Source organism: Brachyhypopomus gauderio, unplaced genomic scaffold (assembly GCF_052324685.1).
Source record: "Brachyhypopomus gauderio isolate BG-103 unplaced genomic scaffold, BGAUD_0.2 sc103, whole genome shotgun sequence".
Taxonomy (NCBI): Eukaryota; Metazoa; Chordata; class Actinopteri; order Gymnotiformes; family Hypopomidae; genus Brachyhypopomus; species Brachyhypopomus gauderio.
In genome coordinates this window covers 229382-360000 of record NW_027506924.1, presented here as the reverse complement: position 1 = coordinate 360000, position 130619 = coordinate 229382, and the positions used below count along the sequence as shown (strand labels likewise).

The 130619-nt window shown below is 45.3% G+C and overlaps 1 protein-coding gene, 3 long non-coding RNA genes and 1 pseudogene across 31 annotated transcripts in view; 4 read left to right on the top strand and 1 right to left on the bottom strand.

Moving 5' to 3' along the window:
- Nucleotides 1–30439: 30439 nt before the first annotated feature.
- Nucleotides 30440–34818, top strand: LOC143497206 (uncharacterized; annotated as a pseudogene).
- Nucleotides 34819–51046: 16228 nt separating this feature from the next.
- LOC143497205 (uncharacterized) lies at nt 51047–52299 on the top strand. Its single transcript, XR_013125741.1, has 3 exons — nt 51047–51193; nt 51586–51643; nt 51939–52299. It is a non-coding gene; the product is annotated as an uncharacterized LOC143497205 (long non-coding RNA).
- A 657-nt stretch (nt 52300–52956) lies between these two features.
- LOC143497226 (uncharacterized) lies at nt 52957–99432 on the top strand. 2 transcript variants are annotated; one of them, XR_013125749.1, is made up of 3 exons: nt 52957–53218; nt 53602–53673; nt 99331–99432. It is a non-coding gene; the product is annotated as an uncharacterized LOC143497226 (long non-coding RNA). The 2 variants fall into 2 exon arrangements; XR_013125750.1 differs by lacking the exon at nt 99331–99432 and adding an exon at nt 78241–80531.
- LOC143497211 (uncharacterized) lies at nt 90573–91783 on the top strand. The gene is made up of 2 exons (XR_013125745.1): nt 90573–91205; nt 91505–91783. It is a non-coding gene; the product is annotated as an uncharacterized LOC143497211 (long non-coding RNA).
- Nucleotides 99433–101385: 1953 nt separating the features above from the next.
- ptprda (protein tyrosine phosphatase receptor type Da) overlaps nt 101386–130619 on the bottom strand; it is a 256218-nt gene continuing 226984 nt past the window's right edge. For 16 of the 27 annotated variants that reach the window (XM_076993052.1, XM_076993051.1, XM_076993057.1 and 13 more), the window contains 13 exons: nt 129316–129357; nt 128606–128703; nt 125503–125626; nt 121922–122097; nt 119796–119915; nt 118817–118971; nt 110900–111185; nt 108371–108549; nt 107753–107879; nt 106864–106989; nt 105669–105823; nt 105350–105485; nt 101386–104569 (listed from right to left, as the gene is read on the bottom strand). In XM_076993052.1, coding sequence (XP_076849167.1) covers nt 104501–104569; nt 105350–105485; nt 105669–105823; nt 106864–106989; nt 107753–107879; nt 108371–108549; nt 110900–111185; nt 118817–118971; nt 119796–119915; nt 121922–122097; nt 125503–125626; nt 128606–128703; nt 129316–129357 — 1793 coding nt within the window. In that variant the 3' untranslated portion in view covers nt 101386–104500. The remainder of the gene's footprint in view (nt 104570–105349; nt 105486–105668; nt 105824–106863; nt 106990–107752; nt 107880–108370; nt 108550–110899; nt 111186–118816; nt 118972–119795; nt 119916–121921; nt 122098–125502; nt 125627–128605; nt 128704–129315; nt 129358–130619) is intronic. The other 11 variants (XM_076993062.1, XM_076993063.1, XM_076993070.1 and 8 more) reach the window with 1 other exon arrangement.

Sequence of the window (130619 nt, the reverse complement as noted above, 5' to 3'; positions counted from 1 at the left end):
CCCTCTATGTTCTCATCCATCCCACGGAGCAAATGAATTTCAGAATTGTGCAGTTTTATTATTGTGTTTTGTCCTCTTGTAATGTGTGTAAATGCCCCAGGCTCTTCACTGGACAGCGATTTGTGCTTGATACCCAAAGCAAAGAAACGTGGATCACGTGTGTGTGAAGGGGGACTTACAATGGGCAACAGAAAGAAGATTATACCTGAAAGAAAGTGTCAACGATGTAGGCAATATGGAAGAGAGAGAGAGAGAGAGAGAGAGAGAGAGAGAGAGAGAGAGAGAGAGAGAGAGAGAGAGAGAGAGAGAGATGGGAATTATGATTTAACATGACATTTCAGATTTCAACATTCAGTGTATTGAGCAGATCTACAATTAACCCCCTCCACCATCCCTGTAATCTCATTTATTATAAGACAGAAATTCCAGACGTCGCCTTCTCCATCGCTCTCAAAGAGATTCGACGCAAACGATCCCATCACTGCTTTCAGCCTTTTTTATGGCACATTTCCCCACGCGAAGACACCCGGAAAACAGCTCTCTCGCCCTCTCAGGAGCAGTAACGGGGTCGAAGCCGTCATCTGCTCACCAAGTTGCTTTTCTCCCGCAGCCAAACGAGACTCGTATTCGGCACCAGACGGATTAACCATGTGTTGGATGCGAGAGGCAGGCGTGCTAAAAAGGCAGGTTTTATTAGTTCACCGAATTATCACCTCCTAGCCAGAATAAACAAGACGACGTGCGGTATGTAGGCAGGCCCGCCTTTACTGCAGCCGTGTCTGTCGGTAGGAGGCGTGAAGAACGCAGATGTTTCCCTCTGGCGCCAGCAGCGCTCGCTGTAAACAACCATCATAAAAATAATCCTACATTTCTCCGGAACGTGGGATTATTAATTTATCGTATTTTCCGATCTCCGTGATTGAAACGCTCAGCAGCAAGCTCAGGTAAACCTTTATGAGCAGCACTTGTAATTTATTTCGAGGCGCAGAAACATAAATCTGATGTATAAATAAATTGTGGCGAGAGCTAGACGATTAGAGTCGTTAGTCCTCCGCTGCCCGAAGATACAGACATTCATTTCACATTTCACAGAGCATCGACGGATCTGAGGGCATTTAATCCAGAGACATTTTCACCGCCACCCCACGCCCACACACACACACACACACACACACACACACACACACACACGGAAGGTACACAGCATATTTTATAAAACACTCAAGAAAATGGCCTCCAGTCAACAGTTTGTCTCTTGTATCAGCTGAAATATTATGAAGTGTTTTCATTGTCTGGTGGGCATGACATTGAGAACCTCTGTAATTCATCTCTGGGCTGGTCAGAACACAAGATGCCCTCAGTGCTCACGTCTCTGTTCACTTTAATGAAGGAAACTCTAGATGTACAAATGGCTTTCTTGTTTCAACTCTCCTAAAGGCATTACAAATACCCTACAGCTAATGAACAATTATAAAACAATTGTCATTAGGAATGTAATTTATTGTAAATAAATTAGTTATGAATTAATACAGCAAAACATTTCAAATTACGGAGGCTAAGGTTCAGCTCTGTTAAACTGTTGGCACAGGATGAACATTCAAAATAAGATAAAAATAAATATAAATAAATAAATAAAGAAAAAAAATATTCATCTCTGTAAGATAACACGTCTCTCCTTGACACCAGCGTAGTCCTCTCGTCACTGGAGCTCTTCGATTCCCCTTCATGCTAACAACTCCTCACACCCGAGTTAATCAACGAGGTATTAGCTCACGTGTAGTTGTGCATTCACACGCGCGTGAGACTTAACCACGTGAATACAGGCCGAGCTCACCTAGTTGAGCCTGCCCAGTGCCTTTGAGGGAGGTGGGACCACAGACATGCCGAAGTCACGGCCCCTACAGAAACCCTGGTGTTCCTGAGCCCACCGTGCTATATTTGTGGAGGTAATCTGTAACAGATCATGTGTCGAACATAGGATGCTTCTGGCTACTGACCTCATAAGACCCAGAAACAGCATGAACATTTCAACCAGCCCATAGCTATTACTTGAACATTAGTCACTAACCACGAGCTGAATAAAGATTCAGCCAGTCAATGCTAAAGACAATAAAAAGTAGATTAACAAATGCTCTCTGTCCCGTGGTGTTTACAAGGCCCCAATACTGTAACCACAGGTGTTCACCGGTTGCTACAGATGCTACGGGTGCCAGAGCCTTGTAACAAGAACACACCTTCTATTGGACCTTTTTTGCTTTCGTTATTGCTCGATTGATCATGCAGCCTGGCTTGCCGTCCTTCGCCTGGTGTTTGCCCTCATTTACGAAGGCAACCCAAGAAATCAATCGGAAGAACAAACGGCATGTGGGAAAAACTGCAGATTCACACTTCCTCACCGTAGCCGGGACAACGGCCATTACATTCATTCTAAGAACATCCAACATTATTAAGTGATGTGAATATCAATAGAGTTATTATCAGCTGAGAACCAGGACGTCCCTTAAGGCAAGGCTAATGTGTGTGAATTCATCTCATCTCCGTGTGCAGCCGTCCAGGAGCACGTCCTCGCCGGGGTGTCCCCTTCAGCCGGACCGCTGGGACGCCCACAGCTCACGTCCTCATAAAAATGATGATCGACATCGTGGTCGCCGTTTGTGAGATTAACGACGTCATTTCTCACGCGACGTCGACACGCTCGGACTAAACGGCCGTCGATCGTCATTTGTATTCATGCGTTTGGGAATGAAAGCAGCAGACTTAGTCGAGCTTGTGGGGGCAGGATTGTGGGGGGGGCAGGATTGCTCGTGTGACAGCCCTGTAGTTGTTTTTTTGCAGTGTTTTGGGGAAGGGTCAAATTATGGGTCAAATGAAGGGTCAGGGGTCGCAGGGCTACTAGCTGCTGGTGCTGTCTACACTAATGGCATGTTGTGTTTCTTGCCTCTGACAGTTGGGGGTGCTGGACTGCTACAACTGGGACTCTCATAGCAAAATGAAGGCTCTCTGATTTCCATTCATTCTCCTTCTCATTCACATGCAAAGACAAAAAAAACATGCACACTCATATATATATATATATATATATATATATATATATATATATATATATATATATATATATATATATATATATATATATATATTCATTTTTGGTTCCTGTCTGTTTCTCTCTCTCTCTCTCGGTTTATTTCTCCCACTCTCTCTGTCCCACACTTTCTATCTCTTTTTCTCTCTCTCTCTCATGTTCTGTGTCACGTCATCTCTGGCCCCAAATCCACATAAACCCCACCCCCATGTGTACCCAGAGCCCAAAGACACAGGATGATTGGCCACAACTGGCAGCCATGCAGGGATGGGAGATCATCGCCATGGTATCGCCATGGCAGCATCACCTGCATCAGTTGCCAGGGAGGATGACAGACATTACTGGACACCAAGTACCAGCTGCCTTTCCACCCAGTCATGTGTAGCCATGCTCATTTATCAACATAGGATAGGGGAGGACGTGTGTGTGTGTGTGTGTGTGTGTTTGTGTGTGTGTGTGTGTGTGTGTGTGTGTGTGTGTGTGTGTGTGTGTGTGTGTGTGCGCGCGCGAGCGCGCACCCAGGCATGGTTTTGTGGTCCTACTCTCTTCCAGTCTTTTCTGTCAGACTGGGAGGAGATGTTCCTGGTATGTGAAGGTCTTTCATAACTGCAAATGCCACTATACAACCTTACAAAGTATTTATATATAGCCTTGTTTTTATATGTCAGTCACGTTCACTAACTAGTCAATGTTCATAACCTGCTTAAGGTTCACATACACCCAGAGATGCACGTGCTTGCACACATGCCCACACACACAAACACACACACACACACACACACACAGGTACCGTGTCTTGTCAGAAACGTCAGAAATGTGATGTGTAAAAATGGCCCTGTCTGTCTGTCTATGGCACGTCTGTGTTTCACTCCCTGTTCCTCTCCTCCTCTATACGACGTCTCTCCCCCATATTACTGCACGCCGAGGATTCTACCATCGCCAGAGACCGACATCTACACGCCGCATTCTCAGCAGACCAGGGATAATGTAAATGGATGGAGTGCACTTACTCTCCCCCTCTCTCTGCCTCTCTCCCGCTCTCTCCCTCATGCTCTCTCTACCTCTCTCTCTCTCTCTCTGTCTCTATTTTATGTGTCATTTCACCACATCGTTCAGCATGGTTCTTCTCATTTTCGCTCAGTGTTCTAGATGCTCCAATAGGCCCTAAAATACATCAATAAAGGAATCAGGAAGAGCAGCTGGATTGCTACGGAGCTTTACGGTCCTCCACCCTCTCCATCCTTCTCTCCATCTTTCTCTCCGTTTCTCTCTCGTCTTCTTCTCAGTTACTGTCGTTCCATTGCACAGAACTTCAGCGCAGGCACCAGATTCCACCTTTGAGGTCATTGTCCTGTATAGCTCACACACACTGGTATGAGATGTAATTTCCTCTGGTCCATACTGCACAGCAACACAGTGGAGATCAATTGTCAACCCTACTGCGCCATACCCTGTCCTAGAACCAGCTCCAGAGTCCAGATTTTTAAAAATAGGCACCAGATACAATAAATACATTAAAACCACTCTACAACCTCTTTCATGCATCTGACCACAGTTAACCCAGGTGAAGTAAACAGTCCAGCAAAGACTGATTGGTTAACATCACTGGCCCTGATTGGTAACATCACTGGCCCTGATTGGTTAACATCACTGGCCCTGATTGGCTAACATCACTGGTCCTGATTGGTTAACATCACTGGCCCTGATTGGCTAACATCACTGGCCCTGATTGGTTAACATCACTGGCCCTGATTGGCTAACATCACTGGCCCTGATTGGTTAGTGTGAGTCTGAGCACCAGGGGAAGGGTGGGATGGATGCTCTCTGGCTGTGCTCCTACATCGATGTTCTCCTGGACGTCCAGTCTTAAACTACCCTGACCCTAACCCTAGATCCATCGTGGCAACTTCCCAGCAAGCTCAGGACCTGAAGCAGAAACGTTGTTCAGATCAAACGAAGCAAAGAATACGTTCTGAACGCAACGCAACGCGACCACAGACGTGAAGTCGTTTGTGGGATAATTATTAAAGTACTCTCCTGTTGCCAGGAGACCATCCCATAATCCTCATGGTTGCAACCAAGCAAAAGAGAGAGAGAGAGAGAGAGAAAGACCACCGGCTGAAGTAAAGACAGATGGGAGGTCCAGATTGCTAACATTAGCCTGTTCTTGCCCTAGATCATGAGTCTTCATTAGGCTAATCGGGATGCGGACGGTGCAGACTGCCCACTCTGACAAGCTCTGCGTCATCCTTTCGTTCCTCTCCTGGGTTCCACACCTGGGGGTCACAAGCTGGGAGCCCTGCAATCTCAGCCTTTCGCTGCAGAGTTCGTGCACGTGTAGATGTTCGTGCACGTGCCGATGTCTGTGCACGTGCCGATGTCTGTGCACGTGGAGATGTCCGTGCACTCCCGTAAAACTAGAAAGCAACTGGGTGCTGCCTTTGAAACGCTTTTGAATTTTATGTTGGCTGTTCGTTTAAGAACACTGAGCATCTTGATTTTATAGCTTTTGTTCGCAGTGAGAGAGACACACAGAAGGGGAAGACACAGGGGAGTGGGGGGGGGGGGGGGCATGGTGAAGAGGCAGATACACTCAACAGAACCCTGCCAGATGGGACAGTTGCCTGAGCAGGCATGCAGACATGTTCGTAAACACACACACACACACACACACAAGCAACTTTGGCAGTAGTATGGACATCCTAAATTTACACGGATGCAAAAACAGAAATCACGCTGGTCTCAAAGTAGAGCAATGTACTGACATCTCACCTCAGCCAGACATGCTGGAACATGCTTCAGAAAGAAGTAAAGATAAAGACGCCTTTGAACAGCAGGTGTGTTTGTGTGTGTGTGTGTGTGTGTGTGTGTTCCCTCAAATGTGCATCAGACCGTGGGAAAGGCCAGAGTTGTCATGGAACGCCACGGCAGGTTCTCGAGGTTGATAAGCTGTTGAAGCTGAAGACCTGCTGAAGGTGCCCAGGCCACAAGCTCTCCTGTAGCTCTCCTGGACCACACGTTCCTTCTTCTGCTGAGACTTTCATTCTGGGAATTTATGAAGATTTAATGTGGCAATAAGTCCGCGGCAGCCGAACATTAACTATATCTGTTCAGGCTTCCATAGCTATTCTAGATGTGGTCTAGAACGGCCAATTTCCTGAAAATAGGTCACTGCATTTGAGGTCCCCAAAACCCCATCTGCTTCTTCAGAACTGGGTTTGAACATCACACTGCAGAACCTTCAGACCAGGACTTATACCAGACGGCCACAACCAGGTCTCTCTCTAGACATATTCCAAACTTGTTCTAGATCTCAGAACAAATATTTGTGCACTACACAGTGGAACTTGCTTTAGATACCTCCAAACCAGTGCTGTCTCTTAAAGTGAAAGAGACAGAAAAATGCACTACAGGCGTGTCTGGATCTGATGGTGGGAAACCTGCGGAGGCACCCAAGGAACCAGGTCGTTGCTTTTATATGTTTAATCTGGAATGGGACTCATGGGTTTTGGAGTTTAAGATGAACTTGGCCTGAGAAGTAGACTGGGCAGAGGACCATGAGACCATGAGAAACCTCTAGAATGGAAATCTCATGCTCACCTGCCCAATCTCTGGAAATAATTACTGTCATGAGAGTCTGCTGTTACACACACACACACACACACACACACACACACACACACACACACACACACACACGCACCACATATCAGATTTATGACTTAATTTTCTTTAGCCCTCGGTGAATTCTGACACACATACCACACACACACACACACACACACACACACACACAGGAACACAGGACACCAAAAATCAAAAAATGTGTTTGTGTGTAGTGTAGAACAGGTGAGAGATGTGGTTGTAGTGAAGATAAAAGAACACATTCTTCACTTTCCTCAGCAAAGGGCCAATACCGCCGCAGGAAAGACTGAGCCGAACACACGCTGGAATACTGAATCACGTTCAGAACGAAGAGTCCCGCCTTCTGTACAGCCTTCATAGAGTTGAGTTGGACCCTAAATTTAACACACTTGATCTAGCAAATCGGCCCTGAAGCACTTCAGCACCACCCGATTAGAGTTTACAGTGAACCCAGTGGCTCTCCAGTTAAGTGATGCCTACAGACTGCGGCCTGTCTCTCCTCTGGGATAGACAGTAGGATCTACTGGATCCTACCTCCTGTCTTCCGTGTCCTCCCCAGGGTCCTGTACTTCAGATCTGTGGGGGTAGTTTTGAGCATCCAGCTGTCAGACGCATTCATGCAAAAGACAGAACGAATGAAGGAGGAAAAAATGAAGTTCTCTGAAGGTTAAGCCGGATTATGTCGTCATAGTTACACTAGAACATCACGTTAGACTACAAGACCAGACAGAGAGACATCACACTGCAGGAGTGTGTACATCACACGGTAGAGGTGTATGACTGCAGGAGTGTATATGTGACACTGCAGGAGTGTGTTACATCACATTGTAGATGTGTATGACTGCAGGAGTGTGTACATCACACTGCAGGAGTGTGTACATCACACTGTAGATGTGTATGACTGTAGAGGTGTGTACATCACATCTTAGGAGTGTGTACATCACACTGTAGAGGTGTATGACTGCAGGAGTGTGTACGTCACACCTTAGGAGTGTAGGACACATCACAGGAGTGTATCCATAACACTGCAGAAAGAAAAACATGAATGGAATGAGATTAGGTGAGTTTACAAATGAACCATGAAGGGATGAAGGGAAGCTGTGAGGGATCTATAAACCTCAGATCACCGCTGTTAGTGATCAGCTGTGAGGGATCTATAAACCTCAGATCACCGCTGTTAGTGATCAGCTGTGAGGGATCTATAAACCTCAGATCACCGCTGTTAGTGATCAGCTGTGAGGGATCTATAAACCTCAGAGGGATCTATAAACCCCAGATCACCGCTGTTAGTGATCAGCTGTGAGGGATCTATAAACCTCAGATCACCGCTGTTAGTGATCAGCTGTGAGGGATCTATAAACCTCAGATCACCGCTGTTAGTGATCAGCTGTGAGGGATCTATAAACCTCAGATCACCGCTGTTAGTGATCAGCTGTGAGGGATCTATAAACCTCAGATCACAGCTGTTAGTGATCAGCTGTGAGGGATCTATAAACCTCAGATCACAGCTGTTAGTGATCAGCTGTGAGGGATCTATAAACCTCAGATCACAGCTGTTAGTGATCAGCTGTGAGGGATCTATAAACCTCAGATCACAGCTGTTAGTGATCAGCTGTGAGGGATCTATAAACCTCAGATCACAGCTGTTAGTGATCAGCTGTGAGGGATCTATAAACCTCAGATCACAGCTGTTAGTGATCAGCTGTGAGGGATCTATAAACCTCAGATCACAGCTGTTAGTGATCAGCTGTGAGGGATCTATAAACCTCAGATCACCGCTGTTAGTGATCAGCTGTGAGGGAACCTATAAACCTCAGATCACAGCTGTTAGTGATCAGCTGTGAGGGAACCTATAAACCTCAGATCACAGCTGTTAGTGATCAGCTGTGAGGGATCTATAAACCTCAGATGACCGCTGTTAGTGATCAGCTGTGAGGGATCTATAAACCTCAGATCACTGCTGTTAGTGATCAGCTGTGAGGGATCTATAAACCTCAGATCACAGCTGTTAGTGATCAGCTGTGAGGGAACCTATAAACCTCAGATCACAGCTGTTAGTGATCAGCTGTGAGGGATCTATAAACCTCAGATCACCGCTGTTAGTGATCAGCTGTGAGGGATCTATAAACCTCAGATCACAGCTGTTAGTGATCAGCTGTGAGGGAACCTATAAACCTCAGATCACAGCTGTTAGTGATTAGCTGTGAGGGATCTATAAACCTCAGATGACCGCTGTTAGTGATCAGCTGTGAGGGATCTATGAACCTCAGATCACCGCTGTTAGTGATCAGCTGTGAGGGATCTATAAACCTCAGATCACCGCTGTTAGTGATCAGCTGTGAGGGATCTATAAACCTCAGATCACAGCTGTGAGGGATCAATAAACCTCAGATCACAGCTGTTAGTGATCAGCTGTGAGGGATCTATAAACCTCAGACCACAGCTGTGAGTGATCAGCTGTGAGGGATCAATAAACCTCAGATCACCGCTGTTAGTGATCAGTTGTGAGGGATCTATAAACCTCAGATCACAGCTGTTAGTGATCAGCTGTGAGGGATCTATAAACCTCAGATCACCGCTGTTAGTGATCAGTTGTGAGGGATCTATAAACCTCAGATCACAGCTGTTAGTGATCAGCTGTGAGGGATCTATAAACCTCAGATCACCGCTGTTAGTGATCAGCTGTGAGGGATCTATAAACCTCAGATCACAGCTGTGAGGGATCAATAAACCTCAGATCACAGCTGTTAGTGATCAGCTGTGAGGGATCTATAAACCTCAGACCACAGCTGTTAGTGATCAGCTGTGAGGGATCAATAAACCTCAGATCACCGCTGTTAGTGATCAGTTGTGAGGGATCTATAAACCTCAGATCACAGCTGTTAGTGATCAGCTGTGAGGGATCTATAAACCTCAGATCACCGCTGTTAGTGATCAGTTGTGAGGGATCTATAAACCTCAGATCACAGCTGTTAGTGATCAGCTGTGAGGGATCTATAAACCTCAGATCACAGCTGTTAGTGATCAGCTGTGATAAAGAGGTCAAAGGAGTAAATCATTGTAACTACTACTGAGTAGAAATGGATGGAAAGTGATTTCTTTTGCTGGTGTGGTAACACTGTCTGAAACAGCATGTAATTATGAGCATGTGATTATTGGATTATTCCATCTCCACCATTATTCCAAGCACCATCACCTCCATCTCTCCTGCCTCCATCCCTCCTGCCTTCATCTCTCCTGCCTCCATCTCTACTGCCCTCTCCTCTCGTCATCCTCCATCCTACTCAATCAAGAGTCCTCTATTAACCAACCAGGTCGTCCTAATTGTGGATGACCTGCAGCTGTGTCCAATTACAGCAGGTTACTGAGGGGAGGCCCCTCCCCTCTCCTTGATCTGTGGGAAAGAACGAGGGAACGTCAAAGCCCCTCCGAGCCTCGCTCAGCGAAGCTCTTGGCCAGAGAGGAAGACGAGGAGTGGGTTTGAAGCAGGAGCCATTCTCATGCAGGAGATGGAAAATGGGCACCTCTTCAGATCATATCAGGCAGCAGGTTATTAAATACAGACACCCGCTCCCCGTCTCTGTCTACCTCTCTCTCTTTCTGTCTCCCTCTCTCTCTTTTCTCTCTTTCTCTCCTTCCTTCCATCCCTTCCATCCCTCTCCTCTCCATCCCTCCCCCTTCTTCCTCTTTTGAGGCAGGTGAGGATGTAATGAGATCTGATTTCAAAGCTGCACTCTTTCCTCTGTCATTTCTCTCTCTCTCTCTCTCTCTCTATCTCTCTCTCTCACTTCCCCTGTACCTTGCATCTCTCTTTCCCCCTTGACCCATCACCCCCCCCCCCCTTTTTTTGGGGGGGGGGGGGGGGGGTCGAATGCAGGGTACAGATGCATCACCAGCACAGTTACATACACGTGCCCACACACATCAACAAGCATCACTTCCTCGGTTGTCGCATTTCATAACAATTAAATCATTTCATTAAAATTCCACCTCCAGATCTACAGCGCGCAACATTTAATCTGCTAATAGACACTGGTGCAAAAGAACCCCTGCGTTTAGCTGGGTGGTCTGTAGTGGCTAAGCAGAGGGATTAGCCTCCGGCTAGCTGCTCTCCAAAGCATGGTGAATTGGCAGCAGTCAGTCTGCAGAGATCAGAACCGCCCTCGGAGAGGCAGTCTGGGTGTTCTGCTCATCTGCTGTCTTCCCGTGCTCTTCATCCACCTGCTCCTGACCACAACATCAAGGTTCGATTTCACGCTCCTCTTACCGGTGCTTGCGGAGAGGCCCTTTATTAAATAACCATTTATGCCGTAACCGGACATTATCTGGGTGTCTCCGTTCGTCACTACATCAACATGCACTACGTCAGCATGTCTACGTCAGCATGTCTACGTCAGGGCCCACTCGATTTGACTGGTTTCTGATCCGTGCGATAAAGTGAACGTGGCAGTGGCGGTCCCGTCGGACTCGTCGACAGCAGGCAACAGGGTTGTCCGGCAGTAGAGGCATCAGGTGCTCGGCTTGCTAGAGCTGGGAATACATCTGTACTGACAGGCACTATTGCTGCAGAACGTTGATTAGCCATTATCATGTTTCAGTACAACACGTGAAGGAAAGAAACTTCCTCCTGCCCAGTCGTTCTCTTCATTCCTCTATCTCCTTCTCCGTCTGTTTCTCTCTCTTTCTACTGCACATCCATCTTTTCCTCTTTCTCCATGGACCGGTTTTTTGCTTTTGTCCCCCCCTCTCCCTCTCTCTCTCCCTCCCTCCCTCTCTCCTTCTCGCCCTCACTCCCTCCCTCCCTCCTTCTCTCTTTCTCTTTCTTCTCTTTTCTCTTTGCTCAAGGCTCTTCAATAAGGTTTTATTGGCATGATTGTATGTGGCACAAATTTCCCAAAGCACGGAAATTGGCAAAAATAATTATTAGTGTTTAATCATTATTTAGCACTAATAATTTTCAATTTATTGGATATTTTTCAAGGGCGTATTAATAGCTGTAATAAAAGTAAAGGAAAAAGTCCTACAATAATAATTCAAATTAGAATGTAACATCTGTAAAAATATTAACGGTAGATAATGGACCTTTAACAAGATAATATGTAAATATAGTTTTCAAAGGTGGTGTGGAGGGGCATGGTGTCTCTACAGGGGTAATCAGGGTAGGAATGGGGAACACCACAGACAGAAAAGGTGTAAAGGTCATGAAAAAGTAATGAAAAGGGCAGAAACAGAAGGACCTGCCCACGGGGAAAAAACGAAGGGGTCACAGATCAAGGTAAAAACGCAGGATCTTTTCATAAATGATACAAAATGAAATCTCACATTTTACATGATTCAACATCCAAAAAAAAAACCTCAGTCTTGTTGCACACATTAACCCTTGCTGCATAATATGTCAATCTGGCTGTCAGACGCTCCCGCCTCTATCTGTCTGTTCTCAGCTGCAAGGACCCATTTATTCAGTTTGGAGCCGCCCCAGACCACCCTCTCTCATGATGGAAGGATATCATGAGTTTGCTTGTACCATTCACGATCAGCAGAAGTATCAGGAGAATGGCCCCCACCCGCATCTGGTCATGTGACCCGTACCTGACCCCAAAACAATCCCTGGGCGTGATGACAAGCATCATTCAGTTACACCCAGTGTTTATGAATCATATGTGCAATTGGACTACAGATGCCCACAGCAATTCCCTTGTTACCCAGGATATGAAACCGGCATGCTATTGGACAAGATGCCAAGAGTGGTTAAATAACAGCAAAATAGATGCAGTTATCTATTCTAAATATAATAATGAATAACAAATTGCAGTAATCTTGTATAATTCATTTTGCTAGGCAGGGGGGGGGGGGGGGGGGGGGGGGTTGTAGTCCCTCTGTGACTACAATCCCTCTTCGATTTGTGTACTTGTGACATTTCTGAAGCAGCTGGCTCTTCTGGTGCAAGAGAAGAGCTTTTCTGTTTGATGATTTTCTGGCTTAAATCCCAACAAATCACATATAGGGATCCGTCTGCTCCGTCTGCCCTGATCCGTCTGCTCTGTCTGCCCTGATCCGTCTGCCCTGATCCGTCTGCTCCGTCTGCCCTGATCCGTCTGCTCCGTCTGCCCCGTGTGCACTAGCAGACGTAAATCTCCCAGGACCAAAGCACCTCTGACTCCATAAAGCCAAACCTGCTGTCCTCAAACACCCTGGTGCTGAAAAAGATGTTACTGCTGGTGTTGGTGTAGAGGCTGATGTCTTATAAGTGTGCGGGTGCACACACATGTGACAGGAGGGATGGAACACTGCTGTGACAGGACACAGTAGTGACAAAACATCAGCGACAGGACACGGCAGTGACGGGACACGGCAGTGACAGGACATAGCAGACATGGTAATGATGTGGTCAGAAAAAACAGGTAACATAGCCCTGCCTGGCTTTGTAGGCACATTGTCTGTGTAAATATAAACTTACAAATGAATGAAGAGAGGGAGGAGAGAGAGAGAGAGAGAGAGAGAGAGGGAGAGGGGGAGAGAGAGACAGAGACAGAGGGAGAGGGGGAGAGAGAGAGAGAGAGAGGGAGAGACAGAGGAGAGGGAGAGGGAGAGAGAGACTTGTCATTAGCTGGTGAGTGATGTACAGTTAGATGATGGGGTCGACAGAGGAGGATATCAGGGCTGATGGATGTGTGTGTACCTGACAGAGTCCTTACATTCGTCCACTGTTCACTCTCTCTGATTGGACTATGGTGTTTGGTGAGTGGCAGCAGGGTCAAATGCCGCTGCATGTGATTGGCCTTCAGAGTCATTCCCCCACCCCCCACCCAATCACGAATGCCCCAGACAGAGCGACCCCAGCTACATCAGTCCCATGGCAGGCGCTGCGTCGCCTGGCAGCTCACACTGGTCTGTGCTGGACTCCACGTGGGCTTCTGTTCATTTACATTTGTTCCCTAAGCTCTTCAAATTAAAAGTCCAAACTCTTGCTGCGTGATTTGCCTGTCAAATAGAATCATATTCTGTGGCAGGGTTAGGCAGTGTGTGTACGTGTGTGTGTGTGTGTGTGTGTGTGTACATGTGTGTGTGTGTGTGCGTGTGTGTGTGTGTGTGTGTGTGTGTGTGTGTGCAGGTATGCATGCAAGGGCAGATGTGTAGCAGTCTCCAGCTCATGCTCAAGCATGAAAGTCTCACATGGTCTCCCATACTCTCATCACACTCTCCAATTGTTTCCCATTGTCTCCCATACTCTCATCACACTCTCCAATTGTTTCCCATTGTCTCCCATACTCTCGTCACACTCTCCCATGGTTTCCCATAGTCTCCCATACTCTCGACACACTCTCCCATGGTCTCCCATAGTCTCCCATACTCTCGTCACACTCTCCCATGGTCTCCCATAGTCTCCCATACTCTCGTCACACTCTCCCATGGTCTCATCACACTCTCCCATGGTCTCCTATAGTCTCCCATACTCTCGTCACACTCTCCCATGGTCTCCTATAGTCTCCCATACTCTCGTCACACTCTCCCATGGTCTCCCATAGTCTCCCATACTCTCGTCACACTCTCCCATGGTCTCATCACACTCTCCCATGGTCTCCTATAGTCTCCCATACTCTCGTCACACTCTCCCATGGTCCCCTACATTCTCATCACACCCTCCCACCCTTCAGGTAAATCTGGGGGTTGCAATCTAGTCCTGAAAGATTGTGTGAAAAGACTCCAATTTAGATTCAATTCCTTGTCAAGAACTTTTTCTCCCCTTGACTGAATGGTTTAAAGCAGGGTTACATGGATTTGCTTAGATGATAATCTTGCATTGTGAATATAAAACTGATTCAAAACCCAAAGGCTTAGAAAAGCCATATTACAGAAAATAGGCACGGAGATGAAAGTGACACTTCCTGTTTGAGAACTCCCAAACCAGGTTACCTTCTGGCCTAACTTCAGGAGTCATGTCTAAGAAAACATCCTGAAACAGCTCATGCTGTATATCAAATCACTACTTTGTTGTCATAAATTCTGGTGTAGGACTCTGGTGATGTCATGTCGACCTGAAGCCAGTAAATGTGCTGTAAAGATGGACTAGGTTTAATCTCCTGTTATTTGACTGGCTATGTGAAAATCAAACACAAAATGCCAGGTCCCTCTCCTCTCTCCCTCCCTCTCTCTCCCCCCCCTCTTATTCTCTCTCTCTCTCTCTCTCTCTCTCTCTCTCTCTCTCTCCCCTTCTCTGTCCCCCTCTTTCTTCTCTCTCTCCCTCTATCTCTCCCCCTCCTCTCTCCCTCTCACTCTCATTCTCTCTCTCTCTCCCCTCCTTTCTCCCTCTCTCTCCCCCTCCTATCGCAGTCTCTCTCTCCCCCTCCTATCGTAGTCTCTCTCTCCCTCTCTCTCTCTGAATAGAACAGTTAGTAGTAACATTACTTTACTGAGAAAAGACCAACTCTTTTCAATAACGTCTTTCTCTTAACTGTTAGCAACCATCAGCAACACACAGGTCCACACACACTAAGAATGCCCAGCATGCAAAATAAATCAAATTTAAATACCAATGGCAAATTCCTCCTATTGTACATACTTATGCTTACTTATACAGCTATACTTACCATAAAATACATATCACAAAATTCAATCAGTAGTTGACACTAAATATTGTATTGAACTCAATATTCTCATTGAGACCAGCTTGAAAATTGCTTTTGATATCAATGTATATTAATGCGAGTCATTCAGATAATGGATCCACCCACAGCCCTGTTTCAATGCTGCATTTAATGCTGCATATATATATATATATATATATATATATATATATATATATATATATATATATATATATATATATAGAGAGAGAGAGAGAGAGAGAGAGAGAGAGAGAGAGAGAGAGAGAGAGAGAGAGAGAGTGACATGCTCGTCGGAAGACGTGCTTCATGTGTGTTTATTAACACAGCCACTACAATAACTGGCACAAAAGGATCAGTTGTCATCACCCATTCATCCTCATGCATTACTGTCTACTGTACTGCCTGCAAGAGACAGAATCTGATTTACATTACAGAAACCCAGCTAGGAAACTCAGAAGCTAAAGAACTGTACTACTTACACACACCATGGAATGAATGTTAGAACTGAAACATTGACTTTTTCTAAACATTGACTTTCTATAAACTGGTTCCTTTTCTTAGAATTGCTGAAGCACTTTGCTTGCACAGCTGATGAAGGACCTCTGTCTGTTCTCCGCAAAACTGGTGCCTTTCCTTGTGTTTATATGTAACGTTCTACTGCCATCCATATAAAGTTCACTCCATTTATATACATAATAAACTTCTATTGTGCAACATGGAAATATATAGAAACGTTGGAGCAAAGACATGGTCACTTCATTTCTCATATGGGCCTTGACATTTGCACCTATAAAACACCCATTTCTCACACACCATGACTATAACCTGCAAAGTTTGTGTGCGAGATAAATGTACTAGCACTCCTCCGTGCCTCTCCAGTGAAATGTGTATCCAACAAAACAAAAACATAAATAAATAAACAAAAGAAGAACTGAAAAAGTGAATTTTCTTCAACTTTAGCAAACAGTCAGAAAAGGGGATTTCGATCTGTTTTGAGCTCATGGCCGTAGCTCAGAAGCTGACAGGCTGTGACAGTCTAAGCAGCTCCAGGAGAAACCAGGGCCTCCCAGGTTTTACACGGCTAACGCTGGTGTTTGGCCAGGGCGTTTGTTTACAAGAGCCGCCCCGCCACAAGTTCACTCTCTATTTGGCCTATGACGGAAGGATCAGTCCGTGCGAAATGGCAGCGGGGGGACGTCGGCCATCACGGCTCTCAAAATACAAAGTAGCACTAAACCTCGCAGACAGTTCGTCCATATCTGAGCTGCGAAAGCCGAGCAGATCGAGACACGGCTTTCTCCAGTACATCCCAGCATTCTAACATCGACAGTCGGCTTCTGAATGTTCCCAAGAAAGCACGGACAAGCCCCGTGAATCAGGGTGAGGACACTGTAGGATTATAGAGAATTCCACACCACAAATAGCCGCGTCACAAACAGCCATATAAACACTTGCACCGTGTGCTAGTGTGTGGCTGTTTGTGGGAGACTCTTTGTTGAGCGAGTCTGTGTAGTCAGGGGCACGTATACTGCTTCTGGAAAACAGCCATCATGTTGTGGATTGTGATTTAGACTTCATCTCCGAGTATAAAATAGCTATTTCTGTTATTCAACCACAACTTCAGAAATGTTGGGGCAGTAGGTACATCTCAAAAAATAAACGAAAAGTGACTTGTACATTTTTTTTGACCTGTATTTAAATGAAAACAGTACAAAATATATATTTGCAAAATATATCCTCATTCTGCAATTGATCCCGACAATGCATTACATGAGACACAAGGTCATTTAAGCCAGTTTCAGACTAAACTGTGAAGCATCACCATGTAGTCAGACTGACACACACACACAGCTTCCCCGTCACCACACTTACCAGGAAATGGCAGTAGTTTAAAAACAATGTTCTTGAATGAGTGAGCATTCAGACAACAAAACACACAAGACAAGAGCGGGACAACAAACACGCAACCGAATGTCTCTTGATCCCCGAGATGGTGGTGCATCAGACACTGGTGTCTGTGATGAACAGCACAACATGCGCTCAGGAATACTCCGTTGCCAATACCCCCCCCCCCCCCCCCCCCCCCCAGCAGTAGAAGCCATCCGTCAACAAGTCCAAAACATCAGCTGCCTTCTCTGGCCTTGAGGTCTTTGGATATGGCCGGCTGCTCAGGGGGAATGTGTGTGTTCTCCGATGGCTCCATCCTTCAGATTGTTTATGGATATAGTGGACATGGTGTTCTCCAGCCTAAAGGAGGAAAAGTTCAAAATCACCACCTGGAAGTGTATCGGAGAATGTGGCACGGTTAAAACGCACATCTGTGAACGTAGCGGTGATGCTGACAGACCTGAATACTTGGCGTGATCTTGGAGCGATGGCATTCAGAAACACCCACGTTTATCCCAGCTCAGCACCGCCAAATCTCCCTCCGCACGTGTTCGAGCAGCTCGGCTGCGCTTTTGAGCGCGCCGGCGTCTGAATGGACTGTCTGCCACCAAGGGACGTGTACCATTCAGAACGCACGGCCATTATGAAGCATGGCTCCACGCGGCTGCCCCGCTGAAGACTTGTATAACAAAATCTTCATGTCACTTGGTGTGTTCAGTTCCCAAACGACCATTCAGGGCTTTGAAAAGGACAGGTGATGTAACATGGTAGCAAACATTCTCCGTCCAAGGTTTTTCGGAATGTGTAGCAGACATGAAATTTTGAATGAGAGTGTATTAACAAAAACAATTAAACATGTAAGATAAATTGTCAAATATGTTTTTGAATATTTTCAGCTGCTCAAATAGAATTTCTCTTTACACTTTTTTTAAATATTTACCAAATTGATGTTATCTTTTTTTTGTATCAAAATTCAAACTGAAGTTTCCTTTCTTACTAAACTGCAATAAAGAATAAAGAAAAACAGACGACAGTACAGCTTTAAAAACGCTATAAACAATAATATCTGTACTAGATAACGTCTTAAGCAAAATAAGTTTCCAAACAAAAAAAGGTTCACAGATCCGTGGTTCTCGGAAGCGGAATATGTAAACAGCGCGCACGAGGACGTCAAAGGGATGAATCGAAACTAGCTAGCGGTGGTGCTAACGACAGCTAGCGTCGCCACAGCGGGCGGAAATTATCATACAGTTAAGCCCGCCCACTAAGAGAGAAGATATGATTGGTCAATTTTGCTGTCATTTGAAACTGGTATTGCGCTGAATTATAACTGCCAGGCCCTCTGTAAACGAACAGCGGGCGTCCTGATAGGGGGAGACACAGGCTCACAGGCTTCCACTTAACCCCTCACCTTCCAACACAGATTGAATAGACACGATTGAATAATTTATTTGCTTATATTCTTGTAATTGTTTAGATGTCGATTGTCAAACTGTAAGTAGATAAAATAAAATTGGATAATTATTTAAGAATATTTTAGGCCCTCTGAGAGGGCGTAGAGGGCCCTGACGGTTCCCCACTGGTTTGTTTCCCACAGCATCCAAACTACAACACCAGTACAAACTGAAGCCCAACTGCATTTATATAACCAACTCACATCTTCTCCCACCTCGTCTCACTCCACACCACTCTCTCACTCCCCCCACCCCGTCTCACTCCACACCACACTCTCACTCCCCCCACCCCATCTCATTCCACACCACTCTCACCCCCACCCCGTCTCACTCCACACCACACTCTCACTCCCCCCACCCCATCTCACTCCACACCACTCTCACCCCCACCTCATCTCACTCCACACCACACTCTCACTCCCCCACCCATCTCACTCCACACCACTCTCTCACTCCCCCACTCTTCTCTCACTCCACACCACTCTCTCACTCCCCCCACCCCATCTCACTCCACATCACTCTCTCACTTCCTGCCCCACTCCTCTCTCTCTCACTCAGTTCAGTTCAACAGTGCTATATTGGCATGAATATAATAAGACACTGGTGCCAAAGCAGTTAACGAGAAACACATAAATAGTTTCTCAGCGTTGCTGCCGAGCTGAAACTCGGGGGAGATGCTGATCACTTCTTTACAGAATGCATTTCTAATGGAATCACATTTACAGCATTCACTCACTTTCAAAACTCCTCTCTCTCTTTCCCTCCCTCCCTCCCTCCCTCCCATCTCTCCCTTCCCTTCTATCTAACTCTCTCTCTCTCTCTCTCTCCCTCTGTTTGTCCTTCACCCATGGCTGGTCAAAGGCACCATCACTCAATCGGGCAGCTCCCTCTAACATAGTCACTCTCCTCATCTGGCCATACATCTCCCCCTCTCTCTGATTTATCGTCCGCTGCTCGCTGGTGACGGACAGATCTGATCTGGCACCTTAATTAGCTCGCCACCCCGTGTGGTGCAGTAATTCAGCTGGCCTGTGCCAGCCGGGCAGATGACCCTGGGCAGACGACCCAGGGCAGACGACCCTGGGCAGACGACCCTGGGCAGACGACCCTAGGGCAGCAGCACCTGTCTGCAGCGTCTGCAAGACTCTCCACGCAGGCATTCATGCCTTTTACTGTACTGTACTGTGTCCCTTATCAGATTACTGTGTCATTACTCTTCTTGATTTCATTTCTCTAGCTTCCCAGTGTCCAACAAAGGCCAGAGGTCAAAGGTCACCTGTTGATCAGGGCCCATGTCTGATGATCACGAACACAAGCATGACACACTAGGAGGCTACACACGTGTCCTGGACGTTTGCTCTGGGGGTCAGAGTGCAGGTTTCTCCCGCGGTCAGTCGAGGGTTCAAAGCAGCTTGTGGTCCTGCTCACCCTCTCTTCTACGCAGGAGGTCATGACAGCCATGTTACCATTCTTCATAAAATATCTCCTGAGTGCACAGGGTCTGTAAGCAGCATGCACACAACCAGCTCTGAACAGCCCGGTGTGGGCGGGGCTCTGAGCAGACGGAATGGGTGGGGCTCTGAACAGCCTGTTGGGGAGGGGCGGGGCTCTGAACAGCCACTGAAGAGTTAATGGACGCGGAGCCCTGCCGGGCGGCTTTTCTCTGACGGCTTCACGGCGGATCAAACGGCCGCTATCTGCGCCTGCTCCCCGGCTCTGCGCGGGGGCACTGGGAATTAAACTGGGAATTGAGGGAATACCGGCACAGGGAAGGTGCAGCTGCTGATAAGGTGCTGTGATGTAGTCTGCAGGTAATCCATTCTGCTCCTTTTAAAGAAGGCCTACTGAAGGCTAGAAGCTGATCGTTTTTTTTATTCTCACTCTCTTTCTCTTGCCCTAAACTTGTCTCTCTCCATCTGTCTCTCTCTCTCTCTCTCTCTATCTATCTCCGTCTCCCTCTCTCTGTGCTGTCTGTCTCTCGGTCTTTTGTAAGCATGCCAGGAGCTGGCACAGAGGAGCTAAATAAGGCAGATTTTTGTTTAGACCCATTTTTGGCCCTGCTGGATGAGCACAGACAGACCGGACACACAGCGAGACTCAAAACGCCCCCCCCCACCCCCCTGAACACTCCCTCCCACCCCCCTACTCACTCTCTTACCCCCACCCTCCTGAACACTCCCTCCCACCCCCCTACTCACTCTCTTACCCCCACCCCCTGAACACTCCCTCCCACCCCCCTACTCACTCTCTTACCCCCACCCCCCTGAACACTCCCTCCCACCCCCCTACTCACTCTCTTACCCCCACCCTCCTGAACACTCCCCCAACCCTCCTACTCACTCTCTTACCCCCACCCTCCTGAACACTCCCTCCCACCCCCCTACTCACTCTCTTACCCCCACCCTCCTGAACACTCCCCCAACCCTCCTACTCACTCTCTTACCCCCACCCTCCTGAACACTCCCCCAACCCTCCTACTCACTCTCTTACCCCCACCCTCCTGAACACTCCCCCAACCCTCCTACTCACTCTCTTACCCCCACCCTCCTGAACACTCCCCCAACCCCCCTACTCACTCTCTTACCCCCACCCTCCTGAACACTCCCTCCCACCCCCTACTCACTCTCTTACCCCCACCCTCCTGAACACTCCCCCAACCCTCCTACTCACTCTCTTACCCCCACCCTCCTGCTCACTCCCCCCACCCTCCTGCTCACTCTCCCACACTCCTGCTTACACTCCCCCCACCCTCCTGCTCACTCTCTCTCCCCCACACTCCTGCTCACTCCCCCCACCCTCCTGCTCACTCTCCCACACTCCTGCTTACACTCCCCCCACCCTCCTGCTCACTCTCTCTCCCCCACACTCCTGCTCACTCCCCCCACCCTCCTGCTCACTCCCCCCACACTCCTGCTCACTCCCCCCACACTCCTGCTCACTCCCCCACACTCCTGCTCACTGTCTCCCCCACACATTACTCTACCCAACCAACTAGGACATGAGACACTTCCTCAGAGACAGGAAGTGCAGAGTCATGCTGTATTCTTCTACAGTTTGCACTCACCAGCACACAAAATGGCAAACGTGCCACTGGGACAACGCTGCAAAGCTTCAACACGTCTATCATATTTCCAGATCAAATATTCTGACCTGCAAACAGTACCAGTCTGAGTCTGAACCTGACACCGGCCTCCGCTTTGAATCTGGTGGCAAAACCAAGACAAAAGTACGGCTAATGTACAGCTGCTCAAGAATGAATGGATTACTGTCAGGAAAAGGTTACACACACACACACACACACACACACACACACACACACACACACACACACACACACACACACACACACACACACACACACACACCTGTGGACTCTCAAGGAAGTCCGAGCATAAATTTTCTATCTTCGGGTTCCAAGCCAAAAACTAGTTATTTTCAAAATTCTCAACTATTTTTGCAGCAGATGTAAAGAAATACAAATGTAAGTTGCAGATTATTATGGTATAATGAAATTCAAATTGCTTGGCTTTTTTGTTAATGTAATGAGGCTCCGTATCACAGTGCAGTGCTATAACAACATGGAAGAAAGAGGAGAAAGGTTATGTTTCACGCTACAAGCAATAATTTATTGACATGAATGTCAAGACACCATTTTAAATGGCAACTGGTACTAACCCTCTGAATTACATTAGAGAGAGAGAGAGAGAGAGAGAGAGAGAGAGAGAGAGAGAAGGTGCACGAGAGGCAGGGAGAGCCTATGTGCATGATAGCAAGACTGAAAGGGAGGCAAAGAGGAGAGAGTGAGAGGAGGAGAGAGAGAGGAGAGAGAGGAGGAGAGAGAGAGAGGGGGAGAGAGTGAGAGGAGGAGAAGAGGAGAGAGTGAGTGAGAGGGGGAGAGAGACTAAAGTACTTATGAAGTTCATCTTTGAATCATTAAGACATATGTATTTGTATGTACAAACATCTAGATTATGCATGTACCATTTATGAATAGTCTAATAAACATATATACATATACTTTCATACATATAATACAACGGAGGGAGAGAGAGACTGGGGGGAGGGGGGATGCACATGCACAAGAGAGAATGAAGGAGTTTTCAACCAAGGGAGTGAGAAAGTCATAGAGACAGAGTGACTTGACTGAGAGAGGCAAAAAGAGTGAACGTGCAGAAGATAGAGAGAGAGAGAGAGAGAATATTAGAAGCTTTCTGCCTCCTTCTGTCTGCATGAATTTCTATTGAAAGGCAAGAGTAGTCAGGATTCATTATGTCCTGTGCTTATCTCAAAGACTGTGTCTGCACACACACACACACACACACACACACACACACACACACACACACACAAATACACAGTATTTGGCTAAAATGTAAAAATAATTTTGGCGGTAGACATTGTAGGAGCTTATCCTATCCCTTCTGCCCAAACACACACACACAAAAACACACACACACACAGAAATGATAATTCAGCCCTTCTCCAAGCTGAATGTTAACTAATTATTTTTTGTTATCTTCCACTATGGCTTCAGGCTCTATCAGACTAGTGCACATGCCACACAGATAAGAGAGAGAGAGAGAGAGAGAGACAGACAGACAGAAGAGAGAGGAATGAGAAGAGAGAGACTAGTATGAAAGAGCAGAGAGACAGAAGTGAAAGACAGGAAAGAGAGATGAGAGAGATTTATGAAAGAGGAGTGAGACACAGGGGAGAGGACAGAGAGACACACACAGGAAGAGGAGAGACACGGGAGAGGAAGACAGAGCGGAGACAGACACAAGGGGAGGGAACAATGTTTATCATAGTGCTGTGCCTTCGTCTCATCAAAGTAACACCGGTGACGGCTTCTTTAACCTTTTCCTATTCTCCACCAGCTCGCCGTCTTCTAAACATGGGAATCAGCGTTTTTATGAAACCTTTCGAGACAAGTGGAGTACATATTCCTGCACATTTAAGATCCACCACCTGCTTTTCACTGTGAGAAATGACTCGTCTCACATGGAGGGCTTGCTGAACTCTTTCTTCTACTTACCATATAAGATGGAGTCAAATCCACTGCCATTTTAGATCCATCACAGTAAGATAGCAGAGACAGAGAGAGACGGCGAGAGAGGGGGAGAGAAATGACTCCTATCTCATGGAGACATGCTGTCCTTTCATTGTGAGACGTGCTAAGAAATCTCAGGGAGATTTTAGTCAGTCGGCTTTAATCGACACATGTAAAGACAAACCAGATTGATGTCGCACCCAGGAGACACTCTCACTCTGACTAGCAGCATTTTAGATACGTCGGTAGGGTCTGAGATATCTACCCATATCTACAGACACACCTGGATGTTGATACTCACAGTACACACAGATGTGTGTGTGTGTGTGTGTGTGTGTGTGTGTGTGTGTGTGTGTGTGTGTGTGTGTGTGTGTTTGTGTATGTGTGTGTGAAACCCATATATTCCACACACTTTCCATGCTGGTGCGAAAGGTCAGCTGTGTCCCAGAGTGAGTGGTGGTCTTTAAAGGTTAACTCAGGGTCTCTGGATCGTGGGATTATTATGGCAGAGGTATGGTCATTTTCTGAGGCAAGTGAGCACTTTTACCTATCTACCATTACCCAGTGGCCTCGTTCCAAATTGCCCACCTGCAGCCTTGCAGCCTCAAGTGCACCAGACAGCCAGGGAGCTTGGCAATAACAAAGCAGTGCAGTCAGGCAGGACCCGTCCCGGTTCCCCTCCTTTAATCAGCTGCTCTCGGCCCCTTCAGCAGATGCTCAGGTGGCTCTTCTTCTTCTTCTTCTTCTTCTAAAAGCCTAAAGTCACATCAGCCCTTCGCGGAACATGAGCGCACATCTCTAAAAGACTCCAAATCGGTCTGCTGCCACCATCTCCCAATGATCTTCTAGTGCCCTAGCAAGATGTTCACTAGCTAGGGTACTACACAGCAGAATACAGCAGCACTTCTGCACTTCCCATGTAGTCCTGTCTTCCTATGTAGCCTAATAATCATGTAATGTATATCCCGACACATCCTGCTCTTTAAGACTAACCTGCACCCCCCCTCTCCCTTTTCTCACATGCAGCCTCCTTCCAATACACTTTTCAAACATCGACTATTACGCCTGATTAAGTTACACAACATTATTTATGGAATTTGTTATTAGCAGACAACACTGATAATCTGCACTTCATCTGAGATTAAGCTCACATTTCAGTTTTGAGTGTCTTGTGTGTGTGTGTGAATTATTACTACCGTGATAAATTATTGATGGAATGTGTTCTTCCTATGCGTGTGCACATGTGTGTAGATTTAATGTAAATGTCAATATAGATTTTCTGCTGAAAAAAAGGGAATTCTTTATAGTTCTTTATATTTTGTACATATTCAAGTGGATGTAGTGTTTGTACATTCTTTGAAGTGGTGTAATATATTCAAGTGGATATAGTATTTGTACATTCACTACATTAGAATGTAAAATGCATATAAACAGATCAAAACAACTTCACTTATATAGACTGTAAGAAAATATCTATCCTATGTGCAGTTTATCCATGCCGTTGTGCACGGCGGTAGATAAATGAGCAATGCTGTCACACACTGCTATCACACACACATTCACACAAACACTTTAAAATTCACCTGCATCAAATCATTTGTCTTTGCTTGCATTCAGAAATGTTCACCAACACAGACTCCAGTCACTGCTCACCAACACATCTCTGTGTGGTCTGGTTTAAAGAGCATCTAGAATTTTCTAAACATCCGTGAGCTCCTGCAGCTCCTTGTATCCATATTCCAGTTCACCTGAGTTCGTTTGTGCAGTCCAACTACAGCGTACAGCAAGCCAGATGTAAAGTTGAATGCATAAGTTCATGTTAAAAAGAAACCATTTAAAGCCATTAGCATATCATCACCACACTGATGGGTTGACGGAGATGATAAGACCTTTTTTCCTCATTGACCTAACAAGCATGATTTAGCATCAGGATTAAAACGTCCTACCACAAGAACTCTAATTGCACCAAGTCTGTGGTGCCTAATTGAGCTTGAATTGGCTTGATTGCTTACCACACTTTTATGCTAACTTAGCTCATCTACAGAAAACCTCAACCCCTCACCCCCCCTTAATTGAGGCTTGAAACTTCAAATCCACCATGAAAATTCTTTAACTATTTTAACTGGGTTCTGGAAGTGCTTATTACACTTAAATCAGAATTAAAATAATGATTCCTATGAACTCCCCTGAGTGCAAAAGTATGTTATCATCATGCTCTGTTATGAAAGGATTCTCCCATAGGAAGCCAGTTCGGTTTAGAATGCCACCGCTGTCAAAAAGGTAACAAAACATGCACTCACTGGTCGTTTCAAGCGGAACACCTGGACACCTATTCATGCAATTAGGCAATTAGCCAATCATGTGAAAGCAGCACAGCGAACAGACAGTCTCCGGTCAAGAGCTTCTATTAATGTTCACGTCAACCATCAGAACGCAGAACAAATCTGAGTGACGTTGACTACGGCACGAGTGTTGGTGCCAGATGGGACGGTTTGAGTGTTTCGGAAACTGCTGATCTCCTGGGATATTTTCACATACACCAGTCTGTAGAGTTTACACAGAGTAATGTAAATGAAATGAACAGCACTTCTGCTTGTGAAAATGCGTCTGTGATGAGAGGTCAGGGAAGAACAGCTGGACTGGTCTGAGCTGACAGGAAGGCCACAGTCAGCCTCTACAACCATTGTGAGCTGGAAAATACGGAACAGTGTAAAACATGACACTGTGGTGGATACGCTACAACAGCAGAAGACCACGTCAGGTTCCACTCCTCTCAGCCAAGACCAGGAATCAGAAGGTACCAGAAGCTCTCGCTCATGGTACTTGAACAGTGACTGGAACTACCTTACCTGGTGTTATGGATTTCAGTCTGCAATCACCTGCAGATTATGGGATCAGAGTTTGGCATAAACAACACAAATCCATGCATGTAACCTTATGTCAGCAGCTCAGTCTGTGGCTGGTGGTGTAAAGGTGTGATGGAATGTTTCCTTGGCACATACCGGGCACCTTAACACTAATTAGACATAATGTGAATGCCACAGCCTGTGTGAGTATTGTTACTGACCATGTGGATCCCGTCATGGACAGTTTACCATTTTAAAACGGGTACTACCAGCACAAAAAGCACCATGTTACGAATGACAATCATATCAAACTGGGGCCATGACCCTGACAAGTCATATAAAACTGGTGCCATGACCCTGACGAGTCATATCAAACTGGTGCCATGACCCTGACGAGTTCAGTGCACTTCAGTGGCCTCCAAAGTCTTCAGATCTGAATCCAATGCAACACCTTTGGCGTATGGTGTAACAGGAGGTTCACAGCATGAACATGCTGTTGACAAATCTGCACAAATTATGTGATGTAGACATGGACAGAAACCTCAAATGTTTAACACCTTAGGGAACCCAAGTCATGAAGAATGCTTTGGCTTGCACACACATACACACACAAATATATATATAAGAAACACTGGGACCTCCAGCTGGAAGCCAGTTCATTGGCATCTGAAATTGGGCAGACAGGCAGATATAAAATGCTGAAGAAAAAGCAACAGACACTCCTTCAGTCAGACATGCAACACAGTTTGAAATATTTAAGACCCCCTTTCAATTATTCATGCAGGCTCCACTCTGGGTGTGTTACAGTAATCCATCCCTACAACAGAAGCCCTCTACGCCTCTACAAATGCCTTGTTGTTTTAATGTAATTTGCCCTGGGAGGATTGTGGGTGGCTGAATGTAATATTTGGCACGAATCAAGAGCCAAGAAGTGATGTAGTATTTAAATAAAGCAGATAAACACACACCAAGACCTGTTTTTTTTTTCTTGTTCTCCTCCTCCGCGGCATTTAAAGTCCCGGTAAAGCGTCAGGAGTTCAGGAACGTGTGGCAGGAACACCTCCTTATGAGAGAGCTAATCTCAATTAATCTCACACTGAGGCACAGATGTGGGATTATACACATCACGCGTCATCTTTTGATGTTGATGGTAACTTGGCGCACTTGTGGATACAGTAACCTGTTCACCGCTCACGCGCTCCCGTTAATCGCCTCTGATGCCAAGACTGGAGGGAGTCGCCAAGGATCAAATAAAGAGGATCGTGAAGCGATACTTGTGCCCATGTACATAAAAACGCAAAATCCCCGTCAACCTGCTTCCTCTGTGCCATGTTCTCAGATGCTCGTCAAGAAGGCCCGTAGGCCTAACTAAGGAAGAACATATGACAGTGAGTGATGGGAATACAGCTCAAACAGCACCAGACACATTTGTATTCATTACTTCCCTGACACATCATCTCTCGCAGTCCTGCTTCCTGTTGTGCTTCAGTACACTTCCTTTAAAACAGGCTCCCGGGTTGCATGGTTACGTTCCGCGCGGGTGTATTATCATCTAAGGGCTGCTGGCGTCCCGACGGCTTTAGCCCTAAAGTCACAGACCCTCGCTCAACCCCCTCGATTCCAGCGTCACATGACCCTGGCCCCGCCATTGCTGCTTTCTGTTACTGTTCTGGTCGTACAAAGCAGACAGTAGACAGAGAGAGAGAGAGAGAGAAGAAAAGAGTAATGGAGAACGCTCCACAGGCAGTGGATGAAGTTTAATCAGTGGTTTTGAAGAGGGGGCCACACAAACAAACCTCCTGCTGCTGCTGTGTCCAGAGAAACTGGTCCAGAGAAGAAGTGTGGTCCAGAGAACGTTCATGAATGTGAGGGAGGAACCCTACGGCAGGGACTCTGCCTTTATTCATGATTCATCCTCCCTGGGTGGACATGAACATAAAAAAACTTGTTTTTTTTATCATAACGGATTGTTCATTTACAGTATGAAACCAAAAGAAAAGATCAAGTAACTCACACCAGGCATCAACTAGCTGATCTGAATGACGAGATCACAGTATGCAGAGATCACACGGTCTGTCTCTGTGTTCACACTAGCTTTCACAAGGGCCTGGGATCAGTAGGAGAGCATCACCGCTCTTTAATATAACACTCCTCCGTCTAGCGGAATACGGCTCCACAGAGGAACAGTAAATGCAGCCTCGTTCACTAGTTATTAGTTGTAAATCTCCAGTGGAATGTTGAATGACAACTAGGAGAATTTAAGAAAGCCCACATGTGTAAATTCTCAGATGAGATTTTACAGAACCTGTGACCATTTCCTGATGCGGTGGCAGTCTTTTCAAGATTCCGAAAGTCAGTTATCCAATAACAACTTACTTGACATTATTACATTTTGCTCACGGCTGACTGGCTACTTTTAGTAAGGCTGAAGTCATGTCTGGCGCACTCATTGTGGGTGTAGGAGTGCTCAGATGTGTTCCTGTGGGGGATGCAGGATCTGGTGTTCTTCCATAAAACCATGGGGGGCAACAAATGGTGGTTTACCTCAAGAGGTTCCCAGAGCAATGGGATAAAACTGACCATTTGTATTTTAGTTATGTCAGTATGTTTGTGTGGCATGTTTAGTCTTATTTTGCAGCTTGTTGTGTACTGGGTAAAGGTTATGCTAACAGGATAAGAGTTCCATCACTCCCTGATAAGGTTTGTAGACTTCACCCCAAAGGGGACAGTCCTGTATGGAATGCACACTGTATGCAAATGTACTCTGATGTCTTTACCAGCAACCTGATTCCCATTGGTTAACCTGGTTTTTGTGACTGCTGTCCCTTTGAGATGCTGGGGGGATATAAAAAGAGAAGTTTGTGGGTGCAGGGCTTCTTTCTATCATCTGGGCTCTTCTTTCATCTGGGCTCTTCTTTCATCTGGGCTCTTCTCTTCTCTTCTCTTCTCTGCTCTTCTCTGCTCTTCTCTTCTCTGCTCTTCTCTTCTCTTCGCTTCTCTTCTTCTCTCTGGGCTTTAGCTTCTTCTTCTCTCTTGGCTTCCTTTGGGGTCCTTCTCCGTGAGGCAGCCTGCACCGGTTGGTATCTCTGTTTCCATTAGGTATTATTGTTACTTTAGTCTAGTATGGTTGTTATTGTTTTATATTTTGTTGGTTATTGAATAAATCTGGTTAATTGTGTAGCCACGGTCTTCCTTGATTATAGCTATACTGGGCCAGATGAGCTCATTATTAGTATCAGTTAAAAGGTAAATCAATGCTAATGCCAATTCCCTCTAAAGTATCCCATCTGCTACGCATGTTTATGATAAACCTCTGACAAAGCAGGCTATTGTTTATAGCAAGGTACTTTATAAAGTTGGTTAGGTATATTCTATAACCTGTACTGATCTATTTGAGAAGTGAGTTCTTTTAGATTCTTACCAACTATAATTTGGAGTCAGATATTTAAGTTTTATGCACGTCAATCCTTCTTCTGCACCTATTTCCGTCCTTGGTTGTAGGCAAGCAGGTAGGTTAGTTATATCTCATAACTATAACCCCTACAGAATTTGGTGACCCCGACGTGATATGGTACTAGTACAGAAATTTGTGTACTAGTGTGATCCAGTACTAGTACAAAGTAACCAGTTTACAGTTTTGCAAGCAGATAACGACCGTCCGCCCGGATTGCTGTCTGTGATTCACACCTATGTTGCTGCATCTTTGGGTTTGGTCTCTTCTGAGGTAAGACAAATATACCCTTCTTTTTAGCAGCAGGGAAAACATAGGTGCACCATACAGACACATTTGTAGAACGGGTCGGATTACCCACCGAGTAGCAGGCGTGCCGACACGTGCAAAAAGACAAGGATTTTAGCTTGTATACACAATGGCTCAGGGATATGCTAGTGTAGAAGAGCAGGCCTTCATGGAGGATTGGGCTTTGGAGGTAAAAGAAACTCTGGTTAGCATGCGCATCAAAGGATTGTCGCTAAATGCTAGCAATGAGTTCATTTTAAATTGGCTCTCATCTGAGGGTTGTAAGCTTAGCACTAGGAGTAAACTCCAACATATTTTACTGAAAAAGCCTAAGCAACACAAACTATTAGCCGCCACAGGCTATTTAGTCCTCCGCAACAGCCTAAACTCTTTAGAGCAACACAAGAAAGCACTGGACAGTATGCGCAACTTGGAAAGCCTCCGATCTGAGGAGATCAGGAGAATGCGTTTACAAATAGACAGCTTTGCGTATGATAAGCTAACTTGGGCACGCCAGAGTGAGGCATTCACTAGGCAAATAGCTAGTCTCCAAAGTAAGTTGAGAGCAGGTACGAACTATGCCTCAACTTTGGAGAAATGCTGTGATAATGCTGGAATTCCTGTGGCTGCTGTGCGACAGATCTTTAACCCTCAATCTCAAATCATGCCTTTGTTGGATGATACTGAGGGTGATGAAGATGTTATGTTAATGGCCTTTGCTAACAGTAGGTTAGACCAGGCCCGCCAGCAGGGGGTTGTGTTACCACCCCCACCAGCACCAGTCCTTGCACCTGGGTTAGTGCCACGGCCTCATACAGATAGTGTTTATCAGCAGTCTCCAGCTGAGATACCACAGCTAGCTGAAGCAGCTGGGTTTGGCCAGGCTGTGGGGTCAAAGCCCACACTCCCACTTGCAGATTTGGTTAAGGAAGACCATGTGGCTGGAAGCCCAAGAAGATGGAGACAAGACAAAAGCAGTCAGGTGCTCGCAGCAGCAATTCCAGGGTTACCTGAGCACAGGGAGCGTAGTCCTATTTGCACCAGGTCTAAAACTGCTAGTGCATCTAAAGTAGCCGTCATTAAAACAATGACAGATCCCAACGGTGAACGCTTTAATGTTAGCCGACAGCTAACTTTTCATGAATGTGCAGCACATTCCAGCGTTGTTGGGATGCTTCCCTGTAAAGGTCCATTTGAGCCATACTGGAGTGCGCTAATGCATCAAGCTAGCGCTTTTAGCTTAGAACCAAAGGACATTTGGCAAATAGCTCTCACAACTATCCCTCCAGAGCTAATATCTAAAGCTCCAGAACAACTTCTGGATGGGAGAATCATGACTCCCTTACTGGGAGAAACACACACGGATGTGTTAGCCAGACTGAAAGATACCCTTCTAGATATTAGGGGCACAGTTCCGGCAGCTTGGGATAAGATCATTGATGCAAAACAAGGGAAAGAACCATTTGAACAGTTTGCAGAGCGCCTTTGGGTAGTTTTTAGAGAGTATTCAGGAATTGAAGAGCCAACTAAGGATAATGAAATCCTGCTACAACTCCTTAAAAATAATGCAGGTCCACATGTGCAGCAGGCACTAAGTCATGGAGCAAATCCTCCAGATAACACATTTGACTCCATAGTCAGGTGGGTTATGGGGATGGAGGGTCACTTGAAAACAAACAAGGGACCTTTTGCAACAGTTAAGTGGTTAGCTGAGGGTGAAGTCCCCAGCAAACCAAGTACGCCTACTTTTGAGAAACGTTGCAAATTTTGTAACAAGGTAGGACATGTAATTGAGGACTGTTTCAAGCTAAACAAACAGAAGTTTAAAAGGGCACATAAGCCAAAGGAACGACAGGAGGCTAGACCTACTGGTGAATATCAGACGTTAAGAGAGCAGCTTGCACTGATCAGTCAGCAGTTAGATGCTGTACAAGCGAAGTTCATAACATCTGACCTCAAAAACCTGTCAGATAGAAACAGTGGTCCTCAATAAGGGTGCGTGGCCTCCATTCCTGTCGGCAGTAATATCCATCATGGTAATCGTATCAAAAATTAGAGCTAACCTTGGAGGCCGGTTATGATTTTTCGCTTGTTGATACGGGAGCTGCCTCTTCATGTACAGATCCTACACTTTCACTGACTGATGAGCCCACAGTGTTAATTGTCTTATGAGCCATTCCTTTAAGGGCCACAGGTATCAGCCCTTATGAGCTTATGACAGGAAGAGTCATGAAGCTTCCCATTGATCCAGAGGAACATAGTGAGTAGATGTAGAGCATGTTGTTCTGTTTTCATTCTCACATTCACAGACGCACTACTGCAGTTCCATGGATCCCTGATGCTAGGACGGTGACCAAAGACACCTGCATTGAGCTAGGACAGCGAGTCAAATTGAGCCACATGCTCGGATGTGGGAGATGGGTATGGAAGTATTTCAAGGGGCCATTCACACCAAATTCACTGACAATTTTACCTAAGCAAATAGTTACATGGCCTCCTGGTGTAGCACCAGAACCAAATTGTATAACTCAAATTTGCTGTAATTTAGGTTCCACCCATCCTCCTACAATTAGTTTTTCTATTCCTATTATCCATGTTCCAAGCCAAGCCAATTCTACAACATGGATAAAACTAAAATCAATTGAGGGTCAAGAAGCAGGTGTTTTAAGCACATTATACAAGCGAGGAAATAATGGAGTAGATCCTCGGAAATGCTATAACACAAAATAACTTGAACCTGCCATGTACGAGTGCACACATATAGAACCACTCAATTCTACACACAACACATATATATCCCATCTTTTTAATCTCTCTTCTCCATAGGATTATTCTATTACGCCCAAACCTTTTGTTTGGACAAAACCTCGGGAAGGCATGTATTGTGTTGGTAGGTGTGAAGCTGACCTAAATTTGTGGACAGGTGCAGAAAATTGCACATGGACACGTAAATATTGTTTCAATTTAACGACATGCGGCTACCACAAACCAACACAGTGTCCAAATACATACCCTGTCCCTCTAGCTGGTCTTATTAGAGGAAACATTAATAAGACCCTATTGCATGATGTAAACCTTGTTATGGTTCATGTTAGTTACAATATTTCAAATATCCTCTCAGCTTATCTGACACATTGTAAAGCCTACACTAAAACATACACATGGCTCAAAACTCAAATTGAAGATTTAGTGTATGACTACAAAAGCAGATTAGCAGTCCAAATTCCATACTCACAGTCACGCATGAAGCGAGATCTATTCTCGGACATCACTGGATTATTTGGTAGTAGTAATTCACTAATAAACACATACCAAATTTCCAAACAATCACAGTATACATCTTGGCTTACCAATCAGTTTGCAACTGGTTTTCAACATCTGACTAATGGTGAAGATAACATTATTAAAGCAGTAAAGTCAGAAGTTCAAGCTTTGTTACACCTTAGTCATATGATTTTTAACCAAACACACACCTTAGAGCTTGATTTTGCATGCAGAGCTTATGCTCAAGATCTGTTTACAGCAGCAAGGCAGGAGGTATTGGATCTCCGATTCCAGAAATCACCACGTCATGCCTTAGCTGATTTGATTGAAATGCTTGATCTTGATCGTTGGTTTAAATCAATTTCTATGAAAACCATTTATTATGCTGAACTTCTTACAACTATTATGATGTACAATGGAAACGAGTGCCCCGGTTGTATTGGTTTTTTTGCAACTTATCCTTTTATTCACCCTGAGCAAATTTTTCCAGATTCCACCACTATACGTTCATTGGGTACGGTTATCAGGGATCAGGTTGTCAAATGGGATCAGGTGACTGGTTATTTGACTGTAAAGGGTTCTGAAATGTTGCTTACTACACGTTCTTGCTGCCATGAAACAGCCAGTTATGTAATCTGTACATGCAATACATTACAACCTGTCTCTTCAAATGATACTAAGTTGATAAATGTTCATTCGTTGCATGGATACTCTGATGCAGTCCAAGTGTCACACACCCAGTGGTGTGTGATTAGTGAAATGACATCTTTCAGTTATGGGGGTCTTCTGTGCCCTGCCAATCACTCGTTCTGTCTAGAGGTGAGAGATGACTTCACAATGGGACCTTTAAGCATTCTGGGTAGGATACCAATGGACACTGATGTTTCTCCATGGTGGGAAGACACTTTCTATGAGGAAAGCACAAAACCTCTCACAGACACTGTACAGCTGGTTCAGCGCCTGATTCAGACAACCAGCTATCATCTTCGTCAAGCACAAGTGGAAGTGCATCTCGCCAGTGAGACGGTGAGAATCCTGACCAGTGCTTCAACCCTTTCAGCGGAGTACATGTATACCTGGTGGGACTGGGTTTTCCGGGGATGCGTCCTGGCCAGTTCTTTAATACTCGCCATCACCCTGATCCAGTTCTGCTATTTCAGGAAGCACATCACTGCCCTTCGCTCCACTATGACAGAGACACTCACTCTCGGGTCGTTGAATGTTTCTGCATTTTGGCGTCCCTGAGGGGGGATTTGTAGGAGTGCTCAGATGTGTTCCTGTGGGGGATGCAGGATCTGGTGTTCTTCCATAAAACCATGGGGGGCAACAAATGGTGGTTTACCTCAAGAGGTTCCCAGAGCAATGGGATAAAACTGACCATTTGTATTTTAGTTATGTCAGTATGTTTGTGTGGCATGTTTAGTCTTATTTTGCAGCTTGTTGTGTACTGGGTAAAGGTTATGCTAACAGGATAAGAGTTCCATCACTCCCTGATAAGGTTTGTAGACTTCACCCCAAAGGGGACAGTCCTGTATGGAATGCACACTGTATGCAAATGTACTCTGATGTCTTTACCAGCAACCTGATTCCCATTGGTTAACCTGGTTTTTGTGACTGCTGTCCCTTTGCGATGCTGGGGGGATATAAAAAGAGAAGTTTGTGGGTGCAGGGCTTCTTTCTATCATCTGGGCTTCTTTCTTTCATCTGGGCTCTTCTTTCATCTGGGCTCTTCTCTTCTCTTCTCTGCTCTTCTCTGCTCTTCTCTTCTCTGCTCTTCTCTTCTCTTCGCTTCTCTTCTTCTCTCTGGGCTTTGGCTTCTTCTTCTCTCTTGGCTTCCTTTGGGGTCCTTCTCCGTGAGGCAGCCTGCACCGGTTGGTATCTCTGTTTCCATTAGGTATTATTGTTACTTTAGTCTAGTATGGTTGTTATTGTTTTATATTTTGTTGGTTATTGAATAAATCTGGTTAATTGTGTAGCCACGGTCTTCCTTGATTATAGCTATACTGGGCCAGATGAGCTCATTATTAGTATCAGTTAAAAGGTAAATCAATGCTAATGCCAATTCCCTCTAAAGTATCCCATCTGCTACGCATGTTTATGATAAACCTCTGACAAAGCAGGCTATTGTTTATAGCAAGGTACTTTATAAAGTTGGTTAGGTATATTCTATAACCTGTACTGATCTATTTGAGAAGTGAGTTCTTTTAGATTCTTACCAACTATAATTTGGAGTCAGATATTTAAGTTTTATGCACGTCAATCCTTCTTCTGCACCTATTTCCGTCCTTGGTTGTAGGCAAGCAGGTAGGTTAGTTATATCTCATAACTATAACCCCTACATGGGTCCAAGCATATGTCAGGGCTCTCAAGTCTCACACATTTGACCGTCTTCAAACACTCACACGCCACACTTCCGATTTCACACGGCGAGAAAAAAAAATCTAGTTTATTTACCTCCGATCCATATCTATGTCGCCCTCCGATCGCGATATACAAACCCCCACCCCGCTCAACAACTTACGTTCACCACACCCCCCCCGCGCGCAACAATTAACATTCGCCACCCCCCGTCAACAACTCTCACACTCTGACATGAATCCAAAACTTGAGAGCCCTGCATATGTTCTAGTATGTACACTCACCGGCCACTTTATTAGATATACCTTGCTAGGGGTGTAACATTGTGACTTTGAACAATGAGTAGTCCATCTCAACACATGTGTCAAAACTGACCAGATCCTGCAGATTTCTCCTCTGCAACATACGGAGAATACGACCCTTCCTTTCACAGGAAGCTACTCAAGTGTTTGTGCAGTCTCTAGTAATCTCTAAGCTGGACTACTGCAATTCCCTACTTGCAGGTCTTCCTCTACGGGTCATCAGACCTCTACAACTAATTCAGAATGCTGCAGCACGACTGGTCTTCAATCTCCCAAAGTTCTCACATGTGACTCCTCTGCTACGCTCTCTTCACTGGCTTCCAATAGTGGCACCCATCAGATATAAAACCTTGATGCTTGCTTACAAAGCCAAAAATGCACTAGCCCCTTCCTACATGATGTCCATGGTAAAAAGTCGATCCGTACAGCGAAAACTCAGAACCTCAAGCTTGGCTTGACTTGAAACTCCATGTTTAAAGTCTCATGGAAGACAAAGCTCCAGACTATTCTCCATCCTGGCTCCAAGATGGTGGAACGATCTTCCATTAGCTGCTAGGACTGCAGAGTCTATTGCTATCTTCAAGCGTAGACTGAAGACCCACCTGTTTGTTGAGTTCTTACCAGAGCACTAACTCAGCTGATACCACTTGCCGTTGTTCTTAAATTGTATGTCTGTCTATGGTTATTTGCGCTTCTTGGCAAACGTCTAACTTGCAAAACACTAGGCAATGACATTGATTCCTGTAGTTTAGTAGTAGTCTGACTCAATGGTATCTTGAATTGTGGCCTATCCATACTATTCCCTTAGCAAAAATAAGTTTATTCAAGTGTACTATGTGTATACTTTTTTTTTGTTACTAGAAATGTTCCAATTTAGTCCGAAAAAGTATTAAAATGGTATACTTTCTAGTCCACTTAAAGTATATATATAAAGTATATAAATATATTTGCTATACTTATACTAAAGTATACTTAATAAAATGAACTTTAAGTATACTATTTTTTGCTAAGGGTTACCTAAGATGAATTCTGTGATCAGATGCTAAGCACTTTGTAAGTCGCTCTGGATAAGAGCGTCTGCTAAATGCAGTAAATGTAAATGTAAATGTAGGGGGTTGGACCCCCTTTTGCCTTCAGAGCTGCCTTAATCCTTCATGGCATAGATTCAACAAGGTACTGGAAACATTCCTCAGAGAGTCTGGTCCATATTGACATGATAGCATCACGCAGTTGCTGCAGATTTGTCGGCTGCACATCCATGATGCAAATGTCCTGTTCCACCACATCCCAAAGGTGCTCTATTGGACTGAGATCTGGTGACTGTGGAGGCCATTCGAGTACAGTGTCGTGTTCACGCTTGATGATTCACGCTTTATGGCATGGCGGGTTATCCTGCTGGAAGTAGCCATCAGAAGATGGGTACACTATGGGTACCCTAGCAACAATACTCAGGTAGGCTGTGGCATTGACACAATGCTCAATTGGTACTAATGGGCCCAAAGTGTGCCAGGAAAATATCCCACACACCATTGCATCACCACCACCAGCCTGAACCGTTGATACAAGGCAGGATCCATGCTTTCATGTTGTTGATGTTGTTGACGCCAAATTCTGACCATACCATCCAAATGTCGAGATTCATCAGACCAGGCAACATTTTTCCAGTTTTCTATTGTGCAATTTTGGTGAGCTTGGGTGAATTGTAGCCTCAGTTTCCTGTTCTTAGCTGACAGGAGTGGCACCCGGTGTGGTCTTCTGCTGCTGTAGCCCATCCGCCTCAAGGTTCAACGTGTTGTGCATTCAGAGATGCATGTCTCGGTTGTAACGACTTATGTCGTAACTGCTTATTTGAGTTACTGTTGCCGTTCTATCAGCTCGAACCAGTCTGGCCATTCTTCTCTGACCTCTGGCATCAATAAGGCATTTGCACCCACAGAACTGCAGCTATCTGGATATTTTCTGGATAGTTTTTGGACTGTGCTCTGTAAACCCTAGAGATGGTTGTGCATGAAATTCCCAGTAGATCAGCAGTTTCTGAAATGCTCAGACCAGCCCGTCTGGCACCAACAACCATGCCACGTTCAAAGTCACTTAAATCACCTTTTCACCCCATTCTGATGCTCTGCTTGAACTGCAGAAGATCGTCTTGGCCATGTCTACATGCCTAAATGAGTTGCTGCCATGTGATTGGCTGATTCGACATTTGCGTTAATGAGCAGTTGGACAGGTGTACCTAATAAAGTGGCCGGTGAGTGTATATTACATCTGTTATTATTCCTGTTACAAGTACACTGTGGCTTTATTCCTGACTGCAGCATACGTAATTAGTAGTGATTTAAGCATTCAGCACACCACACCATCGTTAGATTTCGATATACTGCTGTGACCTATTAAAACCATCAATGGGCATCTTTGTTTGTAGATCGATCAGGCACTGTCGCAGGCTCCATGCTGCAGCTATAATTCCTCGTTTGTTTGGCCGGAGCGGTTATCGAGTCATAAAGACAGGTGCTGGCATGCCTTCTTATTCATAACCTCAGAAACCAAACAATCTAACAGCAAGCACCTCTCACCCATCGTCTTCTCTCCCCTTTGAGTCTTTGTCTGTCTCTCTCTCTCCTGCTGCCCCCCCTCCCCCGGTCTCTGCATCTCTCTCTCTGACCTCTCTGTATTCACTCTCTGTTTGAGCTAAATTTCCCACCCAGACCATAATTCCCCTTAACCTCACTGAGCAGAGGTTCAGGAAGAGGACTATGAGGAGCGGTGTAGGGGAACTGTGTGTAACCCCCAGATGAATAGCTCAGCCCCCTGCCAAAGTCACATATCAGGCTGAGAGGCGACGCAGCCTGCCAAAAACCAGTGCCTTCTGAATGAAAACATCTTCACTCCGTACCCCGAGGTCACCCAGGAGACAAGCACCCACGGACCTCACAGTGATCAGCAGAATCCAGAGGAGAAATTCCAGCCATGTGTGCATGTCTGCTGCCATGTGAAGAACCATATGAGATTCAAGGCGTCTGGAGCTAAATGTTTAAGCAAATATAGCGTACACTTAATGCTTTATTAAAATCATGTCCCTAAAACCTACAATTCCTGCTCTCCTTGATGGATGCCACTGTAGGAGCTTACAATCTAAAACAGAAACCATGAGCCAACAGCGGTCATGTAGTCAATAAAAATGACCATTGCTGTAGGACACCTAGCCAAACTTCACCCAGCAACAGATGAGTTATAGACTCCAGCAGTGCACCCACAAAGTGTTTCTAATTAATAGATGTTTCAACTAACAAGTGGGATCTGAGCATATTTATTACACCTAACGGCAGAGTTAAACTTATAGCCCTTATGAGATTTGACAGCGAACCAGTAAAAGAGGTAGATTCTCACCCAGCCCAGCCAAAGGGAACAGGGGGAGAACTGTGCTGTTGGCAGGACAGAGCGCCCCCTGGGGTTCTGGCACTTTATGTCAGAGGCAATCACATCTCCTCGCCATTATCTAGGTACAAATTTGCCGGAGGGGGATGGCAGCAGGGTTCTGGGCGGGTTGGGCTCACTGGTCAGTACTGCGTCCAAATGTGCCACGCACCGTGACCAGAACCGCAGCCCCAGGGCCCTGCCCTGACAATGTTTGGACAAGTGATTTATGACTGCGTAGCATGCAAGGTGTGTTTCTGTGCGTATTAATTGGATGCCAAAAGTCAGAGAAAACGGTAACTGTGATCCAGCCCTTCGAGCGATTATGTGTTTCATGACACAAGAAGGTTACTGTTTAAAAGCTACATGTGCAAGTGTTATTGGTCCGGTAGAAATCAAATTTAAACGTAAAGCGGAAATGTACTAAGTGATCTGCTGTCACACTGAATCAGATCATTTCTGGGAATGATTTGTTCAGAGAACATATCTTAGGGTTTTGGGGAGTGAAATGTGCATGTGAATTACTGTTGGACTAAAACTGAAAATGGAAACTCAATAAAACTTTAGCTTGGCTGAAGAACTCGTATATTTGACAAAGCCTCGCCACAACTATTTGATGTTTCATTGCGAGATGAAAATTAGCACAAACAGAAGATGTTATTCTGTGTGTGTGCGTGTGTGTGTGTGTGTGTGTGTGTGTGTGTGTGTGTGTGTGTGTGTGTGTGTGTGTGTGTGTGTGTGTGTGACTTCTCTTCCGCCCATTATCTGGTCTTTGTTATCTGCCTTTTCTAGGATTTCTACAGTAACCATTGACAGAAAAAAAACAGGAAATCTGTCCAGCTATACAAGTTAATAATATACAGTCATGTCAAAGCTAAAATATCAGTCAGCACAGAAAAAAGTGCCTCATTCTACCAAACGTCTTGTGAATGAAAGAGGACTTCAGCATCAGTATTATTATAATGCAGGATTTATGTTCATAATTCTACAAGCTATTAGTTTTATGTAATAATAATAATAATAATAATAATAATAATAATAATAAAATCCTTCTATAAAACAATCCAGGCATTACCAAATCAAATGCCCCTCACACCGACATGCCGAGGAACAGAATCCAGGACGTCGGACACATTCACCGGGAAATGCAATCAACGTTGTCAGTTAAATAAATAAATAAATAAATAAACAAAAACCGGTCTCGCGTCATTTACCAATTAATTTCTGGAGGGCAAGGCAACGAGTGCGACAGGAGCTCTGCTGTGACCTGAAGGCTGTTGGGTAGCCGTGTTCAAATAGGCTTACCCAATGAGCCCACACTAACCTCAAGCGAAAGTCATTTACTTCCACCATTACTCCCCCATCTTATTTATTTGGAACGAAGCTTCCATTTCCTCGCTTTGCATTCCTTCTCCAGGGCGGCCGCGTGAGGGAATTGTCGAGGCAATCGGTTCCCCCCCCAACCGCTGGGCCCCCATATTGTTAGAAATTACACTTTCAATTTGCCGCGGTGCCTCCGCGCAGTAGGCGCCTCCTCGATCTTCTGTTTTATGGCCGGCGGACGAGACAATTGAAAACACAATGGATTTTGAAGGATACCGGGGAAAATGGCGCTGGAGAAGAGATTGGTGTCATCACTTCTGACGCGCGGATAGCTGACGGTTTATTTCTTCGATACGACCTCGATATGGAGTGGGAAGAGGCGTGAGCCGAGAGCGAGTCTGAACATAATTGCGCAGCAAAACCAACTACGGATTCACTTAGACGACCGGTGTGAACCGGACGCAGTTTGATCATATCTGCCTCACGAGCTACAAAAAAATATATATTTCTCTTAAAATATATTAAAACCAGTAAGTCTGAGCAAGAAACTTATGCTATAAGGCTGTCACTCTCATTACACTCCGAGATGAGTCATCTGCACAGTCATGATTGTACTGCTGGATATAACCTGACTATAATGCTATGATTACAGGGGTATGGTGGCTATACCTCACGAACAGCTTAGTTGCCTCAGCCCTCATTCAGTCCTTTAAAGGTGTGATTTGGTTCATGATGAAACACGTTGCTTCCAATCACATATCCTCAGTGGGACAGTTTAGACAAGGAGACGACTACTGCCTGTTAAGTCCCTCTCAGGACAAAACAAAACAAAACACAAAACCCCCCAGATAATATCAGAAACAGGTAGCACACCACCATTAGAGCACACCAACACTCGAGCACACCTATACCAGGGCACACCGATACCAGGGCACACCGATACCAGAGCACCCCGATACCAGAGCACCCCGACACCAGAGCACCCCGATACCAGAGCACCCCGATACCAGAGCACCTTCCATACTGTGGAAATGGCAGTATACCGCATACATGACAATACAATCCATGAATAACAGGACCACCAAATGCCCCCTGAACATCCATGCTGGCGGTCCATGTGACATGTGCTCTCCTGTGGTAGCAGCAACTCACTGCTTATGTATGACTATACATCTGACTTGCTTCACCGTTTTCTGTCATCACCCTGCTACCATCTTTCGCTGCCTCCTCACACACACACACACACACACACACACACACACACACACACACACACACACACACACACACACACACACACACACACACACACACACCATCAACATCCACCCTAATTCACCCTGTTTGCTGGCTTATAAAATTAAACTGTAAGCTTCTCTGCGTTCCACAACAGGTGTTTTGTTTTTGTTTTTCCCTCCCTCTCCTTGTTCACTCTCTCCATCTTCCTCCTCCTTTCCTTTGAAGCACCACGTTGGTGGTGGAGAGCAGGTTTGGGTTCCCTCCGACACTCTTCTGTCTGAGAGGCGCCCGCAAAATGCTTAGACAGAACCAAACTGGGCTCACCTGACACCCTGCTGCGGATGCTATGGATGGCGCAGGGATGGGCAGAGGGGTGGTGCAGAACTCCGGGGCGCTAGTGGGTGGAGCTCAGCTTGAGTGTGAGGAGCCCCAGTGACCCTCCAGCCTGTGACAACTCAGTCTCGGTCTCACGCTAACCTCACCCTTTTCGAATCTCTGCTCCTTATTTAGATATTAATCTTCAGGCTTATTATTCAGTAGCTGCTGTGCACCACACTGTGGGTGATATGGAAAGTATGTCGTTACAGGAGTGAGTGATGTGAGCCTGGACTCAGCGGTGGGCCCTTGGAGTGGAAGGGGTTAATTAACCCTTTACGCACCACTGGTCATGCCTAAAAGGATCGTCATCATCGTAATTGACTATTTTCACGAGACGGCGTTGATCCGAGCGCGTGCTTGTGCCTCACATCGATCCTGTCCCCTCAAAACTGCCAGCGTGCGGAGGACACAGTTTCACAGCAGTCGCTCTTAATAACGACCTGTCTGGGTACTGACCTGTGAAGCGTCTCTCCCCGAAAGGTGACCAGGCATCACCATCTACAAACTCATGTCAGAATTCAAAATTCATGGAACCAGTGTCAGCTTTGAAAAACTGGCTTTGTGCATTTTGCAAAAGAAAATTATTTTTCCGCCATACTAAGGTCTCTCTCTCTCCCTCCCTCTGTGTCACCCTCTCCCTCACTCACATTCTCTGCGTTTCCCTCTCTGAGCCCCTCTTCTTTATCACATCCTCCCTCTCTCTCTGAACCCAGTGTCCTCTCACACTCCCCTGTCTCACTTTTCCTGTCTCTCTCTCGCTCTCTGAACCTCCTCTCCTGTCTCTGCCCATTATGTCAAAGCTTCTGATTGCTGCTCCTGTACAAAGCTCTCCATCCTCCTGCAGAGAAAACGCTAACTGTGATTCCTCCTCTTTGACCCAGAGGGCATGCTGACCAGGCCCATTATCAGGGCAAGGAAAGGTTGGGCAAACACACACCCACACCCACACCCACACACATACGCACACACACACCCTTCAAGACTTCAGAGAGAAGCAGAGAAAGATGAGAGCGCAACAGAGAGAGAGAGAAAGAGAAAGAGAGACAGAAAGAGGCAGAAGGAGAGAGCACAGCTCTCAGTTGGGAGTTTTTGTGGTTGGTCTATGTTGGAGAGAGCTGAAAAGCGAAGGGGTTGTTTGTCTTTTCCTTGTTGTGAAAGGGAAAGTGCAGGAGCCCAGACGACCAAACACACGGGGCGCGGGCGGGAAGACGGAGACCTGACTCCTCCCTCCCCGAGAGTTCTCATCGGGAGACATTCTTTCATCTGCCCCTCAAACGCTTTTCCAGGGGAAGACCGACGACGTGAGTCGTAGACGTGCGTCAGAGCTGGGCTGTGTGTGCCGCCTGCTCAGACGTGCGGGGGTGTGGGAAGCTGCTTTTGCTGCGGCCCAGTTCGTGTTGGGGTGGCTGGGCTGAGCTTGGCGTCCCCGCTGCTGAACTTGATCCGACCTTCACGGCTGCGATGGAGACCTTCGTGAACCCACTGGACTCTCAGACACGCCACACAGTTGTTATGGATGATCCAGTGGCGATTTATCTACTTAACATGGAGCCCGACATGCCCGGTTATCCGGTATTCCATCACACAACAGATCCATTCATTTGGATCAATAATTTCTACCCCCTTCTTTGCCTGTGACATATCATAACCTCCTTTCTATTCCCCCTACAGAAACAGTAATAACTGCAGAGATAAGTCACAAACACCACACTTGATTCTCCCTGGCACGCTGTTCATATCCGGCTCTGCTACACATCAACACATCAGCATCTTTCAGTAACTCTTGCCTTCGCTCAAAGTTGCCATATCTGTCCATCTATGTTGCCCCCCCCCCCACACACACACACACACACACAAATAGAGAAGCTTTTACAATGCACCAGTCACATTTAGTGGGCTTTGTGTTACCTGCAATGTGTTCCTAACATCGGTCTCCCTCTTCCCCGGGCTATCTCGTCTGGCATTTATTATGATAATAGCGATTATAAGAAATTATGCGAGTGTTGCATGAAAGTCTGTAAACAAGAGTGTTTACAGACATTCAGTGGAAAGATCTGGATTTGATTCTGTGGAGAGACAAAGCTTTTTTAATAGCCTTGCCTTTTGTTAATGATATGCCGGTGTGCCTTCAACACACCATTGCACAGATATTGAAACCATTCGTTTCGGAGATAGCGCACAGGCCTGGAGATCATTTTATCCAAACAGCGTCTTCGCCTGACGCATCTTTTTCTCTTCTAAAGCGCTTTGCTTTTGGCAGCCACCGTAAATTCAACCCGCAACACTGCTCAGTGTCCCAACAATCCTATTCGACGTTGTTTTTGATGATGTTTATTTATTAAAAAAACATATTTAGTTTAGTGGGCTTTCATTAAACGGTCAGGGGTTTATCTTCCCATCATCCAACAGCTACAATGGATCTTGGGTGTTGTGACAATGCATTGCACATAATTACTTTAAAATATATATTATAGGCTTTTTCAATCTCTGACAGATCTGACACAGTCTATTGTGGAGATATGCGTAGCAGGTAAAGGAGGGGGCTTTAATAAAGCTGACCTGAGAGCTGTATTCCAGGTTCTTAAACAGTGGTTAATATATTAGTGTTGATATATTAATGTTGAAATTTGTGGTTGATAGTGTTTTGGCAAAAGCCCGGGTCTTGCGATGAAATCATAGGAAATCCCAGCTGTCTGTGCAAATGTCCAGACCACAGACCACAGTAGACAACAAAGGCACTGAGGATCTTAACACTAGTACTCTTAACCCTGAGTGAGTGTTGGTCAACTGAAGGCTTGAAGATCCCGATTCAAAAATGTCCCTTCCCTCCCTTTGTCTCTGGTGGTCTACACTCAAATATGTCCTTTCCTTCCTTGTCTCTCTGGTGGTCTTCATCTCTCCCATACCCTCTCCCATATGGCCTCCTCTTCCTCTCTATGTGACGATCGATCTGCTTGTGCAAGACGAGTAAAGGATAATGTTGCGCATATTGATTTAAATAAAGACTTTTACTTAAGACCACTCTCGCCTCAGGCAATCTGTCTCTCTCTCTCTCTCTCTCTCTCTCTCTCTCTCTCTCTCTCACACACACACACACACACACACACACACACACACACACTTCATATTATCGCCTTTATAGAAACCAGGTGATCAAATCACTCTGTGGTAATTGATAAACGTTGTCAGTGCTTGTGGGACTTGAATCCCAAAAGCTGCACGTCCCTTCAGGTCTCCAGGGCGACGGGCCACGTGTTCTTGCCTTCGGGTCGGGCTACACCTTAAGCCTTTTCATTAACATCTGTAGCCAGCACAGTGGATCCAGCTGGACAAGGAAGCAAGACGCTGGAGGTGTTTCTGGAGAACCGCTCAGCCGTCCGGGGTGCTGTAACTTTAATGAATTGCTCTGGCATCTAAATTTCAATTAATGGAAATGTTTGGCAAAAATATGTAATGAATTAGGCTGCTGTATGCTTTTTACCTGCAGAGATGGACCCTGGATGTGTGTGTGTGTGTGTGTGTGTGTGTGTGTGTGTGTGTGTGTGTGTGTGTGTGTGTGTGTGTGTGTGTTTGTACATGCAAGTACGCACGAGAAGGATGGGAGGATGGGAGGGGAGAGAGGAATGAAATGGATGAGCAGCTACTTGGCAGTATGGCACCCTGCTGTTTGCCAAAAATGTGTGTGTGTGTGTGTGTGTGTGTGTGTGTGTGTGTGTGTGTGTGTGTGTGTGTGTGTGTGTGTGTGTGTGTGTGTGTGTGTGCGTGTGTGTGCGTGCCATCGCCTGCAACAGAAGGGAGATCATTTTCCCCTGCTGCCTCTTTCACCAGTGCTGCCAACGGCAACCAGGAGAAAGAGCAGCGAGAGATAATTACTCTGCCCTCTGGCAAAGTGAGGGGGCGATGGACCAGCAGCGAGAGCAGAGACGCTGGCATTTGCCTCTGATGCATTTGTAGCTAAATCCCAGCAATGCCGCCGAGTTCTTAAAAGGCCAAGTGTTTGTTGCCGTTGACAACAGTCGTTGTTAAATATCATGTTTGCATCCATCTCTCAACACTTCCAGCCAAGTCACTGGGGGAGATTTTGTTTACTTCACATGCTCAGAGCCCTTATGCCACTGAGGATTTCCTGACCAATGCCCAGTGCATCATGGGAAATGTAGTCTGGATAAAAAAATAAAAAAAACCTAGTTTGCCTGCGATATGTGGCTAATATAGGAACACAAACAAGAGAAGAAAACAGGCATGCAGTCGGTATGCATGTGCTATTACGTGTATACATCCACAGCAACAAACAAACAAACCTCACGCATGTTGATTAAAGACCACCAGGCACAAGCGATCCAGGACACACAAGCCTAAGTTAGTCTACCATGCAGGGGTTATTTACCATGCTAACAGCTAGCACACATGGACCACTGCTGTGGCTTGGGTTCTGTGATTTCCATGGGTTTTTGTGTTACACTGTTAATAGAGTGATATAGTGAGTCTAGTCTGTTCTGAACAGCCAGTGTGAACACAGTCAGTCCAGCTAACCGATCTGTTTTTAACAGAATGTTTCACAGATCTTCTCCCACGACCCAGTTGTGTTTGTTTCTCTCCCGTTCCTTAATTCCTCTTCCCTCTGAGCAGCTGTCTCTTTAAGGTATGAAAACTGCCTCTACTTTCCTTCTTTCCTAACGTAAGGCACAGTGATGAATGCGCGTGTGTGTGTTCGATTCCCCACACACTTCACTTTTCACGGCTGTTTGCTCTGCACACGCTACAGACCACACAGCAATCTTCCCGCCATTTCTGATGTGTTTGGAACAATCCGGAACTTCCTTTGCCTCAGCTGTTTTCATATCTCACCACACTCACTGCACACGTGTTTGTGTGTGTGTGTGTGTGTGTGTGTGTGTGTGTGTGCGCGTGTGTGTGTGAGTGAATACAACTTTCCCATACCGAACCTCACTTACCATTGCACCGTTGTCATGGCGATGTATCAAAGGATGATATGAATGTGATGTGTATTGATGCGTCTTCTCACAGTCAGAATCGACTGGTTAATACAAGTTTGCTACTCTTCTTTGCTCCATCTTTCTCTCTCTTTTTCTATCTACCAACCCAAATCAGGGTATCTGTCTACTAAATTTAAATCTAAATATTTCAGATCTTTGTTGGATCAGTGTGTATGAACACTGGACATATTACATGTGTATGTGGTGTGTTTCTGGTCGTGCTAGACAGCTTCCAACAGAAAGAGTAAAGGGGTCTTTTTCTGGCCCAGACTGGGTCACTGGTGTGAGAACAATTAGTTTGATATCTTCTTCTCCACAGAGGTCTCGGAGAGCTTTGTAACCACCGTCATTATTTCAGGCACTGCGGGTCAGAAGCCTCAGATGGATGCACACAATACGACGCGCCATTATCAGAGAAATGTGTGTTGGCCTGTGCGCTGTGACCGGCTGCTTCGGGATGGATGAACAAACACAGACGGGCTGGGGGGGGGGGGGGGGGGGGGGGGCACACACTCTGACAGACTGGCACATTACTGCTTACCACAGCCCTTAAAGACAGGGGGTGGAGGGCAGGGATCGGTGGCATTATGAGCCACAGATTTGAAAGGAGGGGTCACCATATTGAGCTGTGTTGTAGTGCGTGACCTTTGAGTGAACATTTGTGTCACGCAGGTTGTTTGAATGAAGATCAGCGCAGGGGCAAACCGAGCATCAGCTCATTCTACACAACACTTCAGATTTTCTTCTCTAAAACCAACGTTTGCCACGTTGGGCTGATGTCATAACTGATGTCAGAACAGCACAAGCTACGGATGCACAACCTGCTTCACTGTTGCATAACACCCAACCACTACAACATGGAGTGACAACTTTATAACTCGGCTGATGTTTTCAAATATTAACACATCGCATATCTGAACATTTCTGAACATTTCAATTGCTTTTTTTGAGCCTTCAAACACCACAACACAGATTTTCCTAGCCCGTCACCTCTGTGTTTAAAATTCATGGACTTTGTGTGTATGTGTGTGTGTGTGTGTGTGTGTGTGTGTGTGTGTGTGTGTGTGTGTGTGTGTGTGTGTGTGTGTGTGTGTGTGTGTGTGTGTGCGTGCGTCTGTCTGTCTGTCTGTCTGCTAGCCCTGCCTGTGTTACTGCTGTGAAGAGCATTTGTTGTGTAGCACACTTTGAACTGGTCCCTCAGGGCAAAGCAAACTGCTGATTCGTGAATTTATGTGCCGCTGTTGAGATAGGCTGACATTTCAAACCAGCCAACTTCAAAAGCCACTCTGACTTGCTAGGATTCAAAATTTAAGAGGTGCTAACCCATCTGTAGATGGCATTGTTTGCTGCCTCTTTCAATGGCCCCTCTCCATGTGAGGCTGACGCGCTGTGTGTGTGTCTCTTTACACACATGCATATGTACACTCTCATCTCTCTTCACTACTGCTGCACTGTGATATAAAATAAAAGTGCTTGTACAAATGCATCTGAAGCTTGTTGATAAAGCCGTCATTACAAAAAAAAAGCTTCATGCAACGCTTTAAGCTAAAAAATGCTTTATGTAAAGTTTCAAAGTAAACAAGACAAGGAATTACAACACACAACAAAAAATAAACAATAACATCACAAAGGCAATTAAGCATCTAAATAGCCCATCACATCTTGGCCTGTTGGAGTATGGACTAAAACCTTTCAGTGAGCGCTAGTCATTGACTCTGGTTGGCATGAGACAATGACCATTAGATGACCATTAGGAGAAGGAGCCGGTGATCAATATGAGTGGAAAGATTCAATTCAGTTCTTACCTCATTTCCTTCGGCACCCGCGAGACAGAGAAAGGGAGATGGATTACATCATTACTGAGAGAGAGACAGAGAGAGACAGACAGATAAAGAGAAAGACAGAGAGAGAGAGACATACAGAGAGAGGGAGGTGGTGACATGCACACAACACACCCCCCCCCCCCCAAATGCACGCAACAACCCCCCTCCCCCACCCATCCAAATGCATACAAAAGCCAAAATTTCACCTTTAGGCTATAAACCTAATGAAGCATCCCATGCAAAAATTAATCACACTCTCTGTCTGGGCAGAACACACTCTCAAACTCCTTTCTGAGTCAAATCCTATTCTGTCACCAACTTGTGCATTTGGTATAGACCCTCACCCTAAACCCTAATGTGATTACCAAATTAACCTGATTGGTGTCAGGATCAGGATGGTCCAACCTGGGTCGTGTAGGGGCATTCATGCTGTCTACCTTGTGTTCATTCAACTCAGTTTAAAGTGAAAAAACTGTAGACAGAAGAGCAGCCAGTCGACTGCAGTGCTTAGACGGTCTATCTGAAGTATACAAATCTCGCTTAGAAACCTGGGTGTTACTTCCAACAGAGACCTTAACTTTGACAACCATGTAAGTAATGTTGGCAAAAAACACATTCTATCACTTCAAAGTCACATCCAAGGTCTGTGGTATTCACTCAGCTGCCGAACGAAGAACCTTCGCGGGCTCTTCTGCTATCTAACTACTGCAAAGTTCTTCTTTCTGGACATCAAAGGACTCCATCTTAGGGTTGCTGAGAGGGTAAAATGGTGCGGTGACAATTTAGACACTTAAAAGAATGAGGAAGTATTTATCCTATTCCTGACAGCTGCACTGGCTACTTGAGTGTTTCCTCTGTGGATAATTTTGCACCCACTACATCATTAAAGAGGAGAATCAACAGTTTTAGCCAATACTAAGATGTGGGATTCCTTGCACAGCTGTTTGAGGACTCACATGTTTAGTCTACTCACACATTTAAGAGAAGGGTTAAACCTATTTGTTTAGACTATGCTTTATTGCACTTTATTTCCTTTATTACCCTTTAAAAAGTTCTGTTGTTCTTTGCTTTACATTTTATTTTTTGATGTATCTAAATGCATTTGATTTAATTTTACTGCTAAGGCATCCTTTTGAAAAGCACTTTGTAAAATTGTTTAAAACATGCTATAAAGAAGCTGTTATTACGATCATCATTATTATTAACAACAACAAGGGAGCACACTAGATTGCAGTACACTGTATAATTACAAAACTTTAAACTGTAATGTCTCACTACTTTGTCAGAGGGAAAAGTAATTAGGTTACACTAACACACACACACACACACACACACACACACACACACACACACACACACGTATGTGTGTGTGTGTGTGTGTAAGAGAGAAAGAGAGAGAGAGAGAGAGGAGAGAGAGAGAGAGATAATTTTGACTCGTCATTTACACCTAATTCTAATTAATAGTACAGTGAAAACCTGAAGCTGCATGAAAAAAAAATCTACTCCACCATCATAGCCTACGTTGTAAATATATGTTTAAACATGTTACGTAATAGATTTTTAATTTCATGTAATCTTTATGGTCGCATCTTGACGTCAGAGGGTTACTAATATTTGAGAATTACTTCCTGTACGAGGCGGAAGCAGGAAATAAGGCAAAATGGCGAACGGGGAGGAAAAGGGAGTCGCGTCCTTACCAAAACATTCCTATTGGTTCGACTTCTGGGTTTTTGTATTGTTTGACATCACATTTTTCCTCTTCATGTATTTTATTGCGCCATAACTGGTAAATCAGAAAGTGTGTTGATACATGTAATCAAATGTTATCAGGGTTCAAGATATTGGCTATCTAGCTAACCTAGCACTGTTATCGGTTATAGTCTACCTAGTTCACTAACTGGCTCTCCTGTACGTGCAAGCATCGACATGTTGGCTATTAAAACAACAAATACAGCTTTTAAAACTATTGAGTTATCGTTTTAGGTTCAACCTAACTAAGTTAGCTAGCAAGTAAACGTATCCTAACCGAGCAAACTTTGGAGTTGGCTAGTTGGTTAACGTTATGTGAAGGATGTCACGTCCTCACTTCAGGAAATAACCGTGTCATGTCCTGATTACCATCTTACTGCTAACATCTCGGCCTGTCCATCAATCCTCCGCTTGTTATTTCTTTTACAGTGTTTAATGGTAGCTACATAACGACTAAGACCTGTTACCGACCTACTACAGAGGACTGGTTAGTGGTTTTATATACATGTTTTCCAGAAAGTGTAATGGCTTTTAAGAAGCGAGTTTGCCTGTTCAGACATCGTAAAAATGAGCACTATAATTTCTGTCTGGCGTCTTTCATCGAACACATGAAAACTTTAATGGGGTGGAAGGCTCAGTGAGTGAAATTTAATCGAAACAGCCATTGCGTTCATATAGACTGTGTGTGTGTGGGTGTCCTTCGGGAATCGTTGATTGGACTTTAACATCTGTTAACATTTAGTAAAACTGTAGATCTTAATGGGCCGCCTTCTTGTTGGTAGGTTCATGATGGCCGTTAACCCCAGACCTGTGTCCATGGCTTTGGCTGCTCATGTTCTGCTATACGTCCCCTGCGACTGATTGTGGGTGCGGTCCTGTCTCCAAAGGCCCCGTCACAACCCTGGCTATGCTCATCCCAAGCATCACACACCTATTACGTCTGATTCCTCTTTGGGAATGCTGATTGACTTTTGTAAAACTAAATTATTGTTTTTTTTTTTTTTTTACATTTCCATTTCTCTGACCAATGTGTTGAAATGTATGCTGCTCAGTTTATGATGATCCAGACAAGTGTTTGGAAAATGAATGAATGAGCTTTTTGTAAATCCCCCAATAGACAATTAAATCATATTTAATAACTTACATTTGTGATGTAAAGTATTTTCTTTAATTTCCAGTTTTATGTGCTAGCTAACTTTACCTACATTATGTATAGATAGCCATTACAAAACGCTGAAATTTGATTTATTATATGCGATTATATATATTATATGCACAAGAGTTGTCAGAAAAATGCAAGAATAAAGTAGTAATGCAGCAATAGGTAGTCTACCTCGTATAAACAACTCGTATTTGCTAAAACTCCTGACAGTAGTAGGCTACACAGTCACGCTCTCCTGGGTCCCTCTAGGTCTGATGTATGACGTTATTTTACTGCAAGTGGAGAGCACGTGTTTGAATGCGAGAGCGCTATTCACGTTGTATGCAAAATATACACGCGTTCATTCATTTACCTTTTTTGGCCTCTGCTCAGATTCACTTTACTCTGCTACAACACTGCGCGCGCCTTTAGATATATAACCTGTTCTTGCAATATCCTGCTTTCTTTTTGTGGAGCGAGTATTTGCCAGCAAGCAAAAAAAAACCTCGCTCTTGTGAATCTCACTCGCGCATTTATAAAACGAGCTCTTGACTATTGGCAGTAAAACTATACGGATGTCATGATGCACGGCGCCCAAATCAAACCCAAATCAGATGCAGCAGCGTGACTGAGTGACGATCACCGCACGCGCACCTGCACGCGCATTATTCGGGCAAAAGGCGAGCGGCCTCATGAACTTTACGACTTAAATGTTGGATAAACAGCCGCAGTTCGCGTTACCAACGGCAGCTTACACCACAACGACACATACAAATATGTTGACAAATGAAAAAGGAAGCTTCAAAAACAGACCGAGATAAAAACGAGGATAAATATCGCTGTGGCTCCTCAGAGGTGGACTGAGCCAATTATGAGGATTCAAAATGGACGCCAATTTACCACCAAGTGTCCGCTTGACAGGTAGTTAAACGTACGTTTGTTTTTGTATTTCCTTTTCGAAAGACAAAAACCTTAAGATAGTAATGCTGCTATACTTTAGGAACACTAGCTCATTCCTAGTTTTACTGTGATGATGTGGTTGGTCTAAAATTGTTTTATTTGGGTGTTTGTGAAAATGTTTTTGTGTTGCCTGGTGTTTGTGCAAATATTTGTGTGTAGCTGTGCTCTCTCAGCTAGCTCATTGTTGTTGTAAGTGATTTACCACTATTCACAACAGTTTGTGTTATAACAAACATCTGCGCATTGGCATAAATGTGCAGTAGTTCTTTTATCTTTCATGTCTACAATGTATTTCTACTTGTTGGCTAGCAATATTGTTATTTCACAACGTACACTTCTTCCAGCCCTGCGGATAGGTGTTTGGAGGCAGGACTTACTGACCGCAGATTTAACAGTCCCAACTGCACGATGTAACGGTAAGTTTAAGTGTTAAATTTAAACAATCACAAATAGACCAACTAGTGCTGATGTTTTTCCTGTAGCGCTAAGCTTTAACACCACTGCTACAAACCCAACAACTCACAAACCACAATCAGAAGTACCCTCAGAAACCTTTTCTCTTATGGCCACAAAACCTCCTCTACAAAGAGATATACGGCCTCAAATTATACCCCCCCACCTCAGATAGCCAGAAAAGGAGAAGTGTGGTAGCAGTACTGATCTCAAGTGCCCATTGTTGTGACCTATCGTCTTGTCTGGAGTCTCGGGGGAAACGATTAGTCTTTCTGCCCCCACTTCTGCCACCCCTAAAGACCTGGGACCGAAATGACTGCCAGAGACAAAGGAGCAGACAAATGGGTCAGGACAACGAGAAAACACACACACAAAAACACCACAGAGCAGGCTGCCCCTTCCTCAAGCCAAACATGCTGTTCTGTGCCTGAACAAAGCAAACCCTTGTTTTTATTTATTTATTTATTTGCTTATTTGATTTTTTTTTTTCCCTCTGCAAGAACCTGTGCTTAGTGGTTCAGAGAGTCCGTCTAATAAATAATCAATGTGCTTCCTTTCCGGCTGCCTCCTGGCAGTCTGGAGCCCCGCTGGGAAGAAGAGAAACACTTCATGTTTGCTCATATGAAGTGCACACTGATCTTATCCCCAGAGGACACACTGGAGGCGCCTATTGGTTCCTCCTTTGCCAAGTTCCTGTCGTATTCTGGTGCAACCTGGGTTTTCGCTGGCTGTCAGTGAAATGTTAAACAAAGGTGATATAAAGTACATGGGTGCAGGAGACCAGAGATCACCTGCAGAGGTTTCTTTCTTTCTTTTTTTTTAACAGCTTTACCTTTGGTATCAGTCTTCTTTAATTTCTTTGAATCCCTGCCAAACAATTTTCTCTCTTTTTAGATCACGAACGTGTTTTATAGCCCCACCTTTTTATGTTTTTGCTGTTACGTAGGCCTAAATCTTTTTGAATTACTACTGTGTAGGAAATATGCGATACAAATTCTAATAACTTACCTTGTCTTTAAAAGAAAAACACACACCAGTGATGTTCAGTACAGACCTTGAAGCCCTGCTTTATAAGCACCTGACGTAGATATTCACCTAATCATCTTGGCACTCATGAGCATCTTGGACCATGAATTGCAGTGTCCTGTTAGTTCAGGACACTGACCAGAAATCAGGACAGTCTGGCGATAATCTCCAGTTCAGACTGATTAAACTGATCAGTTTGTTACTTGGGTTTAGCTGGTGTGATCCTACAGGACACACATGCACACTCTTGCCCTCACCAGAGTTTATAAAATAAATATCACACACACCCATGTACATTTCATGATTCAAACCATAACTGTCCAACGCGTTTCTCAGCAGACCGTTGCCTTCGAGGAACAACGTGACTCGTGTTACAGCGAGGTGAAACGCCAGGCAGATATTGTCAGTTTCCCACAGGTTGCAATAAAAGCAACCAAAAGTCATGACCTTGTTTTAAAGTGCTGGCCAGCCGCGAGGGATCGGAGATTAAAGGACTGCAGAAGGAGAGCATGTTTTTGTATTGACTCCTGCCATGAGAAACGGTCATTATAAAGAACTCTCGCAGGCAATGAGCTGAACACTGCAGTCTTTTTTTGCCCATTGTGCGTGAGGTCTTCCAAAGCACATTTGGTTTTGGCCTGAGAATTCATGCGAAGGGCAAATGAAGATGAATCTTTGTTCTGTTCGTTGCTCGGGAAAATCTTTTCTTTTCTCCACATTTCTCCCCGTCGTAACGGAATGTTCAACCCAGCTATGACCTCTGTCTGTAAAACTACTCTCCGTGCACTCAGTCCCATGCAAACACACATGCACGCAGGCACCACCACAATATATTTTACTTACGTAGGCTGTTATACAAGTGTTACAATTTAGCAAACACTTTAATGTCATTCATTTGACTATTACTTGTACAAGCCTGTATGCAGTCCAAGTTATGCATAGTCGTTCAGTGGAATTAATTAAACATCACCATAAGGGTACATTATGATCTTCACACTTTCATCTGTCTGTTCTTTTGTACTACGTAGACTCAGAGCTGGTTCCTCACAGATGCCTATGCAACCATGTAACCTACATGATCCAGCGCTTGTAACTCCACATATGCCTCCAGTAGTAATTGCTCCAGAGGGCGGCGTGGTGAGGGCAGTTACGGAGCGGATAAATCTCCATCCCCAAATCCACCACCACCCTGGTGGCCTCCAGCCGTTGTTTTACTTCGCATCGTCTCTCGCGCTCTGCCGCTGAAAGCTCGCCGCAGGACAGCATTAGCACAGAACACGTCAATATCACATTTACTCCAGACAGTAATTAAGAAGGATCGTGACCGAGAGGAAAATGAACGTCCATGGTTGCCGAAATTCCATGTGGCATAAGATTGAAGACATTGTATAAAGAAAACCTTCAAATATATAGCTATTTGACGCTATTATTGTGGATAAAATGTAAAATATCGTACAGTGGTAAGATATGCCTACGAAAGCAGTGCAGAAACCTGGTGGAACTTTTAGCTTACTAGCACAAAAAAGCGGTTAAGACCCACAGATTAATTTTTTCTTTAGGTTTTGCCCAAGTATGTAAAAGCACAAGTTCAGTGAATGGTACTGGAACAAGATATTTAACATGCAGGCGCATGTTCCCTTGAATCACTTTGCATGCGGCTCTGTTTAAATGGCTTCCTTTTAGTGGTTTCCTCTCTCTCTCTCGTCTTGAAGTTGAGCTGCATTTTGACTGCACTGTTCACACCAGGTGGAGTCATTCAGTCGCGCGGCGCTAGTCTGCTTTCGTTTCCGTTCCGCTCGTCTCGTAAGTTCACCGAAAGTGTCTCCGTCTGGGGGGGAGAAAACGCTCCCTCGCCTCTCCCTCTTCAGCTTGCTAATGAACACTTAAGATGTTCAGAGATCGGTGCGTCATGTCCTGTTCTTCTGTTTGATATCTGCGTGAAAAGGCTGAGCGTATAAGGAAAAGAGCACTGCTTCCACATATAATTTAATCTCACTGGAAGCCGAAGTTGCAGAAGTCTATTCAGCGTTATCTCATCCAGCTTGACATTTTCAACAGCTCTACCTTTAGTCATTACAGCTGTGTAAACAGATGCAAAACTTTATCATACAAGATTGAAGTAAAAAAAAAAAAAGCAAATATTAAACCCATCACACATGCCATCAGTCAAGCCATTGGTCAAGGAGCTGTGCTTTTGTCATGGACTGTGTGTATATACAAATACATCAACTCGGAATACAATTGAGTATAGATTTTCACACAGAACATAGTTCTCAGAACACAATACATTTCAAAGAGGAGACTGAATTCAATTAGAATATCAGTAAGATCGCGACATAAAGAAAACGACCATTATCACAAGATAGGTTTGTGTGTAGGGTCAACACAGTCCTAATTGACCTGAAAAAGCATATAATGGTTAGGGTGCAATTTTCCTGGCCTGATACAATGACCATTAATTCACTTATAAAAGACATACTCATGTGACCAGACTACTGACCAGATCTTCAGAGAACACTTACAGAATAACCTTACTTGGTTGTAGTAACACACTTCAGAGTGCTTCTCCAACCTGTGCAGATAGTCTGAAATGTGCTAACGTTACCATGTAATGTCTTGTGGATAATAGAACAAAAATATTCTCTCAGACGTGATAAAACCCCCAGCACGAGAAGCTTAGAGATTTCAGGGAAACATTACCAATGAGTGAAACATGATGTCACTAGTTAGTTTGACATTCATATGCTTTCTCTGGGTGTTAAATTTCAAAAGTATGCTTAAAATATTCTGGACATGTAAACTTCATTTAGGAGGTGCCTGCATTGTGCATGGGCCTATAGGCTGCTCTCAAACAGTTACATGGGCCTATAGGCTGCTCTCAAACAGTTTCATTTTCAGGCAGAATCTCTCATATCTTTTCAGCACTGTTCTACATGACCATTTCCATTTGTGTAAACTGTTGCATGGACCATAAACAAATGAGCTCAAAACGCAAGGAGTGTCACGGAAACTTCTCGATGAGGTCATTCCACCTTGACGTGCCAACAAATAGCTTTGGTGTGTGTTGAAGTCTTCAGTAGACCTGGTTCCGCTACCAACCTTATAGCGGGCCTGCTCAGAAATCTTATACGTCTAACAAGTTCGACAGAAATAGAAAACTGGGACACGTGCATTTAAAAAAATGTTTTAGACGACGAAACATGGCGGCTGGAATGAATATATATTTGAATTTTGTTAATTAGCGATTGCTCTTCCTCTCTTGCTCGCAGTCACTCTGCGAGAGAGATGCGATCTTGCATGTTGACAGTCTGAAGCTTCTATCTCTTTTTTTTTTTTTGTAAGAACTTCATTTCATTTTGTGGTTGAGATAAGACGTTTAATTTCAAAAGATTACTTTTATGATCGAGAGAGAGAGAGAGAGAGAGAGAGAGAGAGAGAGAGAGAGAGAGAGAGAGAGAGAGATGGAGGGAGGGAGGGACAGAGACAAATAGAGAGAGTGAGAGAGAGAAGTGAAACCTTGATCATTTTCTTTGGTTCTTTGTTCTCTATGCGTTTCTCATCAGCATCCCCCCCCCCAGTTGCACTCAGATTTTAAATGCAAGATACTGAAAAGGGCTGGTTTGTTTCTGCGTATGATCATAATGGTCTCAGCTGGTCTTATACCTCCTGCGTAGAGAGACCTCTTAGAGAAACCACTTATATGATCTTATATAAAAAAGCTATTTGTTCTCTTTTATGAATTTGAAGTATAATTGTTACAATTTTGTTTACATTTCACTTTGCCAATATCTGGAACTTGTTTACTTCAGACACAAAGACGACTGTCGACTATTCAACCAGAGTAATTTTCCTCAAACATTTCAGGTTAACCATTTCAGAACTAATGGAAAAATCCCTCCGTGTATGCCACTTTAACATATATGCTGATGATCATTGCTTTCCAACTGTAGACAGATCTGAGAATTTTAGATTACCTCAAAAAAAAAGTTGGAGCTTGTAAATATTTTTGCCTCATACACAAATCACAGCCCACAAGCATGTATGGTAAACTTGACAGATCAAATGCCCTACTTGCCACTTGACAAGTTACCATGGAAACTAAACAGTTTTCTTCACTGGCTCTGTATCGGCCAATGAGTCATATTTAACCATAATTGCAGTTTGTGGTAAAGTGTCATTCAGCGGACGATGTGCGTGCGTGATTGAGCATTTCCATTCAAACTTCAGCCATGCTGGATATGTCGTCGTGGGAAGGATAGCGTTGGGGTCACGCGGATCCCGCCGAATGAGGAGTAGGAACGGAAGGTGGTGTAAGAACAGGATGGTGTCTATGTTTTGTTTTATAATGTAGTTGGATAAGGTTGGATTTGGTGATTTCTTGTGGTTTGCATAGACTGGAGAAGAATGGTAGTTCTAAGAAGTGTAGTCTTTATTACACATTGTGCAAGATTAAGGCGTGAAGTACTATGATCCCTGGAGTAAAATCTCTAGGGGCTAAAGATACAGTCTGGATTTGAGATTTGATGTGCCATTAAATTAATGCATATCTGCATAGTCCTACCCAAGATATTAGCCGTGCATCACACCCGTTCAGAAGTAGGGCCTTAAAATGTTTAGATTATTAATAATGTGCTGCTGGGGCATGTTCTCATGGGGCCCAAACTCCCTGACAGTGCCCCTCCTGCAGACACCCAGAATATCTGCTCGTAAAGCCACGAACACCTACAGAACGCCTGCCCATGATGGAGAGAATTTAGGCTGAATATTTCTCTCAGGGTACCATAACTGAAGCTCATCCTGCCAATTATTAATACTGCAGAGGATAATCTCGCTCTTTCTGTCTTAGGTAGAGTTGAATGGTAAAAGATGTTAGACTGCGGTATACCAGTCTTTTTTAGTAGCAATGACTGATGGCGTATAAAGAAACATGAGTCAAGTTAGCATTAAGCTAAGCTAGTATTAAGCATTAAACATAATTGATTAATTTAGCATTAAGCTACATTAAGCTAGCATTAAGCATAAAACAATTAATTAACTTAGCATAACGCTATGTAAAGCTAGCATTAAGCATTTATTAAACAATTAATTAATAATTAACTTGGCATTAAGCCAAGTTAGCCAGTACTTTAAGTGATTATCCGAGTTGCGGACAGACATTCATAACTGATTAAGCATTTCCTGTGCCTCCATTTTGTAGGTAATATAGCATATTAGGTATAGGTACATTATAAAGCTTAATTGCTATAGTTCACCTGCCATTATATTCCCTACTCTGGGAGACATTTATCAAGATTTGTTCAGAAACGATCATCCATTTATGATCTTTAAACGAACACCTTCTTTCACAGACTGCATTTTAAAAGTAATTTTCAAGTAGCTCTGCTCCGTTTCTTCTCTTAAGCAAGCAAACAACTTTGGAAGCAGCCCGAGCTCTCACTCAGCCATTTTATCCTCTCTGTCCTGAAGATCTAACAAGCAAAAAACTCCCAGGCGGGAAAAATGGGAGCGAAGAGAGAAAAGCATCAGAGAAAGAGAAATAAGGGCACAACATCTGCTGTGAAAGGATGCTAATTGCAGATTGGAGTGAAGTAGCGGCGACGCTATCTGCAGCACGGAGCTCTTTCCCCATGCTGCCGTTCCCTGCCTCTGATTACGTATTGTCGTTTATTTAGCTAAACTGCGGGGTAATTTTCAGGTTAAGGGAGGATGGTGGCAGGCTGTAGAGGGAAGGGTCGCTCTCGTACCGCGATCCGGGCGTGAAGAGGAGCCACAAGACATCGGCAGTTGCAGACAGATGTTCTGATCTGTGCTGTAAGCTTGTGAAGAGATGGAGTGCTTCAGTCCCTGTGCTCTGGTGCACCTTTGTGACGTTACAATCTGGTGAAATTGTGTGTATTCTTACATTGTATAGTGCCGGTGGTGGACAGGATAAATCTCACTGCAGTGTGTGTAGATGAACTACTGAATATAATGCGAACTCTTTGAGTGTCTTTACACTAGGCAGGCTACCGCACAAGTGCCCTGTACAGTGGCAGCAGTGCACTAGAACGAGGTAGAACTTGTGTAGGGTTATACTACATCGGATCAGTGCGAGACACCACAGGGCATTTTAAATACAAACGGAGAAAAAGAGAAGGCACTCCACGGGGAATAACCAGCTCTCCTGATGACTTTTTCAGTGAGGGAGGGAAAGAGGGAGGGAGAGGGAGAGGGAGAATCTCGTCTGGGCCAGAAATAAGCTGCCATTTTCATACAGCGTGTCTCGTCACGCTTGGCTGCATGGCTTTTGAAGTCCGCAGCCGCTCCACCGATGGTTCAGGCCCGGTCTGCACAGCCAGGCACAAAACTGGTGGAGACCGCAGAGGTCATAATCCACGGCGCTGAACATGGCAGCGACCGAGACGAGCATCTCGCTCCTGCTTCATTCTGCTCCCTCCCTCTCTCCCTCTCTCTCTCTCTCTCTCTCTCTCTCTCTCTCTCTCCTCTTACACTCTTCCTTTGTTCTGTATGCGTTAATGCAGTGTGGCATTTGTCACGAGCAACCCGTAATGTGTTCTGCGTTGATGGGTATTACCAGTGATGGTGCAGAAGGAACCAGGGTAGTGACGATGGAAAGCCTAAAGCAGCCATGCCATGTGGTAGCACAAATATCATTTAATGCATTAACCCTTCGTTTTCCATGTTAAATTTACAGTGTTTTGCATTTTAAAAATGGAGCTGAGATTGTTTTTATTATGAGATTATGTTCTCATTGTGGCTTAGGTTTTCTGAAACAGGATACCGAGTCAGAGAACCAGAATCTCATCATCTCTTCATTCATGTAGGCGTCAAGACGTCGAGAGTGTGATGATCGTTAGATTACTCTGATGGCCACTGGGCACATTTAGCTCCATGTTCAAACTGGAAGTGCTCAAACACATCAACGCGGTAATAGATAACTCGTGTTTTAACAGATGATTACGCTCCACAATGTGGAACTTTGTTGTCATAAAGCGAGTTTTATTAAAGAAAGCTTCATTCACTGTCATTATGTGCTATCGTGAGCACCGTATGGGCAAGCGATGAGAAGATTGTCTTTTCTCAGCAGGAAGTCGCATTTCTCAGTAAAGGCCGGAAATTGAAACCATTACCCCATCCATTTTGTTATTCGTGTTTGTTAATGGGACAAACCAAATCCATTTCAGTCAGTCTGGAGTCACAGTCTCTGCCTTTCTGCCTCACTTCTCTCTCTCTCTCTCTCTCTCTCTCTCTCTCTCTCTCTCTCTCTCTCCCCCTATCCCCCCATTCCACCCCTCCTGCTTTGATCCCCTTCCTCGCTCCCTGGTGTCATTTATAGTATATGTCAGTTTTAGATTACTTTAACATCCTGGATGTAATGGAATAGATTTTAAAAGTCTACGGTCTCTGAATAAAGCCAGGATGCCTATGACATGCTACTGAATAAAGGAATCCTTCAACACCAGAAACTTCCTCACTTTTGCCAAGTCTAAAATCACTCCCAGCCCCAAAATGCTTTTTGTACTCCTGCAATTATATGCACCAACTTCATCAGTTCTCAAAGCCTTGTTGATTCCAAATGACTTTTGTTCCCATATAAAACACTGTATCTTCAGTCTGCATTTTGCAGTGCGTGAATGCCCATTAAGGCAATGTTTATAAATGATATGCTGTCCTTGGCAATGCAAAAACACCTTTTTAAAAGCTTTGATGAAGACGGTAAAACTATTTTAAAGTAGGAGGATGACAATCCTCGCAGTGTTTGCAGGAGATGCTAATGCTGTTACACAATTATTCGCTAAATTGACCTGGCCTCTCTGCTCATTGCTACAGTTCGCAAGGCTGCTCTCGGAGCTGGATGAAAAGCTTGGTAAAAGCATGTGGGTGCTCAACAAAGAGAGAGAAAGAAGGAAAACAGCTCAATAACTTGGCGCTCCAAGGGGAGAAAAATGTAGGCATATCTAAATGACCACAGCCTAGTGTCTGTTCCCCCTTTACCTTTTTAAACCACCTATGTTAATTTGCCAAGGCCAAGCATTTGTTCGTATGTGCTGTTAAAGTGTGTCTGGAAGAATGAGCAAAATGTCGCATGGACTGTATAAAAGTTTGCGTGCTTTCCTTCTGATCCCAAGCATGGACACGTTCTCAGGTGTTGGCAAAAGTGCATCATGTCTTGCATCCCTGGAGCGAACAGACAGAGAGGAAGCTCGTTTTGCTTCAGTGGCGAGTGAGGTCTCCCTTGTTGTGTTCCATTAGACGGAGCTTCATAACCCCTGTCCTGCTTCTGGCATGTCCCTGTACCCCACCGTTCAGCGTTTCCCTTGCTATAGCAGATGTTTCAGCCCGCAAACACCAATCAGGGGAAAAACCTTTCGATGTGCAGGGCAAAGCTATTTCAGGTCCAGGAGAAGGAAACAGAAGACCGCATGCTCGGCAACTTTCCTAATTTTATTAAATGATGGCGTCATGCTTCAGATCCCTTGTATCTAATCCGTAAATTGTATTATTGTAAGGCTCATTACTGCCAGTGCAGGCCAGCAGTCTGTGTGTCCATGCACGAGCCCTAGGTATAGCAGACCAGACAGCTAGTGGCCAGCTTCCGTCTCCAAGATACATACTCAGTGTTCCAGAACCCTGCATCGATGATGTGGTAACCTAACAACTTTTTAATTTAAGTAGTTTGCAATTTTCTGAACACACAGAATGTGATTTTTTTTTAATCCACTAAGTTTAAATGACACGCTGTGCTAATTGGCTGCTAAGAAGAGTAAATTGTTCACAAAAAAACATTGTTTTTTCTTATGATTATTCTATGTGATTAATAAAAGATAATGAGTCATGGTGTTTGGTAGCTAAGCTAATTTAACATGTAGCTTGCAGTTAAGTAACGTTTAAGCAAAATGTCTGAATTACTAGCGTAATATATAGCATAATGCATTTGTGTTTTCCACTCCGTAACAAATTGTCCAAGATTTTAAAAAGCATGATAAGTTCATTATTATTATGTACCAAAATAGTTTCAAATTTCAAGTTTGGTTTTCACTGACTGCATGTTAACCGAGTGGCTTTCTGACTGCTAACACATGTCAACAAACAGATATGAGCTGAAAGCCAGTAGTGCGGTTGAATTTGAGTTATTTGCACATGTTACGCTCGTGGGATTGATCAATGTCGGAGCGTTCTTGGAACGGGAGAGAACATCGTCCCGCCCACTTCCCAGGAGTAGCTCAATACTCCGGGCCAAGGAACGCTCTCACGGTACCACTCTTGTACTCGGACACGTCATTGGTTGTGATCGTGCTGGACTTCCTTTCCACTGTTTTTTTTTTTTATTTTATTTTTTGCCAGTCCATCAGATATTTAATATAACCACAATCACAGTCCTACAGTTTGAAACGCTGTGGGCAGGAAGCCTACACCCACAGGAAAAATAATACAATTCATACCACCCGGCCACACAATTATACATAATTATTACCATGGTGACACAATCGTTGTGAACGATGCATGGGGCCCAGGCCTAAACCTGCCATGTTTCAGAGGAAAGTCCACACTTTTACTGTTACTGGGAAAATCCTTTAGTGCCTATTGTGGTTAATTAGCTTGTGTGTTTTTTAGTAGAATGTAATATGATCTCTGTCTTCTTCTCTCATTCATACTGATGGTGGCAAGACCATCATCCTCCTCTCCTCCTCCTCATATTGTCACCTTGTGCGAGTGTGACGCCCTGAATGCATGGTCATATTTATGTATTCGGCTCCATGTTAAAGATGTTAACACCATGTGTGGTAGTTAATGTATTAAAGGTGCTGGTTGTGACCTGGAGGAGGGAGAAGTGTTAGAGGTGAGCCCCGCTCCGGCTTTGGGTGGGCCAAGTGGGGAAAACCCTCGAAGCAGTTTCAGGAGTTTGAGTGAAGCCTCACACAGCCTCATCATTTCATCCTGCCAATACAGCTGGGTAAAATGATAACATGTTCTGAGTGGGGGAGATAATCAAATAAATAGATGGGGAGTGAGAGATGGGGACTGCGTCCAAAAGTAAGCCCTAAATCAGGGGTGCTCATTACGTCGATCGCGAAGGAAGTGTCGGTCGATCGCGAAGGAATGTGCGTAGATCGCGTGACATTAAAAAGTAGTAGATGAATCGCCCATCTGCACTGACGGTTGTATTTTGATTGACATTCATGCTAGCCAATCTGCATTCCGCTCAACAAATTTCGTTCGCCACCTCACAACCCCCAAATCCCCGGTAGATCTTTCTGACTTGGTCATCTTATAAGTAGCTCGCAAGCTGAAAACTTGTGGGCACCCCTGCCCTAAATGGATGCTTTTGCAGGTTTATCCGACAAACAAGTGTGGTGTAATGGTGGACGCTCGACTAAGATCTGTTAGCCCAAGACCATGTTAATGCCACGCATGAACCCTATGACCCAGTAGTTTCAGTCCTTTAGCTGGTAAGGGCCTAGGTGGGAAGACTAGAATGTGTCGATCCTCAATAATGAGAACATTAGTCCGAGTATTGGCATCGCTGTGCAGTAGCATGAATGCTAGCTTCGCGAGCATAGGGATTAGCTTTCATTAGCATGAATACTAGTTTCGGTAGCATAGCGATTAGCTTAGCTAAAGTCAATACCAGCATCATTAGCACTAACATTAGCCACTCGTATTGGTTGTACTGCAAAGGTGTATATGTAATAGTCATGTGTCATGATGCCCCGGGGCCATAAGGAGACATAGCAGATACTAAAGATTCTAGTAGAAATTTGTTCAATAAAAGGGATCCTGAATAACAAAAAAAAAGCAGTTTGAGCAAAGCCATTGTTTCACTGCTTCATCTTTTCATCCTGCCAATACAGGAACAGAAACTCTGGGGCGTGTAACACAAGCATTGTAAACATCAGTCACATCACTAACCCTCATTAGTCACTCAACAATAATTCCTTCCTGTGTTTTTTTGGTCATCATTTGTCCAACGCCCGAGTCAGAAGTCACTATTACAGGCAGGCTCGTTTTCAGTCCAGCAATGGCAGAGGCTTTATAGCATTGATGATGCAGAAACCCAACCCAGTCCTCAAGGTCCACCAGATGGTCCACTTTTTGGCATTGTACCAAATCCCAACACACCTGAACAAAGCCATTAAGTGCACTGAATTGCTTGGAACTGGGTTAGAGGGGGGGTAAAAGCCAACGTGGACTCCCTGATGGGCCCTGAGAATGGAGAAATTGTGAATCGTTGGTGTAATGGGCATGTTTACCACACTTTATTAGAAAACCACATCCCAGTCCTGGGAGGGCTGAGGCGCTGTTTCTGAGATTTCTGATCAGGGTCGATCAGACCAGTGGGAGGTCTACAAATGCACAACCAGCACAAGTCACTTCCAGACCTGCTGCTAGCAAATAATGCCTCAGTCTAAATGAACGTCCTGTACCATCTGGGCCAGACTGCCATCAAACCTCTCAACACCGCACCAACAAGCCTGTCGGCGATTTAGGCCGAACGCTGTTCCGCTGTGGCAGGCATTTGAGGTTTGGGCTCACCCTTGAGCCGCACGTGGGTTTGCTTAGCAACCCAAGTTGCCGGTGCTGGTTTGGAATGTCATATGTTCCCCTCAGTAGGAACATGCTGGGAAGAATGACAGTTTTGGGCTGGGAGTGGGCGGGGCTGAAGAGAGGCGGGGCTGGTAGGGAATCATATGTTTAAAGGCCACTGCCCAACTATACAAGTCCAGTTTGGTCTCTAAATATAAATCCAGCTTATCGTCAGCACAAAGAAGTGACCAGGCTATTCTGTCCCATATGGATAGAAAAGTTCACAACAAAAGTAGGAACAAAATAAGAAAGTGTGGTCCTAATTAAATGAGTATTTAATAGACTTCACTGTCTACAGGTGCTTGAACTGTTGTACTTCAGTCAGTCTGTGCATGCATCAGTCCATCTATCCCTCTATATGCATTTGGGCCTAAAAGGACAGAACCATGTGGGAAAATCAGAATGATTTGATCATTTTCACAGTGTGATATCTGTATAGAATGGACTTAAACATTTATTTTTTATTTGTGGTGTTAGTCAACCATGACATGGCAAGACCATCACTGTTGGGTTGTTTGAGTGACTTTAACCATACTGAACATGTTCATGATGCAGAGGATATGTGTAGCAGAAAGGTGTTGGTGGTGCGTCACATCACTGAGAGAAACTGTTCACATTACGGCCTTTTCATTAATGTGGTTTATCACTCTGGGAGACTGTACAATTCGACATGGTCGCCGATGCCACAATTCATTGTCACACCCCTCACCCACACACACCATTAAAAATGTATGAGGGGAAACAGGAGTGCTTTAGAGACTCTGGAGAGGGCCAGCATTGTTGAACATCTGTTCCGACTGCTACAGAGAATATTTAAGAATACCTGCCGTGTGGCTTTTCTGAGAGAGAGAGGAGACATTGTGAGTGATCTAGAGAGCATGCGGTTATTGTGCCTCTTGTCTCCTTGGTGGTAACCACGGGAGAGGGTGACTGACCTGTAAAAGCCATTGGGCACGCAACACAGTGAAGCCTGCATTTACCAGCACCTTACCAGCAAACTCAGGGATGCCCGAGTCCTTCATACAGGGGGATATGACCCAAAACCTCATCAGAGAAGAGGCATTTCAGCCAGTCCAAACTGAACCTTATTTAAGGGTTGGGCAATCGTTTTAATGATGAGTGAAATACGTTTCCAATCATGCAAGATATGTTGATAATAGTCCCATCTTGAAGTATACTACATTACTTCTAGCTAAAGCAGTTGAAGGAAGGAATTAAAGCTGAGTTTGTGGGCTACTTCAGAGAATTGCATTAAAAGCATTGCTATAACTTCAAAAACATACGTTTTAAGGAATCAACTAGCAGAAAACGTCCCTTGAACTTTATATTCAAATGTAGTTAGTTACAGGAATAATATAATGTGTTGACAGTTAGAAGCGGAAAGTCCAGAGTTCATTCAAAGCTGAAACAGCAGGAGTAAACAGGATTTCAATGAATAGCATACAAATGCCACAGATAACATCAACCTCTCCATGGTCCTCCAGCATGATCCCACAGAGGTCATTATCTCCAGACCATTTTGTCCACTTCACCTGGCAGATGTCTCTAGATCTACCTGATATTTAACTTTCCTATTGGCTTTTTCGCTACAATTTTCACACCACAGGTGTACATGGTTTTCTGTCAACTAACAACTGTTGCAACCCAGGGACGGGTTTCTACAACACATGTAGGCGTCCTGATTATTTATGTACATACACTTACGTTTACGGCATTTAGCAGACCCTTTTTTCCAAACCAACGCTTGACCGAATATGTTCGGAGCAGCTGAGAGTTACGGATCTTGCTCAGAGCTCCCAGCAGTGTCTGAACTGCTGATCTACCTCTGCATGAAGAATGACCCTATGAGGGGAGGTTGCTGTAGTCTACTACTCAGTGCCTGAATCATAACACAGTGGTCATTACTGTAGTACAGTAACAATCCTTTGAACATGCATCTGAGGACATGTTGGGCAAGAATGAAATAAAACACAACGTAGGTGTAGTATAACTAAGTAGGCTACGCAGTAAGATATTGCTTTTGGATTGTATTCAGATGTTTTTTTAAGAGCAAAAACATTTTTAAATATTTTTCACTATTAAACAATGTCATCAGATATATGTTGGTAAAGGAAAGAGGGTGTTTAAGCTAAGACTCATTTTTCTGATCCTCCTAAATGATTTGCGATTTGGCCCACCACCCTCAACCCCACCTGGGGTATGTTTTTGCTACATCCATGTAGCTATCGTGTTCTGCTGCGGTCAAAGGATACTCGACACGCTGCTGACATCAAGTTTTACGTTGATCACAGCACATCGTGTATGCTGCAAAATCTGATTTTCTGAAACGTGATGCCGAGTTTAAGGTCACGTGACCATCAGTCTTGCAAAACTGCTTCCTTGAGCCTGATCATGTGGAGAAGTCTCCACTGACACATATGGTTCAAGTCCCATTTGTGCACTGCTCTAACCACCCACAAGACTTGGGGATTGTCTGGTGGAAAAATCCAGCTGTAAAGTGATCCAATGTTTGAGGTTACCATCATCAAGGTTATTATTATTAGGTTAATATGTTTTATATGTGTTTTGTGCCCTGTCAAACACATTACAATAAATATACTAATATTAATATTTGAATGTATTTTTTAGATGTCACTCAGTATGAGACAGTGTCCAGACATTCATTCCAATTTCTAGTCCTGGATTTTTTTAAATTTTTTATAAGTGGTAGCTAATTAAACTGTTTAATGTAATTGATCAAATTGTCATCACACCTGACAGGTAGGTAGAGCAAGGGTGGAGAACTTGTAATAAGCCAACATTGAAATGTCCAGATTCTGAATTGGAGGGTTCAAGGCATTTAGCATGATCCAATGGACCTCATGTAGCATTTCTTGGACACTGGAAGAGTTGTAGTGTTGATGGCTGTTGGTGGACCCTGTTGAAATGAGTGCCACAGTAAACAGGCTTTCCAGTTTTACAGTGAGAAATTTGATCTGTTCCTAATAAAGTGTCCAGTTCCTGTTCTTTAGGCCTGCTACAGGAAAATGGATGCAGTGCAAACAGTGAGAAATAAGCACGTTCTTCACTGGTCATCATCTTGCTACCCAAGCTTACTGTCTAAAAAATGAGCTTGCCGGCGGGGTAAACACTCTGTGTCAAATAAATTTGAAAAACTGGAAGCAATTACGGTTTACTATACCATAATTCATTTGACACCGTTGCATATTTTCTCTGTGCTGAAAGGCTGCTGAACAGAGGAGTTCCTCCAAGCTGAGATATACACACACACACACACACACACACACACACACACACACACACACACACACACACACACACACACACAGATCCTATGTGTTGGACTTTATTCTTGAGAAGCAGAGAGATCTTAATTTAACAACTTTTACTCTCTGGCCAATATTCCATAGAAAAATTCCACCTTTTCTTTCACTTTTATTTTAATGTATTTTTACTTTTTAGTGCAGGATTTCTGTTTTTAAGTATTTTTTTCCCCCACATTGAGGTTTTCATCTTGATGTAGCGTAGTCTATTTGTTTTAAGAGTTGTAACTTTTTCCCATGTGTTTTTGTGTTTTGCAAAAAAAATTTAACCAGCCAGCACCAGTAGCCACAACAGTTGCTCCGTCATCACTTCCATACGCTTGATCTGTAATTTTCATTTATCGTGTGGAGATCATTCTGTTCTTTTATTTTTTATTTTTTCTTTTCCGTATGAACCTCGAGCCCCTGCCAGTCATCATGGCAGACTGACGTTGGCGAAAGTGTATAGATATTGTTAGGAGTTTCCAAGAGCGACGCGACTGTGGTTGTCTCTCGATTCCTGCAGGCTGTGACGCTCGGCAAAAAGCACCAAAAACGTGTTTTGGGGGGGAAAGAAAAAAAATGGATGGAAAACGAAACAGGAATAGCACACGTGAAAATTGTCTGTGACTCAAACTCGTCGTTAACGGGCAAAAACAGCTGTGTTGTTGCGCCCCGTTGTCCTACCCACCTGCACACGTCACCCCCTCCCGTTTCCCTCCTTCTCCCACACATGAATCAAATCCTCCAGTAATTAGAAAGCTTCTCATTAACGGAGCCAGGTATGTTGGAGCAAGGACAACAGAATTTGCAATGTGAGGAGTCCCTTGGGTCTATTGTGGAGAATCACTGATCTGATTAGGCTTGGTACTGCCGGAGATTCCACCATTACATAGCATTAGAGACCTCACAGAATTGCCACTTAAGCTAATCAGTTTCTTTTAGGAATTGTATAATGAGCAATGGACGGAGGGGAGCTCGTGCTATACAATAAGTTCTGTGCATCATAATTTCCCCATATAAGGCCAATGATTGAAACTGTTTGTTGAAAATCGTTTGTTGAATAGCACCTTGGAAAATGAAACGATCCGAGTCTTTGGGTGCATAGGAAATTTCAGAACCTTAAGTCAGGAAAAAAAAACCCCTCTGCCATCTCTTGCCGACAACCGCAAGACATCGGAGTCTGTGGTCTGATTGGCCTAGCAGAGAACTGCACCATTGTCGAAATTACGTAAAACCTACTTTGGCCATATTCTGAAACAACAAATGTATGTGCACTGAATGTGAAACCCATGTATGTTCCACACTCCTGACCACATCCTCTCCCATGTACAGTAGCAGTTAAACACATTCAGGTCTATGGGAAGGTTTCTTGCGGATTCTGCATTTTCCTCGACTTTTCCCCCGTATGCCACCATTTTAAAATGGCCACACAGATCTGCCACTGCCTGAGCCCCATTTTGCTTTGACGGCCCTCCACTACGTCTCAGATGTCCCGCCCCCTCCATTCTGCAAGCCACAGAAACGCCACAATTACCATGTTAATTTTGGAACGCACACAAAGGGATGTTCTCACCAATCTATCAAACTATCAATCTACCTATCAGCTCGGGCCTCTCGTTATTAGACGAGAAGCATAATTGAGTGTAATTAAAAGCCGCTCTAAGTGCTGTAATTAATGTCAGTTGTCGAGTGCTAAAAGGGGCCTCGGGAAGACTAATGGCTCCCTGCCGTTTGAAGATGAAGACCTAGGAAAACTCTGAGATGTTCATGAGCAATTACTGGACCCACTGCACAAACAACGCTGGTGGACAGAGAGAGCGAAAGAGCAAGAGAGAGCAAGAGAGGGATCCAGAGTGTGAGAGCACAGGGTGCATGAATAATTACTCTAGAATAAAATCTTCAAGAGCAAAAGGACAGTAAGGGCATTAAATCAACTTCAGCAAGAGCGGAAAAAAATGTTTTCAAAAATTGCCCTTCAGATCATTATGCTCAAGTATGTACGTGTCATTGCCTGAAGGCCTGACCCAAACAGTTTGTAAATACATGAACAAGTAGAAGTCAAACATCATCAAAACAACAGTGGTACACTCCCAAGAGTGCAGCTCTTCCCACATTTCACACTTGGGCGTGGAGCAGTGCTGATCTGAAGTCGCTGGGTTACAGACATTTCACAGATGCCGGCTGTCATTTGGCCGTATTTAACCTCGGTTTTTGTATGGCCGGGAGTGCTGGACCCCCCCCCCCCCCCCCCACACACACACACACACACACACACACACAAGCTGCTTCCTCCACAAAGCACGACTGCGGCTTTCTATCCTTTTTCAGTCCTACATCCCAGTCACCTGCACGGCTGCTCTGAGATACCACAGGGTGTGTGAGCGTTTGCTTGCACCAACTTCAGAGACTGTTTACGTTGAGAGAGTGTAACTTTGTCAGGAAAGGATGGACAGAATGGAAGGACGATGAGTCCTGTTGACTCCAGAAACAGAGCGGCAAATCCAAACTCCTAATAACAGCCTTATAAAAACCAATGGAAGGTTCTGTGTTGGAGACCTACTGGGTTCAAAGGACCATCTAACCTTCATCTTTAATTATTTCCCAAATGCTCCCAACACGGCGGTGTGTACAACAGAGAGACTGGAAGAAAAGTTCTTGCATGCCAAGGCAAGCCTGGTTAAAAGGAGGCGCTTATCTCGTACGGCCAGGCCCGGTCAGCGGCTGGTGCAGCAGGCGTGCCTATGGAGCCCACCATGACCCTGGCATGTTTCTCTATACTCAGCATTACAGCACAGCGCCATCTGTCTGATCACCGTCGGCGTGTCCAGGACTCGGGCCCCTTAACGTCTTGATGGCAGACGTTCAGAGAGAGCAGAAATCCGAGATGCATTGGTTCCATGACCAGACAACCATGAGGAAAACATAAAATCGAAGAAATTGGTGTATATGACTAATTCCTGACTAGGTCCTGATCTAATTAGTCTTATTACGGTGGCCGCATTTGCTCAGCAGTAATCACCAATGCACTCGATTGCCTTTATTTCTTCGAAAAATCCTGATTCATCCACGTTGCTCACCCCGTTTGCTCCACCCGCTGTTCGAGTGTTGCTACCCGGGCCGCCAGCCCCCACCGGTCCACCCCATTTCGTCTGCCTTGCATTCACATATTGAACAGCTCCAGAATAAACAAGCAACGCAGAAAGCTTCCAGCAGCCATATTCTTCTCCTGGTTTGTCTTGCTGCTGTGCGGTTCACTGTGCTGTTGACGGATGGGTGCTGGTTAACTTAACTCGGCTTTTCTGACGCACAGGAAAACAAAAATTAATCCTTGTGGGATATTTACCATATACCATCTCAAGAAATACTGAATTCTCTCTCTCCATGAATAAATCAAATGTATGTTCAATAGTCAAAGTTTGTGGTGTTTGCTTTTGCAAATGGGCACAATCATTTGTCTAATGTTGCTTTTGGTCTAATAGTAATTATTTAATGGTGCCGATCTTTGCAAAGTTTTATGAAATGTATTTGTTCCCATGGCAGGATGGCTCTTTAACTGACATTTTGGTTGGTTCCTGTAATATAAATAGGTTTTATGTGAAATCCAAATATATCAATATTACACAGAGGAATATTGTGTGTCGGTAGAATAAAAATGTGCATCAGAAATTGGCAAACTCTAAAACTGCCATAACTACAGCATTCCAAGAAAAGCTTATTTTGGACTGTGGGTCTATTTGGTGGTCAGGCCATTTTGCATTTATGAAGACTAAGTCAGTAAATCATTTTCAGAAAAGAAAAACATTTCTGTCCACCATGTCAAACCACTGAACCAATTTACCTGCCTGACTCTGACACGGAGGCTTGCGGCCATTTGCATGCATAAATATCAGTGGTCCTGATGTGGGGGAGTTTCATCAGTCATTCATAAGCACAGATGGTGAGGGTCATTAGAAAAACACGGAAGCTTTTAGCTCGTACTAGCCGCTTCCATAAAACCTGCCTTTTTACACGCTGACTGGGGGGCCTGGACTTGTGCATGAATGGACTTGGGTTGTGTCAAACCTGTGCTTGCAGGTGCAGTACCGCAAATCAATCATAGGTTGAGGTAACACTGAATAAAATGGAAAGGAATACAAACCTCCCTCTCCCTCCCTCTCTCTCTCTCTCTCTCTCTCTCTCTCTCTCTCTCTCTCTCTCTCTCACATGCGCACACACACACACACAGATTTTGTTTTACCACATGGTCTCACTTCCTCCATATCCCCCCCAATACGCCACTGTGATCATTCCTTCCAGATGCTGTCGTCTCCCTCTGCTAACATTTTGCCCTCATTGGATATAGTCTCCATACGGCTGCACAATGGCACAGTGGGACTTTATGGTGGGACCTTAAATGGGCAAAAATAATACCCACAAGTCATTGCTTTTAGGCCACGCTAACACACCAAAAATGCTGTAATTGGCTCAGTCATGCTAGGCATAGTGCTTTGTGCTGATTTTGGATTAGCTCCTACACAGTTTGGCTGAATGAAATTCAAATGTAGGAGCAGGCCAGTAAAAACTGCAGTGGCCTCCGCTCTGACCAGGTGATTCTATTGTGTACAGTGGGGTTGTCTACTCCAGCCATATAGAACTAAAGTACTGCAGAGTTTCAGTGACGCATGATTTACCCTAAGAGCTGATCACAAGGTCTTTCATGAGCTAAGGTGCATAAGTGCAGGCAAACCTCTAACGGCTACAGTGCCATGATTCTCCAGGCCTCTGGATTTACAATCCTGCCATAAAAGAACAATGTTTACACCCCCTCCCTCCCTCCCCCACCCGCATTTCTGAAGTGGTCAGGTTCACTGGCCACATCCTGGTCTCAGTTCAGTAGTAGGGAAAGAAATCAAGAGTACAGAACCAGTTTGAGCCTCGTCGTCACCTCATACATCAGAAACACTGCCACCCACTACGCCCATGCAGCAGCCAAATTCCCATTCTACCCTTGGAGGTCCGTTGTGCCACACAGTTAAATTCCAGTTCAGCGTTGTTGCACCTGGATATTCCATCCAGAACCCAATTTGGAGAATAGCTGAAAAGGGAAGGTTCATTTTCTTTTGACACATCGATTATAGATCTTACTTTCGTAGTATCATTCTGATCTAACCTGGCAGTTGGCTCGGAATACGATTTGTTGCAGTGCGAACGCTAATATCGGTTCTGTTCCCTCTGAAGCATCTGGTGAGCTTCAGTTCCTTCTGATTGTCCCCGCAGGGATAGGAATGTCAGTTGGAGCCAAACAGATTAAGAAACCCCCGTAGACACTCAAACTGCTAAAGGAAACATGGAGTTGTAATCCCACCAGTTCATTGATCGGGGAGAATCCCCGGGCGTTAACTACTAATCAACCAAAGGGGCTTGTCTCTCACCACAGATACTCTGAGAGATGCTTCCTCTCGCCAAAGACCGTCTCTTTGTGAAGACTTTAGCTCAACATGTTCTCTAATTTTGATTTCAGTATCCATGTGGTCTTTGGTCATTGAGCCTGTTGAATCAGACTCGCCCATACACTGCTGGGAAGGGTAAGCAGCTGCTGGCTGACTGGTGGGCCAGACCAGACCCTTCAGCCTGGTGTAATGTTCCACAACCGTACAGTCACGAAAGCGCGTGTCTTGGCCCACCGAGACATGGCAGATGTTCCGTGACCTTCCAGAACCCTTCTAAACCCTTCTGGAACCCCCTGTGCATTCCACCAGCAGTCAGTGAAAACATGACCTCACATGGCCTCCTGTCCGGTTTCTCACATTTTCACAAAACACGTTTTCTCAGCAGCCGTCCCTGCTTAAGTTGCCAAAAACCCTGCACTCCTCGTGGCTGGCTCTTACCTTTCTCAACGAACCACCACCAGAGGGGCCAGATGTTTGGCATCAGGGACGGAGCAGAGGTCCATGGGTTGTATATTATTTTGTCAATGGCTCATAAGTCAAAAGCTAATAGGCAGGTGTGCAGGTGTGGGTTGAGCTTTGCTGCAAAAATGTGTGAAGCATTTTATAATGGAGGCTCATCATTAACTGAACCATGAAGTCTCAGACCCACATGCATCAAACATGACTGAAGGTAGGGGGAGTCGTTGAGAAGGAAGTCAGAAAAAAGAATAGTTAATGATTCAATCGCTAGATTAGAGAGGTTCTTTATTTACATTACAACGACTACCTTGTAATTTTGTGCGGGGGTGAGGGGAGTGGTTGTGTCGGCCATTTAGGAAGATGATGGCACAGGTGTGTGTGACAGCCAAGCAGTGCAACTACAACAGTGCCTTTCCTGTTTTTCCAATTATTTCCAATTATCTGCACTATATAATTTTAAAATAATGCTTGATTTGGATTTTAATGTTCATTCTGCAAACAGTCTCTAATCCCAGTAGAAGGTGAGACCTGACCCGGCATGGGGGGGTGGTTGTGTCATTTATGTAAATCTAAGCTATTTTGTACCTGAAGCCCAAGACAAGAAACATAAAAGCAGTCATATCCCGACTACCTTTGAAGACGTCTGTAATTACTGTGAAACTGCACCACTAAAAGACGTACAAAATGTCAAACATTTATGATTCAGAAATTCTGCATATAATCACAGAATACAGAATATAACTGCATTTTAATTACCAAATATGACGGATCTGAGGAACAGAAATTCTGTGATTTAAAGAATGCTGTTATTTCACTTGGAACAACCTAGTCTTCCCGTATCTATTTAATGTGCCCAAGCATAGAGATATGCTATATCCCCCCCCCCCTCTCTCTCTCCCACCCTCTCCCTCTTTCTCTCACACACATTCCCAAAGTTATTACATGACCTATGCCACTGAATGTTCTATGAATGTTTTAATGGAATCCATGCATCATTAAAGATAATAACAGTCTATTCGTCAGGGGGCCAAAGGAATCCAGTTCACTGAGGAGCCATATGAGACTCCGGACCACAGAGTTACTGATGTGCACATCCTGGCCCTCACACATGAGGTGGGGGTTGGGTGTAGAAATGGAGCAAAAGACGAAAAAGAGGAGTATAAATGAAGAGGGAAGGAAATGGAACAAGGAGGGATAGAGACAGAGAGAGAGAGAGAGAGAGACAGAGAGACATAAACATTGGCTGATAGAGACCACGCAAGAGAGAGTGGTAGCTTTAGCCATTAGACCTGTATGGAAGACACAGTGGGTAGTAACCATCTCTGCATCGATCTGTTGAGTCATTCAATCTCACTCTCCCACACCTCTCCAGAGAAGACATTTAGCACTTCTTCACAAATGCCTTTAATTTTGCACAGTTTTGACGTGAAATCAATTCGATGTTTTGCAACACATGCAAAGCACAGGTGACGGTTAACATTTCCCATGCACCAATGGATTACGGAGAAGGTAATAGTCACTTCCAAAGGCCCTTGACTAGACAAGGACACTCAATTTAGCTATTCATTACTGTCATAGACTATTGTGTGAGTTCTACTGGAGGAACCAAGGAATATACCTCATTGAATAATGATTATAATGAAGAGTAAACAATAATAAAGTAAAGATTACCTTGCTTTTCATTCTACTCTACTGGTTATGCTGCACTTACATGTTCAGCGTAATGGGCTGTATCACTCAGACTTACTGGTAGGGTGACTATATATCATTATTATATATACACATTAGTATATATGTAGGTTTGCAATGCAGTTTGACAGCCCTTTAACCAAATCTACGCAATTATCCGAGTCATCTTGTTAACTCCATAATATAATGGTGCCTCCACAGACAGAATAAGGACAGATGACTCATGGTTTCTATACAGGGGAAAAAAACATTTTGTGTGTTGCTGTTCAGCATTGTGTGTTCCTGCGGAGAAAAAACAGAGAGTGTGTTTAGAATAGACATCTAGTAGTTGTACTGTAGTCCAGAAGGTCAGGTGAACACACCTGATTCATCCTCCTCGTGTACTGCTGTGTGTCAATGTCAAAGCTCTAAACATTCAGCTTATTTGACACGTGTTTCGCCAGCTATCCAGTCTTACGAACCCACGTAGACATGTACAGATAAATGAGATCAGGCATTCACAAAAGCAGGGTTGTGAATGTCTGGTGAGGTTTTACTATTCTAACAGATTTTGGTGAGGTAGGTAGGACTTCCTTGTGACTGTGGACTGAGCCTTTCATTAGACCAAAGCGCTTTTCTTCGTGGTGGTCTTGCCCTCTTCTATGGTTAAAAACGTCCAAACACCATGTGATCCTGATGATGTAAAGTCATTGGACAGTTTTGAAGCTTGAGGTAATACAGGACCATTTGCATCCTGAATGCCTGGTCCTGTATGTACGCTTTGGAAGACTATGGTGGGGCATTTTTATCATGACTTATTTTAGGAGCATGTATCTCTCTCTGTCCCTCACAGCTACGTTTGTTCACTGAAGAACACACACTGTCTGCATAATTACTTTGCCTACAGTTTTTTTAATTAAAGGCACATTCTAGAACATTTTCTACACAATGCACACATTATGATTATTATTCATGTATTTATTCTTCTCATTATCAGTAATTGTGATCAGTGTCTGTTCTCCCTCTTTCCTACACCCCCCCCACCCCCACCCCCCAGTCCTCTTGTGAGTGCTGCAGGAGCCCTGTGTGCAGTAATGGACAGACAGACAGTTTAATGAAAGTCAGAAAGTCTGACACCAAAGCTTATCACCTCAAAGACCACAGACAGACGAGAGAGAGAGAGAGAGAGAGAGAGAGAGAGACAGACACACATCCTTCTCAAACTGCCTCATCTGGACCAGAAGACATTGTAGTCAATGAAGTGAAAAAGGCCAATTCATTCCCCTCTCTCCCTCCCTCTCTACCTCCCTTCCTCATCTTCCCATTCTCACACTTTCACTCCAATTCCTTGTCCGCTTCCTCTCCCTCTCTCCTTCTCCCTCCCTCATCACCTCTCATTTTGTCTCTTGCTCTTTTCACTCTTCATCCCACACTCCCTTTTTCACACCCTCATCACCTCATTCCATCCCTCCCTCTTTCACTCACTCGTCACCTCTGCTGGGATTACGCAGGCTGAAGTGCCTCCTTCTCCAGTTCTCCACCTTTCTCATTTCTGTCTCTTTACATCTTCCCTGGAAGATAGACGACACAAGCAAATCCGGCCAATAGGCAGAGTGGTGAGCGGGAGAGGAAGGGTGGCTGTTATCAGACTATCAGACTGGGGTGTCACAGGGTCTAAAACAGTTTGAGAGAGAACAAAAAGGGGGCGGTCTTCCCTTTCTCTCTCTCTCTCTGTCTCTCTCTCTCTCTCTGTCTCTCTCTCTCTCTGTCTCTCTCTCTCTTTGGCTATTAAGTATTTCCGGAAGCCGTGACAACAGGCACTCAACCACTGTGAATTTATCTGTGGGCTGTCAGAGGAATTAGCAGCGATAAGGCAGAAAAAAAAGTGACAAAAGTTTGAAAGTCTGAAGTCCGAGAGAGAGTGAGAGAGAGGGTGAGAGAGAAAGAGAGAGGGTGAGAGAGAGAAAGAGAGAGGGTGAGAGGAAGTGGGGGTGTATATGTTTGAAGTGGTTTGAATTCAACGTCTCCCATTTTGAATTTGATGCCCAAGGCGGACTGTATCTTTGCTCTGCTCCAAATTAATCTCTGCCATTGGCTCTTTTGAATTTCCCATTTAAGAAAGAGAGAGAGAGAGTGAAAGAGTGAGTGTAGAGAGTGTGTGTGTGTGTGTGTGTGTGTGTGTGTGTGTGTGTGTGTGAGAGAGAGAGAGAGAGAGAGAGAGAGAGGAGCAGAGGTCTATCTCCACACGCACAGACGAAGGGACTGAAACCCTATTCAGCCCTGTCAGTCACTGCCCTGGCCATGTTAACAGCCTTCCACATTTCAGCACGTAACGTCAGCTATAAAAACACTTGATGTGAAAGTACTGGAAGGCCCGACATTTTAGGGTTAGAGTGACACACTGGTAACAACGACAGACCAGCAGCAGAGGCATTAAGAGTATAACCTTCACCACACCCTTTACCTCCACCCCTTAAACCTCCTCCCTTCACCACACCCTTTACCTCCACCCCTCCAACCTCCTCCCTTCACCACACCCTTTACCTCCACCCCTTAAACCTCCTCCCTTCACCACTCCCTTTACCTCCACCCCTTAAACCTCCTCCCTTCACCACACCCTTTACCTCCACCCCTTAAACCTCCTCCCTTCACCACACCCTTTACCTCCACCCCTTAAACCTCCTCCCTTCACCACACCCTTTACCTCCACCCCTTAAACCTCCTCCCTTCACCACACCCTTTACCTCCACCCCTTAAACCTCCTCCCTTCACCACACCCTTTACCTCCACCCCTTAAACCTCCACCCTTCACCACACCCTTTACCTCCACCCCTCCAACCTCCACCTCTTCAACCTCCACCCCTTCAACCTCCACCTATTCAACTCTGCCCTTTCAACCTCCACCCTCCAACCTCCTCCCTTCACTGCACCCTTTACCTCCACCTCTTCAACCTCCACCCTTCAACCTTCACCTCTTCAACTCTGCTCTTCAACCTCCACCCTTCAACCTTCACCTCTTCAACCTTCACCTCTTCAACCTCCACCCTTCAACCTCCTCCCTTCAACCTTCACCTCTTCAACTCGGCTCTTCAACCTCCACCCTTCAATCTCCACCTCTTCAACCTCCACCCTTCAATTTTAAATGTTTTGTTTCCTTTCAACAAGTGCAATAATACAACTGAACATGTTTATATCGGTACTGAACTGGGCCATCTGACCGAACCTCTGCTAGCTTCTGAACACCATGATGTCAGAACTAGGATGATGGCACACGTCATCGAAGTACACCTTAACATCATGCTGTGAGATCTCATCAAAACTACTTCTGAGATTAAATTAAATTCAGGCATGCACACAAGGGAGTTATTTAAAGATCTGTTGTTTTTCCAGACTGTACAGGGGATAAACATGAAAAGCTATATCCATGTAGGCTTTAGGTTATGAGTAACAAGCTAAGACCACCTGATAGCATGTAGTGTTTGTCTTGTAGTGTGCTCAGAACTGTTAAGTGCTTGACAGTGTTCAGTAGAAACAGGTCAGTGTTTTCAATCAGCAGGTTCTAACCCCTTTGATACTTTCTCTAGAACACAGTTTATCTATAAAAATGACAAATGACCTACCGCTTGATCATATCAAAACGCCGCACTCAAGAGTGTAAATAAATTTTTTTAAAAAGGGAATAAATCTTGCTCAGGACGATGAAGAGGAATGACAGGTTTTAGGGGCATGTGTCGAGTAATATAGACCTAGATATGTACCACGCATATTCCAGACTCTTAAAAAAAAATGCATATGTAAAATGTAATACATGTTCTTGTACATGAAAGACACCCCTTCACTCATTTGAATGAATGTGAATGCTTATGGTTTATGAATGCTGTGCTGGGTTAATGTGGAGAGATCAAAGCCATCAAACAAAAATGCAAAAGCAAGTACATGAATATTCATACATTCATTTTGGGAGTACAGGCGAGCGGATCCAAGAACCCCAGGTTTCACGGGCCATGGTGCCAACAGGGAGATGAAGCCAGCTCACCTGTCTCTCTCCACTGTAAGGGTGCACTCTGTTCCCGCGCCCACAGGCTTTACTCCATGTGGTCCTTTGGTCTTACATGCTGGAAGTGTAGCAAGGTGTTGCTGGAGTTAAAAAAAAAAACAAAAAGACCTCCTTTCATGATGTGGCATCACTGTACATTCATATATGTACTTGTAGTTTTCTGTGTGTTCCATGTGCTACATGTAGTTTCTTTTTGTAGGTACCGTAGTGTGAGTATGAGTTCATGAGGGTGGTTCTGCCTGACCTCTTCAAGCAAGCACCAGGTCACTGCTAGCACCCTCTTTGGTGCCAACTTGAATTTCAGAAAAAGGGATTGTGACCCATAACAGTGTTTTTCAGTTCTGCTCCTGGGAGCTTACAGCACTTTGAGCACTGGGCTATCACGCCAATATATTGGAAAGGGAATTGTGGGAAAGTGCACTCAGGAACAAGTCTGTGTTTCAAGGAACAAGTAATTTACATTGTAGATGTATTTCCTATCTTCAACATAGTTATTTTAATCAGTTGGTTCTATAATTGACACTAAGTGTACCTTGGCTTCTTAAAGGGCTAGATATGTAGTCCAAACATTCTGGATAACATTAATAACACTTAGATGCTAAATATTGAACTTGCATTTGCACACTGAGAAAAGAAAAATAAACAGACTACATACAGCATCAGTGTTGGCTTGGTTACTGTAATCACAATATAAAATACCCAGTAGTACACAATCAACAGTCATCAGTTATGAGTATGCCAAGATGATGATTTACATAAATCTCAGTGCTAATCAGTGTTAACATCGTCATGCACTGAACATGGTATCAAACTTCATGTTTCCCATAGCAGGACGTCTTTCAGAAGAAGACGGAGCAGTAACTGTTGTTTAATTTCTGATTAGTGCATTAAGCCATTATCACATCAACACGTGTTGATAATTGGTGGAACAATTCTGATAGGACGTTTATCTAGATCTGACAATGGCCTTATATATTTCACAATTAAAGCATTTATCCAGACCTCCTAATTTATCACCCCAACCGGCACTTTAACACACTCCGGTTATATCCTCATTCAGACTGCGCAAGAAACGGGCTTTACCTTTTCACGACCACTTGGGGAGTGGGGAGTATCTTTATTCCACATAATTTATCTAGCTGTTCTCAGATGAGGAATTTCAGAGAAGGGGATTGCCAAAACAAATCTATAAAATCAAATCCTATTAAAGCAAATAAACAGAGACAGCAATCCATCCTACACGTTCTGTTGGCAGGCGATAAACGTCTTCTCCTTTCAGCATCTCCCTCTCTGTTGCTTCTTGCCATCGCTTCTCTTTCATTCTTATTCCTGCTTGGCTGCACCTTCCCCCTCCGCCCCAGCTCATCAGTGCAAATGAGGGTTAATTTGGGTATTTACCACTGTCGGCTAGAAGAATTTTGTGTGTGTGTGTGTGTGTGTGTGTGGAGGAACATGGAATTTTACATAGGCCAGGTTTTACCCATCTCTGCAGCACTCCTGCTGTTTGGGCTTTGTGTTTTCAGGACTAAACAGCTTTTGTGACTCATTATCACCCACAAGCCAAAAGGTACCCGGTTCCTCCGGCAGGCTCCACTCGCGCCAGGGTACTTTGAAATGCCACGTTGCTCTCTGCACCTGTTGCAGGGATAGATGCAAGCCATTGTCTGCAAGGACAGGCTTACGGGTTTCTGCACTTCTGGAAAAGGCACCGCAGGATCCTCAGTCTGTCTGAGCTTTTGTCTGTCTGACTTACTAATTCTCTTGCAAAGAATTCTTTCCTTTTCTATCTTTCTGTACTTTGTCTCTTTCTCTCTCTCCTACGTTCTCCTCCTGCTCTTTCCTTCCCTTTTTTACCTTTTCCCATTCCTTTCTTTATTGTCTCCAGCTCTGTCTGTCCCAGTTTTATATTTCTTCCCCTACTGTTTCTTCCCCACCTTTGCTTGGCTTTGGTCTGCCATCCATCTGTCTCCAAAGACAGACACACTTGCCTGTGTAAGTGTGCCATGTTGCACACCATGCCAAAAGAACAGTCTAGACACTCAGCATAAGGCCCAGTCCAGCTAGAAACAGCACCAGGTCCATTCTCGTGTAGACACTGGAGATGTAGAGCAACGGAATAATCAGAGCATAACACCAGCTCTGCCTCAACCCCCAGTAAATGACAGGTGGAGGTATTGAACACACTGGGAACCTACATGTTCTCTAGCAGAATAACTTTTCAGTCTATTAACAGGGTTTGTCCTGTGTTCAGGAAACCGAATTTATAAAATGCATTTTAGTGTCTGTAAGCTTATTCTGTGTTCGTTCATTCATTCTGTGTAGTAGGTTTTAATCCACACAGAAGAGCTTAAGTCTCACACCAGAGGCATAACCAGACAAGCTGGAATTCTCCATCCTCAGATTAGATTTAATCAAGACTTAACGAAGAGCTGTCTGTTTAAAACCTGACAAATCTCTGGCATCGAGTCTGCTTCCTGCATATGAGAATCTAACGAGATCTCTTCCTCTCTCTCGATCTCCATCTTCTCCCTTTCTGTCTCTTCCTCCTTGTCTCCTCATGGTTAATTAAACCTAAATGGTGTCCACATGGAAGCACTCCGTTTGTCCATCTCCCTGACTGCTGTCTGCACATGTTCGTCCTGCGTGTTTAACACTGTGCCAACACCTGTAGGCATGTTCCTCTTGGAATTGTTTCTTGTAACCACGTTTCTACTGTTAGCCTAGACCTGGGCCATCAGACAGTGGTTTCTGGAGCTGGCTGCCATTTATTTCTACCTTTCTTAAAGATGATTTTGTCATCATGATGGAGTCTTGTTTAATAAAAATGTTAGCATTTTACAGTTTTGCATCTTTATAGCGCAAATTGTTTGAACTACTAAGATCAGTGATGGAAATAGCATTTGAACCATTACACTTTGTAACCAGTGTTACATCCTTCATTAGTGCTAACGTCTGTAGGTTCTGATCACTCCTGCACTGTCCAGCTGCTAGGAGGCTTTGTGCTTCATTCTTCTATAGAGCACAATCTTGGGATGTCTCAAACGACCTGCTTCAGATTACACCATGACATTTTAGTTGGATTGAGGTCAGGACTCTCAGTCTTTCTAAAAACACAGCACTTCCACTAAGCCACTCTCTTGATTTACTTCTGCATCTTGGATTATCGTCATCTCGCATGACCCATGACCTTTTACTGTAGAAATTTTTCATACATCTTAAAACTTATTAGCCTCTCAATGATTGCACGCCATCCAGGCCCCGGGGCAGCAAAGCACCCCATTATTCCCTCACAATCCCTACCCACAAACCTCCTCACAGCTGGGCTGCCGATTAGAGATTTGTTGGTATGGGATGTTTTTATACATATATGGGCATATGCTGTTCCTTCAAGTATAACGCCATGCACACTTACCACAGACTTTGATGAACAAACTTTTATCCCCTCTGGCAGCAGAACATGTGACTTGTAGTCACAGGGAACATCTCGGTGGTCTTTAGCCAACTTCAAATAGGCAGGAGTAGTTTGATGGAAAGCGGTGGTCTGGTCCTCTGAATAACACTTGTGCAAGTGTATGGAAAATGTGCAGACGCTTAATTATCACCTTTGTGATTTTTGTCACTTCTTGAAGAATTCTTTGGCATGCATCTGCAGTGACTTCTGTAGGACACCCACTCTGTGACAGAGCAGCAATGGTGCAGAAATTTCCTTCATTTGCAAAACTTTGTAGTTGACTTGTCTTCAGCAGTTTCTCTTCTAAAATCCTCAGTTCCTATAAGGCTTTGCTAAGCCGCTTGCAAAGGTGTCAGAAGTATTCACATTCATTACTTGTGTGGAAGTATAGATACTAGGGTTTAAAAATACTTCTGTAGAAGTCGATGTATCAACTCAGTCTTTTACTCAAGTAAAAGTGTAAAAGTACTGGTTTCAAAACTACTTAAACTATACAAGTAAAAGTAATAGTAATGTAAGGGGGAAATGGCATTAAGGATGAATTCTTGAGTCTCTTTTTTTTGCCCCCCCATCTTTGGAGGACAACTTGGTTTTTATGTACGGATCAAATGAAAACAATTCTGCATAATACAGTACAATAGTGATAACAATAATTGGGGTTAGGTGGACCATACAGGAGAGGAGAGAAAAGAGGAGGAGAGAAAAGAGGGGGAGAGAAAGTAAAAATACAGAAGGGCAGAAAACGCAGCTCAAATGACCACTGCAATGGTTCACCAACTGCTGCTCCTTAAAGAAGAGCAGAAAGTGTACCTAAGACATACAGCACAAATGACTTTGATGTATGTGTGTGTCAGTGTGTGTGTTTATGTAAGTGCAACATAGGCTAAATGCACGGAATGCACTTACTAGCGAGGGTAGAAAGCTGCGACAACATTCCCCCGGAGGCCAGAGGCAGGCAGAGAAAGACCAGGGAATCCCGCACGCCAGCGGCCCCTCCAGGAGCAGTGGAGGTCCAGGGCCGCACTTCCCAGTGACCCCCGCATGCCCGCTTCAGCGGTCGGGAGAGGGAGACCCCGGACAGCACCCCCCAACCACGGAGTGCAGGCCCAGGGGAACCAGAGGAAACGAAGCCACCCCCCAGCCCCCTCCCACCCCACTCCCCACCATGGGCCAGCAGCAAGGCCCCAGCACCCCACGCCCCCGAGAGCCACCCATCACCCGGCAGGGCCCCCCTCCCGCCGAGGAGCCCCGAGCCGCCCCGGACCACAACCGCTCAGGGGAGCGGGCCAACCGCCATGCCGGAGCACCAAGTCAGGTCCCGAAAGCCCAAGGCACCCCTCCTCTGAGGGGAGAAGTAACCACAGGGGAGCAACCGGGAGAGGACCAGGCATGACTAGCCCCCGACCCAGAACCAGCTGTCCCCAAACATACACTCAACCTCATATACATTCACATTAGTGCTGTCAATTCCAGGTGCCGCGATTAAAAGTCCTCACCAGGATTTTGCTCAGGTTTCCTGGATTGTGTTGATTCCACTAATTTTACCTGGATTGCTAATTAGAAAATCTAGCAAGCTTGAGTAAAATCCTGGTGAGGACTTTTAATCGCGGCACCTGGAATTGACAGCACTAATTCACATACATTCACCCCCATATATACACCCACACAACATCGTCATACTTAGTATTTTTAGTTTGTTACTTGACACCTCTGGCTGCTCGCTGGTGTTCAAACAGCCAAACTGTTCTCACACAGGAGGAGTCAGGGCCACACCCTCACTGACTGAAACACCTGACTCCAATTACCCTCTTTTAAAGAGACTGACAAACATCACATTATCCCTGAATGTCCAGTATTTAAATCATATATCCAGTAACCATATTGAATGTGAAATGTGTCTGCAAAAATTGTAAGGTAAATATTGTCTATAATAAATATTGCCTGTTATTGTCTCAATGCCCAGTGTATTAGTTGATTTAGAACATTGATTCTGAGCTGAGGGTATATAGGTGATGCTGGTCTTTCCTTCCTTCAGAAACTATAATGGGTTTGGGAAATTGTGTGTGTGTGTGTGTGTGTGTGTGTGTGTGTGTGTGTGTGTGTGTGTGTGTGTGTGTGTGTGTGTGTGTGTGTGTATGTGTACTTATCATTCCTATTGAATGGAAAGAGGGTAATGTACATCAGACAGCACCCATTTACAAACTCTAAAATCAACCCACAATATGACACTTCAATTAGCCTAATCCAGACTACTGCAAAAACCGTCAGCTCCCTCTGCACCACCGCCCCTCCTCTTCCTGCCCCAGTTGTTACCCTGTCTCCGATGTCGACAGCAGTAGAACAAAAGCACAGAAATACTGGGCTGCTTTTGACACAGGGGCTGTGGGTGGCAACCGTGGGCACCCCAGTGGATGAGCTTCATACTCAGGTGGTACTCCATGCTAAACAAGGGGTTAAACTTTACATTTGTTCTCTATGCACGACTGTTTGAGAACAGATCTAGGAGAATCTACATTTTACAGGCTGGTCAGTAGTGGTATATCCTAGCTAAGCTGTAAAACTGGCATCTAAAGAGTGTCTAAGTGGCTTCTGAGTTTATTATAACTGTCAGTGGGATTGCAGTGTCCCTACAGCTGGTCAGCATTCAAAGAATTTAAGAATACTACTGATTTTTGTGGGCCAGTTTCTGGGATTTGGAATAACACATGACTATTGTTAAGTAAGGGTCCCTGTTGGGACACAAGTACACGCGTTGGAAAAAGGCAAGTGTCCAAAAAACAAACCCTGTTGACAGAATGCCAGCTGTTTTATTCTTCAGCAGGACTAAGGGAAAGGAAGTCAGATGTATAAATGAGTCTTTCAACATGTATGTTTCTTCTATGCATGTATGAAAGTGTCAGACACAAAATAAATAACCAAAACTGAAAAGCACAGCCTGAATAGCAGGCTTTGAAGCGGTTCCCGTGGTGACTGCCGCTTTCCCCGTGAGCACATTTAATTGTAGCACTGTGTTTGTAGACGCTGTCCCTTGTGACATGCCACTGTGTTTTTTTTTTTTCCTGGAGATGGGAATGCGGGTTTCTTGAGCTCAACAGAAAGCGGCACTCGTAGAAGCATTTAACCGGCTGCTGCTTCACCGCACATGATTTCAAACCTCGATCGATCTATCCTTGTTACTCTCATCGGGTGTTTCGATTGATTATTCTGGCTAATGCTCCTCCTGAACGGTCTTCAGGACGACATCGTTCAAAACAACGTATGATGGGTCACAGTAAGGGACAACATATCTAGGCTAGGGTCTGAGATTTATATGGATTTTTTCCATTGCAAAATTTCCACACTACCTACTGGCAAAGCAAGTTAGCTAAAGAGAACTGGAGAACTGGAGAAAACAAAATAGGCCTACTATTAAGTAGTGTGCAAACTGTAGATGTAAAAAAAATAACAGAATATTTTAAAACAGTAAGGCTGAAGGTGTTGGTGTTACCATAGCCAAGAGTCGGGACTTTGAATTGTCAAGAATAATCATTCAATCATATTCAACAATCGCTTAATGAATTTGCGTTTTTTTTTTTTGTCTGGGCCCAGGTATGCTTTGCTCTGTGAGTTCAGTATGTTTGGTCAAGTGTGAAAGTTATTTCTGAGACTGGCAGCAGAACAGAGGAACGGTCACTGGGGCTCTTGAAATTGGCAGTCTGGTGTATTCTGTTGCATGTGTGGAAGCTATATGCTCAGGGAACCATTCGTATGTAATGATAAGTTGAGGTGAAGGTTCAGGGCAAACAAATTGAGTTCAAACTATACTGGCTGATTAGTCTCATTAGTGAGTAAATCCATTTTTGAAAAAGAAATTTAAAAATGCTCAAAGACCAAGGACACCTCAATCAAACTTAAAACTTGCACTGGAAAGAACCTTGAAGGTGTAGGACCCACATGTTGCACACCCCATACAGCAGGTACTGGCCAAGATCTGTTCCTTTCCCATTCTGCCTCAACGTTGAAGCGGACATCAATCGGCTATTGGAAGAAGGCGTTATTGCCCCTATTATGCATTCAGAATGAGCTGCCCCAGTGGTATTAATTCTCAAGCCAGATGGTACCATTAGGATTTGCCGTGAATATAAATTGTAAATAGTCTCGTCCTTGGAGCAGTTTCTCGTACTGAAGTTGGAAGACTTAGTGGTCTTATCTGGGGAGTTTTTTAAGTTAGATCTCGACCTCCCAAGATCAAATCTCACTCCAAGTGATCTTGAAAAATTGGCAACCCTGCAGACATATGCTTTGGGCTAGTTTAGGCTTCTGAAGGGCGGGTTTTACACTGACTTTGTATGGGATATTTTTGTAGGACCTGGCAACCCTGCCCACAGTTCCGCATTCAAAAGACCTGCAAATCTCTCCGAAACGGAGAGATTCTTTATCCATTCTGGTGTGGTTTGGCGTCTTGTGTGTGTGTGTGTGTGTGTGTGTGTGTGTGTTGGCTAAAAACTCTGACTCGACATTCTTGTTTTCTTGACTTTTGTGTATTATACCCTGATCTCGATTCTGGATTTGTCCCTTCTGGTTTTGGTAGCGGTTGTATATATTTTGTATATTCGTGAAAATTGTCTTTGTCTGTATAGTCGTCTGGTAACTCGGCCCAAATGGCCACTTTTTCTTTAATATCACGTTCTCCTTGTTTTTGTTATAGAAAGTTAGGGTAGATTTTTTTGTACTTTTCTTATGTAGGCTATAGGTTAAGGTAGGTATGGGTATGGCTAGAGGTATGGTTTTTGTTTATTATCTTGAGCATAGGGCAGTTCAGTTGTAAATATTCACAATTTTTCCACTATCCATATTACAGTCTCTCCATTAGTGCTGGGCGATATGACCAAAATTCTATATCACGGTATTTTTCAAAATTATATCGGTTTCACGGTATTTGACAGTTTTTTCCCCCCATGCATGATGTGTTAACTGCATTGATTACGAAAAGAATAAATGTCTCCACCTAAGTATTACATGTAATACATGTATTACAATACAAGCATGACGGTTGCTGTAACAATGCAAAACCTTTTATTTAAAACATTTTTCAGACATCAAAATTGTAGGTTTATACAACTTATGTGAACCAGCTACACGTAATATTATGAATTGCACACCAGTTTGTTAATAACAAATAAGAGGTATTTAGACCTAAAGTAGACAAGGCTGCTTGTCAATGGTTGTGTTGTACTGAAAAGTCCCAAATATCTTACCTTTAATTAAATACCATAATATTTAAACAAAAAATAATAACAGTGGTTGAATACTGGGGAGACGGTACCATCTCTTTTAATGTGATCATTTCGACCATATGTGTATTTGTATAAATATGTAACTTGATTAAGCTGAGGTGCTGGAAAATATTGAAATGGACCTTGAAAGTGCTTGAATTCCACTTTGTAAAGGTGTATGAACCAAGGTTATAATAGTTTTGGATTTTTCATTATAGTTTAGTTTTTATTTCATTGTGACTTTTTTTTTTCTAATTCAGTTAGTTTTAATTAGTTTTTAGAGCATGTTTGCTAGTTTTTACTAGTTTTAATAATTTTTTTAAAGCTTAGTTTTAGTTTAGTTTTCATTAGTTCTAGTATTAGTTTTAGTTTTTTTTTATACTTTGGGTTATTTGTCAGGTGCAGGATTCAAAAAGTCCAAAGTAAATATTGTGTAATAAAAACTCATCAAAAGATACCATTTTAAAAAATGCATTTAATTACTGTTGAACAACCAACAGTCCACAAGATAGAAGCCTTAAGTGCAAAATGTGTAATATTGCTGCTGAAAATTGCCAGACTAAGATTGACGGACACGAACATAGGAGCGTAACCCTATTTTGGTTCGCGTGAAAAGCCAAACTTTTGGCGCATTTCCACTAGGGCCTGCTTGGCGCGGTACGGTTCGATTCGCGACGGTTTGTGAGTGTTTCCATTAGTACCAGTACCCTGTGAGCCGGCCCCTTCGGGTACTTTTTTCGTACCGACTCGCTCGAGGTTCTAACCGTTCCGAAGCGGTACAGTTCTGTGACGTGGAGGAACAGCATGACACTGATTGGCCAGGGAGTGTCGTCACAGGTTGCGTCAGGAGAGCGACTCCTCCGCTATGCTATGGACTCCTCAGCCATTTTTAAAACCCAAGGAGCGAAGTCTGTTCCCTGGTCAAACGCCGAGGTACAAACCTTTCTGTTAATAATCAGCGATCAAAAAATCCAGGGCGAACTGGACGGGGCCACTAGAAATGTAAAGGTTTTTAGCGAGGTTTCCGCGCTAATGGCCACTCATGGCTACCAGCGGTCCGTTCAGCAGTGCCGGTCGGTCCAAGCTAAAAAAGCTTAACGCGATTACCGGGCGGTGAAGGACCATAACGGACGCAGCGGAGCAAACCGCAAAGACTGGAAATGGTTCCAGCAAATGGATGTCATATACGGTCACCGGCCAGCCAGTAACGGAAGAGAAAACGTGCTGGACAATGTCGGTGCTGGAGGCCACGGAGAATGGTGAGTGTATTGTGATTTCACAGTTTTACTACTAGGCTCGTAAAAGATGTAATATGAACGTAATATGAACGCATCTATTGTAAACGCAGGAATTTAGAGCTGTGTTTGTAGTTAATGTTACCACCACAGTCACTACTGTACAATAGCTAGCTCTTAGCCTTGCTAGTTGCTAGTTAGCTGTAGCCATAAACACAGCATGAGCAGCGATGACGTGCTACACATTTTGTGCAGTTACGCTATATTGTTGTTGCTTTCACGGGAATACTTGTGTTTAATATTTGTTATTTTTTACGTTCAAGATTCCCCTTCCACTGACGAGGCGAGCGGAGTTGGCGGAAAATGTTTCCTTCAACCGGGCTTTCCTCGGGGTGCTTGGCGAACTTGTGAACACCATGCGAGACAGACGCCAGTAAAAGCACACAAAATGTTGCTTGTAGTACTATAAATATTTATTTCATATAAAGCTATACGTATATATTTGCTTTTTGCACTTTTTTAAAACTATAACTATATTATTTACATATGTTGTACTTTAAATATCTATATTTCATAATAAAGTTTGATTTCATTTGATTGTATGACTGATGCTTTTTATGCAGGGTGTGTTCAGCCTGTTTGAGTAATACCAAATTATTATCAATAATTAGAGCAATCACATACAATAATGAAGATAAAGATAAATAAGATACAATAATGCTATGTGTTAAGGGGCGTCGACCGGTGTTGTGGTCGTATACAAATTATGTCACGACACTACAACCCGCGCGCCAACAGCGACTCCACCCACATTGGGGTGGTTCACCATTGTAATGGAAACACAACGCGACCGTACCGTTCCGTTGCGAATCGACCCGTACCGAACCGTACTGCGCCAAGCAGGCCCTAGTGGAAATGCGCCATTTGTGAAGGCAATCGAGTAACACAGTCGTGTTGACATCCAGTCTCAACACATTAACTAGTGCATCCACCCGCTTGCGGTTTTTCTGCATTAACTAACCAGCAGCTATTTGATCACTGGTGAAGACGGTCCATTACAGTTCTCCTTCCCGGTGCTACCTAGCCGGGATGGTGCTTCTCTTTCAGCGGAGCTACTTAAGAGGCTAGCTTGTCAATACTGGCAGTTAGTCCTCTTGTGTGAACTTTGAGATTCGTGGGGTTTTTCCTCTTGAGAACTACTCCATATATTTTATCACCTGTTTCCACTACAAGACATGTAGTCTTTCTTGTAGTCATATTTAAAAAATCCCATACAGGACTCGCCGTGTTATCCCAACTTTTGTTGTCATAATTGTGCAGGCTAGCATAGCGAGCAGGAGCTCTAAACAAGAGACGTGACGGACCATGAGGTGTCGTACGCTTCTGCCAGCTAATGTAAAACTACTACTGAAAAAGATCGATCTCATACCAGTTCACAAGACTTATAAATAAACTGACAAACACGAAAACGAAGGGTATCCTATCTATAATTTCAGTACGTTTTAGTTAGTTTTCTAAACATGTAATATAGTTATAGTTAGTTATCGTTTTTTTCTATTAATTACCGTTATTATTTATTTCAGTTAATGAAAATGTTTTTTTCAATATTAGTTTTCGTTTTTTCGTTCGTTTTCGTTAACGATTATAACCTTGGTATGAACCCTGCAAACATAACTTGGCGCAAAACAAAGTGCTGAAGAGCGGAACGCGCATTTTTGCCACGCGGACCTTCGCGCCAGTCGCGACGCGTCAAGTACAAGCAGCTTTTGCTCGACAGCATTTGCAGTAAGTGACGGTTTGGTCCACGTCCGAACTTTAAAACCCTATGTACTTCCTGACATCAGACACAGTTCCTTTCTTTGGCAAAAGTTTCTTGGGGGCATCATCTTTTACTTCAATGTTTGGTAGAATTTGTGGTTCAGAATGTCCCTTGTTTTCAGCAAGCTAGATTTGCGCTCTGTTGTATTTGTGCTTAGCGGCACAGCAATAAAAAGAGTCCCTTGAAAAACAATTAACGACCGTGCTGTGTTCCGGACACGTGAAGGCTATTTAAACCAGAGTGGCCGGTTTATGAAAAATTCTTATGATAACAAAAATAAACACTGGTTTTCGGTGCAAGCCGGTATACCGTCCAGCACTACTCTCCATCACCGTAACACTGCAACACAAGGTGTGTACACAGAGCCATCTCCCTTTTGGGATGTTTTTGCACTATCCATATTTGAACGGATGATTGAGGGTTTGTTGTAGGGCATTCCCAAAGTGTCCCAAGTGTAAACTTGGATGACATTTGTGTCAAGTTCTGAAAGTGATGAACATCTAAGAAAATAAATAGATGCTGTACTTAGACATCTTGTATTTGTCAAGAGCATTCTGAAAACAATTCTGACACCTTCTGATAAAACATATTCACAGTTAGATAGAGAAGGACTGTATATTGAATTTTGGAACCAGAGTTCATAAATTACTGTGGTTGCATATTCATGATTTGCACAGACCACAGGCCCATAGATCTCCTTGTTCAGAGAAATGAGACCAGATGTTTCCCCATAACTTCAGTGGTAAACTCTGCTACAAACATATGACTGTCAGAATGTTTACAAATCTGGCAGATATCAATGCAATGCTAACGCTCTGAGGAGACTTCCAGTGTAAGATCTGGAAGAGGAGGAAGGAGAAGAGATTATAGGATATAATGGATAATGCACACAGTAAACATTGAGTCACAAATGAAAAGATGGATGTCCAGACATGTGTTCTCACATGCACGAATGCATGACTGTATCTTGCAAAGATGGCATGAGATCGAAGACCCTTAATTTCTGTCATGCTGCACCTGATGGTGGACACGGAGTTCTCATGATGGCTGCAGCCATTGGGGTGCTTGGATTGTTATCCCACCTTGAAGACAATCAGTCTTACTGGAAAAGTTGCATCAGTCACACATGGGCATGCTCAAGATGCACTCTGCCTTACTTATGGTGACCGGGCCTGGACCACAGGACTGAGAGCAAGGCCAGTAAATGTTTGGCATGTTGAGAAGACCACGTCCCCACCAAATACATCATTACATCCCTGGGAATGTTCTCATATCCATATGGACTATGCAGGATCATTGCTTGGCAAAATGTTCTTGTTGATTGAGTGGATGGAGGTTCCCGCAAATGCTTGTGTTCAGCAGTGATGGCTGCGGTTTCACAAGGTAGGAGATTGCTGGATTCATGAGGCAGAATGGATCATCGTGCAACATCAGCACCATTCTGTCTTCTAATGGACAGGATTGATGAGCAGTTCAGGCATTTGAGGAAGGAATGATGCAAGAAAGGAAATATGGGAGCCTGCCTCATGGTTTCTGTTCAGCTATCATATCTCCTCACAAGCCCTGGCAGGACTGTTGCTGGCAAAGATGTTGATGTCCAGACGGTTAAGGTCGGCTTTTGACTTCCTCAAATCAGATTCAAGGTTCAGCACAAACAACTAAAAAAGAAAGTGGATCGTGGCCGGATAGCTACATTCACAAGCTTCTCTCCCAGAGATGGAATTTTCATTGAGAATGTCAGCTTGTGACCAAAATGGATAGCTGCTGTAGATGAGTTTGTTCTAGGTCTTGTTTCCTATACAGTAAGGCTGGAGAACAGGCAGAGGATGAAGTCCGAATATGCATGCTGAACCCACGCTCATGCTGACCATTGTGCATTTGTATATGTCCTAAAAAACCCAACTTCCATAGGACTACAGCAAGATTACTGTAGCTCACCCTTGTGCAGCACGTGTACTGAGAGCATACGTGCAAAAACGTTTCCTTCCTGGCATGGGCGCTAAACGGTGAAATGTCATAAATTCTAAAAGCACTGTGCCACTTCAGTGCTTTTATCCATAGAAAATAATAAACAGCAGTAAATGGACAAACCTAGTGGCTAACATTTTGCAAACGTGCTTCCAGAAAGAGATGTATGCAATTGCGCTATCGATCCATGGCCTGGATTGAGTATTTGTGTGTGAACCCGAAGCCAACAAACGCGAGCCAACTGGCTCTGTTTCAGGGTTCTTGGCCACGGTTGTGTTCAGCTGATGAACTACTCCATGTCTTCTAGCACAAAATGTGGTACGTTCACTAGCCATGCGCCCGTTTCATCTCGCATCTCGCAATGAGTCATCTCGCAATGTTTTTTGATTGGCGGTGATGCAGGTGATGTGCAAAGGTGTATCAGTGCACACGTTTCGAAGGACAGATGCGTTCACATTGCAGACAGATACAGGTCACTTCCAATTATGAATGTGAACCATCAAGATGGACAAGTCTGAAACAAAACAAAACGTTGAAAATAATATGTTTGCTAATAATCTGAACATGGTCAACTCTGACCTAAATGAATCCCACCCTCCATCAGCCTTGGCTGAAATCATGGGTTAAGTATAGTGTACTAGAAGTCAAACTGAATTATGTGGAAGTGGATTTCCAACAAATAACAGTGGCAGAAGGACCCCGAGCTTCTAAAGTATTTTTGGTATCCACTGAAATAGAACCGAGCTCATTGTGAAGTTATGTTGTAAAGGCATTTTTAAACTGCCAGTATTGTAACCTGAGCTCAACTCTTTAATGTTTTTTTTACATCTCATTTAAATTGTACTCAAGTAAAATACTTGGACATATTTGTTAGAAAGGTAGAACATGTTAGTCCATACAGTAATGGAATTGATTACAGTAGTTACCAATAATTGCAATAATTCAAGCAAAAATTTAGTTTCCAACTACTATTTTTATATGCAAGTTTGGGTCATTTTGCTGTTAAGAGTTCTTGTGACCACATGTTAAATGCACCACAGTTGGTTCGATATGACAGGAATGACAATAATTTGCCCGATTATCTGAATTTCATGCGGCCCGTTTCTCCACACTGCACCAGGAGCTTGTGTTCCAGCGGCGCTGATAACACTCAGGTGTCGGTCTCACCTGTCTGGTCCGGCGGAGTGCTTCAGGCACATCGCCACTCACACAGACGAGCCACCTGACATGTGTCGCCTCATGTCAATCATCCCCCACCACCCGTCACCACGGAGACACACACCTCCGCTCTGTGCTGTCTGCAGACATGCTGCTTTCTCCCGTTATTCTTCCTCTAACTATCTATCCTGTTTGCCTTCCCTCTCTCTCTCTTTCTCTCTCTCTCTCTCTCTCTCTTCACACCCTATCTCTTCTTCCAGATGGTTCACTATTTTGGTGCTGGATAGATCTTTATTTATTTTTTCTTGGTAGATAAAAGTAAGAATGTCTCCTGTGACCACAGTAGGTTGACTTAGACCAGGGGTGTCAGACGCCAACACCAGAGCCTTTTGTGTTTCTTCTGATCCAACACACCTGATTCGGTTTGTCACACAATTACCAAACCCTCCACGTGCTGGACTGGGTGAGTTGGAGGAGGGGCTTGTATTCCAGTGGTTCCTCTCTTCCTCAGAACTCCTGATGCAGCTCATCATGTAGTTATCAAGCCCTTGTGTGTCTGAGCAGGGATATAGTGCTCTGTAACCCCAGAAAGGAAATTGAAAGTCCCTGTATTTATTTACGGAACTGGCTGTGAATGGAGACAATGGTGAAAATGTAGTGTAAAAACCAGGATTGTAAACGCAATCGTTTCACACAATCGGCTCGTCAGAATGAGGAATGAGGATCATCACAGTCCATTCAGTTTGGTATCGCTCTTCTAAGGTGACCTCTGACCCTGCCTGGGCCCGCCCCCTCATCACTGCTGCACCTGTGCAACCCTGCAGATCTTTTTTGTTGCACCTAAAAAGCAAGATGGTGTATCTCATGTTTCTTTTAGAAATCTTGACAAATCTTTTTGAATGGCATTTTTTACTACCTTGACAATGCTTTGTCAGACGTTTATATGTACTATATTAATCATAAACTTTATACAAACCTGTGTGTGTGTGTGTGTGTGTGTGTGTGAGAGAGAGAGAGAGAGAGAGAGAGAGAGAGAGAGAGAGAGAGAGAGAGAGAGAAGAGAGAGAGAGAGAGAGAGAGAGAGAGAGAGAGAGAGAGAGAGAGAGAGAGAGAGAGAGAGAGAGAGAGAGAGACAATTGTTTTCAGAAGGGAGCTAAGGTGGCATTGGGCATCTGTCCTTTGGTCAAAAGCAGGCCTATGAGGCTTGATACATTAGACCAGACTTGTGTGGTCAGTGAGTGAGCTGGCTTCAGTTCAGGAGTGCCAGCAGGGATGGATTACAGCTTACACATGGCTGTAAAATGTTCTACAGCCTACTGGGTATAGAGCCATGGAGCTGTGACATGTAATGTGATCAGTCTGTGTGTACAAACGGGACACCTGATGCAAGACGACGCCGTAAAAGACCATGTGTGTGGGTTGCATAGAACAGTTTCATCATGTCGCCACGTTCTGATGTTTCAACATCATGTAAACTATTCTGACACTCACCACACTATAGGCCTATAACTTTCTCATCTGGTAGGTATTACACGCAAATATTCCCTGCCTTCATTGTGTCATCGGCCACTGCCAGCTGTGTTGGGCCCATCTCCACGGGCGCCCACATTAGTGTAATAGGAATATTCCACCGTGTCACAGCAATCCATTCCAGAACATTCTAGAGGCTGTAGGTGCAGCGTGGCAGGGCCATGAAATGGCACCTAAATGACTCCGCTATCCGCGGCGTTTTTAACGCTCCGATGCCTCAGGTATAGGAGACCCCGCTCGGTGAGGAAAATGGAATTTGCTGCCAACTGCGAGGTGTGTGTGTGTGTGTGTGTGTGTGTGTGTGTGTGTGTGTGTGTGTGTGTGTGTGTGTGGTGAAAGAATGAATGAGACTTGCTAGCGAAGGAGTGTTGTTCGCTTCACGGTCTCTGTGCTGAGCGACTGGCCCAGCGACAGGCACACAGTAATATGAAACTGGCCTGTAGGCTGAGCACACAGCCGGCAGGAAAACTCCCACAGCCTGAAGATTCCTGCACCCACCTTCTGAAAAGTGTTGCGAAGGTATTATTTTAGCTATCAAATCGAATATTTAAAGCTATAGCTACCCCACCGATTTGTGTCATGGTACATTGTTGGTAAACAGTCCTTCCCCTGATCCCCCTTACCCTCAACAATCCTGGTTGCTGCCAAGTTACTATGAGCCTAGTCTGGGTTAACTATGTTTCACAGATGTTTCATACTGTATATTGAAGGCCTAATAATAAAATATATTCTGTTCCTCTGAATTATGTCATATGTACTCATGTTAACTGGAGCCCATGAAAGAAACCTCCAATAAATAGGACCTATTCTCTATTCTTCGTTTCAAAGGACAAGCTTGTTTACACCTCCTGTGACTTCAAAAGAACAGGATAGTACCAGTTGTGTGCGTCCGGCCTGCCGCAGTGCCGCAGTGACATCAGACGGAAGTGCACCTCCACCACGGCGCCTTCCAATCGTTTGGAATCGTGCGTTTTGGCGCCCGTACCCCCCCCCCCCGCTGTCTGTTCAACAACTTCCATGAACTGAGAGAGATGCGCTTTCTCATTATACTTCGTTAATTGCATGCGCTTGTAGCTCGAGCGAGAAACCTCGCGGCGTGGATTTACCCACAATCGGACGACGGAGAAGAGTCCCTAGAACGCCGCGGAGGATTTCATCAGCGAGTCGTGGCTGCGGGCCAGGGCCTATTCAGAGGACCCAAATGTGCTGACTCACCCCTGCTCGGCTCGCTATAATGGATCTGTGTGCCGCCGCAGGTCTCCCGGGCAGTCACCGACAGCTTTACAACATTCACTTTCTGCTGCCCTGGTGATTTATTTTGATTAGCTGATGGAGACGTCGCTATCGCCATCTCCGAATAATTGACACAGCAGCCAGAGGTCAAATCTCAGCGTGGGCCACACATCGCCAGTGGGGGTGGAAAGGAATTCCAGTGGTGGTGTAGAGTGTGGAACATGGTTCAGCCATACACGAATACATGTCAGGCATGCCATAAATGATCATTTTTGTTTGGGTCATGTATTTCTCTCCAGAATTTTTCATTCTCCATTCCTTGGGAAAAACCTTACATTACATTTTGTATAAAATTTGTTTTTCAGGGTTTTTTTTTTTTTTTTTTTTACTTCTGCAGTACCAGTTATTTATTACTGATAGCAATTCCTGTTTCCTGCATAGGGGTCTTCATAAAGTCACTGGTGGTGAGAGGAGAGAGAGACGGACAGAGCTGGAGAGAAGGAAAGAGGGAGAGAGAACAGATGGAGAGAACAGGGGCAGTGGGTGAGTGATATAAGCCTCCAGGCTCTTATCGCCTGTGTCTTTGTCTCCCCCCTTCCACCCCCGCACCTCTCTGCTCCCCCAGCTTTGTGCCCCCACCTTTCTTTCCCTCCACCTCGTCTGTTTGAGCATTTTAACCTTTTTGAGCCAGATCTCCGTTGCCTTCCATCCGCGTTCTCTCGTTCTTTTGGCTTCGCTGCTTGTGCCGGTATGCGTGTGTGCAGCTTGTAACTTATGAGACACGGGTTGCCCATACAGGGGAAATATAGTTGAACATCTCCTCAAGACACCCCATATATCTCCCGCATAGCGACAGAAGAGTTCACCCCCACCAGCACACATAAATCCCAGTGTGAAAGTAAAAGTGTATGCATAAATATATAATGAGGCACAGATAAATTCCCCTGAAGTTATTAAGATAACTCCTGATCATTTTCTCAGCTGTTAGCAATTCATTTAGTGTGTCTCCATCCTCTCTTCTTCAGGGGTCTTCAGTAGCTGGAGGGTCTGGCAAGGCCTGTTAATTTCTGATGCACATATTTCTTCCAAAGCTACGAGTATTATAGTTTAGATACATTTAGTTAGTTAAAGGTATTAACTAACTTATTTAACTGGTTCTATCCATAAAATGTTTAATGATATTATATAATCATCCTGAATAAATACAGAAACGTAACTAATTAGCTAATTAATACATTAACTTGTTTTCACAAATTGCAGTGTGGGCCAGTGTGCAGCCGATTCTTCTGACAAACTTGTCTTTACGATAGCACAAAACGGTCCTGGCCCTAGAATACAGTCATGGGGCAGTCATGGTTTGTGGTAAGGGAACCGGTCTTGTGACTGGAGGGTTGTGGGTTCGATTCCCAGGCCCTAGGCCATGACTGAGGTGCAAGGCACTTAACCCCAACTACTCCCAGGGCACTGGGTTAGGGCTGAACACCGCTCTGGGTATGTGTGCACCACAGTCCCCTAGTGATCACTAGTGTGTGTGTGTGTGTGTGTGTGTGTGTGTGTGTGTGTGTGTGTGTGTGTTCTCACTGCACAGATGGGTAAATATGGAGGACAAATTTAGATTGGGGTGAAAATCGCAATTGACAATATGGCACCTTGCAGATCGTACAACAGCATGAAAGAGTCCTGCCCCTTTAATGCGGATCGTACAATAGCACGAAACAGTCCCGCCACTTTAATGCGGATCGTACAATAACACAAAATGGTTCCGCCCTTTTAATACGGATCGTACAATAACAAGAAACGGTCCCGCCCTTTTAATACGGATCGTACAATAACAAGAAACGGTCCCGCCCTTTTAATATGGATCGTACAATAACAAGAAACGGTCCTGCCCTTTTAATGCAGATCGTACAATAACACGAAACGGTCCCGCCCCTTTAATGCAGATCGTACAATAACAAAAAACGGTCCCGCCCCTTGTGGGTGCTACAGCGAGGTATTCGAGAGGCTGGCTGCGAGCTTCACACAGCACAAGAACAGGGAGGCCGTCATTCATAACACGTACATTTTTTAATAGAATTCATTTATATCAAATGGAACTTGTCAGCAAGGATTTGCTTGTCTTACAGACGTCGTTCGCCACCAATGTAACCTATGTAAGAAAATAAAAAGCACTCCATTCATTCAGAGGAAAAACAAAACAAAAAACAAAACAAAAAGGTTTATGCTTACAACTAATCAGAGGTAATTTTTATGATTCTTTTTAACAAGCCATTTTTTCTCTTTACAGTTGAATTATTTGTTTCAGTCTATGCATCCAGACATGAGATAGATAGAGAGAGAGAGAGCAGAGAACACCCAGCTGATTTCTGTTTTGACACTCCTGTCTTGAGGCCATGAAATCTGATGATGGGGACAGAAGAACAAAATAAAAACTAAAAATCTCAGGTCACCTGCTGGAGATTTTCATGGCACCTAAAAGATGCTCTTTTTGCCACATTTTTTTTTTTGTCTTTTTTTTTTTTTTTTTTTATTCATACCTTAATTTTCCCCCAGTTTGTGTTATTTACATACACACAAAGTCAATGGTGAAGGAGATTCTTACAGATGCTTTCAAGTAATACATTATTGGGTATAGAATCAATAGGGCAGTGCATAGTATAAAGATATAGAAAGTGCAAGTCTTCCTAGCAGGCCTCCATTGGCCTTCTGCAATGCTTTCCGTGCATATTGAAATAAAGTCGAGGATGAAAAACAAGAAAAAAAGACTCAAGTTTCAACACGCAAAACACTGCTGAAGGTTGAGAACGAATCACATAACACTAGGTGGCGCTGACACAAAGGTGATGCTAAATAATAGCACTTTGTAGCTTGACAGTCATCACAGGGGTGGAACGCTGGGGGTGGTGGTGGTGGTGGTGGGGGGGGGGGGTTTAAAAACATTAAAAACAACTGAACGAATGCAACAGTAAAACATGAATTTGTTGAACATAAACGGGAAATAAAGTACCTGGAATGCACATCCATGAAGCCATCGATTAAAAACACAATACTAGAACAAAGGACGGAGGAGCTAACACAAAAAGGGTTCCAAAATGATGCCTCAACTTACAATTATGGATGGAAAATAAAAAGAGGGCGTGCCACTGTACAGGCTCCTTACTGCTTGGTACATAACACGATTGTCAAGATTAATAACGCTAACCTGCTCTCACTGTGTTGCTTGTGTTCCTACATCGTTTTGTTTAATTTCCCTTGTTTTGTTACCATGCCTGTGCCCGGGTTGCACGGGTCCACGTGCTGACTGTGTAAAGGCTCCGTGGGTTTCCTGTCAGTGTTGAAAATGTGTTGTGGGCACTCCTTTCACTGGAGACTGTCCCATATCTGCAAATGTATGTTAGGAAAAAAAAAGATAATCTGAGAATCCACCACTATGGTTTGGTCTTTAGAGACTGAACTGAGCACGCTCACTGTAAATGTCCTTTTAATGTGTTGAATGACAGTGCTCTAACCACACAGGTTTGGACTCGGCCATGTCTGTGTAGTCTAGCATGTAGCAACCGTTACTACTGTTAACGATTTAACCATTTCAGGTATTTCTTATCTGTGAGCCACAGTAAGGCCTCTTAAAAATAACAAACAAACAAAACCCAAAAAGCCAAAAACATAATCCAAGAACAATGGACTATTATTTGCATATATAATTTCTTATAATGAAAATGTAAATTAAAATGCATGGTAAAATGAACAATATGCAGTAAATGCTTGGACTACTCAAACAGTACGTGTACATGATAAATGAATATTATAAAAAAGAACAGGCATAAATATAAGGCACTCTAAATGCAAAATGAAAATGGAGATTATGCTGTTGAACAATTCAAAAGCCCTGAACACGACTTTTTACCTTGTCCTACACAACGAAAAAATGAAATACGCCACTACATGACCTCTGACCCATGACCTCGACATCTTATACCGCCATTGGCTCTTGATGTGACTTGACGTCACTCCGCCATCAAACAACAATGCAGTGAAAAATGAGGGTTCCACATATCCTCTTCCCCCGAAGCTGTAGCACACTTATTTATTGCACAAGAAAAGATGCACTGAATTGAAGTAAATTTATTTCAACCTACCGATGTGCATTCCAGTGAAAAATCTCTTAATTTCCCTCCCAAAAAGTACAGAAATCTCATTGTGGAAGCTTTCATATATCTCATCTCTCTGATATTTATATATAATTTATATATATATATATATATATATATATATATATATATATATATATATATATATATATATATATATATATATATATAGTTTATTTTTTACAGAATTAATTATTGACTAATAAATATTTAAATTTTATATATATATATACACACATTATCAGATAATGTTATATATTTATATGTCTACTGTATATTTTACTCTTTCTCTCTCATTTCGGAGGCTTGTCTGTTAAAATCACTGTAACATGGAAGAACTAAGATATTCATTAGCAGCAACTTCATACTGTGCCTCCCCTTTTGATTCCACAGAGTCCCGGAAATATAGACTGTGTAGTGTTGAATATGTAACCATGGACAAACACACGTCGAAATCAAACTCAGAGGACCCTGTATCAGTCAGAATTTGGTAAGAGTTAATACAGGACCACACCTAGTGTCACAGGTGACACAACAGAGAAAAGAGAAAAGGAATTTCAAAGAAAAAGAAAAAAAAAAAACTAAAGTTTTGTATATATGTGTATACATCGGAACAGCTTAAAAAATAATAAGTATGGAAAAAAGCATGGTTTTCTAAGTTAATACTTGGGTTTGACTAACTTTGTTGAGTGATCACCTTGTTAAAAAAGGAAAAATAAATTCACATAGTTCAAAATGAATTACAGCTCAGTCGAGTAATAAAATACTAAAAAACTAAATCAATAAGTTTTTTATTCATCTGGTATTTGTACATTCCCTCACCCTAACCCCTAACTGAAGGACAAACATCATGACGAGATAGGGGTGTTATTACTATATTTGTCCATTTTTGTTTATATCTGTTTACTTATTTTTTTTCTCCTTAGAATTCATCCATAGCGATGACTCCCTTTGTCGATGAGATGTCTCCTCATGTTTGTGGAAATCTCTCTCTGATGTGCAGCCATCTTCCGTGTCACAATGTCTCTGTTCGTTTGATGCATTGCGTGTATTTCTTATTGTTTATTTTCTCTCTCATTTTTTTTAATTGACGTATTCGTGTTTAAGAATCTGAGACGGATCCTTGAAGTAAGAGAAATAACAGTAACTCCACACGATGCCTCAGTCGTCCGGATATACGCGTCCGTTTGTCGGGGGTGAACATTTATCAGATTTGGGGGAACAGGGGGCTTTTTATTTATTTTTTATTGGTCCGCCTGGTGTTTCACTGTTCATTTGTTTTGTTTATTTATTTCTTTTTTATTATTATTATTTTTCGGTTTTGTTTTTCACACCCAACAAATGAATCAAGTCTTGGACTAGGAGTTTAAGAAGTACTTTTCACAAGCACGAATTTATGGCTCAGAAGAAACGACCTCTGGATGTCCAAGGGCCTTGCTTGTTCCCCAGCGTGAAGAGGACTCTTACGTTGCATAGTGATCGAAGCTCCCAAGATACTCCAGTCCTGCACGATAGCAGAACTGGTACTGATCCTGAGAGAGGGACAAAAACACAAAGAAGAGCGGAAGTGAGGGGGAGAAGGCCAGAAAGAGAGAGAGAACCCGTGACCCGAGTTGGAGCTGACCCCTAACCCTAACCTTATACGTGACCCGGGCCCCATGCTTCTCCAACAGCTGAAGCATTTCACACTCAAATCTCAAGTGTAGCCTTGACTAGAATTCAGTGGGACATGGTGCATCATTTTACAGTGTCTTAATATTACACCACATTTTATTGACACCGAGGTGAAGAGATGCCACCCAGATCTGAAGCAGGGTCTGAGCATTGAGGTTTTTGATCAGGCATGGATTTACCATCAAAAGGACCTCTTGGGACCTTTCGTCTCTATAGAAACCCCTTAATTACAGCACCACAAACCTGGCTGAAAGTACTTCATGTGAGAAAATAATAATAACAAAAAAAAAACCAGGGGAAAAACGCAGCTGTCATTCCACTCGGCGAGGCGTAAGGGTCGTGCTCTCTGTTGCCTTGCGGGAGGCGGGTGGCAGCAGCGTCTACATCGATCCCACCAACCAATCCTGCCGTCTGCCCTGGTGGCTTTTTCTAGCTGTGAAATTGCCTATCTGAGTCAATCTGCATGGCTAACTTGAGAGCGTCTGAGACATCGATACCTGTGAAGTGCGAGTGTGGGATTGCTGAAGGCTGCTATATGGACACCTTCCAGTACAGCCCCTCACACACTGATTTCACCAACGCTGATCAGTGTAGTCCCAGTGTGTGTGTGTGTGTATTTAAAGGATGGGTGTTCATACCTCTGTCTGTACCATGGCTGGCCTCTGTGTCCTCAACATCTTCACCGTCTGGAAAATGTCCACCACTCCCTCATACCGCATTCTCTCCAGAACAATACTGAGGGTGATGAAGACCCCGGTCCTACCCACCCCCGCACTGCACAGGGAGAGCGAGGAGAAGAAGAGGAAGAACAGTGAGGCAGTCAGATGGAGTAGGAGGAACGCTCCAATGCTTAACTCTTCATCTGCCAACGGAGCTGCTCCTGGGACATTGAGACCCAGACCCGAGACACTGAGAGGTTCTGGCTTGTGAAGCGTTAGAGATTGAGGTTTCCCATACCTGCAGTGCACGGAGATGGGTCCGTCCTGCCCAAACTGCTCCTTTGTTTTGTGCACCTGTCCGATGAAGTCGATGAAGCCCTCCCCAGACTTGGGCACTCCCTGCTCTGGCCAGTCGGTGAACTGGAACTGCCGGACGGTCCGGGACTGGCCGTCCTGTCAGAGCCGCAGAGACGGCAGCGTGAGCAGACAACCCCAAACTTAAGCAGGCACTTTCACCAGGGCTCACTGGAGCACCACGCACTGCTCAGTTTAGAGACTCCACTAGAAAAGAAACCCCACCTGACTCAGCTCACAAGAGCTTTGATCCTTCACCCACAGAGCCAGAGAGAACGCATGCGGCAAGATTAGTGCAAACCCCAAAACTCTGTGGTATGTGTGGTGTTCCGAGGCCGTTCACTGAAAACCAGTGACTAACAGCGTACGCTGGAGAACTCAAGTGCTGAGGCAGGAGTTTCGCTCCCATGGAGTTTTACTGAAATCACAGTACAGGAACTAAAAGCCCTGCAGAGTCTTTGATGGGTGGTGTTGCGTGTGTGTGTGTGTGTGTTGGGTTGGGGGTTAAGGCCAAATCATGCTACTCTCAACTTAAAGCTGTGACAAAATGCTCGTATCATGTTTCCACGGCAACACCACCCCACCGCTGCCTCGCACTCTGGAACGTAGCGGCACCTTCGCTGCTCCGGGTGCTTCTGAGAGGCTGAGGAGCTGAACGAGAGCAGGAAGATATCCGCCGCCGTTCCCGTGCCGACGCTAAAGGGCTTTCATGTGGTAAGTGGGCGGAGCTCTAGGGAGACGCTGCTGTGGTGGGAGGGACTTAATGTTGCTCGAGTGAGTGCACACCGTCTGTCCCTGTTCGTGCCCCCAGTTCATCTGGCTACTGAGTCCACACTCCACCTCGGGACAGTGCCTGCGCAAACCTCTGGATGCTTTTATTCCAATTGACTTGTAGTGTGAGAAGTGACAGTTGGGCAACCTACAGGCCTAATCTCGGATGATGATTGCACACGCACTGTCCACTGTAGGGCTTTGCCGTAGTCTGTGGGCCCCCCCCGACATCTCCAAGCGTTTCCTGCCCCAGGCACCTGTGATTCAGCCCGTCAGCATATTATCGAGCCTTTCGTGGGTTGGATTCCTACACAGGTCTTCAGAATGTACCGTTCATGGGAGCCCCACCCTGGACACTGGTCACTCACCCTGGCATCGGTGACTTTGAACTCACGTAGGATGTACTGAGGCATGTTGTATTCAGCCATCGGGTCCACCACAAAGTACTGGTACCGGGCCGAACGCTCAGCGGGCCAGTACTGATGGCATTTTTCCTGATAGAGAGACACACACACAATGGGGAATTGGTGAAAGACAGAGAGGAAGGGTGGGGAGTAGAATGAGAGAGAGAGAGAGAGATCGGGAGGGGGAGGGGAGGGAGGTAGACAAAGAGATGATGTTGCTATGTCCAGGTGTGGTGTTTGTCCAGGGAGGTTTTGTGTCTCTTGGATGCTGGTCAGGCTGTGTAAGTTCCCTACTGAGCAGCTGACACCAGTGTGCTTTCTATCTGATCACTGGACAGCCAATCAGATCTGCACTTGAAAGCAGCGTGGGAATGAACACGGTTGATGGCGCTCCGCAATTGATGTATAGTTCATTCCATCTGATCCTGATTCTATATCGATCAGATTTAAATGGCTGAGTGAATAATTAAAGATATGCAGAAAATTTTGAGTAATTGACTGCAATCAAAGAGTTGAAGTTCCAGCGTGAAAATTCTCATGTTTTACAAGTGGCTGATAATTGACTTGCTTGCACTGTGAAAAAATGGAGCATGGGTCAGCGCAAGCCAGTGAAGTGTGTGGGAGCGCCCTACCATCTCACTCCCCCCCCCCCCCCTCTCCCTTTCCCTCCCTCTCCTCCTCTCTCGCTACCTCTCATCTCTCTCTCCCAGTGCTCATCAAGCTGGTCTGTGATTTGCCTTCTGCACGTCAGCTGCCTGTGGACTGGGTGTGCAGTGGTTGTGGACTGGGTGTGCTGTGGTTGTGGACTGGGTGTGCTGTGGTTGTGGACTGGGTGTGCTGGGGTGTCCTTTACCCGGCCCATCTCTCTCAGCTTGGTGAGCATCACCACTATGGTGGAGTTGTGCTCCCATAACATCCTCCAGAAGTCTTCAGTGGTCTCTGCCAGGGGTCCCTGCGTGGCGATGTACGCCTTCTGTTGCCTGGAGGAGAAAACAGAGATACAGAGGGAGGGAGGGGGAGAGAGAGAGAGGTAGAGAGAGAGAGAGAGAGAGGGGTTAATGTGTAGAAAAATCAATAAATAGATGCAAGGTGGAGACCACTCCGTCCCTGTTTCTCTACCTGTTTAATCACCGGAGGAACTAAGCATTTGCATGTTGCCATTTTACTTTTTTTTGTCCACAGTAGGCTGCACAGAGCCGTGAAAATGGAGCACGCTGACCCACACCAGGGACTGTGTTGGCCTGCACGTCTGAGTATGCACCCTGCTCGATCACAGCTGACTCAGCTCACAGTCAGACCACTTCACTGAGCGGTGAGTACACGCTCTCCTAGACTGGGCTCAGTACACGGTGCCGTACTGTAACTGTAGTCTTAACTACTGGGACTTTATAACTTCAAACTCTACGCAACACTGGCCTTGCCCCGCCCACACCCTGCCCCTGCTCGGCCTCCGTCCAGGTGTGAGACCCACCTGTAGCCGTCTATGAAGCTGGCGTTGATGTAGTCTGAACCCTCCACGCCACGGATGGGCTGCAGGCACACGCGTGTGCTCTCGTAGGGCATGATGTTCACCAGCCGGTTCTTGAACTTGTTGCAGGGCAGGTTGGCACTGATGAAGCGGGAGGTGTGGGCTTTCGTGTTGGCCAATCGCTACAGAGGGAGAAACAGGAGCATATGCTTAGAAACACTCGGAATTCTTACTTGGAGTTCTGGGGGGTTGTTTTTTAAGAAACAAAAACGCCTCATGGACCCTAGGTTCACAATGCACTCGCACTCAGTTAACAGGACGCAGGGTTTTCACATGTGGGAGCTATTAGCTCGAATGTAGCTTGAATATAAGCTTATAGTACATTATGACCGTTTTCTCCTTTTTCAGACGCCATCATTCTTTTTTTTACATGTTTTTCTGCCACCTTTGTTTTTGCAATTCTCATGTTTTATGCCCTGCACACGCGCACACACACACGCTACCCCACTAATACAAGCATCCCCCTACCAGGATATCCCTGTATATGTGCTATGAGAATATACTGATTTTTGCCTGTGGGATGTATGTTGATTTCCACTGTGATGGCATATACACCAAGAAGAGTGCGGACTCGTTCGGTTCTACTGTACACTCCAGAAAGAATATGTATCTTCTCAGTAAAGTCGAGCTCAACTGAACCAAAGTGAACAGACTTGACATGCAAGATCCTCTCCGGGGGCAGCTGCCGCTCTGATGAACATTTGTAAGATGTAAATAAGACAATAAACAGATGCGGCCTTGACCCTGGAGACGGGAACAGAGAGAGAGAGAGAGAGAGTTACGCCCTGTGTGGTGGAGATGAGAGCATCTCATCACGAGAGCTAGGAGGAAGGTGTCCTCCTTCAGAGTGCGCTAGCTACGTTGATCAAGAAAGATGAAGTCAGGTGAGAAACTGAGTCGTGTGCAAGAGTGTGTGTATGTTTGGGGTAGGTAATAATTTACTGTTATCTTTGTCAAGCAATAGTTAACATGATGAAGGAAGCTTGGGTTTGACATTAAAAATAAAAGTCAGACAAAGAGTCAATGAGAGAAAAAAAGGAGGTTTAAAAGCTAGTGTGGAAAGGGGGAAGACTACAATGATGTAACTCGTAGAGAGAGAGGGGTGTGTGTGTGTGTGTGTGTGGTGGAGGGGTCTTTGGATTGTACTGCATTAAGGAACCAGCTAAGTGGCATGGAGGAAACCACAGGCCCCGAGCTGTCTCCGCGGCAGCAGTAAAGAGAGCTGGAAAAGCAGCCGGTGGTGGGCCGGTGCTCGGCGGAAAATCGATGCAGCCGGACCCCTGGGAACGGCATTGGCTCCAGCGCCAGGGGCCCGCACCGGCCCGGGGCCACTCGCACCAGCCGCGATGCTCCATCACCTTCTGGCTTTTGTGGAATAGATTTTTCTTTATTTCCCTTTTTTGTCGTCTGAAAGACAGGCGTAGCTTTGAGATGCGGCCCAGTCAAAAGGCGCGGGGAGAAACGGCTCTACCCGGGGCTAGAGGTTTGCTCTCGCTAGGGTTCTGTGTTTCTAAGAGTCCCAAGGCCACAGTTGCAGTCAGCTGTTCCTTTGTGATGTAGATTGATCACACATTTTGGAAAGTTTATTTCTGCAATTTGAATCAAGTCAAACTTGCCTTGACAAAATGTTTGTACCAGTTGAGAGTCAAGAGCTGTGTGTGTGTGTGTGTGTGTGTGTGTGTACAGAACACACACAGACAGCAGGTGAGCCAAATATACTAAACCTAGTCTTTTGTGCACGGTTTGAATGCCTTGTGCATTGTTCATACCATGGAGCACTCCAATAGACTTGGAGTAAATATGCACTGACATTTGTTTAATGTTTTAAGTCCTATACACCTCAAAAGGATTATCGTTGCAGAACATCACTTGGCACTGCAATTTGGTCCAGGATATCTGCTTTTAGAAAACAGAAACCACAAATGCACAGGACTCCAGCTGCGAGAAGCTTCAGCTGCTCATCCGGGAGACGATGTTCACTTCCTGTTCACTTGTGCTAGGACATTTATGCATTTGCCTAATGCTGTCGGAAACAAGTTCGCGATGCTAATAGCTTAGCTAAGGAAACACAGTGTATGCACCATTTAAACAGTCCTTAAGGCTAATGCTAACTCAACAGCTCAGCCTTTCCAGTCTCCCTCCCCTGGAGGGCTGAACTACTAGAGAATATTTTTTCCTGCACACCTGAGTCAACGTATTTGCCTTATTTCAATCATGTGTGTTGGTGCAGGAAAAACACTGAATTGCAGTGACGACGCCCTCAGGGCCAGACGTTAGGCGGCCCAGGTGCAGCTGTGTGAAGCAATGCCACTCTTTCAAGACTACTGGGAGAAAAGGTTTCTGTACATGGCCATAAATGCTGGACTGCACCCAGCTGTGACATACGAGTCTTATGGGCACAGTTCAATACAAAGAAACGTTAGCATGTGTCAAGACAGAAACTAGCGGAGACGCGAGGCCGTGCTAACGTACCTTGAACTCCAGCTCCATTCCCGTGACGTTCTCGCCCACCTCGAGCTGCGTGAGCTTCTGGATGTAGGCGTAGAGGTTGCGGGCGGGCACCTCCGTATTGCCGCAGGTGACTGCCTCCAGCAGGGCGTCGTGGATGAAGACGTACTGGTCCTCCGTCTGGACCATGTAGTTACGCTGGGCGCGCATCAGCGTCACGTGACCGTAGATGTCCACCGTCTTCTCGTACTTGATCCGCTCCAGCATGGCGTCGATCACGATGAAGCAACCGGTCCGGCCCACGCCGGCGCTGCTCGGGGAAGTCAAAGGTCACCGCAGAAAAGACAGGAAGAGACGGCAAGGGGGAGGTTAGAGTCCAGAAAAGAAACAAAACCACCCCCTGTCTAAACATCACCGGAGCACAGATTAAACTGTATTAAAGTGTGGGATCACTAACCAGGCGATGAGTAAACACATTCATCCGCTAGTGTAAGATGAGGGGATGGTTGTGCCAGACACAGAAAGAGGGAGTAAGACAGGGAAACAGAGAGACAGAGAGAGGGAGACAGCAGGAGGTCTGACTTGGTCTACTGCACACAGTAATCAGATATAGAGAGCTACTTCACCGCAGTGAGCAAACAGCTACCGAGTGCCACATACTCCAACACTGATTCCCGCCTGAAGGCCTCTTCTCCACCTGTCTCTTTTCCCGCTCTTTTCCTCCATCTCTCATGCTCCGCTTCATTCTCTCACCCGCCCACTCTCTCTCTCTCTCTCTCTCTCCATTTTTATAGTGACTCTACAGTGCTTCCGTTCCACAAGTCCCCTCCACTAACACAGTAAAAGCTCCTTCTCTTTCCTCCATGACTTTGAAAAGCGAGCAGCACTCACTAACTTTCCTTTTCTTTTTACTCCTGTAGCACAAGGCAGCTGACTTCAATTAGCCGCAGTTCAATTAGCACTAGCGCTCTCCGCTAATGCGACGTAATGGCGGTGAAACGGTGGGCTGGTCTGGGGCTCTTCATTAAACGACGCCGCGCTGCACATTTCCACATTACCGTCCCGGTTTGGAGCACGCGGGGCTGGGTGATGGAGGTGGGGGTTTGGGGGTGACGTGCACACACCGCCCGCCCAGCCACGAGCGTGCTGGGTCGCCTGGGAGACAGGGCCTCGTTGCCCCACCCCCCTCCGCGCGCGGCTCTGTGACTGACAGCCGCGTGGACTCGGTGGAGGAATCGTACGCATATTTAGACAGTGAATCACACCTCAGGCTTCTGAGTTCATGGAGCACAGGGGGACACATGGGTAGAGGCAGGAAGCAGTTCTCCACATGGAGTTAATTCCCCCAAAACACACAGCTGTTCAGAGACAGAGACAAAGTACAACCAACTTCAACCAGAGCTCTTTCATCTCTGCATCTCTGTCTATCTGTATGAAACTTCCTATCCATCTCCTCTCTGTCTATCAGCCTCTCTCTCTCTCTAGATCTCTATTTCTCTCAGCTTTAGTCAGTGTTTATCTGTCTTGGTTGGAAGTTAAAGAGAAAAAGCAGAGGCCAAATTCTTTCAGCCTTTTAAGCTGGAGTTAAGGAGTCAGAGATGTCATTCCAGAAGAAGTGAAGCCTTTTCCACATGTCCGAGTGTGTTCTGCCCTGACAGGGCAGTACAGGCTCACTTCATTAACCTGAGACAGACTCATTTAGACTGCACAGCAGGAGAAACAGCGCACGCACACACGCACACACAGCTTTCTGTGCGCTGTGTACAGACTGTTTCCTAACTTGTACGTACATCTCAGGAGAGTTGACATTTCTCTTTCTCTTTCCGTCTCTAGTGTTACAACCGGCTGACCCCTGTAACAACCAATCAGGACGCTGGACAGTCTCACCCATTTGTTGCCATAACGGCTGGCTACCCCCATCTCCAAGTCAGTGTTGCCACGACAACCCGCAGAGTGTGGGTAACTGCTGTAGATGTGCTATTGTTACTCCTCTTTTCACAAATGGGGAAATACACTCACAGATTTACCCACGCCGTGAGTCTCATCATAGTCAGAGGAAGAGCCAGTGAGAGGAAGAGAGTGAGAGTCTGAGAGAAATGGTGAGTCCTATAAAAAGGGAGTGTGAGCCTGAGAGAGAGAGAGAGATGGAGTGGGGGAAGTCCATAAGATGGATGTGCTTTTGAGGCTTGGGTGATTTTGTGTGCTGCTCTCTGAATCGACCATAAGGATCATTTGGCTTCATCCTCCTGCTGGCATCAAGCAGCCCTGCACAAGCTTTTGTAGCCAGACAAGCTGCTCAAACTCCTCTGTTTAAACTACCGCTGGCTACGGCTTAGCTTCAAATCCCCGACAGGGAAACCTCTGCTAGAGCAGGCTAGGACAACTCAATCATCAGACAAAACAAACATCAAATCCCAAGTGTCCACTAATATTGTTAAGATTACCAACACTCAACCAACACCAACATCATCAAACGCAACCCTAGATAACACTACTCCACTACCAACATGACCGCACACCATCACAACAAACATCAGACTTTAATAAGACAACTGGCATGTTTAAACTCTGCTAATACTATTAAACACTGCAAATGTTTCCAACAATACAAACACGCTCACACATTACACCTTATACAGATGAAAATGAGCTAATTGGGCCAATACTAACCCAAGACTACATGCACCACTAATATTATTAAACATACCTATTGCATGAAACATCACAAATACAACTAACACATTACACACCATTAACATGCTCAAACACTACTAATGTGTCTGTACTGGGAACCCTAACCCACTGTGTCTGCACTGGGACAGTACATGTGCATAGGTAGGGGGCAACAGCGTTAGTGTTTTCCCCTTCAAAGAAGCTGATTTAATGCTCAGTACCGTTGAAGGAGGGATTACGGATAAACAGATGACACTGAGACTTGTTTTGATGGTGAGAATGTGTGTCTGACCAGGCGTGAAAAGATGCTCTGATGAATGTGAGCTTCAAGAACAACGTGTGTCCTCGTGTGATTGTGTATTGTTGTCCAGATGCACACACAAATATGTAACGTCGATCTCTTCATTGTGCTAGCCTTTTCCATTTATGCTGCCAAATTCTCTCTTCTCTCCTCCACCAGAGGGTTCAGTTATGTTCCTTGGATGTACTCTTGTGCGCTCTCTCTCTCTCTCTCTCTCTCTCCATCTCTTTCTGTCCAGCTAATTACACCACGGGCTGTGGCGGAGGATTGCGGTTAATTACTACCAAGGCTCACAATCTCTTCTCCTCCTCATCCTTTTGTTTAAACTTGCAAATGCACTTCGATAAACAGGCTGCTAATCCCTGTGCTCGGAGAGGCGACTCTGCCTCGTCCCCCAGGAAAACGCCACGCTACGACCTATCGGGAGGCCAGAAACAGAACCCAAAGGAATAATAACATACAAATACAAAATAGAGCTTACTTTAAATCCCCCTGTCACGTAGGGCAACGCCCCCTCTCGTAGCTGTCACTCTGGGTTCCCTCATGTCCGTGTTTCCTGCCTGTTTGTCCCGCCCTGCTCGTTTGTCTTCGTGTTTCCTTGTTTGTTACCACGCCCAGTGTCAGTGCCATCACCTGTCCCTAGTTAGTTTCTATGTATAAAGTCCCGTCATTCCCCAGTCGTGTCATCCGTGATTTTTTCTACTTCGTGCCTTGTGCTTTGTTATACCTGTTCGTTGTGAGTATTGTTTCCGCTGCCTGCATTCCTGCCTGTTCCGTGTTTCCCCGTCGTGTTTGGTTTATCTGTCCGAGTATGTCTGTTGTTATTTCTTGTATGGACTGCCTTCCCGATATGACCTGCGCCCGGTATTACGACTCTGCTTTTGGTATTCCCCGTATTAAATCTCGCTCATCTCTGCAATTGTGTCCGTCTCCTCGCTCCGTGGCGCAAGCCACGTTACATAATCACGGATCTATCCAGGACACAGCGAGAGAGCGAGACTCCGGTGAGTTTAGTCGCTGTAACGAGTTGTTGGCTGCTTCCGTGCAGTTTAACTCTCAAGTGTTACAGCGCGAACGAGCCGGAGACAGGAATACCCCTGGCGCTGTGGGAACACGGAAGTCTCGTCGCAGACCGAAGAAAGCGCAGTCTCTCACTACTGGCTTTCGCGACGAGACTCCTATTGAGCGCTGTGAGTCTGCCCTGCTTGCAGCGGGCAGACGGAATGAGCGCACAGACGAGCGTTGGCTTAACCCTCGGTTTGCTCTCGGTGGCCACTGCGAGCTCCCGACGCCTCGGAGGAGGCGGAGCCGTCGCAGAGAGAGCAACCGAGAGGCTTCTGTGTCTGTGTGTTCTTCCAGGCTCAACCCGGACACTGAGGAGGAGGACTTAACATCGCTGATCCCGCCGGCTACTCCACAGTACACCCCCATGTATTTTTTGGGGGGGAGTACCAGCCACGTCGGCTTGGCGGACACGCCCCCCGATGACGTCAGTATGGTGGCTCCGCCCCCCGAGGACGTCGGCTTGGCGGACACGCCCCCCGATGACGTCAGTATGGTGGCTCCGCCCCCCGAGGACGTCGGCTTGGCGGACACGCCCCCCGATGACGTCAGTATAGTGGCTCCGCCCCCCGAGGACGTCGGCTTGGCGGTTCCGCCCCCCGAGGACGTCGGCTTGGCGGTTCCGCCCCCCGAGGACGTCGGCTTGGCGGTTCCGCCCCCCGAGGACGTCAGCATGGCGGTTCCGCCCCCCGAGAACGTCGGCTTGGTGGCTCCGCCCCCCGAGTGCATCTCCTCACCTCGGATTCCTGTCCCCGCTGCCCGTAGGCAGTTCGTGCCTGTTCCTGTCCCCGCTGCCCGTAGGCAGTCCGTGCCGGTTCCTGTCCCCGCGACCCAGGAGAGGTCGTTCACGCCGGTTCCTGTCCCCGCGACCCAGGAGGGGTCGTCCACGCCGGTTCCTGTCCCCGCGACCCAGGAGGGGTCGTCCACGCCGGTTCCTGTCCCCGCGACCCAGGAGAGGTCGTTCACGCCGGTTCCTGTCCCCGCGACCCAGGAGGGGTCGTCCACGCCGGTTCCTGTCCCCGCGACCCAGGAGGGGTCGTCCACGCCGGTTCCTGTCCCCGCGACCCAGGAGGGGTCGTCCACGCCGGTTCCTGTCCCCGCGACCCAGGAGGGGTCGTCCACGCCGGTTCCTGTCCCCGCGACCCAGGAGGGGTCGTCCACGCCGGTTCCTGTCCCCGCGACCCAGGAGGGGTCGTCCACGCCGGTTCCTGTCCCCGCGACCCAGGAGGGGTCGTCCACGCCGGTTCCTGTCCCCGCGACCCAGGAGGGGTCGTCCACGCCGGTTCCTGTTCCCGCTGCCCGCCAGCGGACCCTGCCTGTTCCCGCTGCCCGCCAGCGGACCCTGCCTGTGCCCGCTGCCCGCCGCCCGGCTCCGCCTGTGCCCGCTGCCCGCCGCCCGGCTCCGCCTGTGCCCGCTGCCCGCCGCCCGGCTGCGCCTGTGCCCGCTGCCCGCCGCCCGGCCGCGCCTGTGCCCGCTGCCCGCCGCCCGGCCGCGCCTGTGCCCGCTGCCCGCCGCCCGGCCGCGCCTGTGCCCGCTGCCCGCCGCCCGGCTCCGCCTGTGCCCGCTGCCCGCCGCCCGGCTGCGCCTGTGCCCGCTGCCCGCCGCCCGGCTGCGCCTGTGCCCGCTGCCCGCCGCCCGGCCGCGCCTGTGCCCGCTGCCCGCCGCCCGGCCGCGCCTGTGCCCGCTGCCCGCCGCCCGGCCGCGCCTGTGCCCGCTGCCCGCCGCCCGGCCGCGCCTGTGCCCGCTGCCCGCCGCCCGGCCGCGCCTGTGCCCGCTGCCCGCCGCCCGGCCGCGCCTGTGCCCGCTGCCCGCCGCCCGGCCGCGCCTGTGCCCCAAGAGACTGTGCTGCCCCCTGTTGGGCATGGACTTTGTGTTCCCCCTGCTCCGCCATGTACCTCCTATGTTCCGTTGGCCGTGTTCCCCTTGCTCCCTGGTCCCGTCCCTGGTTTTGTTTTGGTCCCTGTCCCCGTGGTTGTGTCTGTTCGTGTCCATGTTCCTGTTCCTGTGTCTGTTTCCTGTGGTGTCGTCTCTGTCCCCGTCCCCGTGTCTGTTCCCCAAGTTGTTACCCACCTTGTTCCTGTCCCCGTCACCATCGTCCAGGCCGTGTTTGCCTCAGTGTTTACCTCTGCCCTGTCCCCTGGCCCCGCTCCAGTGTCTGTCCCCAGTCCTGTCCGGTCCAGTCCTGCTCCTGTGCCTCGCCCTGGCCCTGTCCTGCCCCCCTGTGTCCCGTGTCATGCCGTGTCCCGGCCCAGCTCTTGGCCTGTCTCCCTGTCTCCGGTCCCTGCCGTGTCCCAGGTCCCCCGTCCTATTTTGTCTGGTCCTGTCCCTCCGGTCTGTCCTGTGTCCGCTGTCCCTGTCCTGTCTGCCCTTGCGTGCCCCGGAGTGGCACGCTTTGAGGGGGGGTTCTGTCACGTAGGGCAACGCCCCCTCTCGTAGCTGTCACTCTGGGTTCCCTCATGTCCGTGTTTCCTGCCTGTTTGTCCCGCCCTGCTCGTTTGTCTTCGTGTTTCCTTGTTTGTTACCACGCCCAGTGTCAGTGCCATCACCTGTCCCTAGTTAGTTTCTATGTATAAAGTCCCGTCATTCCCCAGTCGTGTCATCCGTGATTTTTTCTACTTCGTGCCTTGTGCTTTGTTATACCTGTTCGTTGTGAGTATTGTTTCCGCTGCCTGCATTCCTGCCTGTTCCGTGTTTCCCCGTCGTGTTTGGTTTATCTGTCCGAGTATGTCTGTTGTTATTTCTTGTATGGACTGCCTTCCCGATATGACCTGCGCCCGGTATTACGACTCTGCTTTTGGTATTCCCCGTATTAAATCTCGCTCATCTCTGCAATTGTGTCCGTCTCCTCGCTCCGTGGCGCAAGCCACGTTACACCCCCCACCCACACCCCACCTCAAAATGGTCAGCTCCGAGTTAAGAATGTCAGATAAAGGTCTGAAACTGATTTAAGACTTCCTGCCTAAAATCTCTTTATCAGATACAAGCTAAAGGAATTAAAAGTCCCTGTCTAACCGATGACAGTAATCCCAGCATTCAGAGAGTAGGAAGGAGAGATGGGGAGAGTGAAAGAAGGAGAAACATGGGGGAAAATAGAGAGAGAGAGAGAGAGAGAGAGAGAGAGAGAGAGAGAGAGAAGGAGGACAATGTATTGCAAAATCTGACAAAAAGAACTGGATTAGCAAAGAATTAAAAACAGCTTGTGCTGAAGTTAATTAGTGCTCCCAGCATTCCTTCTTTCAATTGAAAAATGCCCCTCCCTTCTCCCCCTTCCTCCTAAACAAACGGAGCGGAGTGAGGCGGAGGGATGAGTACCCCAGTGAGGATGGAGGGAGCTGAAGAGAGAGAGAGACATGCGGAAAAGAGACGTGGATGGTGAAAGATGAAGGGAGAGATAGACATGTGGAGAGCGAGTCAGACAGATGGCGAGAGACATCGATGAGGCGGGGGCGGTGAGTGTGATAGAGTTTGGTCTGAGGCAGTGACACAACTAATCCTGTAGTTGCAGGGTTGCAAAGCCACTGTGTGATGAAGCTTTGGAGATGAAGGAGGGGGTTATCACACACACACACACACACACACACACACACACACACATTCTTCCTTACATTCCTTCTCAGTTTTGCTGTGCCGTCCGCAGGCTGCAAGGCCTGATAATTAGCAGGCTAAATCTGTCACGCGTTTAAGCTGCTGGCTGCCTCCGGCGTGCGCACCAGGCTCTCTTAGCGCCTCTGTCTTGAACATCAGTGCTCGGCTCCGCGCACACTCACATTCAGAACCAGAAGTTTTCCTGCTGTGCAGTAAAAGCTCCAGCAGCAAAACTCTCTAGCCCATTCTCTTAGTGTGTTGAGTTCAGCCCCACACACACGCGCGATTCTAATGTGAACAGACATACTGGTGGTCTCACCTGCAGTGGACAACCATGGGCCCGGCGTCAGGGGGGTTGCAGGCCTTCACCCTTCTGAGGAAGGCCAGGAATGGGGTGGGGTGCTCCGGCACTCCGTGGTCGGGCCAGGCGGTGAACTGGAACTGTCGCACCTCCCTCTTCTCACTGGAGCCGTTCTGCAGACGAGTAAGGCATAAGTGATCATTCGGTTCGGATGTACCACAGGTGGTCTCATAAACCTCAACATTGGGATTATCATGACTTTGCTTCTAAAGTTATCATTCATGCAGCAGGTCATTGAAAACCCCATGCACATACCAACCACACAAATGGGAAGAAGCAGGGACAGACAGACAAATGGGGACAAACACACAAATGGGGATAAACACACAAACAAGGAAAGATAGACAAATTGGGACAAACACACAAACAAGAACAGACAGACAAATGGGGACAAACACACAAATGGGGATAAACACACAAACAGGGACAGACAGACAAATGGGGATAAACACACAAACAAGGACAGACAGACAAATGGGGACAAACACACAAATGGGGATAAACACACAAACAAGGACAGAAAGACAAATGGGGATAAACACACAAACAAGGACAGACAGACAAATGGGGACAAACACACAAACAGGGACAGACAGACAAATGGGGACAAACACACAAACGGGGACAGACAATGCTGAGGTGCTGGGCTGGCATGAACAGACCATGAGTGACTGGAAGGCTCTTCTCTGTTCTCACTATATTCTATTAACCTTCCTGTTCATTTTTCTAACATTTTTAATGTCAACTAAGAAAATTACGATGTTGGGATTTTTTGGTTAGTGTTTATAATAATAATAATAATAATTCTATAATAAATGTGATATGACCTTTAAACACAGTATGACTAAGACTGCTCCTTGTTGTTTCAGAGAACAATAGTAATTCTTTAGTTCAGGAAGTTTTTCTTTCTTTCATTCCTCTTCCTCTGTGGACTCACTTTATAAAGTGCGAACGTGCGGACGCAGTAGGTGGCCAGCTCCACAGTGTCCAGCAGTGTGACCTGGATCAACCCGTATGTTTCTGTTCCTCTGGTGGGCCAGTACTGATCACACTTCACCTGCGCACGCACACACACACACACACACACACACAGAATTACATCAGACTTTGTGTAAAACCACATCACAAACACATAGAATTACCTCAGAATTAGGTATCACAAACACACGGGTTTGCCTCAGATTTCAATCTTGCATTGCAGACTGGAGACTGCTTCAGAGTCTACGCAGCTTTGGTCAGAACTACACTGAGAACACGCACGATTACCTCGGGCCTCAGCCGACACCGCGTCACCATTTTAATCGAAAGCATGAAAGTAAACTGCTTTCCATTTGGGAACTCAACATTCTGTTCTGAGGGCAAGTTCCCAGATTCTGCATTGGCTCTTTCACACCTCAGCTGAGAGAACGATGTCTTGAAAGGAAAAGTCAAACAAAAAGACAGCGGTGGCAGTCGGCCATCTTTTCTCCTTTCTGCTGACTCCGTTTCATGAGAGGGGAGGGGCATGGCATTCCGGCTACAGCAGACAGCGCTATTTATTACCCCGACAGACGCTATAATTACAAACCTAACTGCACTTTCGTCCAATCACATTACGGCTCGGACCTTATTATGATTATACACTTTTGTTTCCAAGCAATTGACTAATAAAACATTGTTCCATTACAGTGCCGCCATTCCCATAGCCAAAGGAGATGGCAGAGGCCCTAGAGACGGGCGTTAGCGACGGGCACTAGCCACTTCATGGACCAATGAGCACATGCTTCGTGCTAACTAAACAGTATGGTAATAAAAAAGCAAGTCTCTCAACATTCACACGCAAGTCTGGGTGTGCTGTTTATGAACATGTAGCAGCCCACGTTTAACTCTGTGGGCATTGACGGGGGGTCTGTGTGTTAATAATGAAGGACCCTAATGGCTTGTTTATAGGGCATTATAAATGCAGCTGTTTGTGAAAGCTCAAGAATGCGTACAGTCTGTAGAAGCACAACATGGTTGATTCATGACTTCAAAATAAACCCCATGTGGCACCCGACTTGGTACCGTTTAGACGCTAAACGCGCTAAATGATGACTGCTATGTAGTCCAGCCAAAAACCCCTAAAATGAACAACACTGCACATTTGTACAGTGTAGTCCTTGGGTTTATTCATTCTACTGTGTCTGCTTAGGCCTTAGATGGGCCTTGCATAATAACGCATAATGATGCATAATTAAGAATTCCTCTTGTGATACAATAATGGTTCATTCTAACAATTGCTACACATTACATTCTAGAACCACACTGAGAATTCTAGAACAAAGCATGTAAACCACACACATCAAAAGTGTTAATAAAGAGTCTTTTGTGTAAGCACTTTTGAATACGAGAGTTTGCATTTTAGAGTTCTGCTGGAGCACTGGTCTGAGCAGCGTGCGTGTAGCATTTCCTGTGGCATCTGTGGACAACCGAAACAGTTTCCCGCCTTTGTATTCATTCATTCAAAACACGACAGCTTCGAGTGAACTGAAAATCTTATAGCAGGAGCAGGATAAAGCTCTGTTTCTCCAGCCAGTCACGGGGGCCACTCAGATCGCGTTTTACCTGTACCAGATATACTGTGTTTTTAATGGCCTGTCTGCTATATGTTGGGAGGTGAAACGGTACAAATGTGGACTGGATAAGGAGTCTCTGTGGAGCAGTTTGAGAAACAGCCTGTATAATTATACATTATTGCAGTGAGTCATTTCTAACACACACCTGATGTGTATTAGGATAAGCTATAAACCTCACTGTAGTCAAACCTCAGACTCAACTAAGAAATCCTGGACTAGATCTCCACAAGGAGCAATAACCGGGTTGACTGGACCACTTTCCTACCCACAACCTCAGAGTGCTTCCTGAGCGGCCCTGCACCTACGCAGGACCCCACGTACCCATGCGTGTCCCTCACGCGCGAGCGGTACCCCGCGTATCTCTCACCCACGTGTCCCTCACATGCGAGCGGTAACCCGCGTGTCCCTCACATGCGAGCGGTAACCCGCGTGTCCCTCACATGCGAGCGGTAACCCGCGTGTCCCTCACCCGCGAGCGCTCCTCCAGCTTGGTCATCATGACTATGTTGGCGCTGCGCTGCTCCCACACCATCCTCCAGAAGTCCCCGAAGGTCTCGGGCAGCGCCCCCTGCGTAGCTATGTAGGCGTTCTGCTTCCTGTAGCCGTCGATGTAATTGGAGTTGATGTAGTCACTCCCAGGTATACCTAACAAAGAGGGCAAAAGGGAATCTTTAGAATTCAGAACTTAGGAATGTGTGAAATCCAGCAGTGTGGACATTTCGTGCACTGATCAAGTTCAAACATATCTTTCCTCACAATTCAGACAATTTTATGTCATTTATGCAGTTGGGAGTCCATAATCCTGTTCTAGTAAACACACACAGTACGTGACTGAATGAGTACGACTGCAACACAGTATGGGTGCAACAGTGTGTATGTAAGTGTGTGTATTTGAATAAGTGTTAGTAGGTAAACTGTGAGTAACTGAATAAGTTATACGGAATTTAATGTATGGGTAGTGCACACATCTGTGTGTGGGTGAATGTGAGTGAGTAATTGAGTGTGTGTGTGTGGGCAATTACATGTGTATTTGTGCATGCAAGTGACTAAATAAGAGTGTATTTGGGACAGTATTTCAGTGTGTAATTGAACGTGTCTATATGTGCAACTGAGAGGGTGTAATTGAATAAGTGAGTGTATGTGTGTGGGTAATTGAATGATAGTGTGTATGTTTGAGAAATTGAAAGTGTGTGACCGTGGGTACAATTGAATACGTGACCGTGGGTACAATTGAATACGTAACTGTGTGTGTGTAATTGACAGCGTGTCTGTAACAACATCTGACTGCACACACAGCTGGCGTTGGAGGGGCCGTGGCAGTGTGTGGGAGGAGACTGGCACACACACATCCTCCTGCAGTGCTTCATACTAGTGGAGAGTGATCCTGGGTGGGACGGGGCATGGGCGGTGCAAGGTAGCACATGTGAAGTCCTCCAGACCCTTCCTGCCTCCCCCAGCACTTAAGGGAGGTAGTGATGTGTGCAGGGGGGAGGGGGAGGAGTGGTTTCTCACACCCCCTCTGGTCTGGGGAGATGAAGGCCGTGTGGTCTACTCCAGTGTGAGGAGAAGGGAGAAGACAGCTAGTCAATGGGGACAAACTAGCAGTCCATGGCTGCACCTGCACATGGAGCTGCGAGATAAAACTAGCATCTCCTTCACACGCACACACTCACTCACTCACTCACACACACTCTCTGGCCACCTTCTTCTCCCTTTTACACTCAATCTCACTCTTGATCTCCATCACTTCCTCTCACTCTTTCCTTCCCTCACCCTCTCTCTCTGCTCTTTTCTCTGCACTCCCTTTAGAGTGGTTTCTGTACATTCCTCCTGTAGGTACTCTGTTTTCCACCCCTCCCTCACTCTAACAGGCTGACGGATTTAGGAATGAAGGCAGTTACACTCGTCTTGTTGTCTTCTCTCACTCGGCTTTCTCTTTTCAAAATGTTCAATTAAATGTTCCTTCGGAAACAAAAGGGACATGAATTAGCAAATGAGGTTGTGAAGGACTGTCTGTCTGGCCTGTCAATCAGGATTCATTGTGTCACAGTCAAAATCAGATATTATAAAACCTTGGGCATACATGTGTAATGTACTTTAATGCATTCACACCTGGTGGAGGTGAAAAAGTAAAACCAAGCTCAAAAAGTGAGGTTATTATGTTCATAAAACACACGTAATAGGCATATGATTTATGTAAACAACATTACATTAACCATCACCAAGTTGATTTTAAAATGTGAAGTATCCCCTCAATTAAGTTTTTCAACATAACACTAATCGCATAAATTATTGAAATTATTTCAAATTATCGAGAAACTAAATATGTATTTGTTTCTACTCTGCAGACACACACACACACAGCTAAAGATGAAGACTGTGTTAGACTTGTACAGATTGTTTGAATCCACGCAGCCAGATATCAGTAATAAAACCTGAAGTCAGTGGAATGTCATCATCAGGTTAATATCAAGGGCCAACTTCACATGGACTGACCACCCCTCTATTTCTCTGTCTCTCACTCCCTCTGTGTGCCCCTCACACTCTTTGACGTCATGTGCATGTTTTTATGATGAGTGTGCCATAGAGTTAATCGGGTGGGAATTGTACCCTTGTATTTCTGTAATGCTGGTGGTCTGTATTAAACATTTACCTTTTTTGGTAAACATTTTTAATTCTCTCTCTCTCTCGTTCCCTTTATGACTCTGTCTCAGAGAAAAGCTTCAGCCAAAAGCTTTTAGCCAAAAGTTTCAGTCCAGGTCAAACATGAATTTTGTGTAGAGATGGAGGGATAGAGTGTGGCTGGGAGAGAGGGATAGAGTCACTGGGAGAGAGGGATAGAGACAGGGCACAGAAGGTAAGAATGCCCACAAGAGTTCCACCTTACATTACACTGCTGACTCTCCCCCGCTGGTCCATGGGGATTACCAATCTACAGCTGGTCCATGGGGATTACCAATCTACAGCTGGTCCATGGGGATTACCAATCTACAGCTGGTCCATGGGGATTACCAATCTACAGCTGGTCCATGGGGGCTACCAATCTACAGCTGGTCCATGGGGATTACCAATCTACAGCTGGTCCATGGGGATTACCAATCTACAGCTGGTCCATGGGGATTACCAATCTACAGCTGGTCCATGGGGGCTACCAATCTAAAGCTGGTCCACGAGAGCAGACGTTGATAAAAGGAGGTGGAAAACGGGTCTGGCAGAGGTCCCCAGTGCACTGTGAGCGAAACCCTTCTGATTGCAACACTGTTTCCTTCCAAACTTATTTATTTCCTTACGGCAGTGAAACTGAAGGCATTCCAGGACTCTGGGTGCAACAAAGATTCCCAACACCCACCATGTACCAGTTCTCAGATCCACGCACATAAACAGACAGCAAAAAGGGGTTGGATCTGCTCAAAGCTCCACCCCGTGGGGGGTGGGGCTGTCTGTGGGGTCATGCAGAAGCCTGTGCTGCCTTTTTACAGGGATCACTGCACCAGTGATCACCAGTCTATATCACTGCCACAAGGGCACTAGGTCCTAGATGTAGATTTAACAGCATCTGTTCCACACTGAGAACGAAGTTGAATGGGCCAAAGCCAGTAGCCAGAGTGTCTTAATTTAGACTCTATCTGTATTAGTGTTTTTCAAGATAACTGCATGAACCAAAGTGTCCTTGGCAACACTGCTGATTTAACCCACATCTAATATCCATATAGTTGGTATATAGAGAGGTCAGTGCAGGACTGAAAGTGTTCATGGTGAATTTGTTACTTGACAGTAAAGTTAATGAATTAATCAAGCTTCCATCTAGAAGTCACCTTCAATGAGCAGTCCCTAAAGCGTGCGTCACTCTTCAGCTCTCTCCTGGCATGCGTCTGTGTTTCTGGCATTTGAAATTTCTAATGGCAGCGAAACATTTCTGGGAAATGTTTAGACATTTGTTAAATGTGGCATTTTTAACTACAGGCAAAATGCAGGACGGAAGCAGCACTGGCGCCGCCCTATGGCCCGCATGAGGGAACGCACAACAAACCAAACTCATTGGAAGCTCACCATCAATTGCGGAGAGCAGCACCCGTGAGTGGTCATAGGCGATGACGTTGGCGTATCTGTTCTTCGCTTTGTTCACTTCCAGGTTTGAGTGCTCCCATGTGAACTGTTGGCCAGGATCAACAGACTGCAATGGAGATAAAGAAAGCAATAATCAATCAATCAATTAATCAGCTGAAATGTGATCATCATCTCTTCCATCCATCATCGCTCATATTTTGAGATTTGGTCCATTTTTTTGGAGCTTTGCTTGTATACCGTATCCAAAAAGCTGTAGAATAACACACCATACCTCTTAGGCCGCTACGGCCGTTTCAGTGCTCAACCAACAAGAGCCATTAATAACAGGGTGCTGCTGGTGCAGAGGTAGGATCGTAAATGAAAACAAAAGATGACCTAAAAACAAAACCTAAAAAATCTTGTTTTTTGCTTTATGGCAGGGTAAAACATGATCTGATGAACATAGGTGGTCATTAAGACTTCAGTGTACTCCTACAGCTGCAGAACACAGCGTACTAATGCAATTAGCTAAATCTGCACCTGTGACACCTGTGGCTTAATGCTTACACTAATGACATTCTTCATATTTCTGACTAATACCTGAACTTCAAGTGTTCAGGGTGTTAAGCGCTTCTAATAAATGTTACACAATTCTCTTCAGGCCTACTAAGTGCCTCTCACAAAAGGCGACAGAAGTGTGTACCCTTTAACATGTCTGACGCATGACTTTAACAAAGACCTGGTTGTCTTTGGGGTTGATGGCGAGAGAAAGTGCCAATGTTAAAGTTATTTTCTGAGACCCCCAAACCTAATGTTGAATATTACACGCGACTTCACATTCCTTGAAATACTTTTATTTCTTTAGTAGAGTCTTAACAGTAATTCCCATTTCTCTCATGGACCACTGGTGCTCTTCCACACCAGACTCGTCAGACCATGGCCTGACTTTGTACCATGCTGGTACAAGGTCTAAAGCACACATTTGTCCTTCACTGAAACGAACCCTGAAACAATTCTTCCTGTTGACACTCTGCTGTCCAGCAGGTTCTGTTCTCCTGGCGTCCACCAAACCCAGATTCACCCATCACACTGCCAGACAGTGAAGTGTGAGTCTCAGATCTCACAACATTTCCACCTTTGCAGTGTTCGTGGTGTGACAGGCTTTACACCCTCACTTCCTGCGTCCAGAGGCAGTGTGGGGCTCTCAGTGGTGAGTGATGCCCCAGAGGGTGGGCACACCTTCGCACACGTAATTATTATCATTAATGTTAGAACTAATGTTAGTTGCAGGATATGTTGCTTTCTAACCGCCGTTCTGACATGGTAGAGACATCTCTGGTCTGTTCCTGTGTGATTAAAGGGAGCTGGTGCGGTGTAAGAGGTAAACACCGGGGTGTTGATCGGGGCACGCAAGCGCGGGTGCCACGGATTCACACGCCTGAACCAGCAGCGCCGGCGTCCGCTCTCGCAATCCACCCCCATTTATTCGAATAATGAAATTATTCACTCTCCTCTGTGTCTGTTTGAAAAGGAAAAGATGATATGCATCTTCCTGCTGCCGAACTCTCCGGGTTGACAAATTTCAAATTACAGTTTTCAGGGGACCAGAGAATGAGGCGAGATTGGTGTGTGGCGGAGGGGAGCGCCAGTGCGGAGAGATTCTCCAAAAGGAGCCCAACGCAGCGCGCTTGTCGTCCTTTGTCGGCTGACGTGCCCTTTCATACGCGCGGAAGCAAAGTCAAAACAACACAGACAATGATTAATCACGTCCAAATAAGCGCCCGCAGACCCGTCACACACAGACGGCCGCTGTCGCTCAAGGGCACGTTCAACACCACTGTCGCTCCTAAACGTTACACTGTGTTCCACGCCACATACAGACAGAGCTGCATAGTAATCAGATTGTTTGTACTGGGGGAGTATCGGAGATCTGACTGCATGCTGGCATGGTGCTGTCGCATGCTTTTACCCCCCCCCCCCCCCCCCCCCCCCCAACACCCCACAGCTCAGCATAAGGGAGCAGGAGCCCCAGCTGTGGGGGTTTGACCTCACACCGCACCACATGAGCTCCACCACGCCCCCCACTCTTAACTGTGCACCGTTAGGAGAGGAAGAACGTCTTTGTTGAGGCTACAGCTTTTTAGCCAGATGTGATGAAATGGTGGGTTATGATATTGACTGGAATGAAAAGCTCACACACACACACACACACACACACACACACACACACACACACACAGAGGACATTTGCTGCTGCCTCAAGTCACCCAGTCATCTACAAACATCTACATAAAAACAAAACCCCCAGAGCCATTCAGAGGAAATGACATCACAATCTCATATTGCTTCACTTGGGAAGAGCTAAAATGATTTGACTCCGCCCACATCTGCAGCCCATCTAACCTACCCCACCAGATGGGTCGAGGAGTTGGCTTCTAATCTGCTATGAGCAAAAATCAACCAATCAGATCACTCGTGATCCAACAATTTCTTCCTTTTCTCCTGAGCAAAGTCTGGATGTAAAAAAGAGTCTGGATACAATAGGAAATAATATGATTTGGTTATAACTGGTACATTAGCAGAGGGGTTGACCAAGGCAGACAGAAATGTGTGCCACTGTTTTGCAGCTGGGATTAGGAATATCTACAATCCATAAAGTCCAGAACCAGGTCAGAGATTACCAGACATTAAATACAAGCCTCCTTCCTCATCACGCACAGCTGATTGTAGCTGGGATTAGGAAAACCTACAATCCATAAACTCCAGAACCAGATGAGAGATTACAACATTCAATACATGCCTCTTTCCTCCTGACTGGTTAGTTTTTGTAAAAGGATTTTAAAAGGCCATGATGGAATATTTATTATAATAGTACTATTATAAAACTACTATTTTTAAACTATCTTCTTAGAGAGGTTTCTGATATAGAAAGGTATCATCATGCATATGACTGTATAATGACTGGAGATCTCACACTAACTGGCAGATTTAAAGCAGAATATTTTTGATTTGACAGACAAATACATACATCATGTTAACAACTATAGGGTGACACCCTCACCGCCCAGTAGCTGTGATAAGCAACCAAAGTACAAGGTTCTGCTACCTCATACTCCTGCGAGAACTTCAGGTTGTCGTTGGCCTTCAGACGTTCCAGATGATCGGCCAGGTCCATGATGGGGATGGGTGGGTGTGTGCTCATGCCTGCAGGAGAAGCACAAGCAGGTCTCGTTAGGGTCACGGCAGGGACCCGACCTGGACGGTGACTCAACAGAGGGAGGAGCATGTGGTGTCGGAAGGGATGGTGAGATGTGACTGCTTTTAGACCAGAGGAACCAATCGAAGCAGCGGGCATGCTGGAGATGGCAGCCAATGGGAACGCTTCGAACGCACCCTCAGCCAATGGGAACGCATCGAACGCACCCTCTCCTAGCTGTGCATTCCTGGTGTGAGGAAGAATGTTATTTGCACGCAAGTGGCATCAGCGGTTAGCATGACCGAGGAGAAGAAATCAAAACAAAAACCAACAACCAAAAAAAAAAGAAAGCCCAAAAGACGGGTGTCGACGTTACGGGGGCCATATGCTGTAGTCTGTGTTTAGCAGATGGCCTGGATCTAAAACCATTGAGTCATTTCAGATCTCCTTGCGATGGCAAATTCTCCTGATATGGTGTGAGGTGGAGCGAGGTGGATGAGATGGAGATGGAGGTAAGCCTTGATGAGGGATGGAAAGCCTGAACTATTAAACAATGAAAAGAGAGGAAGACAGTAATGAGGAGGAGGAGGATGGGGTATGTATAAACAAGACCAACTAACTTGACAGATGGAGGTTACTGGGGTAACCGGAGGCACTGGAACCTGTGAAAAAGAGGGCGTGGCATAAATAAAATGTATCTGAGGTTAAAGCAATGTGGTGATCACTCCTAACATCTGTCCCAGCTGCACAAATCACACTGTCCCACACACCATCAGCGCTGCTCGCAAAAGAGACTTTAACCCCCTCGTTGGAACAGCCACCGGTTAGTAGAAAACAAATTCTTGCATGCAGGCAGCTGACAAATGTCGTGCAAATTAAATAAATCAATAAATAAGCAAAAAGCCAAGTGAAACAGGGATTTCACACACAAACACACAGATACACAAGGGTTAGGACAGTTTTGTGTGTGCACACACAGGGGAGTTGGGGAGGTTGGGTTTGTTTTGTTGAGTCAGGCACACCTCGACGTCATGCTCCCGATTTAATTGATTTTTGTGTGATAATATGAACACTGGTTCATCCTATTCCGATGTTCTGGGTGTTCGTTTGTCTTCATGTTGTGTCCTTTTTGGTCTCAGACAGCATCACTGCTCGGCCGTAATGACACAAACACACAAAAGAAAAAATGCTCACTGAAAGACAGAAGGGGCAGCAGGGAACTTGCCAATAGATGACCTTTCTGCTACCATTCCAGGGTCAGAAAGTAAACCTCCTCACCAAGATTTTGCTCAGGCTTCCTGGATTGCGTTGATTCCATTTTACCTAGCTTGCGCTAAATAGAAAATCCAGCAAGCTTGAGTAAAATCCTGGGAAGGACTTTTACTTTCTGAACCTTGGAACGTCCACCTCTGTCTGCTACATAGTGAAACGAAGATCAAGAGGCCTTCTGCTGCAGATGGAAACGGCGGTCACCACCGTTCGGTCACCAACTTCTTCTAAGGGGCTGACCGTGTCTTCAGGACAGTATGTGCTAGTGTCCGTGTGAACGTAAGGGGGGAGCGGAACTATAGAACTGAAGGAGCTGATAAAGAGCGTGGAGACTAGTCCCTAATAACTAGTTTGCATAACGGCAGACTGTGTGTCACTATGGAGAGGGAGAGTGAATGTGAGAGAGAGAGAGAGAGAGAGACACACACACACACACACAAAGGGAGGGTGAGGGAGAGAGGGAGCAGGACGTGTGTCTGGACACAGAGGAGACGGCAGCTCTTTGGCCCGAGCGGCTGACAGAAGTGGGCATTAGCTAATGGAAAACGCAGTGGAGAGGCTCCACTCAGCCCACTCAAGACCCATTTCCAGGCAGTGCGACAATGAAACTGCCACTCGTGCAGTACAGCCACACCAACGTGAAGCACCCTTAAGA